The following is a 142,367-nucleotide window of genomic DNA, read 5'->3' as shown; positions in this document are numbered from 1 at the left end:
CTCTGACTTATGCTGTGGATAGTATAGGGGGCGCCTCTGACTTATGCTGTGGATAGTATAGGGGGCTCCTCTGACTTATTCTGTGGATAGTATAGGGGGCTCCTCTGACTTATGCTGTGGATAGTATAGGGGGCTCCTCTGACTTATGCTGTGGATAGTATAGGGGGCGCCTCTGACTTATGCTGTGGATACTATAGGGGGCTCCTCTGACTTATTCTGTGGATAGTATAGGGGGCTCCTCTGACTTATGCTGTGGATAGTATAGGGGGCTCCTCTGACTTATGCTGTGGATAGTATAGGGGGCTCCTCTGACTTATGCTGTGGATAGTATAGGGGGCTCCTCTGACTTATTCTGTGGATAGTATAGGGGGCTCCTCTGACTTATGCTGTGGATAGTATAGGGGGCTCCTCTGACTTATGCTGTGGATAGTATAGGGGGCTCCTCTGACTTATGCTGTGGATAGTATAGGGGGCTCCTCTGACTTATGCTGTGGATAGTATAGGGGGCTCCTCTGACTTATGCTGTGGATAGTATAGGGGGCTCCTCTGACTTATTCTGTGGATAGTATAGGGGGCTCCTCTGACTTATGCTGTGGATAGTATAGGGGGCTCCTCTGACTTATTCTGTGGATAGTATAGGGGGCTCCTCTGACTTATGCTGTGGATAGTATAGGGGGCTCCTCTGACTTATGCTGTGGATAGTATAGGGGGCTCCTCTGACTTATGCTGTGGATAGTATAGGGGGCTCCTCTGACTTATGCTGTGGATAGTATAGGGGGTTCCTCTGACTTATGCTGTGGATAGTATAGGGGGCTCCTCTGACTTATTCTGTGGATAGTATAGGGGGCTCCTCTGACTTATGCTGAGGATAGTATAGGGGGCACCTCTGACTTATGCTGTGGATAGTATAGGGGGCTCCTCTGACTTATGCTGTGGATAGTATAGGGGGCGCCTCTGACTTATGCTGTGGATAGTATAGGGGTCTCCTCTGACTTATTCTGTGGATAGTATAGGGGGCTCCTCTGACTTATGCTGTGGATAGTATAGGGGTCTCCTCTGACTTATTCTGTGGATAGTATAGGGGGCGCCTCTGACTTATGCTGTGGATAGTATAGGGGGCTCCTCTGACTTATGCTGTGGATAGTATAGGGGGCTCCTCTGACTTATGCTGTGGATAGTATAGGGGGCGCCTCTGACCTATTCTGGATAGTATAGGGGGCTCCTCTGACTTATTCTGTGGATACTATAGGGGGCTCCTCTGACTTATTCTGTGGATAGTATAGGGGGCTCTTATGACTTATGCTGTGGATAGTATAGGGGGCTCCTCTGACTTATGCTGTGGATAGTATAGGGGGCTCCTCTGACTTATGCTGTGGATAGTTTAGGGGGCTCCTCTGACTTATTCTGTGGATAGTATAGGGGGCTCCTCTGACTTATGCTGTGGATAGTATAGGGGGCTCCTCTGACTTATGCTGTGGATAGTATAGGGGGCTCCTCTGACTTATGCTGTGGATAGTATAGGGGGCTCCTCTGACTTATTCTGTGGATAGTATAGGGGGCTCCTCTGACTTATGCTGTGGATAGTATAGGGGGCTCCTCTGACTTATGCTGTGGATAGTATAGGGGGCTCCTCTGACTTATGCTGTGGATAGTATAGGGGGCTCCTCTGACTTATGCTGTGGATAGTATAGGGGGCTCCTCTGACTTATGCTGTGGATAGTATAGGGGGCTCCTCTGACTTATGCTGTGGATAGTATAGGGGGCTCCTCTGACTTATGCTGTGGATAGTATAGGGGGCTCCTCTGACTTATGCTGTGGATAGTATAGGGGGCTCCTCTGACTTATGCTGTGGATAGTATAGGGGGCTCCTCTGACTTATGCTGTGGATAGTATAGGGGGCGCCTCTGACTTATGCTGTGGATAGTATAGGGGGCGCCTCTGACTTATGCTGTGGATACTATAGGGGGCTCCTCTGACTTATTCTGTGGATAGTATAGGGGGCTCCTCTGACCTATACTGTGGATAGTATAGGGGGCTCCTCTGACTTATGCTGTGGATAGTATAGGGGGCTCCTCTGACTTATGCTGTGGATAGTATAGGGGGCGCCTCTGACTTATGCTGTGGATAGTATAGGGGGCGCCTCTGACTTATGCTGTGGAAAGTATAGGGGGCTCCTCTGACTTATGCTGTGGATAGTATAGGGGGCTCCTCTGACTTATTCTGTGGATAGTATAGGGGGCTCCTCTGACTTATGCTGTGGATAGTATAGGGGGCTCCTCTGACTTATTCTGTGGATAGTATAGGGGGCGCCTCTGACTTATGCTGTGGATAGTATAGGGGGCTCCTCTGACTTATGCTGTGGATAGTATAGGGGGCTCCTCTGACTTATGCTGTGGATAGTATAGGGGGCGCCTCTGACTTATGCTGTGGATAGTATAGGGGGCGCCTCTGACTTATGCTGTGGATACTATAGGGGGCTCCTCTGACTTATTCTGTGGATAGTATAGGGGGCTCCTCTGACTTATGCTGTGGATAGTATAGGGGGCTCCTCTGACTTATGCTGTGGATAGTATAGGGGGCGCCTCTGACTTATGCTGTGGATACTATAGGGGGCTCCTCTGACTTATTCTGTGGATAGTATAGGGGGCTCCTCTGACTTATGCTGTGGATAGTATAGGGGGCTCCTCTGACTTATGCTGTGGATAGTATAGGGGGCTCCTCTGACTTATGCTGTGGATAGTATAGGGGGCTCCTCTGACTTATTCTGTGGATAGTATAGGGGGCTCCTCTGACTTATGCTGTGGATAGTATAGGGGGCTCCTCTGACTTATGCTGTGGATAGTATAGGGGGCTCCTCTGACTTATGCTGTGGATAGTATAGGGGGCTCCTCTGACTTATGCTGTGGATAGTATAGGGGGCTCCTCTGACTTATGCTGTGGATAGTATAGGGGGCTCCTCTGACTTATTCTGTGGATAGTATAGGGGGCTCCTCTGACTTATGCTGTGGATAGTATAGGGGGCTCCTCTGACTTATTCTGTGGATAGTATAGGGGGCTCCTCTGACTTATGCTGTGGATAGTATAGGGGGCTCCTCTGACTTATGCTGTGGATAGTATAGGGGGCTCCTCTGACTTATGCTGTGGATAGTATAGGGGGCTCCTCTGACTTATGCTGTGGATAGTATAGGGGGCTCCTCTGACTTATGCTGTGGATAGTATAGGGGGCTCCTCTGACTTATGCTGTGGATAGTATAGGGGGCTCCTCTGACTTATGCTGTGGATAGTATAGGGGGTTCCTCTGACTTATGCTGAGGATAGTATAGGGGGCGCCTCTGACTTATGCTGTGGATACTATAGGGGGCTCCTCTGACTTATTCTGTGGATAGTATAGGGGGCTCCTCTGACTTATGCTGTGGATAGTATAGGGGGCTCCTCTGACTTATGCTGTGGATAGTATAGGGGGCTCCTCTGACTTATACTGTGGATAGTATAGGGGGCGCCTCTGACTTATGCTGTGGATAGTATAGGGGGCTCCTCTGACTTATGCTGTGGATAGTATAGGGGGTTCCTCTGACTTATGCTGTGGATAGTATAGGGGGCTCCTCTGACTTATGCTGTGGATAGTATAGGGGGCTCCTCTGACTTATGCTGTGGATAGTATAGGGGGCGCCTCTGACTTATGCTGTGGATAGTATAGGGGGCGCCTCTGACTTATGCTGTGGATACTATAGGGGGCTCCTCTGACTTATTCTGTGGATAGTATAGGGGGCTCCTCTGACTTATGCTGTGGATAGTATAGGGGGCTCCTCTGACTTATGCTGTGGATAGTATAGGGGGCGCCTCTGACTTATGCTGTGGATACTATAGGGGGCTCCTCTGACTTATTCTGTGGATAGTATAGGGGGCTCCTCTGACTTATGCTGTGGATAGTATAGGGGGCTCCTCTGACTTATACTGTGGATAGTATAGGGGGCTCCTCTGACTTATGCTGTGGATAGTATAGGGGGCTCCTCTGGCCTCTTCTGTGGATAGTATAGGGGGCTCCTCTGACTTATTCTGTGGATAGTATAGGGGGCTCCTCTGACTTATGCTGTGGATAGTATAGGGGGCTCCTCTGACTTATTCTGTGGATAGTATAGGGGGCTCCTCTGACTTATGCTGTGGATAGTATAGGGGGCTCCTCTGACTTATGCTGTGGATAGTATAGGGGGCTCCTCTGACTTATGCTGTGGATAGTATAGGGGGCTCCTCTGGCCTCTTCTGTGGATAGTATAGGGGGCTCCTCTGACTTATGCTGTGGATAGTATAGGGGGCTCCTCTGACTTATTCTGTGGATAGTATAGGGGGCGCCTCTGACTTATGCTGTGGATAGTATAGGGGGCTCCTCTGACTTATGCTGTGGATAGTATAGGGGGCTCCTCTGACTTATTCTGTGGATAGTATAGGGGGCTCCTCTGACTTATGCTGTGGATAGTATAGGGGTCTCCTCTGACTTATGCTGTGGATAGTATAGGGGGCTCCTCTGACTTATGCTGTGGATAGTATAGGGGGCTCCTCTGACTTATGCTGTGGATAGTATAGGGGGCTCCTCTGACTTATGCTGTGGATACTATAGGGGGCTCCTCTGACTTATGCTGTGGATAGTATAGGGGGCTCCTCTGACTTATTCTGTGGATAGTATAGGGGGCTCCTCTGACTTATTCTGTGGATAGTATAGGGGGGCGCCTCTGACTTATGCTGTGGATAGTATAGGGGGCGCCTCTGACTTATGCTGTGGATACTATAGGGGGCTCCTCTGACTTATTCTGTGGATAGTATAGGGGGCTCCTCTGACTTATGCTGTGGATAGTATAGGGGGCTCCTCTGACTTATTCTGTGGATAGTATAGGGGGCTCCTCTGACTTATGCTGTGGATAGTATAGGGGGCTCCTTTGACTTATTCTGTGGATAGTATAGGGGGCTCCTCTGACTTATGCTGTGGATAGTATAGGGGGCTCCTCTGACTTATGCTGTGGATAGTATAGGGGGCTCCTCTGACTTATGCTGTGGATAGTATAGGGGGCTCCTCTGACTTATGCTGTGGATAGTATAGGGGGTTCCTCTGACTTATGCTGAGGATAGTATAGGGGGCTCCTCTGACTTATGCTGTGGATACTATAGGGGGCTCCTCTGACTTATTCTGTGGATAGTATAGGGGGCTCCTCTGACTTATGCTGTGGATAGTATAGGGGGCTCCTCTGACTTATGCTGTGGATACTATAGGGGGCTCCTCTGACTTATGCTGTGGATAGTATAGGGGGCTCCTCTGACTTATGCTGTGGATAGTATAGGGGGCTCCTCTGACTTATTCTGTGGATAGTATAGGGGGCTCCTCTGACTTATGCTGTGGATAGTATAGGGGGCTCCTCTGACTTATTCTGTGGATAGTATAGGGGGCTCCTCTGACTTATGCTGTGGATAGTATAGGGGGCTCCTCTGACTTATGCTGTGGATAGTATAGGGGGCTCCTCTGACTTATGCTGTGGATAGTATAGGGGGCTCCTCTGACTTATGCTGTGGATAGTATAGGGGGCTCCTCTGACTTATGCTGTGGATAGTATAGGGGGCTCCTCTGACTTATGCTGTGGATAGTATAGGGGGCTCCTCTGACTTATGCTGTGGATAGTATAGGGGGTTCCTCTGACTTATGCTGAGGATAGTATAGGGGGCGCCTCTGACTTATGCTGTGGATACTATAGGGGGCTCCTCTGACTTATTCTGTGGATAGTATAGGGGGCTCCTCTGACTTATGCTGTGGATAGTATAGGGGGCTCCTCTGACTTATGCTGTGGATAGTATAGGGGGCTCCTCTGACTTATGCTGTGGATAGTATAGGGGGCTCCTCTGACTTATTCTGTGGATAGTATAGGGGTCTCCTCTGACTTATGCTGTGGATAGTATAGGGGGCTCCTCTGACTTATTCTGTGGATAGTATAGGGGGCTCCTCTGACTTATGCTGTGGATAGTATAGGGGGCTCCTCTGACTTATGCTGTGGATAGTATAGGGGGCTCCTCTGACTTATTCTGTGGATAGTATAGGGGGCTCCTCTGACTTATGCTGTGGATAGTATAGGGGGCTCCTCTGACTTATTCTGTGGATAGTATAGGGGGCTCCTCTGACTTATGCTGTGGATAGTATAGGGGGCTCCTCTGACTTATGCTGTGGATAGTATAGGGGGCGTCTCTGACTTATGCTGTGGATAGTATAGGGGGCTCCTCTGACTTATGCTGTGGATAGTATAGGGGGCTCCTCTGACTTATGCTGTGGATAGTATAGGGGGCTCCTCTGACTTATTCTGTGGATAGTATAGGGGGCTCCTCTGACTTATTCTGTGGATAGTATAGGGGGCTCCTCTGACTTATGCTGTGGATAGTATAGGGGGCTCCTCTGACTTATGCTGTGGATAGTATAGGGGGCTCCTCTGGCCTCTTCTGTGGATAGTATAGGGGGCTCCTCTGACTTATTCTGTGGATAGTATAGGGGGCTCCTCTGACTTATGCTGTGGATAGTATAGGGGGCTCCTCTGACTTATGCTGTGGATAGTATAGGGGGCTCCTCTGACTTATTCTGTGGATAGTATAGGGGGCTCCTCTGACTTATGCTGTGGATAGTATAGGGGGCTCCTCTGACTTATGCTGTGGATAGTATAGGGGGCTCCTCTGACTTATGCTGTGGATAGTATAGGGGGCTCCTCTGACTTATGCTGTGGATAGTATAGGGGGCTCCTCTGACTTATTCTGTGGATAGTATAGGGGGCTCCTCTGACTTATGCTGTGGATAGTATAGGGGGCTCCTCTGACTTATGCTGTGGATAGTATAGGGGGCTCCTCTGACTTATGCTGTGGATAGTATAGGGGGCTCCTCTGGCCTCTTCTGTGGATAGTATAGGGGGCTCCTCTGACTTATGCTGTGGATAGTATAGGGGGCTCCTCTGACTTATTCTGTGGATAGTATAGGGGGCTCCTCTGACTTATGCTGTGGATAGTATAGGGGGCTCCTCTGACTTATTCTGTGGATAGTATAGGGGGCTCCTCTGGCCTCTTCTGTGGATAGTATAGGGGGCGCCTCTGACTTATGCTGTGGATAGTATAGGGGGCTCCTCTGACTTATGCTGTGGATAGTATAGGGGGCTCCTCTGACTTATGCTGTGGATAGTATAGGGGGCTCCTCTGACTTATTCTGTGGATAGTATAGGGGGCTCCTCTGACTTATGCTGTGGATAGTATAGGGGGCTCCTCTGACTTATGCTGTGGATAGTATAGGGGGCGCCTCTGACTTATGCTGTGGATAGTATAGGGGGCTCCTCTGACTTATTCTGTGAATAGTATAGGGGGCTCCTCTGGCCTCTTCTGTGGATAGTATAGGGGGCTCCTCTGGCCTCTTCTGTGGATAGTATAGGGGGCTCCTCTGGCCTCTTCTGTGGATAGTATAGGGGGCGTCATTGCATTGGTCTGTACATTTTGGGGTCTTTTCGCCCCCTCTGTACCTGCTTCACAGACGTCTCTTAAGGGCAAAGTGTTATTCCACAGGAAGAGGTGAAAGTTTGGCGCGGGGCCAGACCCTGCAGGGTGGGGTGCGGACCACGGGGGGGGTCTGGCGGTGATGATGGGGGGGTGTCATGCGCAGCGAGCCACAAATGACTTAAACGAAAAAAAATTAAGAGCTAATTCCATGTCCAGAGGTTGTAAACCAGCTGCAACTGGATTTAACCCCCCCTTGCCCACGCTATGAATCCTGGGTAAAAGTATGCATCTTCCCCCCCCCCCCCCCCCCTTCTTATTTTTTTCTCTTTTGTTTAATCGCACTGTAAGGTTATGATTGGCTGAGTGGCGGATCAGTGCCCACACTCAGGGCAGGAATCCCGCAGGGCTGGGGGGGCGGACTGGTGTCATGCTGCCTGAGCCGCCCACCCAACACAATCCTTACATCCCAGGGAAAAAAATCTCCCCTCTCCCTCCTGCGATCCCCCTTCCTTCCCTCGTCTGCCGCTCTCTCCCTTCTTCCTATAGAATATTTCCTGGCGCCCCCCCCTCCCCCCCCCCCGGTCGGCTGCTGGCGATCTGTGAGTATGCTCTGGAATGTGCGTGTGTCCTGGGGGGCATCGCGGGGTCTCCGGAGTACGGGGGGCGCACGCCGCAAGACGGGCTCATTTAGGGCAAATCAATTCTTTTGTTGGCGCGGCTGCCGGACGGGGGGGCTTTGAGGTGATGGCTCCTCCAGTGTGAATGAGGACAGTCAGCTGACGGCGGGCGGCGGGAGATGGCGGCGTGCCAGTCTCCGGTGCACGAGGGTGTGTAGGTAGCGCCAGGCCTGGAATATTGTGAATGTACGTAGGCCCTGAGGAGGGGGGAGGGGGACGTCCTCCATGTCTTCCTCCCCTCCTCATTGTGAGGCAGAGAGGGGGGGGATCGTCTGGCCGTGGAGCGGCGGAGTCATGATCTGGCAGGTAAATGCAGCTCTCTGCAGCCTCGGGGGAGGGGGGCTGCACCGACCCTCATCATGGTGCCCGGCGGCAGGGTTGGTAGCCGTGTGGTGAGGTAGGTGCATTGTGGCCATTGTGTGCATGATGTCAGACCCGTGCCAGTCTGGTGGCGTAAAGCTGAGTAATGCCTCGTTACCTGTGTGCCCGGGCGGCCACATACACCGGCTCCTACCCTCCGGTGCCCTTCACCCACAGTCTGAGCCAGCTCTGCAGGATGGGCGAACGCGGGGGGGGGGATTGGTGTGGATGAGCAGCTCCTGGTGGCACCGCTGATCTCAGGAACACAACTACCATTATGTAAAAATAAGTCGTTGCAGACCCCCTCCCCTCCCCCGCAGCATGTGTCACATCCAGAAACAGGTGCAGGGCACCCCGGCCTCTGCCCACCCGGGGATGCAGGCGCCGTGTTAACCCCTCGCTGCTCATTGATCGATTAATTGGGATCTGTAGTGTTCTGCTTCATATGGAGACGTGATCAACCCTGACACATGTGTAATCCCCAGCGCCGTCTGATCCGTCCATCCCTGTACATTATATACAATATCCAGTCAGTAGATCCCTGTACATTATATATAATATCCAGTCAGTAGATCCCTGTACATTATATATAATATCCAGTCAGTAGATCCCTGTACATTATATACAATATCCAGTCAGTAGATCCCTGTACATTATATATAATATCCAGTCAGTAGATCCCAGTACATTATATATAATATCCAGTCAGTAGATCCCAGTACATTATATATAATATCCAGTCAGTAGATCCCAGTACATTATATATAATATCCAGTCAGTAGATCCCTGTACATTATATATAATATCCAGTCAGTAGATCCCTGTACATTATATATAATATCCAGTCAGTAGATCCCTGTACATTATATATAATATCCAGTCAGTAGATCCCTGTACATTATATATAATATCCAGTCAGTAGATCTCTGTACATTATATATAATATCCAACCAGTAGATCCCTGTACATTATATATAATATCCAGTCAGTAGATCTCTGTACATTATATATAATATCCAACCAGTAGATCCCAGTACATTATATATAATATCCAGTCAGTAGATCCCTGTACATTATATACAATATCCAGTCAGTAGATCCCAGTACATTATATATAATATCCAGTCAGTAGATCCCAGTACATTATATACAATATCCAGTCAGTAGATCCCTGTACATTATATATAATATCCAGTCAGTAGATCCCAGTACATTATTTATAATATCCAGTCAGTAGATCTCTGTACATTATATATAATATCCAGTCAGTAGATCCCAGTACATTATATATAATATCCAGTCAGTAGATCCCAGTACATTATATACAATATCCAGTCAGTAGATCCCTGTACATTATATATAATATCCAGTCAGTAGATCCCAGTACATTATATACAATATCCAGTCAGTAGATCCCAGTACATTATATATAATATCCAGTCAGTAGATCCCAGTACATTACATACAATATCCAGTCAGTAGATCCCTGTACATTATATATAATATCCAGTCAGTAGATCTCTGTACATTATATATAATATCCAGTCAGTAGATCCCAGTACATTATATATAATATCCAGTCAGTAGATCCCTGTACATTATATACAATATCCAGTCAGTAGATCCCAGTACATTATATATAATATCCAGTCAGTAGATCCCTGTACATTATATATAATATCCAGTCAGTAGATCCCTGTACATTATATATAATATCCAGTCAGTAGATCCCTGTACATTATATATAATATCCAGTCAGTAGATCCCTGTACATTATATATAATATCCAGTCAGTAGATCTCTGTACATTATATATAATATCCAGTCAGTAGATCCCTGTACATTATATATAATATCCCAGCGCCGTCTGATCCGTCCTGATAATATCCAGTCAGTAGATCTCTGTACATTATATATAATATCCAACCAGTAGATCCCTGTACATTATATATAATATACAGTCAGTAGATCCCTGTACACTATATATAATAACCTAGCGCTGTCTGATCCGTCCTGATAATATCCAGTCAGTAGATCTCTGTATATTATATATAATATCTAGTCAGTAGATCCCTGTACATTATATATAATATCCAGTCACTAGATCCCAGTACATTATATACAATATCCAGTCAGTAGATCCCTGTACATTATATATAATATCCCAGCGCCTTTTGATCCGTCCTGATAATATCCAGTCAGTAGATCTCTGTATATTATATATAATATCCAGTCAGTAGATCTATAATGTACAGGAATCTACTGTCTGGATATTATCAGGACGGATCAGACGGCGCTGGGTTATTATATATTATGTACAGATCCCGTTACATGATACTTTCACCCAATAGATCCTTTTACTTCATATATTTGGCCAGTAGATCCCTTTACATTCTGTTTTCGCCCAGTAGATCTCTGTCCACATATTTAGTAATGCCGTTTTCCCTTCCAGGATGGACAGAGTCACAGAAGACGCCTTGCGCCTCAATCTGTTGAAGAGAGGCTTGGATCAGACAGACGACCGTGAAGATGTCTTGGCCAAGCAACTCAAGATGGAGGGACACGAGGCCATGGAGAGGCTGAAGATGTTGGCTTTGTTAAAGAGAAAGGACCTTCCGGGGCTGGAGCTGCCCCATGACCATGCCGCCAAACCGGACGGACTGAAGCTGTACGAGGAGAAGATGAATGGAAACCTCAGGCCCCACGTGGACACCCGGCCGCCGGGGAGACATGGCAAGGAGAACATCCACGAGGAGCCGGTGGACATGAGCTCCAGACGCAGGTGAGATCCTTGTACACACAACTCCAGAGGCACTGACCAGGGTGAGGTACCGGAGAAGACTCGGACCTCCTGCAGAGGGAGGCTGCATGTGACCAGCAAAGCCCTGCACACCAGGTAGAGGATGCATGTCACCAGCAAAGCCCTGCACACCAGGTAGAGGATGCATGTCACCAGCAAAGCCCTGCACACCAGGTAGAGGATGCATGTCACCAGCAAAGCCCTGCACACCAGGTAGAGGATGCATGTCACCAGCAAAGCCCTGCACACCAGGTAGAGGATGCATGTCACCAGCAAAGCCCTGCACACCAGATAGAGGATGCATGTCACCAGCAAAGCCCTGCACACCAGGTAGAGGATGCATGTCACCAGCAAAGCCCTGCACACCAGGTAGAGGATGCATGTCACCAGCAATGCCCTGCACACCAGGTAGAGGATGCATGTCACCAGCAAAGCCCTGCACACCAGGTAGAGGATGCATGTCACCAGCAAAGCCCTGCACACCAGGTAGAGGATGCATGTCACCAGCAAAGCCCTGCACACCAGGTAGAGGGTGCATGTCACCAGCAAAGCCCTGCACACCAGGTAGAGGATGCATGTCACCAGCAAAGCCCTGCACACCAGGTAGAGGATGCATGTCACCAGCAAAGCCCTGCACACCAGGTAGAGGATGCATGTCACCAGCAAAGCCCTGCACACCAGGTAGAGGATGCATGTCACCAGCAAAGCCCTGCACACCAGGTAGAGGGTGCATGTCACCAGCAAAGCCCTGCACACCAGGTAGAGGATGCATGTCACCAGCAAAGCCCTGCACACCAGGTAGAGGATGCATGTCACCAGCAAAGCCCTGCACACCAGATAGAGGATGCATGTCACCAGCAAAGCCCTGCACACCAGGTAGAGGATGCATGTCACCAGCAAAGCCCTGCACACCAGGTAGAGGATGCATGTCACCAGCAAAGCCCTGCACACCAGGTAGAGGGTGCATGTCACCAGCAAAGCCCTGCACACCAGATAGAGGATGCATGTCACCAGCAAAGCCCTGCACACCAGGTAGAGGATGCATGTCACCAGCAAAGCCCTGCACACCAGGTAGAGGATGCATGTCACCAGCAATGCCCTGCACACCAGGTAGAGGGTGCATGTCACCAGCAAAGCCCTGCACACCAGGTAGAGGATGCATGTCACCAGCAAAGCCCTGCACACCAGGTAGAGGATGCATGTCACCAGCAAAGCCCTGCACACCAGGTAGAGGATGCATGTCACCAGCAAAGCCCTGCACACCAGGTAGAGGATGCATGTCACCAGCAAAGCCCTGCACACCAGGTAGAGGATGCATGTCACCAGCAAAGCCCTGCACACCAGATAGAGGATGCATGTCACCAGCAAAGCCCTGCACACCAGGTAGAGGATGCATGTCAGCAGCAAAGCCCTGCACACCAGGTAGAGGATGCATGTGACCGGCAAAGCCCTGCACACCAGGTAGAGGATGCATGTCACCGGCAAAGCCCTGCACACCAGGTAGAGGATGCATGTCACCAGCAAAGCCCTGCACACCAGGTAGAGGATGCATGTCAGCAGCAATGCCCTGCACACCAGGTAGAGGATGCATGTCAGCAGCAATGCCCTGCACACCAGGTAGAGGATGCATGTCAGCAGCAATCCTCTGTACATCAGGTTATTAAGATTTATACAAGATTCAAAATGCTACATACACCCTAAAGACCAAGCTCTTCCTGCAGCTTAACCGCCCCCTCCTGGCAGAGGTTAGAACTGTCGGAGGTACAGGGTAGTCGCTGCCAGCCTCTGCACCCTCAGCCGTTACCCAGCATGGGCTGAAGTTTTTGGGGCGAACCCTTTGTGTACACGGGACATGTCCGAGGTCCACTCCAGACAATCTTCTGCTAGCCCTTAGGGCTCCTGTCTTATTAGGGGTCGCCTACTGCGTCAGGCTTGGACCCACTGGAGGACCCTCTGGTGGGCGTCCCACCCTGATACAGATGTCCTTCCTGGATCGGTGCCTGTTGTGTTGCCTCCTCCTTACATATGCCATCTTCTGCCCAAGGAAGGCATCGGCTCCCGGTCACCGGTGATATTACTGACCCTGCAGACCACCCCTTACCAAACTTTGGCATGCCCGCTGACGGTAGTCTTTTGTGTTATCAGTGACCAGGACCGGGCCGGACTGACACCTTCTCCAGACGTCATTGTGCTGTCTGACAACGAAGCCTCCAGCCCCCGCTCCCCCTGCCGATTAGAAGACCGAATTAAGAGCGCCAACCTGGAGATGTTCAAGGTATTGTCCTGAGGTCAATGCTTGTCCGGGGAGCGCCCTCAGTGAGTGGGCTGTCTCGGGGCTTCTGATTGGCTGAGCCGTCACCCTTGTCTCTGCAGGGGAAGACTCTGGAGGAGCGGCAGCAACTCATCAAACAGCTGAAGGACGAGCTGCGGTTGGAGGAGGCGCGACTGGTCCTGCTGAAGAAGCTGCGGCAGAGCCAGCTCCAGAAAGAGAACGTCCTGCAAAAGGTCAGATGCTGCTAAGCGTCACGGGATAGCTCGTCCCCTTACTTGCCAGTCACGGGCGCCCCCAACGTTACGTTTATCTCACCCTCTTTCTAGACTCCTGTCGTACAGAATGCTGCTACCATCGTACAGCCGTCCCCGGCCCACGCGGGGCAGCCCAGTATCGCAAAAGTCCCATCACGGCCGGGCGCCCCTGGACTAGAGGTGCAGAACCTGAGGAGCGTCCAGGTAAGTGGAAGTTATCTTGAGCTTCAGTGCCATGACCTCTTGCTGTGGCGGCCGTAAGCATGGTATGAACGCGGTCCAGCTGGCGCATGTAACCTCTGACCTTTGTCTCTTTAGACCCACAGCGTCATTAGGTCGTCTTCGAATGCCCCCCTGCCCCACATGATGATGTCCCAGAGAGTCATTGCTCCCAACCCGACCCAGCTCCAGGGGCAGTGTGTGCCACCCAAAGCCACGCTGATCCGCAACAGCACAACGGGCATGACGCAGACCCTGAACTACCCACAGGTAATGAATGGGCCCCAGCTCCGCCATGTCTGCCCCTCCCCGGTGTATTTGATGTCTTGGTAATACTGCGTTCCTCTTCACTCCAGACCAGCTCGTCAGTCCCCTGTCAGCGTAACTCGTCCTCGTCAGCCATGTACATGAACTTGGGCTCTCACATGCAGGCGGGTCCTGTGAACCGAGTGTCTTCCCCGCTGCCCAGCCCCAGTGCCATGGCGGATCCCGTCAGCTCCCAGGCAGCTGCTAAACTGGCTCTACGGAAACAGCTGGAGAAGACGCTGCTGGAAATCCCCCCACCCAAGCCGCCTGCCCCGCTGCTTCATTTCCTGCCCAGTGCTGCCAACAGTGAGTTCATCTACATGGTGGGACTGGAAGAGGTGGTGCAGAGCGTCATAGACAGCCAAGGTAAGTGCGGTGCCCGGGGTGGAAGCACAGTGTTTGGTCTAAGCATGGTCCTTCGTATGATGACTGTTCCCTCATCCTGCAGGGAAGGGCCACTCCTCATTCCTGCACATGGACCCCTTCACGTGTGCCCAGTGTCGCACTGACTTCACGCCTCACTGGAAGCAGGAGAAGAGCGGGAAGATCCTGTGCGAGCAGTGTATGACCTCCAACCAGAAGAAGGCTCTGAAAGCAGAACACACAAACCGGCTAAAAAATGCCTTTGTGAAAGCCTTGCAGCAAGAGCAGGTGAGTAACATGCAGAGCCTCGTCCTCTCCTCAGCCTGACCGCCGCCCGGTCCTCTCCTCAGCCTGACCGCCGCCCGGCCCTCTCCTCAGCCTGACCACCACCCGGTCCTCTCGTCAGCCTGACCGCCGCCCGGTCCTCTCGTCAGCCTGACCGCCGCCCGGTCCTCTCGTCAGCCTGACCGCCCCCCGGTCCCCTCGTCAGCCTGACCGCCTCCCGGTCCTCTCGTCAGCCTGACCGCCTCCCGGTCCTCTCGTCAGCCTGGCCGCCGCCCGGTCCTCTCGTCAGCCTGGCCGCCGCCCGGTCCTCTCGTCAGCCTGGCCGCCGCCCGGTCCTCTCGTCAGCCTGGCCGCCGCCCGGTCCTCTCGTCAGCCTGGCCGCCGCCCGGTCCTCTCGTCAGCCTGTCCGCCTCGCGGTCCTCTCGTCAGCCTGTCCGCCTCGCGGTCCTCTCGTCAGCCTGACCGCCTCGCGGTCCTCTCGTCAGCCTGACCGCCTCGCGGTCCTCTCGTCAGCCTGACCGCCTCGCGGTCCTCTCGTCAGCCTGACCGCCTCGCGGTCCTCTCGTCAGCCTGACCGCCGCCCGGTCCACCTCCTAATCCTCTCCTCTGCCCGGTCCACCTCCTAATCCTCTCCTCTGCCCGGGCCACCTCCTAATCCTCTCCTCTGCCCGGGCCACGTCCCAGACCTTTCCTCTCTTGGGGCCACGTCCCAGACCTTTCCTCTCTTCGGGCCACATCCCAGACCTTTTCCTCTCTTGGGGCCACATCCCAGACCTTTTCCTCTCTTCGGGCCACATCCCAGACCTTTTCCTCTCTTCGGGCCACATCCCAGACCTTTTCCTCTCTTCGGGCCACATCCCAGACCTTTTCCTCTCTTCGGGCCACATCCCAGACCTTTTCCTCTCTTTGGGCCACATCCCAGACCTTTTCCTCTCTTCGGGCCACATCCCAGACCTTTTCCTCTCTTCGGGCCACATCCCAGACCTTTTCCTCTCTTCGGGCCACATCCCAGACCTTTTCCTCTCTTCGGGCCACATCCCAGACCTTTTCCTCTCTTCGGGCCACATCCCAGACCTTTTCCTCTCTTCGGGCCACATCCCAGACCTTTTCCTCTCTTCGGGCCACATCCCAGACCTTTTCCTCTCTTCGGGCCACATCCCAGAACTTTTCCTCTCTTCGGGCCACATCCCAGAACTTTTCCTCTCCCCGGGCCACATCCCAGACCTTTTCCTCTCCCCGGGCCACATCCCAGACCTTTTCCTCTCCCCGGGCCACATCCCAGACCTTTTCCTCTCCCCGGGCCACATCCCAGACCTTTTCCTCTCCCCGGGCCACATCCCAGACCTTTTCCTCTCCCCGGGCCACATCCCAGACCTTTTCCTCTCCCCGGGCCACATCCCAGACCTTTTCCTCTCCCCGGGCCACATCCCAGACCTTTTCCTCTCCCCGGGCCACATCCCAGACCTTTCCTCTGCCCGGGCCACCTCCGGGTCCTCGCCTCCTCCTGCTGCTTCTCACCTCAGTCTCCCACCTCTCCTCCCTTTGGCTTCACCTTACTTAGGTTGACATCTTATATTTAACTCTTTCCTTGTTTTGCAGGAGATCGAGCAGCGGTTGCAGCACCAGGTCTCCTTGTCCCCGGGCACTCCCCCCACAGTTACCAAGCAGGAGAGCATCATCAGACATCACTCCATGCGGCAGGTATGATGCCCGGGGCGCGGTCGCAGCCTCGCCCTTCCCTGGGAGGTGACCCCACTGACCTCCTCTTCTCCTCCTATAGGCACCACAGCCACAGAACACTCTCCAGAGAGGGATTCCCACCGCCCGATCCATGCTGTCTAACTTTGCCCAGGCACCTCAGTTGCCCGTGGCGGGCAGTTTGCTTGGCATGCCAGGTAAGTAGCTCTAGTCCTGTGTCCACGTTTCGGTGAACATTCCTGGAGGCTCCCGATTCACTTCTTCTTCTTCTTGCCAGGTGTGAACATCGCGTACCTGAACGCTGGCATGGGCAGTCATAAAGCAGCCAGCCTGGCGGACCGACAACGGGAATACCTCCTGGACATGATCCCCCCGCGCTCCATATCCCAGTCCATCAGTGGGCAGAAATAGCCCTTGGCGGCAGACAAGCTGGCGGACGTTCCCGGTGATGGGCCTGGTACCCGCCGCCCCTCCCCCGCCCCAGAGCAGCTTCTAAAGGTTCCGTGTTTGTGCTTTTTCCCCCTTTTCTCAGACTGGCTTTCCATTTTTATTATTTTTATACATTTCTTGTCCGCTGGTGCCACATCCGAACATTTGGTGAACTTGTGATGGATGAGGCGCTGACCGGGACCTGCGGGATGTGCCCCCCTCCCCCTCCACCATTGACTTTCCTTGTAGATGTGGTCACAGCAGGGGACTGGGGGGAAAGGGGACGCTCAGAGGAACGACCCACAGTGATGCTCCCTCACCAGCTATCCGACGCTCTGCAGTGCAGAGTATTACTTTCCGTTAAACGGAAGAGGATTCTCCATCATCCAGCTGTCATGGACAGGCCACCTCTACCACCCCCGCGGCACCAGCTGCCCACGCTTCATGCTGTTGGGCGGACCCTCGGCCACCGCCACAAGCTGTATTTGCACTAACCGCGTGTCCATGGCGCTGGAGGCTCGCTGAGGTCCTGGGTGTTGGCGGCCATGGATGGGAGCCACAACCCACGGAAGCGTTGATAAAAAGCAGTATTGCGGCTGACCCTGAGGGGGCGAGCGGCCGGTGTCGCCCCCTCGTGCACCAGCGTGCCCCCCTTCTCTCCTCTTTACTGTGCTTTGGGGACGCGCACAGTATAAATATCGCCCCCGTTGTGTTACAAGGCGGACAGAAGTCGTCCAAAAGCACTTAACCCTCTGAGGACCTCTCACCGCTGGACATGCTCTGCAAAATATGGCGCACCATGGGATTATCAGTGTTACCATAGTTTTACAGAGCCGGATGTGTGGCAGGCGGTACCGCCACGTCTGATTTGTGGTCTGCTGCATTCCTGGCGGTTTCTGCCCCCTGAAGAGGAGGAGACGGGAATAATCCAGAGGGGCCCTTGTGGGTGGCTCCTCTGCTTTTTAATTATGGCGGCTGCGCAGCGGCCAGCGCTCGGTCTTGCCATCTTCACTTCATTTTCTCCTGCATCTATTAAAATGTCTGTTTGGAGACTACAACCTCCATCATCCTGGGCAGCTAACTCCGGTGGGCGCTGTAGTTTTGCCTCTAGCAGGTGTTCTTGGAATCCATTTTCTACCCCAAGGTGCTGCGGAGGCGTCCGGCGATGACCGACCACCCCCCCCCCCTTCACTTTTATGCAATGACCCCCTTTTCCTGCCCCGTTCAGACTTTTTGGTTTTTTTGCTTGGGGTTTGAAGACATTTTTTTCTGTTCTCAGTGTAAACAAAGAAAAAAAATTGAAAAAAAAAAAATCTGGAAATGAAAAAAAAAAGACAAAAAACAAAACTGTAAATGATGTAAAAAAAAAAGGGACAAAACACGAACCGGAGCTTCATCGTGTGCGTCACCGTGTACCGTAGTCTGTGTGCCCGCAGCACCGCGCTGGGGGCGCTGCCTTCACCCCTCCCCTGTCGGGGGAGGGGTTTCCGCCGCCGCCCTCTGTGCAGTGTGACGACCCCCCCCTCGCCTCTTTCTTTTGGGTTTCCACGTTGTGTTATGAGTTGGGATTTCGGGGGTCTGCTCCCCTTGTGACCCTCCTGCGCCCCGACAGTGACCGACTTCTGCATAGAAAACGAAAAAACATGGCAAAAAAATTTACTGTTCATTTTTGGAGAAAGGATTTAAAAAAAACTAAAAAAATCAAAAAAAAAAAAAAAACAAACCCGACCCTTTGTAATATTTATCACTTGCGAGCTGCGTTTAATAAAGAAGGAGCAGTTTATAACTCCCGCCGTCCGTTATTTCACAGGGGGTGTGGCCCCACTGAGGCCCCTCCCAGCATGTCAGGGGGAGTTCCTGATGGTTACAATGTATCAGTCTGCGCTGTCAACACTAGATACAACCCCCAGCTACCATAACCTGAATGGCTGCTAGAAATATGAAGCTGGCCTTGTTTGAAAGCTGGCATTCTAACCTTTCAAACGATACCAGCAGACAGCAGTATGTCCACTGTATCGGGAGATATCGAGTCAGGAGTGAAAGCCGTAGAATACAGACACGTGTCTGCAGTCTTCTGTGCGATCAATGGGGATCTGACTGCTGGGGGCCCCCACGATCACCAGAATTGGGGTCCCACGTCTCCTGAGCATGCACGCTGCCGCTCCATTGTCTGTGGCGCTGGCGGCGTGTACTGTATGTTTTCAGTCCATAGGAGACCCCCATGATCACCAGATTTGGGGTCCCATGAAGTTCCATGGTCTGACCACTTGGGTGCAGTATTGAACAAGGCTCTGTCCGGACCCCCCACACCAGGTACTTAGGTTCTGTGTGATTGTCGCGTTCTGATCATGGAATGCCCTAATATAATCCATACTACAGACTCTGCTTGTTGTCAGTGAACAGGGAATCTTGCCCTAATACGTCTCACAGTGTATCCATTCTAGAACATCCTCAGCGGCAGATACACTGAAACGAAATATCAGCGCAGGATGGGCTGCTGCTGTCTAGACCGGTACATTGTAACAGCTGTTTATAAGAATGGTTTTCCCATAATACAGGCAGCAGCTTGCCCAGGACTGAGAGGGTTAATGGAGCTGTCAGCAGACGCCTCAGGGGGGGAAATGGGCAGATTGGAGAGATGTGGTCCGGAGGGTTCCCATGCTCCCCCCGCTCTTGTGGGTCAAGATGTCAGCTTTCTCGTGTTCCCTGACGGGTCGGTAACCTTGGATTTGGAGGAGTGCGCTTACTTCCAGCGGTCAGTTCTGGGGTCATCTGTGACTTTGCAGGATGGGGGGGGTTCCAAGTCCTCCGCCATCTTGTCTCTGTGTAGTGCGGCCACTTGGGGCAATGAAGCTAATGGAAGTAAGCTCGATACTGGGTGCTCTCATAGTAACAGCTCGGAGCGGGCCGTCAGCTCGGGGCGGGCAGCAGCCTGCCGGCCGTCAGCTCTAAGCCCTTTACTTGGTGCAGACAGCATTCAGCGATCAGTCAGGTCGTTTCAGGCATGGATAATTCTCCAGGTGACAGGTAGCAGTGTTCTAGAGCTGTTATTAGCCAAAAAATGAAGCTGGTTGCACAGTATTTGGACGCACTTGGATGCTTTCTTCCAAGAACAGCGCCCCCCTCAGTCCATGGTTGTGTGTGGTATTGCAGCTGTATAGAAGTAGGTGGGACTGAGCCAGACCTGCAGGCTGCAATGATGGGAAAAGATTCCGTAAAACTTCTAGTTTCCGCTGTGGGGGCGTTGTCAGTAATGACAGCAGTGTGTGTGCGGGGAGATCACTGCAGAAACAAGTTTTACCAATTTTTTTTTTTCCTGCTCTAGAACCCGCCGTTTACATTTCACGCCGACCATTCTGCACATTGCTTTTTTCCCAAAAACAGCAGCGCCATTGTTTGTAGCTGATCAGTCCTAACCTCCTGATCAAGGGAACGTGTCCCTAAGTAATCCCTACAATCAGTCCTCCGCCTCTCCTCCCTGCAATCAGTCCTCCGCCTCTCCTCCCTGCAATCAGTCCTCCACCTCTCCTCCCTACAATCAGTCCTCCACCTCTCCTCCCTACAATCAGTCCTCCGCCTCTCCTCCCTGCAATCAGTCCTCCGCCTCTCCTCCCTGCAATCAGTCCTCCACCTCTCCTCCCTACAATCAGTCCTCCGCCTCTCCTCCCTGCAATCAGTCCTCCACCTCTCCTCCCTGCAATCAGTCCTCCACCTCTCCTCCCTGCAATCAGTCCTCCGCCTCTCCTCCCTGCAATCAGTCCTCCGCCTCTCCTCCCTGCAATCAGTCCTCCGCCTCTCCTCCCTGCAATCAGTCCTCCGCCTCTCCTCCCTGCAATCAGTCCTCCACCTCTCCTCCCTGCAATCAGTCCTCCGCCTCTCCTCCCTACAATCAGTCCTCCACCTCTCCTCCCTGCAATCAGTCCTCCGCCTCTCCTCCCTGCAATCAGTCCTCCACCTCTCCTCCCTGCAATCAGTCCTCCTCCTCTCCTCCCTGCAATCAGTCCTCCACCTCTCCTCCCTGCAATCAGTCCTCCACCTCTCCTCCCTGCAATCAGTCCTCCACCTCTCCTCCCTCTGATCTGTCCTCCACCTCTCCTCCCTGCAATCAGTCCTCCGCCTCTCCTCCCTGCAATCAGTCCTCCGCCTCTCCTCCCTACAATCAGTCCTCCGCCTCTCCTCCCTGCAATCAGTCCTCCGCCTCTCCTCCCTGCAATCAGTCCTCCACCTCTCCTCCCTGCAATCAGTCCTCCGCCTCTCCTCCCTGCAATCAGTCCTCCGCCTCTCCTGCCTGCAATCAGTCCTCCGCCTCTCCTCCCTGCAATCAGTCCTCCGCCTCTCCTCCCTACAATCAGTCCTCCACCTCTCCTCCCTGCAATCAGTCCTCCGCCTCTCCTCCCTGCAATCAGTCCTCCTCCTCTCCTCCCTGCAATCAGTCCTCCACCTCTCCTCCCTGCAATCAGTCCTCCACCTCTCCTCCCTGCAATCAGTCCTCCGCCTCTCCTCCCTGCAATCAGTCCTCCTCCTCTCCTCCCTGCAATCAGTCCTCCACCTCTCCTCCCTGCAATCAGTCCTCCACCTCTCCTCCCTGCAATCAGTCCTCCGCCTCTCCCTGCAATCAGTCCTCCACCTCTCCTCCCTGCAATCAGTCCTCCACCTCTCCTCCCTGCAATCAGTCCTCCACCTCTCCTCCCTGCAATCAGACCTCCACCTCTCCTCCCTGCAATCAGACCTCCACCTCTCCTCCCTGCAATCAGTCCTCCACCTCTCCTCCCTCTGATCTGTCCTCCACCTCTCCTCCCTGCAATCAGTCCTCCACCTCTCCTCCCTGCAATCAGACTTCCACCTCTCCTCCCTGCAATCAGTCCTCCACCTCTCCTCCCTGCAATCAGTCCTCCGCCTCTCCTCCCTGCGCTCTGTCCTCCACCTCTCCTCCCTGCAATCAGTCCTCCGCCTCTCCCTGCAATCAGTCCTCCTCCTCTCCTCCCTGCAATCAGTCCTCCACCTCTCCTCCCTGCAATCAGTCCTCCGCCTCTCCCTGCAATCAGTCCTCCACCTCTCCTCCCTGCAATCAGTCCTCCACCTCTCCTCCCTGCAATCAGTCCTCCTCCTCTCCTCCCTGCAATCAGTCCTCCACCTCTCCTCCCTGCAATCAGTCCTCCGCCTCTCCTCCCTGCAATCAGTCCTCCTCCTCTCCTCCCTGCAATCAGACCTCCACCTCTCCTCCCTGCAATCAGACCTCCACCTCTCCTCCCTGCAATCAGTCCTCCACCTCTCCTCCCTCTGATCTGTCCTCCACCTCTCCTCCCTGCAATCAGTCCTCCACCTCTCCTCCCTGCAATCAGTCCTCCACCTCTCCTCCCTGCAATCAGTCCTCCGCCTCTCCTCCCTGCGCTCTGTCCTCCACCTCTCCTCCCTCTGATCTGTCCTCCCCCTCTCCTCCCCGGGCTCTGTCCTCCACCTCTCCTCCCTCTGATCTGTCCTCCGCCTCTCCTCCCCAGGCTCTGTCCTCCGCCTCTCCTCCCCGCGCTCAGTCCTCCGCCTCTCCTCCCCGCGCTCAGTCCTCCGCCTCTCCTCCCCGCGCTCTGTCCTCCGCCTCTCCTCCCCGCGCTCTGTCCTCCGCCTCTCCTCCCCGCACTCAGTCCTCCGCCTCTCCTCCCTGCGCTCTGTCCTCCGCCTCTCCTCCCCGGGCTCTGTCCTCCGCCTCTCCTCCCCGGGCTCTGTCCTCCGCCTCTCCTCCCTCTAATCTGTCCTCCGCCTCTCCTCCCCGTGCTCTGTCCTCCGCCTCCCCTCCCCGTGCTCTGTCCTCCGCCTCTCCTCCCCGTGCTCTGTCCTCCGCCTCTCCTCCCCGTGCTCTGTCCTCCGCCTCTCCTCCCTCTGATCTATCCTCCGCCTCTCCTCCCTCTGATCTGTCATCCCCCTCTCCTCCCTAGGCTCTGTCCTCCGCCTCTCCTCCCCAGGCTCTGTCCTCCGCCTCTCGTCCCCGCGCTCAGTCCTCCGCCTCTCCTCCCCGCGCTCAGTCCTCCGCCTCTCCTCCCCGCGCTTTGTCCTCCGCCTCTCCTCCCCGCGCTCTGTCCTCCGCCTCTCCTCCCCGCACTCAGTCCTCCGCCTCTCCTCCCCGGGCTCTGTCCTCCGCCTCTCCTCCCTCTGCTCAGTCCTCCGCCTCTCCTCCCTCTAATCTGTCCTCCGCCTCTCCTCCCCGTGCTCTGTCCTCCGCCTCCCCTCCCCGTGCTCTGTCCTCCGCCTCTCCTCCCCGTGCTCTGTCCTCCGCCTCTCCTCCCCGTGCTCTGTCCTCCGCCTCTCCTCCCTCTGATCTATCCTCCGCCTCTCCTCCCTCTGATCTGTCATCCCCCTCTCCTCCCTAGGCTCTGTCCTCCGCCTCTCCTCCCCGCGCTCAGTCCTCCGCCTCTCCTCCCCGCGCTCTGTCCTCCGCCTCTCCTCCCCGCGCTCAGTCCTCCGCCTCTCCTCCCCGCGCTCTGTCCTCCGCCTCTCCTCCCCGCGCTCAGTCCTCCGCCTCTCCTCCCCGCGCTCTGTCCTCCGCCTCTCCTCCCTCTGATCTGTCCTCCGCCTCTCCTCCCCGTGCTCTGTCCTCCGCCTCTCCTCCCTCTTATCTGTCCTCCGCCTCTCCTCCCTCTTATCTGTCCTCCCCCTCTCCTCCCTCTAATCTGTCCTCCGCCTCTCCTCCCCGTGCTCTGTCCTCCGCCTCTCCTCCCTCTGATCTGTCCTCCGCCTCTCCTCCCCGTGCTCTGTCCTCCGCCTCTCCTCCCTCTGATCTGTCATCCCCCTCTCCTCCCCGGGCTCTGTCCTCCGCCTCTCCTCCCCGCGCTCAGTCCTCCGCCTCTCCTCCCTCTGCTCAGTCCTCCGCCTCTCCTCCCTCTGAACAGTCCTCCGCCTCTCCTCCCTCTGAACTGTCATCCCCCTCTCCTCCCCGGGCTCTGTCCTCCGCCTCTCCTCCCCGCGCTCAGTCCTCCGCCTCTCCTCCCCGCGCTCAGTCCTCCGCCTCTCCTTCCTCTGCTCAGTCCTCCGCCTCTCCTTCCTCTGCTCAGTCCTCCGCCTCTCCTCCCTCTGATCTGTCCTCCCCCTCTCCTCCCCAGGCTCTGTCCTCCGCCTCTCCTCCCTCTGATCTGTCCTCCGCCTCTCCTCCCCGCGCTCAGTCCTCCGCCTCTCCTCCCCGCGCTGTCCTCCGCCTCTCCTCCCCGCGCTCTGTCCTCCGCCTCTCCTCCCCGCGCTCAGTCCTCCGCCTCTCCTCCCCGCGCTCTGTCCTCCGCCTCTCCTCCCCGCGCTCTGTCCTCCGCCTCTCCTCCCCGCGCTCTGTCCTCCGCCTCCCCTCCCCGCGCTCTGTCCTCCGCCTCTCCTCCCCGCGCTCAGTCCTCCGCCTCTACTCCCCGGGCTCTGTGTTCCGCCTCTCCTCCCCGTGCTCTGTCCTCCGCCTCTCCTCCCCGCGCTCAGTCCTCCGCCTCTCCTCCCCGCGCTGTCCTCCGCCTCTCCTCCCCGCGCTCTGTCCTCCGCCTCTCCTCCCCGCGCTCTGTCCTCCGCCTCTCCTCCCCGCGCTCTGTCCCCCCCTCTCCTCCCTGCGCTCAGTCCTCCGCCTCTCCTCCCTCTGATCTGTCCTCCCCCTCTCCTCCCTCTAATCTGTCCTCCGCCTCTCCTCCCCGGGCTCTGTCCTCCGCCTCTCCTCCCCGGGCTCTGTCCTCCGCCTCTCCTCCCCGGGCTCTGTCCTCCGCCTCTCCTCCCCGGGCTCTGTCCTCCGCCTCTCCTCCCCGGGCTCTGTCCTCCGCCTCTCCTCCCCGGGCTCTGTCCTCCGCCTCTCCTCCCCGGGCTCTGTCCTCCGCCTCTCCTCCCCGGGCTCTGTCCTCCGCCTCTCCTCCCCGCGCTCAGTCCTCCGCCTCTCCTCCCCGCGCTCAGTCCTCCGCCTCTCCTCCCTCTGCTCAGTCCTCCGCCTCTCCTCCCTCTGAACTGTCATCCCCCTCTCCTCCCCGGGCTCTGTCCTCCGCCTCTCCTCCCCGCGCTCAGTCCTCCGCCTCTCCTCCCCGCGCTCTGTCCTCCGCCTCTCCTCCCCGCGCTCTGTCCTCCGCCTCTCCTCCCCGCGCTCTGTCCTCCGCCTCTCCTCCCCGGGCTCTGTCCTCCGCCTCTCCTCCCCGGGCTCTGTCCTCCGCCTCTCCTCCCCGGGCTCTGTCCTCCGCCTCTCCTCCCCGGGCTCTGTCCTCCGCCTCTCCTCCCCGGGCTCTGTCCTCCGCCTCTCCTCCCCGGGCTCTGTCCTCCGCCTCTCCTCCCCGCGCTCAGTCCTCCGCCTCTCCTCCCTCTGCTCAGTCCTCCGCCTCTCCTCCCTCTGAACTGTCATCCCCCTCTCCTCCCCGGGCTCTGTCCTCCGCCTCTCCTCCCCGCGCTCAGTCCTCCGCCTCTCCTCCCCGCGCTCAGTCCTCCGCCTCTCCTCCCCGCGCTCTGTCCTCCGCCTCTCCTCCCCGCGCTCAGTCCTCCGCCTCTCCTCCCCGCGCTCTGTCCTCCGCCTCTCCTCCCCGTGCTCTGTCCTCCGCCTCTCCTCCCTCTGATCTGTCCTCCGCCTCTCCTCCCTCTGATCTGTCATCCCCCTCTCCTCCCCGCGCTCTGTTTTCCGCCTCTCCTCCCCGCGATCAGTCCTCCGCCTCTCCTCCCTCTGATCTGTCCTCCGCCTCTCATCCCCAGGCTCTGTCCTCCGCCTCTCATCCCCAGGCTCTGTCCTCCGCCTCTCCTCCCCGCGATCAGTCCTCCGCCTCTCCTCCCTCTGATCTGTCCTCCGCCTCTCATCCCCAGGCTCAGTCCTCCGCCTCTCCTCCCCGCGCTCTGTCCTCCGCCTCTCCTCCCCGCGCTCAGTCCTCCGCCTCTCCTCCCCGCGCTCTGTCCTCCCCCTCTCCTCCCCGGGCTCTGTCCTCCGCCTCTCCTCCCCGCGCTCAGTCCTCCGCCTCTCCTCCCCGCGCTCTGTCCTCCCCCTCTCCTCCCCGCGCTGTCCTCCGCCTCTCCTCCCCGCGCTCTGTCCTCCGCCTCTCCTCCCCGCGCTCAGTCCTCCGCCTCTCCTCCCCGCGCTCTGTCCTCCCCCTCTCCTCCCCGGGCTCTGTCCTCCGCCTCTCCTCCCCGCGCTCAGTCCTCCGCCTCTCCTCCCTCTGCTCAGTCCTCCGCCTCTCCTCCCTCTGAACTGTCATCCCCCTCTCCTCCCCGGGCTCTGTCCTCCCCCTCTCCTCCCCGCGCTGTCCTCCGCCTCTCCTCCCCGCGCTCTGTCCTCCGCCTCTCCTCCCCGCGCTCAGTCCTCCGCCTCTCCTCCCCGCGCTCTGTCCTCCCCCTCTCCTCCCCGGGCTCTGTCCTCCGCCTCTCCTCCCCGCGCTCTGTCCTCCGCCTCTCCTCCCCGCGCTCTGTCCTCCGCCTCTCCTCCCCGCGCTCTGTCCTCCGCCTCTCCTCCCCGGGCTCTGTCCTCCGCCTCTCCTCCCCGGGCTCTGTCCTCCGCCTCTCCTCCCCGGGCTCTGTCCTCCGCCTCTCCTCCCCGGGCTCTGTCCTCCGCCTCTCCTCCCCGGGCTCTGTCCTCCGCCTCTCCTCCCCGGGCTCTGTCCTCCGCCTCTCCTCCCCGCGCTCAGTCCTCCGCCTCTCCTCCCTCTGCTCAGTCCTCCGCCTCTCCTCCCTCTGAACTGTCATCCCCCTCTCCTCCCCGGGCTCTGTCCTCCGCCTCTCCTCCCCGCGCTCAGTCCTCCGCCTCTCCTCCCCGCGCTCTGTCCTCCGCCTCTCCTCCCCGCGCTCAGTCCTCCGCCTCTCCTCCCCGCGCTCTGTCCTCCGCCTCTCCTCCCCGTGCTCTGTCCTCCCCCTCTCCTCCCCGGGCTCAGTCCTCCGCCTCTCCTCCCCGCGCTCTGTCCTCCGCCTCTCCTCCCCGCGCTCAGTCCTCCGCCTCTCCTCCCCGCGCTCTGTCCTCCCCCTCTCCTCCCCGGGCTCTGTCCTCCGCCTCTCCTCCCCGCGCTCAGTCCTCCGCCTCTCCTCCCCGCGCTCTGTCCTCCCCCTCTCCTCCCCGCGCTGTCCTCCGCCTCTCCTCCCCGCGCTCTGTCCTCCGCCTCTCCTCCCCGCGCTCAGTCCTCCGCCTCTCCTCCCCGCGCTCTGTCCTCCCCCTCTCCTCCCCGGGCTCTGTCCTCCGCCTCTCCTCCCCGCGCTCAGTCCTCCGCCTCTCCTCCCCGCGCTCTGTCCTCCGCCTCTCCTCCCCGCGCTCTGTCCTCCGCCTCTCCTCCCCGCGCTCTGTCCTCCGCCTCTCCTCCCCGGGCTCTGTCCTCCGCCTCTCCTCCCCGGGCTCTGTCCTCCGCCTCTCCTCCCCGGGCTCTGTCCTCCGCCTCTCCTCCCCGGGCTCTGTCCTCCGCCTCTCCTCCCCGGGCTCTGTCCTCCGCCTCTCCTCCCCGGGCTCTGTCCTCCGCCTCTCCTCCCCGCGCTCAGTCCTCCGCCTCTCCTCCCTCTGCTCAGTCCTCCGCCTCTCCTCCCTCTGAACTGTCATCCCCCTCTCCTCCCCGGGCTCTGTCCTCCGCCTCTCCTCCCCGCGCTCAGTCCTCCGCCTCTCCTCCCTGCGCTCTGTCCTCCGCCTCTCCTCCCCGCGCTCAGTCCTCCGCCTCTCCTCCCCGCGCTCTGTCCTCCGCCTCTCCTCCCCGTGCTCTGTCCTCCCCCTCTCCTCCCCGGGCTCAGTCCTCCGCCTCTCCTCCCCGCGCTCTGTCCTCCGCCTCTCCTCCCCGCGCTCAGTCCTCCGCCTCTCCTCCCCGCGCTCTGTCCTCCCCCTCTCCTCCCCGGGCTCTGTCCTCCGCCTCTCCTCCCCGCGCTCAGTCCTCCGCCTCTCCTCCCCGCGCTCTGTCCTCCCCCTCTCCTCCCCGCGCTGTCCTCCGCCTCTCCTCCCCGCGCTCTGTCCTCCGCCTCTCCTCCCCGCGCTCAGTCCTCCGCCTCTCCTCCCCGCGCTCTGTCCTCCCCCTCTCCTCCCCGGGCTCTGTCCTCCGCCTCTCCTCCCCGCGCTCAGTCCTCCGCCTCTCCTCCCCGCGCTCTGTCCTCCGCCTCTCCTCCCCGCGCTCTGTCCTCCGCCTCTCCTCCCCGCGCTCTGTCCTCCGCCTCTCCTCCCCGGGCTCTGTCCTCCGCCTCTCCTCCCCGGGCTCTGTCCTCCGCCTCTCCTCCCCGGGCTCTGTCCTCCGCCTCTCCTCCCCGGGCTCTGTCCTCCGCCTCTCCTCCCCGGGCTCTGTCCTCCGCCTCTCCTCCCCGGGCTCTGTCCTCCGCCTCTCCTCCCCGCGCTCAGTCCTCCGCCTCTCCTCCCTCTGCTCAGTCCTCCGCCTCTCCTCCCTCTGAACTGTCATCCCCCTCTCCTCCCCGGGCTCTGTCCTCCGCCTCTCCTCCCCGCGCTCAGTCCTCCGCCTCTCCTCCCCGCGCTCTGTCCTCCGCCTCTCCTCCCCGCGCTCAGTCCTCCGCCTCTCCTCCCCGCGCTCTGTCCTCCGCCTCTCCTCCCCGTGCTCTGTCCTCCGCCTCTCCTTCCTCTGATCTGTCCTCCGCCTCTCCTCCCTCTGATCTGTCATCCCCCTCTCCTCCCCGCGCTCTGTTTTCCGCCTCTCCTCCCCGCGATCAGTCCTCCGCCTCTCCTCCCTCTGATCTGTCCTCCGCCTCTCATCCCCAGGCTCTGTCCTCCGCCTCTCATCCCCAGGCTCTGTCCTCCGCCTCTCCTCCCCGCGATCAGTCCTCCGCCTCTCCTCCCTCTGATCTGTCCTCCGCCTCTCATCCCCAGGCTCAGTCCTCCGCCTCTCCTCCCCGCGCTCTGTCCTCCGCCTCTCCTCCCCGTGCTCTGTCCTCCCCCTCTCCTCCCCGGGCTCAGTCCTCCGCCTCTCCTCCCCGCGCTCTGTCCTCCGCCTCTCCTCCCCGCGCTCAGTCCTCCGCCTCTCCTCCCCGCGCTCTGTCCTCCCCCTCTCCTCCCCGGGCTCTGTCCTCCGCCTCTCCTCCCCGCGCTCAGTCCTCCGCCTCTCCTCCCCGCGCTCTGTCCTCCCCCTCTCCTCCCCGCGCTGTCCTCCGCCTCTCCTCCCCGCGCTCTGTCCTCCGCCTCTCCTCCCCGCGCTCAGTCCTCCGCCTCTCCTCCCCGCGCTCTGTCCTCCCCCTCTCCTCCCCGGGCTCTGTCCTCCGCCTCTCCTCCCCGCGCTCAGTCCTCCGCCTCTCCTCCCCGCGCTCTGTCCTCCGCCTCTCCTCCCCGCGCTCTGTCCTCCGCCTCTCCTCCCCGCGCTCTGTCCTCCGCCTCTCCTCCCCGGGCTCTGTCCTCCGCCTCTCCTCCCCGGGCTCTGTCCTCCGCCTCTCCTCCCCGGGCTCTGTCCTCCGCCTCTCCTCCCCGGGCTCTGTCCTCCGCCTCTCCTCCCCGGGCTCTGTCCTCCGCCTCTCCTCCCCGGGCTCTGTCCTCCGCCTCTCCTCCCCGGGCTCTGTCCTCCGCCTCTCCTCCCCGCGCTCAGTCCTCCGCCTCTCCTCCCTCTGCTCAGTCCTCCGCCTCTCCTCCCTCTGAACTGTCATCCCCCTCTCCTCCCCGGGCTCTGTCCTCCGCCTCTCCTCCCCGCGCTCAGTCCTCCGCCTCTCCTCCCCGCGCTCTGTCCTCCGCCTCTCCTCCCCGCGCTCAGTCCTCCGCCTCTCCTCCCCGCGCTCTGTCCTCCGCCTCTCCTCCCCGTGCTCTGTCCTCCGCCTCTCCTCCCTCTGATCTGTCCTCCGCCTCTCCTCCCTCTGATCTGTCATCCCCCTCTCCTCCCCGCGCTCTGTTTTCCGCCTCTCCTCCCCGCGATCAGTCCTCCGCCTCTCCTCCCTCTGATCTGTCCTCCGCCTCTCATCCCCAGGCTCTGTCCTCCGCCTCTCATCCCCAGGCTCTGTCCTCCGCCTCTCCTCCCCGCGATCAGTCCTCCGCCTCTCCTCCCTCTGATCTGTCCTCCGCCTCTCATCCCCAGGCTCAGTCCTCCGCCTCTCCTCCCCGCGCTCTGTCCTCCGCCTCTCCTCCCCGCGCTCAGTCCTCCGCCTCTCCTCCCCGCGCTCTGTCCTCCGCCTCTCCTCCCCGCGCTCAGTCCTCCGCCTCTCCTCCCCGCGCTCTGTCCTCCGCCTCTCCTCCCTCTGATCTGTCCTCCGCCTCTCCTCCCCGTGCTCTGTCCTCCGCCTCTCCTCCCTCTTATCTGTCCTCCGCCTCTCCTCCCTCTTATCTGTCCTCCCCCTCTCCTCCCTCTAATCTGTCCTCCGCCTCTCCTCCCCGTGCTCTGTCCTCCGCCTCTCCTCCCTCTGATCTGTCCTCCGCCTCTCCTCCCCGTGCTCTGTCCTCCGCCTCTCCTCCCTCTGATCTGTCATCCCCCTCTCCTCCCCGGGCTCTGTCCTCCGCCTCTCCTCCCCGCGCTCAGTCCTCCGCCTCTCCTCCCTCTGCTCAGTCCTCCGCCTCTCCTCCCTCTGCTCAGTCCTCCGCCTCTCCTCCCTCTGAACTGTCATCCCCCTCTCCTCCCCGGGCTCTGTCCTCCGCCTCTCCTCCCCGCGCTCAGTCCTCCGCCTCTCCTCCCCGCGCTCAGTCCTCCGCCTCTCCTTCCTCTGCTCAGTCCTCCGCCTCTCCTTCCTCTGCTCAGTCCTCCGCCTCTCCTCCCTCTGATCTGTCCTCCCCCTCTCCTCCCCAGGCTCTGTCCTCCGCCTCTCCTCCCTCTGATCTGTCCTCCGCCTCTCCTCCCCGCGCTCAGTCCTCCGCCTCTCCTCCCCGCGCTGTCCTCCGCCTCTCCTCCCCGCGCTCTGTCCTCCGCCTCTCCTCCCCGCGCTCAGTCCTCCGCCTCTCCTCCCCGCGCTCTGTCCTCCGCCTCTCCTCCCCGCGCTCTGTCCTCCGCCTCTCCTCCCCGCGCTCTGTCCTCCGCCTCCCCTCCCCGCGCTCTGTCCTCCGCCTCTCCTCCCCGCGCTCAGTCCTCCGCCTCTACTCCCCGGGCTCTGTGTTCCGCCTCTCCTCCCCGTGCTCTGTCCTCCGCCTCTCCTCCCCGCGCTCAGTCCTCCGCCTCTCCTCCCCGCGCTGTCCTCCGCCTCTCCTCCCTGCGCTCTGTCCTCCGCCTCTCCTCCCCGCGCTCTGTCCTCCGCCTCTCCTCCCCGCGCTCTGTCCCCCCCTCTCCTCCCTGCGCTCAGTCCTCCGCCTCTCCTCCCTCTGATCTGTCCTCCCCCTCTCCTCCCTCTAATCTGTCCTCCGCCTCTCCTCCCCGGGCTCTGTCCTCCGCCTCTCCTCCCCGGGCTCTGTCCTCCGCCTCTCCTCCCCGGGCTCTGTCCTCCGCCTCTCCTCCCCGGGCTCTGTCCTCCGCCTCTCCTCCCCGGGCTCTGTCCTCCGCCTCTCCTCCCCGGGCTCTGTCCTCCGCCTCTCCTCCCCGCGCTCAGTCCTCCGCCTCTCCTCCCTCTGCTCAGTCCTCCGCCTCTCCTCCCTCTGAACTGTCATCCCCCTCTCCTCCCCGGGCTCTGTCCTCCGCCTCTCCTCCCCGCGCTCAGTCCTCCGCCTCTCCTCCCCGCGCTCTGTCCTCCGCCTCTCCTCCCCGCGCTCAGTCCTCCGCCTCTCCTCCCCGCGCTCTGTCCTCCGCCTCTCCTCCCCGTGCTCTGTCCTCCGCCTCTCCTTCCTCTGATCTGTCCTCCGCCTCTCCTCCCTCTGATCTGTCATCCCCCTCTCCTCCCCGCGCTCTGTCATCCCCCTCTCCTCCCCGCGCTCAGTCCTCCGCCTCTCCTCCCCGCGCTCTGTCCTCCGCCTCTCCTCCCCGTGCTCTGTCCTCCGCCTCTCCTCCCTCTGATCTGTCCTCCGCCTCTCATCCCCAGGCTCTGTCCTCCGCCTCTCATCCCCAGGCTCTGTCCTCCGCCTCTCCTCCCCGCGATCAGTCCTCTGCCTCTCCTCCCTCTGATCTGTCCTCCGCCTCTCATCCCCAGGCTCTGTCCTCCGCCTCCCCTCCCCGCGCTCAGTCCTCCGCCTCTCCTCCCTCTGATCTGTCCTCCTCCTCTCCTCCATGCGCTCTGTCCTCCACCTCTCCTCCCTGCGCTCGGTCCTCCTTCCTCCGGCCGGTGAACAGGTCGATGGCTTCCTGATGGTCAGTGAGGGGTCTGAGGTGAGGAGAAGCTCATGCTCCTGGTGCTGATCTGCCTTCTCCTGAGACAAACCCCGCCTCTGTGGCAGCCATTTTGAATAATTATTCTTTCAACCAATAGAAACTGATCTCATTTGCATAATTACCCATAATGCATTGCAAAAAGTCTCCCTAAGTTAAATGAACATTGAAAAGAATATATTAAATCCAAAATTGGAGTTAGAAAACAGAATTTTAGGACAAAGTGGGCGGAGCTTAGTGGGGCTCCAGGAAGGTGCTGTCCAGGGCCTACGGGTGAGCTGCCGGCGGTGCCATAATATGGGGCTCCAGGAAGGTGCTGTCCGGAGCTGCCAGCGGTGCCATAATAGAATTGTTCCCAGTTTTCTGAGAAAAAAAAAATGTTCAAATATTTTTATAAAAAATAATTTTGTATTTTACTTTCCTAGCTTCGTAGAAATGACTAATGGAGGGGCTGGTTCAGGCATTCACCAGTCCGCATCTTCACCATCACCAGACAGGGAGGGCTGATTGTCAGGTCAGCACCTGCCCCACACAGACAGGGGGCGCTGTCCACACCGGTCAGCCTGCTCCACCGCAAACTGCAGTACCTCAGGCCTCCACCAGGTGGCAGACATCCCAGTCCACATGGGTATCATGAGGGCATAAGCCTCTCTACCTGTCAGCCCCTGTGCACACAGTGCCACCTTCCCTGCCAGGTTCATGTAACTTAGGGAGAGGAGAAGGCGATGCATTATGGGGAATATGCAAATCTGAAGGTTGGAGTTATTACTATTTTAACCCTATAAGGAGTCACAAGGTCAAGGGGAGGAGCATCTCTGACCCCTCCCAGCACAATGAAGGCGGAGCTAATCACATGCCCTCTCATTATTACTCCTCCCCCACTGAGCAGTCCAGCACCAGAGGGACGGCACAGTCAGCCCATCACAGACAGAGGGCGCTGTTCACACCAGTCAGCCAAGGAGCCGACCTTCCCAGTCACATACACTAGGTGTTGTCTCAGGGGCCACACAGGGGGCGCTGTTCATCAGGTCAGCACCTTCCCCATCACAGAAAGGAGGGCGCTGTTCACACTGCAGTACCTCAGGCCTCCACCAGGGGGGGGGGGCAGAGATCTCAGCCCACATGGACATCACATGACTCTACCTGTCAGCCCCTGTGCACACAGCGCCACCTTCACTGCCAGGTTCATGTAACTTAGGGAGAGACGGCGATGCATTATGGGGAATATGTAAATTAGGTCACCTTCTTACAGAGCAGGACTCCTCCCAGGTCTCACCTGCACCATGAAGGTGAGGCCAGAGCCACCTCTAGGAGATCTACACCTTCCTCTATGGGGATGATGACATCATCAGGTCCTGGAAGTGGTTCTCCTCATCACCAACCAGAAGAACCAGGGATCTGCAAAGAGGACAACCCAGGAGCCTCCATCACTGAGATATCTATTTACCAGACACAACACTCCAGTCGCTAGAAAAGTCTTTATTGGAAAATTTATTGTAGTAAAAATGTTACAAAAAGTAGAAGAAACAAGAAAAATACAAAATTTTGCAGTTACCATGGAAACACAAGCCCGAGACAGCACTAGACGGCTGAGTGCTGCAGTTGCGTTACTCAACCACTAGATGCTGCTCTTCCCAGCTATTTTTGTTTTGTTTACCTTGTTATTCATAGCAACCAATCACAGCGCAGCTTTCATTTTCCAGGCACACTGTAAGAAATGAGGCTGCACTGTGATTGGCTGCTGTGGGCCTCCACTCAGAAGCTGTACTGTAACAGTCACCCTCCACTCAAAGGTGGAACATTCCTGACTAACTAGCCACGGCGCCATCTGGTGGCCACGTTAGGCAATGGAAAACGGGCAGGGAGGGCACTAATATTCCCAGCATACATTTCCCCCCCCGTCTCTGGCTCCGCCCACTGAGAGCAGCGCAAGATTTAAAGGAACTACATTGTGTCCTGGGGAGGTCGGGGGACGGCAGAAGCTGCATTCTGGGGATCCAGGGATAGCAGCTGTAGTGTAAACAAGGTAGAGGCTCCTTCCGGCAGCGCCCCCTCAGGTCAGTCTCTAGTACTACTTCCAATAGGGCCCCGACACGTGATCAGGACCTTGGATGGGTCTGAGACGTCTTGGAGGGACTACATGAGGTCAGAGTCTAAGGTCAGAGGCCATGATGCGGGAGTAGAGGTCTTCCGTCAGGGGCCGGTAGGTGCGCGCGGCCTCATCCAGGAAGTACAGCGGCTCCTGAATGTGTGACGGGGAGAAGCCATCTTGTACCAGCTGCTGCTTCTGCTGCTTGAAGGTCCCGGTGGACTCCATCTGGTCCTGCAGGTCAGAGAAACGGGTCAGAACAGGCAACGGGTTAGTACCAGCCAGTACAGTCAATTAGCAAGAGGTAAGTGCTCAAGATGGAGATAGATGACAGTGTGGAGGTAAGTACCGATTCACAGTTTCAGCCTGGACAGCAGGGTGTCTGTACGTATGGAGACAGCACCACATAATACCCACCATTACCCGCAAAAACCGCGGACGAGCATAGGACGGGAGGAACTCCACCACGTGACAGAAAACCGCATCCGGGTCCAGCGGGTGCCCAGGGCGCAAGGTGACGGCCGCCATCCCGGTGCGCCCTTCATGACCTGCAGGAGGAGACCAGTTATACCTTCTGCATACAGGGGGCAGTGGCAGAACACGGGACCCCTTACCTGGCACCAACACCCCGTAGACGTTCACCTCCTGAAAGCACTCGAGACCGCTCAATATCTCCGACACCTCCGTGGTGGCCACGTTCTCCCCCTTCCACCTACAGACACAGAGTCAGAGCACCGTGATGGGAGCAGGAGAGCAGAGGAGAGGAAGAAGAAGGATGAGTGAGGAGAGAAGAAGATGATGAGGGAGAGAGCAGAGGATGAGAAGAAGAAGGATGAGGGAGGAGGAGAAGAAGAAGAAGGATGAGGGAGGAGAGCAGAGGAGGAGAAGAAGAAGGATAAAGGAGGAGAAGAAGAAGGATGAGGGAGGAGAGCAGAGAAGGAGATGGATGAGGGAGAAGAGCAGAGAAGGAGATGGATGAGGGAGAAGAGCAGAGAAGGAGATGGATGAGGGAGAAGAGCAGAGAAGGAGATGGATGAGGGAGAAGAGCAGAGAAGGAGATGGATGAGGGAGAAGAGCAGAGAAGGAGATGGATGAGGGAGAAGAGCAGAGAAGGAGATGGATGAGGGAGAAGAGCAGAGAAGGAGATGGATGAGGGAGAAGAGCAGAGAAGGAGATGGATGAGGGAGAAGAGCAGAGAAGGAGATGGATGAGGGAGAAGAGCAGAGAAGGAGATGGATGAGGGAGAAGAGCAGAGAAGGAGATGGATGAGGGAGAAGAGCAGAGAAGGAGATGGGAGCAGAGCAGAGAAGGAGATGGGAGGAGAGCAGAGCAGAGAAGGAGATGGGAGGAGAGCAGAGCAGAGAAGGAGATGGGAGGAGAGCAGAGCAGAGAAGGAGATGGGAGGAGAGCAGAGCAGAGAAGGAGAGGGGAGGAGAGCAGAGAAGGAGAGGGGAGGAGAGCAGAGAAGGAGATGGGAGGAGAGCAGAGCAGAGAAGGAGATGGGAGGAGAGCAGAGAAGGAGATGGGAGGAGAGCAGAGAAGGAGATGGGAGGAGAGCAGAGAAGGAGATGGGAGGAGAGCAGAGAAGGAGAGGGGAGGAGAGCAGAGCAGAGAAGGAGATGGGAGGAGAGCAGAGAAGGAGATGGGAGGAGAGCAGAGAAGGAGAGGGGAGGAGAGCAGAGCAGAGAAGGAGAGGGGAGGAGAGCAGAGCAGAGAAGGAGAGGGGAGGAGAGCAGAGCAGAGAAGGAGAGGGGAGGAGAGCAGAGAAGAGAAGGAGAGGGGAGGAGAGCAGAGAAGGAGATGGGAGGAGAGCAGAGAAGGAGATGGGAGGAGAGCAGAGCAGAGAAGGAGAGGGGAGGAGAGCAGAGCAGAGAAGGAGATGGGAGGAGAGCAGAGAAGGAGAGGGGAGGAGAGCAGAGAAGGAGATGGGAGGAGAGAAGGAGATGGGAGGAGAGCAGAGCAGAGAAGGAGAGGGGAGGAGAGCAGAGAAGGAGAGGGGAGGAGAGCAGAGCAGAGGAGGAGAGCAGAGAAGGAGATGGGAGGAGAGCAGGGGAGGAGAGCAGAGCAGAGAAGGAGAGGGGAGGAGAGCAGAGCAGAGAAGGAGAGGGGAGGAGAGCAGAGAAGGAGATGGGAGGAGAGAAGGAGATGGGAGGAGAGCAGAGCAGAGAAGGAGAGGGGAGGAGAGCAGAGCAGAGAAGGAGAGGGGAGGAGAGCAGAGAAGGAGATGGGAGGAGAGCAGAGAAGGAGATGGGAGGAGAGCAGAGCAGAGAAGGAGATGGGAGGAGAGAAGAGCAGAGAAGGAGAGGGGAGGAGAGCAGAGCAGAGAAGGAGATGGGAGGAGAGCAGAGAAGGAGATGGGAGGAGAGCAGAGCAGAGAAGGAGATGGGAGGAGAGAAGAGCAGAGAAGGAGAGGGGAGGAGAGCAGAGCAGAGAAGGAGATGGGAGGAGAGCAGAGAAGGAGATGGGAGGAGAGCAGAGCAGAGAAGGAGATGGGAGGAGAGCAGAGCAGAGAAGGAGATGGGAGGAGAGCAGAGCAGAGAAGGAGATGGGAGGAGAGAAGAGCAGAGAAGGAGAGGGGAGGAGAGCAGAGCAGAGAAGGAGATGGGAGGAGAGCAGAGAAGGAGATGGGAGGAGAGCAGAGCAGAGAAGGAGATGGGAGGAGAGCAGAGAAGGAGATGGGAGGAGAGCAGAGCAGAGAAGGAGATGGGAGGAGAGAAGGAGATGGGAGGAGAGCAGAGCAGAGAAGGAGATGGGAGGAGAGAAGGAGATGGGAGGAGAGAAGGAGATGGGAGGAGAGCAGAGAAGGAGAGGGGAGGAGAGCAGAGCAGAGAAGGAGATGGGAGGAGAGAAGAGCAGAGAAGGAGATGGGAGGAGAGCAGAGAAGGAGATGGGAGGAGAGCAGAGCAGAGAAGGAGAGGGGAGGAGAGCAGAGCAGAGAAGGAGATGGGAGGAGAGCAGAGCAGAGAAGGAGATGGGAGGAGAGCAGAGCAGAGAAGGAGATGGGAGGAGAGCAGAGAAGGAGATGGGAGCAGAGAAGATGAGGGGAGCGCAGAGGAGGGGCTGAGGGTCAGCACCTGAAGGTGTCGCCCGTCCGGTCCCGGAAGTAGACGTGGCCGAGGTTGTCCTGCATCATCAGGTCCCCGGTGTTAAAGTAACAGTCCCCGGGCCGGAAGACGTCTCTCAGCAGCTTCTTCTCCGACAGCTCCCGGCTGCCCACGTACCCCAAGAATGGAGAAGTGGGGGTCACAGGGGAGATGAGGAGCCCCGTCTCTCCTGCACACAGAGACACAGCCCCCGTAAACACCCTACTGACAGCAAGCAGAGGTAGAAGATTCACCAAGAGGACAAACCTGTGCTGGTCAGCTGACACCAACCCTGGCCGTCCCTCACCGGCTCCCCCTGCTGGATGTCATAGCGGATGAGCTCAAAGGAGCAGAAACGCTGCAGAACACAAAGGGGGGAGAGGGGGGCACAAACTTATCCACTGCAGAACATCGCACCCTCCACTGCTGACAGATGCCTAGATATATCCTGCAGATTATTACACCTCTGACCTCTCTACAGATCTGCAGAACATCGCTCTGTCCCCTCTGCCTCCTGACAGATACACAATGATATCTCCTGCAGACTATTACACCTCTCTAGATCGGCAGAACATCGCTCTGTCCTCTCTACCCCCTGACAGATACATAGTGATATATCCTGCAGATTATTACACCTCTCTAGAGATCTGCAGAACATCGCACCCTCCACTGCTGACAGATGCCTAGAGATATCCTGCAGATTATTACACCTCTGACCTCTCTACAGATCTGCAGAATATCGCTCTGTCCTCTCTACCCCCTGACAAATACATAGTGATATATCCTGCAGATTATTACACCTCTGACCTCTCTACAGATCTGCAGAACATCGCTCTGTCCTCTCTACCTCCTGACAGATACATAGTGATATATCCTGCAGATTATTACACCTCTGACCTCTCTACAGATCTGCAGAACATCGCTCTGTCCTCTCTACCTCCTGACAGATACATAGTGATATATCCTGCAGATTATTACACCTCTGACCTCTCTACAGATCTGCAGAATATCGCTCTGTCCTCTCTACCCCCTGACAAATACATAGTGATATATCCTGCAGATTATTACACCTCTGACCTCTCTACAGATCTGCAGAACATCGCTCTGTCCTCTCTACCTCCTGACAGATACATAGTGATATATCCTGCAGATTATTACACCTCTGACCCCTCTACAGATCTGCAGAATGGTGGTACCCACCTTGTACAGGAATGTACCACGACCGACAGCTCCGGGGGTGGCGGTGTAGTTCAGGAAGCTGATGTTGAATTCCGTCATCCCGTACGTCTCGAAGATCTTAACGTTCCCGAAGCGTCGGGTGAAATCCTTCCAGACGTCGGGGCGCAGTCCGCTTCCGGCCGCCAATCGCACTTTATGCCTCGTCTCATCCTCGCTCTGCATGAAAAGTAAAGAGTCACATGATGCGGGCAGCGGCCTCCGGCGCGGGGCGGGCGCGGTGGTACCTGCGGCTGGTTGGTGAGGTAGCGGCACAGCTCCCCGATGTACTGGAAGACGGTCACCCCGTGTTTTCGGCAGTCGCTCCAGAAGTGAGAGGCGGAGAATCGCTCCTTCAGGACTAGGGTGGCCCCTGGAAGAGAAGCCCCCATGTCAGTAGCCTGGCCGTGGCTCCCCCCCGCTGGCGCCCTGTCAGCACTCACCGATCCCCAGGCAGCCGCCCACCCCCAGCAGGGCTCCGGACTTGTGGTAGAGGGGCAGCGACATGTAGATGACGTCCCCGGCGCCGGCCCCGCACAGATGGTAGAAGGCGCAGCACAGCAGGGTCTTCAGGTTACTGATCCGCGCCGCCTTGGGCAGCCCTGGCGGGAGACAGGGAACGTCAGGTGACCACCAGCCACGCCCCCGGGTCATGTGATCGCCCGCCATCATTACCTGTGGTCCCTGATGTGAAGATGCAGATGGCCGTATCCAGGGGGTTCTCGGGGGTCCCAGTCAGGCCCGGCGGAGGGCTCTCTGACGCCTCCTCCATCAGATCCTGCATGTTAATGACCCCGGGGGGAAACTGTCCCGGCCCCATCACCCAGACGGTGACCCCCATGTCCTGCAGCTCCGGGAGAATCTCCAGGACCGCGGCAAAGAGCTCTGAGCGACAAGAACAGGACATCAGTACACACTGCAGGGGTCAGCACATAACGGGGTCAGTATTCGGCAGGGGTCAGCATACGGCAGGGGTCAGGAGTCAGCATACGGCAGGGGTCAGCATACGGCAGGGGTCAGGAGTCAGCATACGGCAGGGGTCAGCATACGGCAGGGGTCAGCATACGGCAGGGGTCAGGAGTCAGCATACGGCAGGGGTCAGCATACGGCAGGGGTCAGGAGTCAGCATACGGCAGGGGTCAGCATACGGCAGGGGTCAGGAGTCAGCATACGGCAGGGGTCAGGATACAGCAAGGGTCAGGGGTCAGCATACAGCAAGTGGTCAGGACACAGCAGGGGTCAGGAGTCGGCATACGGCAGGGGTCAGGAGTCGGCATAAGGCAGGGGTCAGGAGTCGGCATAAGGCAGGGGTCAGGAGTCGGCATACGGCAGGGGTCAGGGGTCGGCATACGGCAGGGGTCAGGGGTCGGCATACGGCAGGGGTCGGCATACGGCAGGGGTCGGCATACGGCAGGGGTCGGCATACGGCAGGGGTCGGCATACGGCAGGGGTCAGGAGTCGGCATAAGGCAGGGGTCAGGAGTCGGCATAAGGCAGGGGTCAGGAGTCGGCATACGGCAGGGGTCAGGAGTCGGCATACGGCAGGGGTCAGGGGTCGGCATACGGCAGGGGTCAGGGGTCGGCATACGGCAGGGGTCAGGGGTCGGCATACGGCAGAAGTCGGCATACGGCAGGGGTCAGGGGTCGGCATACGGCAGGGGTCGGCATACGGCAGAAGTCGGCATACGGCAGGGGTCAGGGGTCGGCATACGGCAGGGGTCGGCATACGGCAGGGGTCGGCATACGGCAGGGGTCGGCATACGGCAGGGGTCAGGGGTCGGCATACGGCAGGGGTCAGGGGTCGGCATACGGCAGGGGTCAGGGGTCGGCATACGGCAGGGGTCAGGGGTCGGCATACGGCAGGGGTCAGGAGTCGGCATACGGCAGGGGTCAGGAGTCGGCATACGGCAGGGGTCAGGAGTCGGCATACGGCAGGGGTCAGGAGTCGGCATACGGCAGGGGTCAGGAGTCGGCATACGGCAGGGGTAAGGGGTCGGCATACGGCAGGGGTCAGGGGTCAGCATACGGCAGGGGTCAGGGGTCAGCATACGGCAGGGGTCAGGGGTCAGCATACGGCAGGGGTCAGGGGTCAGCATACGGCAGGGCTCGGCATACGGCAGGGCTCGGCATACGGCAGGGCTCGGCATACGGCAGGGCTCGGCATACGGCAGGGCTCGGCATACGGCAGGGGTCAGGGGTCGGCATACGGCAGGGGTCAGGGGTCGGCATACGGCAGGGGTCAGGAGTCGGCATACGGCAGGGGTCAGGAGTCGGCATACGGCAGGGGTCAGGAGTCGGCATACGGCAGGGGTCAGGAGTCGGCATACGGCAGGGGTCAGGAGTCGGCATACGGCAGGGGTCAGGAGTCGGCATACGGCAGGGGTCAGGAGTCGGCATACGGCAGGGGTCAGGAGTCGGCATACGGCAGGGGTCAGGAGTCGGCATACGGCAGGGGTCAGGAGTCGGCATACGGCAGGGGTCAGGAGTCGGCATACGGCAGGGGTCAGGAGTCGGCATACGGCAGGGGTCAGGAGTCGGCATACGGCAGGGGTCAGGAGTCGGCATACGGCAGGGGTCAGGAGTCAGCAGGGGTCGGCATACGGCAGGGGTCAGGAGTCGGCAGGGGTCAGCATACGGCAGGGGTCAGGAGTCAGCATACGGCAGGGGTCGGCATAAGGCAGGGGTCAGGAGACGGCAGGGGTCGGCATACGGCAGGGGTCAGGAGACGGCAGGGGTCGGCATACGGCAGGGGTCAGGAGTCGGCATACGGCAGGGGTCAGGAGTCGGCATACGGCAGGGGTCAGGAGTCGGCATACGGCAGGGGTCAGGAGTCGGCATACGGCAGGGGTCAGGAGTCAGCAGGGGTCGGCATACGGCAGGGGTCGGCATACGGCAGGGGTCAGGAGTCAGCAGGGGTCGGCATACGGCAGGGGTCGGCATACGGCAGGGGTCAGGAGACGGCAGGGGTCGGCATACGGCAGGGGTCAGGAGACGGCAGGGGTCGGCATACGGCAGGGGTCAGGAGTCGGCATACGGCAGGGGGCAGCATACTGCAGGGGTCAGGGGTCGGCATACGGCAGGGGTCAGGAGTCGGCATACGGCAGGGGTCAGGAGTCGGCATACGGCAGGGGTCAGGAGTCGGCATACGGCAGGGGTCAGGAGTCGGCATACGGCAGGGGTCAGGAGTCGGCATACGGCAGGGGTCAGGAGTCGGCATACGGCAGGGGTCAGGAGTCGGCATACGGCAGGGGTCAGGAGTCGGCATACGGCAGGGGTCAGGAGTCGGCATACGGCAGGGGTCAGGAGTCAGCAGGGGTCGGCATACGGCAGGGGTCAGCATACGGCAGGGGTCAGGAGTCAGCATACGGCAGGGGTCGGCATACGGCAGGGGTCAGGAGACGGCAGGGGTCGGCATACGGCAGGGGTCAGGAGACGGCAGGGGTCGGCATACGGCAGGGGTCAGGAGTCGGCATACGGCAGGGGGCAGCATACTGCAGGGGTCAGGGGTCGGCATACGGCAGGGGTCAGCATACGGCAGGGGTCAGGAGACGGCAGGGGTCGGCATACTGCAGGGGTCAGGAGACGGCAGGGGTCAGGAGACGGCAGGGGTCGGCATACTGCAGGGGTCAGGGGTCAGCATACAGCAGGGGTTAAGGGTCAGCAGGGGTTAAAGGTCAGGGGTCGTTAGTCTCGTTACCCGGGCTGGTGATGAGGCCCCGGGCCCCGCAGGCCGCCAGGCAGTGTCTCAGGGCCCCTCGGCGGACGTTGGTGTTCAGGAAGGCCGCCACCATGCGCAGCTTGTGCAGGGAGAACCAGGCGGCCAGGAAGCGCGGCTCGTTCCCGAGGAGCAGGGCCACAGTGGCCCCGGGGGGGAGCGGGGCGGCGGCGGCGGAGGAGAGGGCCCGGGCGGCGCGGTTGCTGCGGGCCTCCAGCTGCCGGTAGGTGACGCTCTGGTCCCGGTACAGAAGGAAGACGGAGTCCGGCCGAGCCCGGAGCTGCAGCTGGAAGAGCCCCGGGAGGGAGAGCGCCCCCTGCTGGAGCCAGCGCCGCACACAGCGCCTCAGCCGCGCCGCCCGCACACTGAAGCGGAGGTCCTCCAGCAGCAGCCGGAGCCGCAGGGGCCCCCGGGGCCACAACCACAGCCCCAGGAGCGGGAGCAGCAGGAGAGCCAGCCAGAGCGCCATCACCAGAGAGCCGGGGCACGCCCACACGACGGGGACACGCCCCTCACACAGTACGCCCCATTCCCCCCTCTACCATCTACTACTACTCCTCTCATGTAAGACTACTACCCCCTCCAGCTAATATCTACTACCCCCCCCCCCCCCCCCCCCCCTCAGAGTCCCCTTACAGCAGTGCTACCCCCTCAGAGTCCCCTTACAGTAGTGCTTCCCCCTCAGCGCTCACTTACAGCAGTGCTGCCCCCTCAGCGCTCACTTACAGCAGTGCTGCCCCCTCAGGGCTCACTTACAGCAGTGCTACCCCCTCAGAGTCCCCTTACAGCTGAGCTGCCCCCTTACAACAGTGCTGTTCCTTTAGTGCCCCCTTACAGCAGTGCTACCCCCTCAGCGCTCACTTACAGCAGTGCTACCCCCCTCAGAGTCCCCTTACAGCTGAGCTGCCCCCTTACAGCTGAGCTGCCCCCTTACAGCAGTGCTACCCCCTCAGTGCCCCCTTATAGCAGTGCTGCCCCCTCAGTGCCCCCTTGCAGCAGTGCTGTTCCTTTAGTGCCCCCTTACAGCAGTGCTACCCCCTCAGAGCTCACTTACAGCAGTGCTGCCCCCTCAGTGCCCTCTTACAGCAGAGCTGCCCCCTTACAGCAGTGCTACCCCCTCAGTGCCCCCTTACAGCAGTGCTGCCCCCTCAGTGCCACCTTACACCAGTGCTACCCACTCAGAGTCCCCTTACAGTAGTGCTGTCCCCTCAGTGCCCCCTTACAGCAGTACTGCCCTTCAGTGCCCCCTTACAGCAGTGCTATCCCCTCAGTGCCCACTTACAGCAGTGCTGCCCCCTCAGTGCCCCCTTACAGCAGTGCTGTTCCTTTAGTGCCCTCTTACAGCAGTGTTACCCCCTCAGAGTCCCCTTACAGAAGTGCTACCCCCTCAGTGCCCACTTACAGCAGTGCTACCCCCTCAGTGCCCCCTTACAGCATTGTTGTTCCTTTAGTGCCCCCTTACAGCAGTGCTACCCCCTCAGAGTCCCCTTACAGCAGTGCTACCCCCTCAGCGCTCACTTACAGCAGTGCTTCCCCCTCAGTCCCCTTACAGCAGTGCTGCCCCTTCAGCACTCACTTACAGCAGTGCTGTCCCCTCAGTGCCCACTTACAGCAGTGCTGCCCCCTCAGTGCCCCCTTACAGCAGTGCTGTTCCTTTAGTGCCCCCTTACAGCAGTGCTGTTCCTTTAGTGCCCCCTTACAGCAGTGCTACCCCCTCAGAGTCCTCTTACAGCAGTGCTACCCCCTCAGCGCTCACTTACGGCAGTGCTACCCCCCTCAGAGTCCCCTTACAGCAGTGCTACCCCCTCAGCGCTCACTTACAGCAGTGCTACCCCCCTCAGAGTCCCCTTACAGCAGTGCTACCCCCTCAGCGTCCCCTTACAGCAGTTACCCCCTCAGCGCTCACTTACAGCAGTGCTGCCCCCTCAGTGCCCTCTTACAGCAGAGCTGCCCCCTTACAGCAGTGCTACCCCCTCAGTGCCCCCTTACAGCAGTGCTGCCCCCTCAGTGCCCCCTTACAGCAGTGCTGTTCCTTTAGTGCCCCCTTACAGCAGTGCTACCCCCTCAGAGTCCCCTTACAGCAGTGCTACCCCTCAGCACTCACTTTCAGCAGTGCTGCCTCCTCAGTGCCCTCTTACAGCAGAGCTGCCCCCTTACAGCAGTGCTACCCCCTCAGTGCCCCCTTACAGCAGTGCTGCCCCCTCAGTTCCCCCTTACAGCAGTGCTGTTCCTTTAGTGCCCCCTTACAGCAGTGCTACCCCCTCAGCGCTCACTTACGGCAGTGCTAACCACCTAGCGTGTCTGGTCTCATTATAAAGCTGTATGGCATGCACATACTTATACTTCTAATTGATTTGGCACCACACAAAGAAGAAGGAGAGTCGCATGAATTGCGATGACACTACCCCCCACAGAGTCCCTTTACAGCAGTTACCCCCTCAGCGCTCACTTACAGCAGTGCTGCCCCCTCAGTGCCCTCTTACAGCAGAGCTGCCCCCTTACAGCAGTGCTACCCCCTCAGTGCCCCCTTACAGCAGTGCTGTTCCTTTAGTGCCCCCTTACAGCAGTGCTACCCCCTCAGAGTCCCCTTACAGCAGTGCTGTTCCCTCAGTGCCCACTTACAGCAGTGCAGCCCCCTAACAGGACTGCTACCCCCTCAGTGCCCCCTTACAGCAGTGCTGCCCCCTCAGTGCCCCCTTACAGCAGTGCTACCCCCTCAGAGTCCACTTACAGCAGTGCTGCCCCCTCAGCGCTCACTTACAGCAGTGCTACCCCCTCAGAGTCCCCTTACAGTAGTGCTGCCCCCTCAGCGCTCACTTACAGCAGTGTTACCCCCTCAGAGTCCCCTTACAGCAGTGCTGTCCCCTCAGAGCCCACTTACAGCAGTGCTGCCCCCTCAGTTCCCCCTTACAGCAGTGCTGTTCCTTTAGTGCCCCCTTACAGCAGTGCTACCCCCTCAGCACTCACTTTCAGCAGTGCTGCCTCCTCAGTGCCCTCTTACAGCAGAGCTGCCCCCTTACAGCAGTGCTACCCCCTCAGTGCCCCCTTACAGCAGTGCTGCCCCCTCAGTTCCCCCTTACAGCAGTGCTGTTCCTTTAGTGCCCCCTTACAGCAGTGCTACCCCCTCAGCGCTCACTTACGGCAGTGCTACCCCCCTCAGAGTCCCTTTACAGCAGTTACCCCCTCAGCGCTCACTTACAGCAGTGCTGCCCCCTCAGTGTCCTCTTACAGCAGAGCTGCCCCCTTACAGCAGTGCTACCCCCTCAGTGCCCCCTTACAGCAGTGCTGTTTCTTTAGTGCCCCCTTACAGCAGTGCTACCCCCTCAGAGTCCCCTTACAGCAGTGCTGTTCCCTCAGTGCCCACTTACAGCAGTGCAGCCCCCTAACAGGAGTGCTACCCCCTCAGTGCCCCCTTACAGCAGTGCTGCCCCCTCAGTGCCCCCTTACAGCAGTGCTACCCCCTCAGAGTCCACTTACAGCAGTGCTGCTCCCTCAGCGCTCACTTACAGCAGTGCTACCCCTTCAGAGTCCCCTTACAGCAGTGCTGTTCCCTCAGTGCCCACTTACAGCAGTGCAGCCCCCTAACAGGAGTGCTACCCCCTCAGTGCCCCCTTACAGCAGTGCTACCCCCTCAGAGTCCACTTACAGCAGTGCTGCCCCCTCAGCGCTCACTTACAGCAGTGTTACCCCCTCAGAGTCCCCATACAGCAGTGCTGTCCCCTCAGAGCCCACTTACAGCAGTGCTACCCCCTCAGAGTCCCCTTACAGCAGTGCTGTCCCCTCAGAGCCCACTTACAGCAGTGCTACCCCCTCAGAGTCCCCTTACAGCAGTGCTGCCCCCTTACAGCAGTGCTGCCCCCTCAGTGCCCCCTTACAGCAGTGCTACCCCCTCAGAGTCCACTTACAGCAGTGCTGCCCCCTCAGCGCTCACTTACAGCAGTGCTGCCCCCTCAGCGCTCACTTACAGCAGTGCTACCCCCTCAGAGTCCTCTTACAGCAGTGCTGTCCCCTCAGTGCCCACTTACAGCAGTGCAGCCCCCTTACAGCAGTGCTACCCCCTCAGAGTCCCCTTACAACAGTGCTGTCCCCTCAGTGCCCACTTACTGCAGTGCTACCCCCTCAGTGCCCCCTTACAGCAGTGCTGCCCCCTCAGTGCCCCCTTACAGCAGTGCTGTTCCTTTAGTGCCCCCTTACAGCAGTGCTACCCCCTCAGAGTCCCCTTACAGTAGTGCTGCCCTCTCAGCGCTCACTTACAGCAGTGCTGTCCCCTCAGTGCCCACTTACAGCAGTGCAGCCCCCTTACAGCAGTGCTACCCCCTCAGAGTCCCCTTACAGCAGTGCTACCCCCTCAGCGCTCACTTACAGCAGTGCTGTCCCCTCAGTGCCCACTTACAGCAGTATGAAGATGAAAGACGGCACTTGCCAATAAAAGTCCAATTCTTACTTTATTGTTCCACATAGACACAGAACGTACAGGCAGACGAGAGGCTACCCCTGGAGGGATCTCCATAAATCAATGTTAAGAGCTTCACGATTCCCTCAGGATAACTTGTTGCTTGGTAAAAAAAAATCCTAAAAGGGATAAAGGAAATCGGACCCCTCACAGGTTTAGGTTTTCATATAAACATAGCCCGACGGCGGATGCCACCCGTAGGACTATATAACATAATGGCCTGACGCAGAGAAAACCTATAGCTGCGTTTAGGCATAGCCATCCCTTGAAAGACAGGTTGGTCCGGAGCAGATATTCGGACACATGGCTGAAGGAATACGTCCCTAGGGGCAAACGCAAACGTGGGAAGTGTTCATTCTGTAGATACAACCCTCAGCCCAGGATTATCACCTGGCGTCCTGATAATGCGTCCCGGTGGTCGCTTCTATATCGGTAAAACTATCCGACCGTTATTTGAAAGAATAAGAGAGCAGTTTAATTTGGTGACATCTTTTGTCCACGGCTGGATAAACATGTCGGAGACACATGGAGGTGACCCCAGGGTGCTAACAGTCTCAGGCCTGGAAGCAGTCCGCTTTATACCAGCAGGGGGCGATAGACACACTCCATTATTACGCGGATCATTAAAGCCAATGCCATGGGCTCGTTAGGTCGGAATGACCTTTATAGGCATTGTTGTATTGTTGCACCTTATTGTTAGGTTCATGTATTTTATGTATTATCGGTAGCGCTGCTTGTGCGCATGTCTGTCTTGGCGGCGCTGATGCATAAAAGTGACACTACGTAAGGAGGCCCGAGGAAGCGTGATCTAAGCAGGACAGCCGTGGCCTCACGTACCCCTATCGTCCGCCTGTACGTTTCTGTGTCTATGTGGAACAATAAAGTAAGAATTGGACTTTTATTGGCGAGACTGAGCACCACTAAAGTCTGCTGTGAGCCCCGGTGTCACCATCGCAGAGAATGTTCCCTTTACGTAAAAACAGTGGAGGAGAGTTGGAGTAGTGCCGTCCTATCTGCCGATTTATCTGTGTGCCCCTTAAAGCAGTGCTGTCCCCTCAGTGACCCCTTACAGTAGTGCTGTTCCTTTAGTGCCCCCTTACAGCAGTGCTACCCCTTCAGTGTCCCCTTACAGCAGAGCTGCCCCCTCAGTGCCTCGTTACAGCAGAGCTGCCCCCCTTACAGCAGAGCTTCCCCCTCAGTGCCTCCTTACAGCAGTGGTGCCCCCTTACAGCAGTACTACCCCTTCAGTGTCCCCTTACAGCAGTGCTACCCCTTCAGTGTCCCCCTACAGCAGTGCTGTCCCCTCAGTGCCTCCTTACAGCAGTGCTGTCCCCTCAGTGCCTCCTTACAGCAGTGCTGTCCCCTCAGTGCCCCCTTATAGTAGTGCTGCCCCTGCGGGTAGCCATAATGTTCCAACACTTAACTGACCAATCAGGATGAGCCACGTTATAGTCAGTGACTAAAACATAGATGAACTCGATGGTCATGTCCCCTCTATGGACCCCACCACGCCCCCTCCAGCAGCTGTGGGACCACCTCAATGGTTGTGTCCCCTCTATGGACCCCACCACGCCCCCTCCAGCAGCTGTGGGACCACCTCCATGGTCGTGTCTCCTCTATGGACCCCACCACGCCCCCTCCAGCAGCTGTGGAACACCTCCATGGTCGTGTCCCCTCTATGGACCCCACCATGACCCCTCCAGCAGCTGTGGGACCACCTCGATGGCCGTGTCCCCTCTATGGACCCCACCATGCCCCCTCCAGCAGCTGTGGGACCTCCTCGATGGTTGTGTCCCCTCTATGGACCCCACAACGCCCCCTCCAGCAGCTGTGGGACCACCTCGATGGTTGTGTACCCTCTATGGACCCCACCATGCCCCCTCCAGAAGCTGTGGGACCACCTCGATAGTAGTGTCCCCTCTATGGACCCCACCACGCCCCCTCCAGCAGCTGTGGGACCACCTCGATGGTTGTGTCCCCTCTATGGACCCCACCACGCCCCCTCCAGCAGCTGTGGGACCTCCTCGATGGTTGTGTCCCCTCTATGGACCCCACCATGCCCCCTCCAGCAGCTGTGGGAGCACCTCGATGGTCGTGTCCCCTCTATGGAACCCACCACGCCCCCTCCAGCAGCTGTGGGACCTCCTCGATAGTAGTGTCCCCTCTATGGACCCCACCACGCCCCCTCCAGCAGCTGTGGGACCACCTCGATGGTTGTGTCCCCTCTATGGACCCCACCACGCCCCCTCCAGCAGCTGTGGGACCACCTCGATGGTTGTGTCCCCTCTATGGACCCCACCATGCCCACTCCAGAAGCTGTAGGACCACCTCGATGGTCGTGTCCCCTCTATGGAACCCACCACGCCCCCTCCAGCAGCTGTGGGACCTCCTCGATGGTTGTGTCCCCTCTATGGACCCCACCATGCCCCCTCCAGCAGCTGTGGGACCTCCTCGATGGTTGTGTCCCCTCTATGGACCCCACCATGCCCCCTCCAGCAGCTGTGGGACCACCTCGATGGTCGTGTCCGCTCTATGGAACCCACCACGCCCCCTCCAGCAGCTGTGGGACCTCCTCGATGGTTGTGTCCCCTCTATGGACCCCACAACGCCCCCTCCAGCAGCTGTGGGACCTCCTCGATGGTTGTGTCCCCTCTATGGACCCCACCATGCCCCCTCCAGCAGCTGTGAGACCACCTCGATAGTAGTGTCCCCTCTATGGACCCCACCACACCCCCTCCAGCAGCTGTAGGACCTCCTCGATGGTAGTGTGCCCCTCTATGGACCCCTCCAGCAGCTGTGGGACCACCTCGATGGTCGTGTCCCCTCTATGGACCCCACCACGCCCACTCCAGCAGCTGTGGGACCTCCTCGATGGTTGTGTCCCCTCTATGGACCACACAACGCCCCCTCCAGCAGCTGTGGGACCACCTCGATGGTCGTGTCCCCTCTATGGACCCCACCACACCCCCTCCAGCAGCTGTGGGACCACCTCGATAGTAGTGTCCCCTCTATGGACCCCACCACACCCCCTCCAGCAGCTGTAGGACCTCCTCGATGGTCGTGTGCCCCTCTATGGACCCCTCCAGCAGCTGTGGGACCACCTCGATGGTCGTGTCCCCTCTATGGACCCCACCACACCCCCTCCAGCAGCTGTGGGATGCATTGCAGTCAGCATGGCTCCAGATACCTGTGACAAGCTCCCAGGACCTTATGGAGTCACTCGGGGCCCGTCCAGCTGCACACGGGGGTGAGATTGGCGGCTGGTGACCCGACCTTACATATTAACGTATAGTGACAGTTATAGTATTGCCTGTATTCTATTGAGTGGTGCTCTTTTCTTACCGCCGGGGGCGTCGCTGTGACAACCTCTCAGCAGTAACTGTATATGGTTTTCATTCCACAGCATTCCTCTGTGCTGCTGTGGGTTGTCAGTGAGCAGACCTGGTTGTCAGGAATTCTTTTATTTGTGATGTAAAATATCTTGCGGTATAAATCGCCCGGTTGGCGCGCTATTCGCCGCCAGGAGACATTTATTTACAGTCCAGTAAGAAAATATTAAATTTGCTTCAGTATAAACATCCTGCCGCGGGCATCCCGTGTGGGGGAGGGGAGCTGGCTGTGCCCCCTGCGAGCTTGGTCTCTGTGAAGATGGCATCTGCCCGATCCAGACCAGAGAATAATCATGTGACCCTCATCCGGCTCCGCCCCTCAGTCACTGTCTGACCCGACCGCCGCCGAGCCCTTCCGCTTCCTTTTTGTGGGTTTCGGCTTTGCATCTTCCTCCTCCTACATGTGAGACGCAGAGGACAGCAAAGGGTTAAAGGGACCCCAACAGCAATCACCCCCATCATCCTGCTGCCGCAGGCCACCCCACAGAGGCTGCACTCTCCCCGGTGCTCACCGAGGCACTGCTGGACGCAGACTCCTCCTCCGTATTAGCGGGCTGTGCCGCGTTCTTCCTGCTGCGCGGACTCGTCATGGGACCTTTCCGCCGGCTCTTGGGCGGTTTTGTTGAGTCTTCATACTCCTCGGCCAATGAGAAAAGGTCGCTGAACCTGAGGAGCAGTAAGCTCTGTGGTCAGCGTCACCCTACTGTGGGTGCAGTACCCAGGGTAACCAGCAGGTGGCAGCATGTGACCTCTAACTGCATCCAGCAGGCTGCAGCACGTGTGTCACCTCTCACTACATCCAGCAGGCGGCAGCACGTGTGTCACCTCTCACTACATCCAGCAGCACGTGTGTCACCTCTCACTACATTCAGCAGCACGTGTGTCACCTCTCACTACATCCAGCAGGCGGCAGCACGTGTGTCACCTCTCACTGCATCCAGCAGGCTGCAGCACGTGTGTCACCTCTCACTGCATCCAGCAGCACGTGTGTCACCTCTCACTACATCCAGCAGGCGGCAGCACGTGTGTCACCTCTCACTACATCCAGCAGGCGGCAGCACGTGTGTCACCTCTCACTGCATCCAGCAGGCGGCAGCACGTGTGTCACCTCTCACTACATCCAGCAGGCGGCAGCACGTGTGTCACCTCTCACTACATCCAGCAGGCGGCAGCACGTGTGTCACCTCTCACTGCATCCAGCAGGCGGCAGCACGTGTGTCACCTCTCACTACATCCAGCAGGCGGCAGCACGTGTCACCTCTCACTACATCCAGCAGGCGGCAGCACGTGTGTCACCTCTCACTACATCCAGCAGGCGGCAGCACGTGTGTCACCTCTCACTACATCCAGCAGGCGGCAGCACGTGTCACCTCTCACTACATCCAGCAGGCGGCAGCACGTGTGTCACCTCTCACTACATCCAGCAGCACGTGTGTCACCTCTCACTGTATCCAGCAGGTGGCAGCACGTGTGTCACCTCTCACTGCATCCAGCAGCACGTGTGTCACCTCTCACTACATCCAGCAGCACGTGTGTCACCTCTCACTGCATCCAGCAGGTGGCAGCACGTGTGTCACCTCTCACTACATTCAGCAGGCGGCAGCACGTATGTCACCTCCCACTGCATCCAGCAGGCGGCAGCACGTGTGTCACCTCTCACTACATTCAGCAGGCGGCAGCACGTATGTCACCTCCCACTGCATCCAGCAGGCGGCAGCACGTGTGTCACCTCTCACTACATCCAGCAGCACGTGTGTCACCTCTCACTACATCCAGCAGGCGGCAGCACGTGTGTCACCTCTCACTACATCCAGCAGCACGTGTGTCACCTCTCACTGTATCCAGCAGGTGGCAGCACGTGTGTCACCTCTCACTGCATCCAGCAGGTGGCAGCACGTGTGTCACCTCTCACTACATTCAGCAGGCGGCAGCACGTATGTCACCTCCCACTGCATCCAGCAGGCGGCAGCACGTGTGTCACCTCTCACTACATCCAGCAGGCGGCAGCACGTGTGTCACCTCTCACTGCATCCAGCAGGCGGCAGCACGTGTGTCACCTCTCACTACATCCAGCAGGCGGCAGCACGTGTGTCACCTCTCACTGCATCCAGCAGGTGGCAGCACGTGTCACCTCTCACTGCATCCAGCAGGTGGCAGCACGTGTGTCACCTCTCACTGCATCCAGCAGGCGGCAGCACGTGTCACCTCTCACTGCATCCAGCAGGTGGCAGCACGTGTGTCACCTCTCACTGCATCCAGCAGGTGGCAGCACGTGTGTCACCTCTCACTGCATCCAGCAGGAGGCAGCACGTGTGTCACCTCTCACTGCATCCAGCAGGCGGCAGCACGTGTGTCACCTCTCACTGCATCCAGCAGGTGGCAGCACGTGTGTCACCTCTCACTGCATCCAGCAGCACGTGTGTCACCTCTCACTACATCCAGCAGGCGGCAGCACGTGTGTCACCTCTCACTGCATCCAGCAGCACGTGTGTCACCTCTCACTACATCCAGCAGCCCGTGTGTCACCTCTCACTACATCCAGCAGCACGTGGGTCACCTCTCACTACATCCAGCAGGCGGCAGCACGTGTGTCACCTCTCACTACATCCAGCAGGCGGCAGCACGTGTGTCACCTCTCACTACATCCAGCAGGCGGCAGCACGTGTGTCACCTCTCACTGCATCCAGCAGGCGGCAGCATGTGTGTCACCTCTCACTGCATCCAGCAGGTGGCAGCACGTGTGTCACCTCTCACTACATCCAGCAGCACGTGTGTCACCTCTCACTGCATCCAGCAGGAGGCAGCACGTGTGTCACCTCTCACTGCATCCAGCAGGCGGCAGCACGTGTGTCACCTCTCACTACATCCAGCAGGCGGCAGCACGTGTGTCACCTCTCACTACATCCAGCAGCACGTGTGTCACCTCTCACTACATCCAGCAGCACGTATGTCACCTCTCACTACATCCAGCAGCACGTGTGTCACCTCTCACTGCATCCAGCAGGAGGCAGCACGTGTGTCACCTCTCACTGCATCCAGCAGGCGGCAGCACGTGTGTCACCTCTCACTACATCCAGCAGGCGGCAGCACGTGTGTCACCTCTCACTACATCCAGCAGCACGTGTGTCACCTCTCACTACATCCAGCAGCACGTGGGTCACCTCTCACTACATCCAGCAGCACGTATGTCACCTCTCACTACATCCAGCAGGCGGCAGCACGTGTGTCACCTCTCACTACATCCAGCAGGCGGCAGCACGTGTGTCACCTCTCACTACATCCAGCAGGCGGCAGCACGTGTGTCACCTCTCACTACATCCAGCAGGCGGCAGCACGTGTGTCACCTCTCACTACATCCAGCAGCACGTGTGTCACCTCTCACTACATCCAGCAGGCGGCAGCACGTGTGTCACCTCTCACTACATCCAGCAGGCGGCAGCACGTGTGTCACCTCTCACTACATCCAGCAGGCGGCAGCACGTGTGTCACCTCTCACTACATCCAGCAGGCGGCAGCACGTGTGTCACCTCTCACTACATCCAGCAGGCGGCAGCACGTGTGTCACCTCTCACTACATCCAGCAGGCGGCAGCACGTGTGTCACCTCTCACTACATCCAGCAGCACGTGTGTCACCTCTCACTACATCCAGCAGCACGTGTGTCACCTCTCACTACATCCAGCAGCACGTGTGTCACCTCTCACTACATCCAGCAGGCGGCAGCACGTGTGTCACCTCTCACTGCATCCAGCAGGAGGCAGCACGTGTGTCACCTCTCACTACATCTAGCAGGCGGCAGCACGTGTGTCACCTCTCACTACATCCAGCAGCACGTGTGTCACCTCTCACTGCATCCAGCAGGCGGCAGCACGTGTGTCACCTCTCACTACATCCAGCAGCACGTGTGTCACCTCTCACTACATCCAGCAGGCGGCAGCACGTGTGTCACCTCTCACTACATCCAGCAGGCGGCAGCACGTGTGTCACCTCTCACTACATCCAGCAGGCGGCAGCACATGTGTCACCTCTCACTACATCCAGCAGGCGGCAGCACGTGTGTCACCTCTCACTACATCCAGCAGGCGGCAGCACGTGTGTCACCTCTCGCTACATCCAGCAGGCGGCAGCACGTGTGTCACCTCTCACTACATCCAGCAGGCGGCAGCACGTGTGTCACCTCTCACTGCATCCAGCAGCACGTGTGTCACCTCTCAATACATCCAGCAGGCGGCAGCACGTGTGTCACCTCTCACTACATCCAGCAGGTGGCAGCACGTGTGTCACCTCTCACTACATCCAGCAGGCGGCAGCACGTGTGTCACCTCTCACTACATCCAGCAGGCGGCAGCACGTGTGTCACCTCTCACTACATCCAGCAGGCGGCAGCACGTGTGGCACCTCTCACTACATCCAGCAGCACGTGTGTCACCTCTCACTACATCCAGCAGCACGTGTGTCACCTCTCACTACATCCGGCAGGCGGCAGCACGTGTGGCACCTCTCACTACATCCGGCATTTGGTGGCACTTACTTCATCTTGTGCGCCTCGTCACAGCTGGCCTGGACGTGCTGCAGGGCCTGTAAGATGGGCGTCTGGCTGAAAACTAACAGGAAGAACCAGTTATAAGGCAGCCTGCCCCCCTCCCCCTCGACAACAGCGTCTACATTAGCCCCATGTCCTCTCACAACAAGGTCTACACGACCTCTCCACTGCTGCACATTTACAAGTAGCATGCAGTACTCCTGTCTGACCAGCAGATGGCGGCAGAGCCCTACAGTGGACGATGTGGTAGCGGAGGTCATGTGATAGTGGGCGGGGCCGGCAGGTGCCATACTCACAGTTCTGCTTGGTGTTGGACAGGTTCAGTCGCAGGTTATCCAGATGCTCCAGAATCTGCTCCAGCGTCAGCTGCGCCAGCTTACTGCTCGAGCTCCGCAGGCTGCAAAAAGCAAGATGGCGGAGTCATGAGCGGGCACCCAGCTCTCCCTGACTCCTGATGGGAGGACCCATGACAGCTCTGCCTGACTCCTGATGGGAGGACCCATGACAGCTCTCCCTGACTCCTGATGGGAGGAAACCATGACAGCTCTCCCTGACTCCTGATGGGAGGACACCATGACAGCTCTGCCTGACTCCTGATGGGAGGACACCATGACAGCTCCCTGACTCCTGATGGGAGGACACCATGACAGCTCTGCCTGACTCCTGATGGGAGGACACCATGACAGCTCTGCCTGACTCCTGATGGGAGGACCCATGACAGCTCTCCCTGACTCCTGATGGGAGGACACCATGACAGCTCTCCCTGACTCCTGATGGGAGGACACCATGACAGCTCTGCCTGACTCCTGATGGGAGGACCCCATGACAGCTCCCTGACTCCTGATGGGAGGACCCCATGACAGCTCCCTGACTCCTGATGGGAGGACACCATGACAGCTCTGCCTGACTCCTGATGGGAGGACCCCATGACAGCTCTGCCTGACTCCTGATGGGAGGACACCATGACAGCTCTGCCTGACTCCTGATGGGAGGACACCATGACAGCTCTGCCTGACTCCTGATGGGAGGACACCATGACAGCTCTGCCTGACTCCTGATGGGAGGACCCCATGACAGCTCTGCCTGACTCCTGATGGGAGGACCCCATGACAGCTCTGCCTGACTCCTGATGGGAGGACACCATGACAGCTCTGCCTGACTCCTGATGGGAGGACCCCATGACAGCTCTGCCTGACTCCTGATGGGAGGACACCATGACAGCTCTGCCTGACTCCTGATGGGAGGACACCATGACAGCTCTGCCTGACTCCTGATGGGAGGACACCATGACAGCTCTGCCTGACTCCTGATGGGAGGACCCCATGACAGCTCTGCCTGACTCCTGATGGGAGGACCCCATGACAGCTCTGCCTGACTCCTGATGGGAGGACACCATGACAGCTCTGCCTGACTCCTGATGGGAGGACACCATGACAGCTCTGCCTGACTCCTGATGGGAGGACACCATGACAGCTCTCCCTGACTCCTGATGGGAGGACACCATGACAGCTCTGCCTGACTCCTGACGGGAGGACCCCATGACAGCTCTCCCTGACTCCTGATGGGAGGACACCATGACAGCTCTGCCTGACTCCTGATGGGAGGACCCATGACAGCTCTGCCTGACTCCTGATGGGAGGACCCCATGACAGCTCTGCCTGACTCCTGACGGGAGGACACCATGACAGCTCTGCCTGACTCCTGATGGGAGGACACCATGACAGCTCTGCCTGACTCCTGATGGGAGGACACCATGACAGCTCTGCCTGACTCCTGATGGGAGGACACCATGACAGCTCTCCCTGACTCCTGATGGGAGGACACCATGACAGCTCCCTGACTCCTGATGGGAGGACCCCATGACAGCTCTGCCTGACTCCTGATGGGAGGACACCATGACAGCTCTGCCTGACTCCTGATGGGAGGACCCCATGACAGCTCTGCCTGACTCCTGATGGGAGGACCCCATGACAGCTCTGCCTGACTCCTGATGGGAGGACCCCATGACAGCTCCCTGACTCCTGATGGGAGGACACCATGACAGCTCTGCCTGACTCCTGATGGGAGGACACCATGACAGCTCTGCCTGACTCCTGATGGGAGGACACCATGACAGCTCTCCCTGACTCCTGATGGGAGGACACCATGACAGCTCTCCCTGACTCCTGATGGGAGGACACCATGACAGCTCTGCCTGACTCCTGACGGGAGGACCCCATGACAGCTCTCCCTGACTCCTGATGGGAGGACACCATGACAGCTCTGCCTGACTCCTGATGGGAGGACCCATGACAGCTCTGCCTGACTCCTGATGGGAGGACCCCATGACAGCTCTGCCTGACTCCTGACGGGAGGACACCATGACAGCTCTGCCTGACTCCTGATGGGAGGACACCATGACAGCTCTGCCTGACTCCTGATGGGAGGACACCATGACAGCTCTGCCTGACTCCTGATGGGAGGACACCATGACAGCTCTCCCTGACTCCTGATGGGAGGACACCATGACAGCTCTCCCTGACTCCTGATGGGAGGACCCCATGACAGCTCCCTGACTCCTGATGGGAGGACACCATGACAGCTCTGCCTGACTCCTGATGGGAGGACCCCATGACAGCTCTCCCTGACTCCTGACGGGAGGACACCATGACAGCTCTGCCTGACTCCTGATGGGAGGACACCATGACAGCTCTGCCTGACTCCTGATGGGAGGACCCCATGACAGCTCTGCCTGACTCCTGATGGGAGGACCCCATGACAGCTCTGCCTGACTCCTGATGGGAGGACACCATGACAGCTCTCCCCGACTCCTGATGGGAGGACCACATGACAGCTCTGCCTGACTCCTGATGGGAGGACCCCATGACAGCTCTCCCTGACTCCTGATGGGAGGACCCCATGATAGCTCTCCCCGACTCCTGATGGGAGGACCACATGACAGCTCTCCCTGACTCCTGATGGGAGGACCCCATGATAGCTCTGCTTGACTTGTGCAGTACAGAGGGCAATGGTCAGTATAAGGCCCCCTGAAGGCTCTGGGAAGGCTGCTGGGAGTTGTAGTCCTCACCTCTGGCGCTTGCGGGGGAGGCTGTTGTTCTTGATGAGCAGGGACTTGATGTGCTCGGCCAGGGGGTCGTCGTGCTTCAGGCACCAGTGCCGCAGGATGCTGGTGGTGAACTGGTCGTCGGGGTGGTACGGGCGGCTCAGCACCATCTTCACCATTTCCTCTGTTGGCCTGAACATGGGGGAAGCAGCAATAGGGAGGGATGAAACAAGCGGCAAATAACGGAACACCCCCCAGCCGGCCGCCCGCAGCCCACAAGCAATAAGGGAGAGGGGGCTGTAAGAGACCCCCCCAGGAGCTGCACCTGAGCCACAGCGCCAAGTCTCCCACCCACCACACTACCTCCCTCATACCCCTCTGCTCCCGACATGCCCTCCCCTTGCTGCCCCTTCATGCCCCTCTGCTCTGGTTATGCCCTCCCCTTGCTGCCCCTCTGCTCTTATGCCCTCTCCTTGCTGCCTCCTTTGTGCCCCTCTGCTCTAGTTATGCCCTCCCCTTGCTGCCCCTCTGCTCTTATGCCCTCCCCTTGCTGCCCCTTCATGCCCCTCTGCTCTGGTTATGCCCTCCCTTTGCTGCCCCTTCATGCTTCTCTGCTCTTGTTATGCCCTCTCCTTGCTGCCCCTTTGCTCTTGTTATGCCCTCCCCTTGCTGCCCCCTTCATGCCCCTCTGCTCTTGTTATGCCCTCTCCTTGCTGCCCCCTTCATGCCCCTCTGCTCTAGTTATACCCTCTCCTTGCTGCTCCCTCCATGCCCCTCTGCTCTTATAGAAACCTAGAATGTGTCGGCAGATGAGAACCATTTGGCCCATCTAGTCTGCCCAATATACTGAGTACTATGGATAGCCCCCGGCCCTATCTTATATGAAGGATAGCCTTATGCCTATCCCATGCATGCTTAAACCCCTTCACTGTATTTGCAGCTACCACTTCTGCAGGAAGGCTATTCCATGCATCCACTACTCTCTCAGTAAAGTAATACTTCCTGATATTACTGTTAACCCTTTGCCCCTCTAATCTAACACTATGTCCTCTTGTGGTAGTTTTTCTTCTTGTAAATCTTCTCTCCTCTTTTCCCTTGTTGATTCCCTTTATGTATTTAGCAGTTTCTCTCATCTCCCCTCGGTCTCGTCTTTCTTCCAAGCTCTACATGTTAAGGTCCTTTAATCTTTCCTGGTAAGTTTTATCCTGCAATCCATGTACCAGTTTAGTAGCTCTTCTCTGAACTCTCTCCAAAGTATCAGTATCCTTCTGGAGATATGGTCTCCAGTACTGAGCACAATACTCCAGATGAGGTCTCACCAGTGCTCTGTAGAGCGGCATGAGTGCCCCCCTCTGTCTACTGGTAATGCCTCTCCCTATACACCCCAGCATTCTGCTAGCATCTCCTGCTGCTCTATGACATGGTCTGCCTACCTTTAAGTCTTCTGAAATAATGACCCCTAAATCCCTTTCCTCATATACTGAGGTCAGGACTGTATCACTGATTGTATATTCTGCTCTTGGGTTTTTACGCCCCAGGTGCATTATCTTGCACTTATCAACATTACATTTTAGTTGCCAGAGTTCTGACCATTCCTCTAGTTTTCCTAAATCCTTTTCCATTTGGTGTGTCCCTCCAGGAACATCAACCCTGTTACAGATCTTTGTGTCATCAGCAAAAAGACAAACCTTACCATCGAGGCCTTCTGCAATGTATATTACCCAATATGGGTCCCAGAACAGACCCCTGAGGTCCCCACTGGTAACAAGACCATGGTCTGAATATACTCCATGGACTACAACCCTCTGTTGTCTGTCACTCAGCCACTGCCTAATCCATTCCACAATATGGGAGTCCAAGCCCAAAGACTGCACTTTATTGATAAGTCTTCTATGTGGGACAGTATCAAAAGCCTTACTGAAGTCTAGATAAGCGATGTCTACTGCACCTCCGCCGTCTATTGTTTTAGTCACCCAGTCAAAAAAATCAATAAGATTAGTCTGACATGATCTCCCTGAAGTAAACCCAGGCTGGTCTTCATCTTCCAATCCATGGGATTTTAGATGTTCCACAATCCTCTCCTTAAGTATGGTTTCCATTCATTTCCCCACTATTGATGTCAGGCTTACTGGTCTATAGTTGCCTGATTCCTCCCTACTACCTTTCTTGTGAATGGGCACAACATTTGCTAATTTCCAATCTTCTGGGACGACTCCTGTTGCCAGTGATTGGTTAAATAAATCTGTTAATGGTTTTGCTAGTTCAGCGCTGAGCTCTTGTTATGCCCTCTCTTTGATGCCTCCTTTGTGTTCCTCTACTCCCATAATGCCCTTCCCTTACTGCCTCTTTCATGCCCCTCTGCTCTAGTTATGCCCTCCCCTTGCTGCCTCCTTCGTGCCCCTTTGCTCCTGTCATACCCTCCCCTTGCTGCCCCCTTCATGCCCCTCTGCTCTCATTCCTATGAGCTGCAGACACCAGGTGGCGGCACATTATCACTGCAGGGCTCCTAACTCTCTGCTGCCGTCATCTTTCCCCTCACAATAGCAGCATTCATTGGAGAGCACAGGGATCAGACCGCAAGATACAATTCCGAGCTGATTACTGCACCCCCTGCCCTGTATAAATAAGACGCCCCCCGCTGCACCGCTATACACTGCACATCACTGGCTGTTCCCTACAATACTCCTGTCACGTTAATACTGCCTTCCCTTCCCGCCCCCGAGGCCAGGCGCCCTCCACCACCGCCCCCGAGGCCAGGCGCCCTCCACCCCCAAGTTCAGGCGCCCCCACGGCCAGGGACTTCCCCTCCCGCCCCAAGGCCAAGCGACCTCCACCCCCGCCCCCGAGGCCAGGCGCCCTCCGCCCCCGCCCCCGAGGCCAGGCGCCCTCCGCCCCCGCCCCCGAGGCCAGGCGCCCTCCGCCCCCGAGGCCAGGCGCCCTCCGCCACCGCCCCCGAGGCCAGGCGCCCTCCGCCACCGCCCCCGAGGCCAGGCGCCCTCCGCCACCGCCCCCGAGGCCAGGCGCCCTCCGCCACCGAGGCCAGGCGCCCTCCGCCACCGCTACCGAGGCCAGGCGCCCTCCGCCACCGCCACCGAGGCCAGGCGCCCTCCGCCACCGAGGCCAGGCGCCCTCCGCCACCGAGGCCAGGCGCCCTCCGCCACCGAGGCCAGGCGCCCTCCGCCACCGAGGCCAGGCGCCCTCCGCCACCGCAACCGAGGCCAGGCGCCCTCCACCACCGCCACCGAGGCCAGGCGCCCTCCACCACCGACCCCGAGGCCAGGCGCCCTCCTGCCCCCTCACGGACAGGCAGGTACTCACTTCTCTCGCCTCAGCTGTAGCAGCAGACAGGACAGCGCCTCCGGGTGCTCTGCAATGAAGAACAGGGTGAAGGGTTCACAAAATTTTCTACTAAGAAAATAATCAAAAGACAGAAGAGGAGCAGATGAGGTGTCACCAGATCAGAGGAGGATGGGGCAGACTGAGCAGAGCCAAACCGCACCTCACCTGCCGGGTACCTACCTTTATACTTCAGATGCTGGAGGATGGGGATGATAGTCTCCAGGGGAACGTTGTGTGCTAGGAAGAGCTGCCAGGTGCAGTACTGCTCGAAGGTCTCCCACTCCAGGCTCTGAACTGCAAGACAACACAGGGGGCACTGACTCCTGCACACCCGCCCCTCGCCCTCTGCACACCCGCCCCTCGCCCCAGGGACCAGATCTACTCACTCAGGATGTTCAGCACCGAGTCCTTGCGGAACATCACCAGGTTCCCCATCATCACGTGGCATACCAGCTCCTGCAGCTGCGGCAGAGAAGAAGAGATGTCAAAGGAAAGCAAGCAGAGATCCAAAAAAGGTGGGGGGGGGGGGGAGATGTCACCCCAAAATCTAGAACATACCTGGGCCGAGTCAATGACCGCCACAATCATGTTCAACAGCTCCCCGCTCCGCAGCGTCTCATCTGGGAACTGGAGAGGAGAGCAGAGGATATCAGCGCGTCGCCATCATGTGACCACCGCCCGCCATATAGCGCCCGCCACTCACCTCGCTGTAGATGGAGGGCGTCAGGTAGCACAACAGCCGCACGTCGTCCTCCTGGCACGCCTTCATGTCCATCATCAGGCAGGTGTGCAGATCCCCCAGCTGTGTGGCCTGAGCGAACGACTCGTACAGGTTCATCTTCCCCGAGGCCGCCTTACTGGAGGCAGGGAGAGGAAGGGTTAATGCGGGGTGAAAGAAAGCGGCAGCGCACACAGCACAGCGTGACCCCCTCCCCCAATACTGCCCCCTGTGGTCTCCACCAGTAACTGTGACCTCTCCAATACTGCCCCCTGTGGTCTCCACCAGTAACTGTGACCTCTCCAATACTGCCCCCTGTGGTCTCCACCAGTAACTGTGACCTCTCCAATACTGCCCCCTGTGGTCTCCACCAGTAACTGTGACCTCTCCAATACTGCCCCCTGTGGTCTCCACCAGTAACTGTGACCTCTCCAATACTGCCCCCTGTGGTCTCCACCAGTAACTGTGACCTCTCCAATACTGCCCCCTGTGGTCTCCACCAGTAACTGTGACCTCTCCAATACTGCACCCTGTGGTCTCCACCAGTAACTGTGACCTCTCCAATACTGCCCCCTGTGGTCTCCACCAGTAACTGTGACCTCTCCAATACTGCCCCCTGTGGTCTCCACCAGTAACTGTGACCTCATCCAATACTGCCCCCCTGTGGTCTCCACCAGTAACTGTGACCTCTCCAATACTGCCCCCTGTGGTCTCCACCAGTAACTGTGACCTCTCCTATACTGCCCCCTGTGGTCTCCACCAGTAACTGTGACCTCTCCAATACTGCCCCCTGTGGTCTCCACCAGTAACTGTGACCTCATCCTATACTGCCCCCTGTGGTCTCCACCAGTAACTGTGACCTCTCCAATACTGCCCCCTGTGGTCTCCACCAGTAACTGTGACCTCTCCAATACTGCCCCCTGTGGTCTCCACCAGTAACTGTGACCTCATCCTATACTGCCCCCTGTGGTCTCCACCAGTAACTGTGACCTCTCCAATACTGCCCCTTGTGGTCTCCACCAGTAACTGTGACCTCTCCTATACTGCCCCCTGTGGTCTCCACCAGTAACTGTGACCTCTCCAATACTGCCCCCTGTGGTCTCCACCAGTAACTGTGACCTAATCCAATACTGCCCCCTGTGGTCTCCACCAGTAACTGTGACCTCATCCAATACTGCCCCCTGTGGTCTCCACCAGTAACTGTGACCCCCTCCCCCAATACTGCCCCCTGTGGTCTCCACCAGTAACTGTGACCTCTCCAATACTGCCCCCTGTGGTCTCCACCAGTAACTGTGACCCCTCCAATACTGCCCCCTGTGGTCTCCACCAGTAACTGTGACCCCCTCCACTACTGCCCCCTGTGGTCTCTACCAGTAACTGTGACCTCTTCCAATACTGCCCCCTGTGGTCTCCACCAGTAACTGTGACCCCTCCAATACTGCCCCCTGTGGTCTCCACCAGTAACTGTGACCCCCTCCACTACTGCCCCCTGTGGTCTCCACCAGTAACTGTGACCCCCTCCACTACTGCCCCCTGTGGTCTCTACCAGTAACTGTGACCTCTTCCAATACTGCCCCCTGTGGTCTCCACCAGTAACTGTGACCTCTCCAATACTGCCCCCTGTGGTCTCCACCAGTAACTGTGACCTCTCCAATACTGCCCCCTGTGGTCTCCACCAGTAACTGTGACCTAATCCAATACTGCCCCCTGTGGTCTCCACCAGTAACTGTGACCTCATCCAATACTGCCCCCTGTGGTCTCCACCAGTAACTGTGACCTCTTCCAATACTGCCCCCTGTGGTCTCCACCAGTAACTGTGACCTCATCCAATACTGCCCCCTGTGGTCTCCACCAGTAACTGTGACCTCATCCAATACTGCCCCCTGTGGTCTCCACCAGTAACTGTGACCTCTTCCAATACTGCCCCCTGTGGTCTCCACCAGTAACTGTGACCTAATCCAATACTGCCCCCTGTGGTCTCCACCAGTAACTGTGACCTCATCCAATACTGCCCCCTGTGGTCTCCACCAGTAACTGTGACCCCTCCAATACTGCCCCCTGTGGTCTCCACCAGTAACTGTGACCCCCTCCCCCAATACTGCCCCCTGTGGTCTCCACCAGTAACTGTGACCCCTCCAATACTGCCCCCTGTGGTCTCCACCAGTAACTGACCCCCTCCACCACTGCCGTCTCCACCAGTAACTGACCCCCTCCACCACTGCCGTCTCCACCAGTAACTGACCCCCTCCACCACTGCCCCCTGTGGTCTCCACCAGTAACTGACCCCCTCCACCACTGCCGTCTCCACCAGTAACTGACCCCCTCCACCACTGCCCCCTGTGGTCTCCACCAGTAACTGACCCCCTCCACCACTGCCCCCTGTGGTCTCCACCAGTAACTGACCCCCTCCACCACTGCCCCCTGTGGTCTCCACCAGTAACTGACCCCCTCCACCACTGCCCCCTGTGGTCTCCACCAGTAACTGACCCCCTCCACCACTGCCGTCTCCACCAGTAACTGACCCCCTCCACCACTGCTGTCTCCACCAGTAACTGACCCCCTCCACCACTGCCGTCTCCACCAGTAACTGACCCCCTCCACCACTGCTGTCTCCACCAGTAACTGACCCCCTCCACCACTGCCGTCTCCACCAGTAACTGACCCCCTCCACCACTGCCGTCTCCACCAGTAACTGACCCCCTCCACCACTGCCGTCTCCACCAGTAACTGACCCCCTCCACCACTGCCGTCTCCACCAGTAACTGACCCCCTCCACCACTGCCGTCTCCACCAGTAACTGACCCCCTCCACCACTGCCGTCTCCACCAGTAACTGACCCCCTCCACCACTGCCGTCTCCACCAGTAACTGACCCCCTCCACCACTGCCGTCTCCACCAGTAACTGACCCCCTCCACCACTGCCGTCTCCACCAGTAACTGACCCCCTCCACCACTGCCGTCTCCACCAGTAACTGTGACCCCCTCCACCACTGCCGTCTCCACCAGTAACTGACCCCCTCCACCACTGCCGTCTCCACCAGTAACTGACCCCCTCCACCACTGCCGTCTCCACCAGTAACTGTGACCCCCTCCACCACTGCCCCCTGTGGTGCCCTCAGTTCTGTCTCAGGAAGCTGTGGGGGGGTCGGGGACAGGACGCAGGAAGGAGACGAGCTCTGGCTTCTAGTTAATTAGCGCTGATGAGACCGGACAGAGGACTGGATGCCACTAAGCAGGATGAGCGCGTTAATGAGAAGAATTAACATCCCCGGCAGGGAAGGCTTCATATGGCTCGGCGGCGCCCTCACCTGGCCTTCAGGTAGTACAGCAGGTGGTAGCCAATCTTGGGCTGCTTCTGGTAAAGCTCGGAGAGAAGGTCGAGGAGCAGGGAGAAGCCACTGCTGTCCTCCTGCATCTGGATCAGGTTTCTGGAAGGAGATTTATCAGAGGTGAGGTGTCGTGCCACTGGTGCAGAGCAGGGTAGGTGGTCATACAGGGGACTCACCTGAATATTAGATACAGTGGTTTCCCCACCGATTCCTCCAGGGACCTGGTGGTAAACACAGTAAAGTCAATGGCTGACCCCACCCTGGGTGAGCGGGAGGGCGGCTGGTGACTTACTCCTCCGTGATCTCCTCCGGAAGGACCTCGCCCCGGAAATGTGCCTTGAATAACTCCTGGAGACAGGACGCCAGCACCGACAGCTGCTCCGAGTCAAAGTCGTCCTGCGCGGGAGACAAAAGTGCCGGCGTCAGCCGCGATGCCACCACCGCATTCCCCGTGTCCACCGGACGTCACTCACCTCCAGGATCTGCTCCACGATGTCCTGCATCAGCTCACACTGCGACTCCATGTCACTGCAAGACACACGTGGGCGTCAGTGCGGGAAAACGGAACGTCACCCCCCACTTGTGGCACCACTTACCTCTCCTTCTGCAGGGCGACAACCTTCTCTCTGAGCGGCTCCTCCAGCTGCTCCAGGTACGGGGTGATGTCCACCGGCTCCTCGATGATCGGCTCCTTGATGGGGTGGAAGCGGAACTCCCTCTTCTTCCCTGCGGAGTAGAGCGGGGGCGCTCACTAATGGTGGAGGTACTCACTACTGGAGGGGGCGCTCACTAATGGTGGAGGTACTCACTACTGGAGGGGGCGCTCACTAATGGTGGAGGTACTCACTACTGGAGGGGGCGCTCACTAATGGTGGAGGTACTCACTACTGGAGGGGGCGCTCACTAATGATGGAGGTCCTCACTACATGAGGGGGCGCTCACTAATGGTGGAGGTACTCACTACTGGAGGGGGGCTCTCACTAATGACGGAGGTCCTCACTACTGGAGGGGGCGCTCACTAATGGTGGAGGTACTCACTACTGGAGGGGGCGCTCACTAATGACGGAGGTCCTCACTACTGGAGGGGGCGCTCACTAATGGTGGAGGTTCTCACTACTGGAGGGGGCGCTCACTAATGATGGAGGTACTCACTACTGGAGGGGGGCGCTCACTAATGACGGAGGTCCTCACTACTGGAGGGGGCGCTCACTAATGATGGAGGTCCTCACTACATGAGGGGGCGCTCACTAATGGTGGAGGTACTCACTACATGAGGGGGCGCTCACTAATGGTGGAGGTACTCACTACTGGAGGGGGCGCTCACTAATGATGGAGGTCCTCACTACATGAGGGGGCGCTCACTAATGGTGGAGGTACTCACTACTGGAGGGGGGCTCTCACTAATGACGGAGGTCCTCACTACTGGAGGGGGCGCTCACTAATGGTGGAGGTACTCACTACTGGAGGGGGCGCTCACTAATGACGGAGGTCCTCACTACTGGAGGGGGCGCTCACTAATGGTGGAGGTTCTCACTACTGGAGGGGGCGCTCACTAATGATGGAGGTACTCACTACTGGAGGGGGGCGCTCACTAATGACGGAGGTCCTCACTACTGGAGGGGGCGCTCACTAATGATGGAGGTCCTCACTACATGAGGGGGCGCTCACTAATGGTGGAGGTACTCACTACATGAGGGGGCGCTCACTAATGGTGGAGGTACTCACTACTGGAGGGGGGCTCTCACTAATGACGGAGGTCCTCACTACTGGAGGGGGCGCTCACTAATGGTGGAGGTACTCACTACTGGAGGGGGCGCTCACTAATGACGGAGGTCCTCACTACTGGAGGGGGCGCTCACTAATGATGGAGGTCCTCACTACATGAGGGGGCGCTCACTAATGATGGAGGTACTCACTACTGGAGGGGGGCTCTCACTAATGACGGAGGTACTCACTACTGGAGGGGGGCGCTCACTAATGACTGAGGTACTCACTACTGGAGGGGGCGCTCACTAATGATGGAGGTACTCACTACTGGAGGGGGCGCTCACTAATGACGGAGGTCCTCACTACTGGAGGGGGCGCTCACTAATGATGGAGGTACTCACTACTGGAGGGGGCGCTCACTAATGACGGAGGTCCTCACTACTGGAGGGGGCGCTCACTAATGGTGGAGGTACTCACTACTGGACGGGGCGCTCACTAATGACTGAGGTACTCACTACTGGAGGGGGCGCTCACTAATGATGGAGGTACTCACTACTGGAGGGGGGCGCTCACTAATGATGGAGGTACTCACTACTGGAGGGGGGCGCTCACTAATGATGGAGGTCCTCACTACATGAGGGGGCGCTCACTAATGGTGGAGGTACTCACTACTGGAGGGGGGCTCTCACTAATGATGGAGGTACTCACTACATGAGGGGGCGCTCACTAATGGTGGAGGTACTCACTACTGGAGGGGGGCTCTCACTAATGATGGAGGTACTCACTACTGGAGGGGGGCGCTCACTAATGATGGAGGTACTCACTACTGGAGGGGGGCGCTCACTAATGATGGAGGTCCTCACTACTGGAGGGGGCGCTCACTAATGATGGAGGTCCTCACTACTGGAGGGGGCGCTCACTAATGGTGGAGGTACTCACTACTGGAGGGGGGCGCTCACTAATGATGGAGGTACTCACTACATGAGGGGGCGCTCACTAATGACGGAGGTCCTCACTACTGGAGGGGGGCGCTCACTAATGACGGAGGTACTCACTACTGGAGGGGGGCTCTCACTAATGACGGAGGTCCTCACTACTGGAGGGGGCGCTCACTAATGGTGGAGGTACTCACTACTGGAGGGGGGCTCTCACTAATGACGGAGGTCCTCACTACTGGAGGGGGGCGCTCACTAATGATGGAGGTACTCACTACTGGAGGGGGGCGCTCACTAATGGTGGAGGTACTCACTACTGGAGGGGGGCGCTCACTAATGATGGAGGTACTCACTACTGGAGGGGGGCGCTCACTAATGATGGAGGTCCTCACTACATGAGGGGGCGCTCACTAATGGTGGAGGTACTCACTACTGGAGGGGGGCGCTCACTAATGGTGGAGGTACTCACTACTGGAGGGGGGCGCTCACTAATGATGGAGGTACTCACTACTGGAGGGGGCGCTCACTAATGATGGAGGTCCTCACTACTGGAGGGGGCGCTCACTAATGATGGAGGTCCTCACTACATGAGGGGGCGCTCACTAATGATGGAGGTACTCACTACATGAGGGGGCGCTCACTAATGACGGAGGTCCTCACTACTGGAGGGGGGCGCTCACTAATGACGGAGGTACTCACTACTGGAGGGGGGCTCTCACTAATGACGGAGGTCCTCACTACTGGAGGGGGCGCTCACTAATGGTGGAGGTACTCACTACTGGAGGGGGGCTCTCACTAATGACGGAGGTCCTCACTACTGGAGGGGGCGCTCACTAATGGTGGAGGTACTCACTACTGGAGGGGGGCTCTCACTAATGACGGAGGTCCTCACTACTGGAGGGGGGCGCTCACTAATGATGGAGGTCCTCACTACTGGAGGGGGGCGCTCACTAATGATGGAGGTACTCACTACATGAGGGGGCGCTCACTAATGGTGGAGGTACTCACTACTGGAGGGGGGCTCTCACTAATGATGGAGGTACTCACTACTGGAGGGGGGCGCTCACTAATGATGGAGGTACTCACTACTGGAGGGGGGCGCTCACTAATGATGGAGGTCCTCACTACTGGAGGGGGCGCTCACTAATGATGGAGGTCCTCACTACATGAGGGGGCGCTCACTAATGGTGGAGGTACTCACTACTGGAGGGGGGCTCTCACTAATGACCGAGGTACTCACCACTGGAGGTGGGGGGGCTCACTAATGGTGGAGGTACTCACTACTGGAGGGGGGCTCTCACTAATGATGGAGGTACTCACTACTGGAGGGGGGCGCTCACTAATGATGGAGGTACTCACTACTGGAGGGGGCGCTCACTAATGATGGAGGTCCTCACTACATGAGGGGGCGCTCACTAATGATGGAGGTACTCACTACTGGAGAGGGGCTCTCACTAATGATGGAGGTACTCACTACTGGAGGGGGGCTCTCACTAATGACGGAGGTCCTCACTACTGGAGGGGGCGCTCACTAATGGTGGAGGTACTCACTACTGGAGGGGGGCTCTCACTAATGACGGAGGTCCTCACTACTGGAGGGGGCGCTCACTAATGACGGAGGTCCTCACTACTGGAGGGGGCGCTCACTAATGATGGAGGTCCTCACTACATGAGGGGGCGCTCACTAATGATGGAGGTACTCACTACTGGAGAGGGGCTCTCACTAATGATGGAGGTACTCACTACTGGAGGGGGGCTCTCACTAATGACCGAGGTCCTCACTACTGGAGGGGGGGCTCACTAATGACCGAGGTCCTCACCACTGGAGGGGGGCGCTCACTAATGACCGAGGTCCTCACTACTGGAGGGGGCGCTCACTAATGACCGAGGTCCTCACCACTGGAGGGGGGGCTCACTAATGACCGAGGTCCTCACTACTGGAGGGGGGGGCTCACTAATGACCGAGGTACTCACTACTGGAGGGGGGGGCTCACTAATGACGGAGGTACTCGGGAGGGGGGGCTCACTAATGACCGAGGTCCTCACTACTGGAGGGGGGGGCTCACTAATGACCGAGGTCCTCACCACTGGAGGGGGGCGCTCACTAATGACGGAGGTCCTCACTACTGGAGGGGGCGCTCACTAATGACGGAGGTCCTCACTACATGAGGGGGCGCTCACTAATGACCGAGGTACTCACTACTGGAGGGGGGCGCTCACTAATGACCGAGGTCCTCACTACTGGAGGGGGGGCTCACTAATGACGGAGATACTCACTACTGGAGGGGGGGCTCACTAATGATGGAGGTACTCACTACTGGAGGGGGCGCTCACTAATTATGGAGGTACTCACCACTGGAGGGGGGGGGCTCACTAATGATGGAGGTACTCACCACTGGAGGGGGCGCTCACTAATGACCGAGGTACTCACTACTGGAGGGGGGCGCTCACTAATGACGGAGGTACTCACCACTGGAGGGGGGGGCTCACTAATGATGGAGGTACTCACCACTGGAGGGGGGGGCTCACTAATGATGGAGGTACTCACCACTGGAGGGGGGGGCTCACTAATGATGGAGGTACTCACCACTGGAGGGGGGGGCTCACTAATGACGGAGATACTCACTACTGGAGGGGGTGCTCACTAATGGTGGAGGTACTCAGTACAGGAGGGGGCGCTCACTAATGATGGAGGTACTCACTACTGGAGGGGGGCGCTCACTAATGACCGAGGTCCTCACCACTGGAGGGGGGGCTCACTAATGATGGAGGTACTCACCACTGGAGGGGGGCGCTCACTAATGACCGAGGTCCTCACCACTGGAGGGGGGGGCTCACTAATGATGGAGGTACTCACCACTGGAGGGGGGCGCTCACTAATGACCGAGGTCCTCACCACTGGAGGGGGGGGCTCACTAATGATGGAGGTACTCACCACTGGAGGGGGGCGCTCACTAATGACCGAGGTCCTCACCACTGGAGGGGGGGCTCACTAATGACGGAGGTACTCACCACTGGAGGGGGGGGCTCACTAATGACCGAGGTACTCACCACTGGAGGGGGGGCTCACTAATGACCGAGGTACTCACCACTGGAGGGGGGGCTCACTAATGACGGAGGTACTCACCACTGGAGGGGGGGGGCTCACTAATGATGGAGGTACTCACCACTGGAGGGGGGCGCTCACTAATGACCGAGGTACTCACCACTGGAGGGGGCGCTCACTAATGACGGAGGTACTCACCACTGGAGGGGGGCGCTCACTAATGACCGAGGTCCTCACCACTGGAGGGGGGGGCTCACTAATGATGGAGGTACTCACCACTGGAGGGGGGGGCTCACTAATGACCGAGGTACTCACCACTGGAGGGGGGGCTCACTAATGACCGAGGTCCTCACCACTGGAGGGGGGGGCTCACTAATGACCGAGGTACTCACCACTGGAGGGGGGGCTCACTAATGACCGAGGTACTCACCACTGGAGGGGGGGGCTCACTAATGACCGAGGTACTCACCACTGGAGGGGGGGGGCTCACTAATGACGGAGGTCCTCACTACTGGAGGGGGGGGCTCACTAATGATGGAGGTACTCACCACTGGAGGGGGGGCTCACTAATGACGGAGGTACTCACCACTGGAGGGGGGGGCTCACTAATGACCGAGGTACTCACCACTGGAGGGGGGGCTCACTAATGACCGAGGTACTCACCACTGGAGGGGGGGCTCACTAATGACGGAGGTACTCACTACTGGAGGGGGGGGCTCACTAATGATGGAGGTACTCACCACTGGAGGGGGGCGCTCACTAATGACCAAGGTCCTCACCACTGGAGGGGGGGGCTCACTAATGACCAAGGTCCTCACCACTGGAGGGGGGCGCTCACTAATGACCAAGGTCCTCACCACTGGAGGGGGGGGCTCACTAATGACCGAGGTACTCACTACTGGAGGGGGGGGCTCACTAATGACGGAGGTCCTCACTACTGGAGGGGGGGGCTCACTAATGATGGAGGTACTCACCACTGGAGGGGGGGCTCACTAATGACGGAGGTACTCACCACTGGAGGGGGGGGCTCACTAATGACCGAGGTACTCACCACTGGAGGGGGGGCTCACTAATGACGGAGGTACTCACCACTGGAGGGGGGGGCTCACTAATGATGGAGGTACTCACCACTGGAGGGGGGGCTCACTAATGACCGAGGTACTCACCACTGGAGGGGGGGGCTCACTAATGATGGAGGTACTCACCACTGGAGGGGGGGCTCACTAATGACCGAGGTACTCACCACTGGAGGGGGGGCTCACTAATGACGGAGGTACTCACCACTGGAGGGGGGGGCTCACTAATGATGGAGGTACTCACCACTGGAGGGGGGGCTCACTAATGACCGAGGTACTCACCACTGGAGGGGGGGCTCACTAATGACGGAGGTACTCACCACTGGAGGGGGGGGCTCACTAATGATGGAGGTACTCACCACTGGAGGGGGGGCTCACTAATGACCGAGGTACTCACCACTGGAGGGGGGGGCTCACTAATGACCGAGGTACTCACCACTGGAGGGGGGGGCTCACTAATGACGGAGGTACTCACCACTGGAGGGGGGGGCTCACTAATGATGGAGGTACTCACCACTGGAGGGGGGGCTCACTAATGACCGAGGTACTCACCACTGGAGGGGGGGCTCACTAATGACCGAGGTACTCACCACTGGAGGGGGGGGCTCACTAATGATGGAGGCATGCGCAGCCGCCCTCCATTCATTTCTATGGGGCCTATGGGATGCGCGTGCGCAGAGCGCTCCCATTCACTTCTATGGGAGCAGCGATTGGTGGTTCTCGTTGTGGGTCCCACCAGCTATCAGACAATGGGGCCATATCCTAGCGATATGCCCCCATTGTTTGAGATGGGAGTACCCCTTTAAGGTGTAAGTGGCAGTCATCACACAACTCCAAGCACCAAGCGGCAGCACTTCCATCGTGACCACGTCCACAGCAGGAGGGGCGGCAAGCGACTAACCACAGGAGAGGGGTCGTTACCGTTGTCTGCACTTTTGCTGTTCATCTCCTCGTCATCGTCACTGAAGGCGGCCTCCGCGTTGTCGTAGCAGCTCTCGTCTTTGTCTGCAAGACTGCTGTCCATCTCCATGGAAACAGGCTCCTCGGCCTTAACTGAGAGGGGCAAAAATAGTGTTATAGTAAGTGTGTCACTGCAGGAGCAGGAGGCGGGGCTGTGACAACCTCTCAGACATATGTCATTATATCAGTGATGTCATCAGCAGGGGGCGGGGCTGTGACTACCTCTCAGACATATGTCATTATATCAGTGATGTCATCAGCAGGGGGCGGGGCTGTGACTACCTCTCAGACATGTCATTATATCAGTGATGTCATCAGCAGGGGGCGGGGCTGTGACTACCTCTCAGACATATGTCATTATATCAGTGATGTCATCAGCAGGGGGCGGGGCTGTGACTACCTCTCAGACATATGTCATTATATCAGTGATGTCATCAGCAGGGGGCGGGGCTGTGACTACCTCTCAGACATATGTCATTATATCAGTGATGTCATCAGCAGGGGGCGGGGCTGTGACTACCTCTCAGACATATGTCATATCAGTGATGTCATCAGCAGGGGGCGGGGCTGTGACTACCTCTCAGACATATGTCATATCAGTGATGTCATCAGCAGGGGGAGGGGCTGTGACTACCTCTCAGACATATGTCATTATATCAGTGATGTCATCAGCAGGGGGCGGGGCTGTGACTACCTCTCAGACATATGTCATATCAGTGATGTCATCAGCAGGGGGCGGGGCTGTGACTACCTCTCAGACAGGATATACAGGCAGGTTGTCAGCAGTAATAGATGTTCCTGTAGTATAAGGTGTGGGGGTCACATGTCAGTATATCAGTGATGTCATCAGCAGGGGGCGGGGCTGTGACTACCTCTCAGACAGGATATACAGGCAGGTTGTCAGCAGTAATAGATGTTCCTGTAGTATAAGGTGTGGGGATCACATGTCATTATATCAGTGATGTCATCAGCAGGGGGCGGGGCTGTGACTACCTCTCAGACATATGTCATTATATCAGTGATGTCATCAGCAGGGGGTAAGGCTGTGACTACCTCTCAGACATATGTCATTATATCAGTGATGTCATCAGCAGGGGGCAGGGCTGTGACTACCTCTCAGACATATGTCATTATATCAGTGATGTCATCAGCAGGGGGCGGGGCTGTGACTACCTCTCAGACATATGTCATTATATCAGTGATGTCATCAGCAGGGGGTAAGGCTGTGACTACCTCTCAGACATATGTCATATCAGTGATGTCATCAGCAGGGGGCGGGGCTGTGACTACCTCTCAGACATATGTCATTATATCAGTGATGTCATCAGCAGGGGGCGAGGCTGTGACTACCTCTCAGACATATGTCATATCAGTGATGTCATCAGCAGGGGGCGGGGCTGTGACTACCTCTCAGACATATGTCATTATATCAGCGATGTCATCAGCAGGAGGCGGGGCTGTGACTACCTCTCAGACATATGTCATCATATCAGTGATGTCATCAGCAGGGGGCGGGGCTGTGACTACCTCTCAGACATATGTCATATCAGTGATGTCATCAGCAGGGGGCGGGGCTGTGACTACCTCTCAGACATATGTCATTATATCAGCGATGTCATCAGCAGGAGGCGGGGCTGTGACTACCTCTCAGACATATGTCATATCAGTGATGTCATCAGCAGGGGGCGGGGCTGTGACTACCTCTCAGACATATGTCATATCAGTGATGTCATCAGCAGGGGGCGGGGCTGTGACTACCTCTCAGACATATGTCATTATATCAGTGATGTCATCAGCAGGGGGCGGGGCTGTGACTACCTCTCAGACATATGTCATTATATCAGTGATGTCATCAGCAGGGGGCGGGGCTGTGACTACCTCTCAGACATATGTCATAATATTAGTGATGTCATCAGCAGGGGGCGGGGCTGTGACTACCTCTCAGACAGGATATACAGGCAGGTTGTCAGCAGTAATAGATGTTCCTGTAGTATAAGGTGTGGGTCACATGTCATTATATCAGTGATGTCATCAGCAGGGGGCGGGGCTGTGACTACCTCTCAGACATGATGTACAGGCAGGTTGTCAGCAGTGGTAAGAGAGCAGCAGACGAGAGTGCAGGGACATTAGAGAGCAGAGAATCCTACAGTCCAGAACCAGGTCCGGACAGTGAGACGTCACATACTCACGTGCGGCCCTTACTTTCTGAGGCTGGAGACGGGAGGTTACAGAACTCGGGGAACTTCTCTCTGAGCATCGACCGCAGCTCCTTGTCCAACTTGGGGTTATGGAAGAGTGGAGCCAAATGTCTGCCGGGAGACAGCGGGCGGTATTATAGTAGTTATATTACTGTACATAGGAGCAGTATTATAGTAGTTATATTCTTGTACATAGGAGGCAGTATTATAGTAGTTATATTCTTGTACATAGGAGGCAGTATTATAGTAGTTATATTACTGTACATAGGAGGCAGTATTATAGTAGTTATATTCTTGTACATAGGAGCAGTATTATAGTAGTTATATTCTTGTACATAGGAGCAGTATTATAGTAGTTATATTCTTGTACATAGGAGGCAGTATTATAGTAGTTATATTCTTGTACATAGGAGCAGTATTATAGTAGTTATATTCTTGTACATAGGAGCAGTATTATAGTAGTTATATTCTTGTACATAGGAGCAGTATTATAGTAGTTATATTCTTGTACATAGGAGCAGTATTATAGCAGTTATATTCTTGTACATAGGAGCAGTATTATAGTAGTTATATTCTTGTACATAGGAGCAGTATTATAGTAGTTATATTCTTGTATATAGGAGCAGTATTATAGTAGTTATATTCCTGTACATAGGAGGCAGTATTATAGTAGTTATATTCTTGTACATAGGAGCAGTATTATAGTAGTTATATTCTTGTACACAGGAGACAGTATTATAGTAGTTATATTCTTGTACATAGGAGCAGTATTATAGTAGTTATATTCTTGTACATAGGAGCAGTATTATAGTAGTTATATTCTTGTACATAGGAGGCAGTATTATAGTAGTTATATTCTTGTACATAGGAGCAGTATTATAGTAGTTATATTCTTGTACATAGGAGCAGTATTATAGTAGTTATATTCTTGTACATAGGAGCAGTATTATAGTAGTTATATTCTTGTACATAGGAGGCAGTATTATAGTAGTTATATTCCTGTACATAGGAGGCAGTATTATAGTAGTTATATTCTTGTACATAGGAGGCAGTATTATAGTAGATATATTCTTGTACATAGGAGCAGTATTATAGTAGTTATATTCTTGTACATAGGAAGCAGTATTATAGTAGTTATATTCTTGTACATAGGAGCAGTATTATAGTAGTTATATTCCTGTACATAGGAGCAGTATTATAGTAGTTATATTCCTGTACATAGGAGCAGTATTATAGTAGTTATATTCCTGTACATAGGAGCAGTATTATAGTAGTTATATTCTTGTACATAGGAGGCAGTATTATAGTAGTTATATTCTTGTACATAGGAGGCAGTATTATAGTAGTTATATTCTTGTACATAGGAGCAGTATTATAGTAGTTATATACTTGTACATAGGAGGCAGTATTATAGCAGTTATATTCTTGTACATGGGAGCAGTATTATAGTAGTTATATTCTTGTACATAGGAGGCAGTATTATAGTAGTTATATTCCTGTACATAGGAGCAGTATTATAGTAGTTATATTCCTGTACATAGGAGCAGTATTATAGTAGTTATATTCCTGTACATAGGAGCAGTATTATAGTAGTTATATTCTTGTACATAGGAGGCAGTATTATAGTAGTTATATTCTTGTATATAGGAGCAGTATTATAGTAGTTATATTCTTGTACATAGGAGGCAGTATTATAGTAGTTATATTCTTGTACATAGGAGACAGTATTATAGTAGTTATATTACTGTATATAGGAGGCAGTATTATAGTAGTTATATTCTTGTACATAGGAGCAGTATTATAGTAGTTATATTCCTGTACATAGGAGCAGTATTATAGTAGTTATATTCCTGTACATAGGAGCAGTATTATAGTAGTTATATTCTTGTATATAGGAGCAGTATTATAGTAGTTATATTCTTGTACATAGGAGCGGTATTATAGTAGTTATATTCTTGTACATAGGAGGCAGTATTATAGTAGTTATATTCTTGTACATAGGAGCAGTATTATAGTAGTTATATTCTTGTACATAGGAGGCAGTATTATAGTAGTTATATTACTGTATATAGGAGCAGTATTATAGTAGTTATATTCTTGTACATAGGAGCAGTATTATAGTAGTTATATTCTTGTATATAGGAGCAGTATTATAGCAGTTATATTCCTGTACATAGGAGGCAGTATTATAGTAGTTATATTCCTGTACATAGGAGGCAGTATTATAGTAGTTATATTCTTGTACATAGGAGGCAGTATTATAGTAGATATATTCTTGTACATAGGAGCAGTATTATAGTAGTTATATTCCTGTACATAGGAGCAGTATTATAGTAGTTATATTCTTGTACATAGGAGCAGTATTATAATAGTTATATTCTTGTACATAGGAGGCAGTATTATAGTAGTTATATTCTTGTACATAGGAGCAGTATTATAGTAGTTATATTCTTGTACATAGGAGCAGTATTATAGTAGTTATATCCTTGTACACAGGAGCAGTATTATAGTAGTTATATTCCTGTACATAGGAGCAGTATTATAGTAGTTATATTCCTGTACATAGGAGCAGTATTATAGTAGTTATATTCTTGTACATAGGAGGCAGTATTATAGTAGTTATATTCTTGTACATAGGAGGCAGTATTATAGTAGTTATATTCTTGTACATAGGAGCAGTATTATAGTAGTTATATTCTTGTACATAGGAGGCAGTATTATAGTAGTTATGTTCTTGTACATAGGAGGCAGTATTATAGTAGTTATATTCTTGTACATAGGAGTAGTATTATAGTAGTTATATTCTTGTACATAGGAGGCAGTATTATAGTAGTTATATTCTTGTACATAGGAGGCAGTATTATAGTAGTTATATTCTTGTACATAGGAGCAGTATTATAGTAGTTATATTCTTGTACATAGGAGCAGTATTATAGTAGTTATATTCTTGTACATAGGAGGCAGTATTATAGTAGTTATATTCTTGTACATAGGAGTAGTATTATAGTAGTTATATTCTTGTACATAGGAGGCAGTATTATAGTAGTTATATTACTGTATATAGGAGCAGTATTATAGTAGTTATATTACTGTATATAGGAGCAGTATTATTGTAGCTATATTATTGTATTATAGGGGGTAGTATTACAGTACTTACGCCAGGACCCTCTTCTCCATGATGTGGGTCAGAGAGCTGAATACACCTTGTCTCACGTGTCCCTCCAGCGATGGGTAAAAATTGGGTATTATCTGTATGGGATGACAGTAGGTCATTAGGTATGTACACATTAACGCCTCTATATTCATCCTGGGTTGTGAAGATCAGATTGGATGGACTGTCCTACAGATGGAGGAGGTTTTGGCCAGCGCAGGTATAACCCTCATACACCCCTAACACTGAACCCGCCGAGCTCTCGGCCGTCCCCGCAGATACGCCCGCACGCTCTCTTGGCTCGGGGTCGGCCTGTCACACATGATTTGTGGCTTTCTTAGTGGAGGGATTCAGAGACTGCAGCAAATGAAAAAAACCTGGACTGGGTATAGAACAATTACCCAATGTGTCCCACAGGACGCACTTCCTACAACCTAACTCCAAAATTGGGAACATTTTTTGCATTTTCTCAGCGTCTCGCAGGCCCGGCAGAGGGGCCGCCATGGCTGTGAGAAGAGTTCTGGGACACAGGTGATGCAGTGCGCCCCTCGCACTATAAATAAAGCTGATTGAGGACGGTGTGGAGGAGTCCTATAGGCTTTCTTTATAGTGTTCTGGGGGGGACATGAGTAATTCATCTTCTAACCATCCCCCAACTTCAGGTCTCGCACCTTACCCGGCACATGAAGTCCAGCAGCGTGGCGGTGATGGCGGGGTGCGGCTTCATGGAATGATGCATCACCAGGATCGCCGGCTCTGTGAGGAGAGGAGGGTATCGGTTACATGGAGACTGCAGCGCCCCCTGTACATGAACAGGATGTAGATGAGAACTGCAGCAAGCTCCAGCTGTACTGAAACTACAACTCCCAGCATGCACACTTGCTTGGTTTTACTCTATACAGAACGTACAACCCTATTTTGCGCTCTCTCTCGTATGTCCAGGACACGCTAAATATTTCTCTATAGAAGTCAATGGAGCATGCTGGGAGTGCCAGTGACGTGACCTAGTGAAGGACGGTGCGCGAGAGAGGAAAGCGGGGAGAGCACCGGCAAGAGGATGACTGAAATCAGAGACATGGCTGCCACTTCCGCAGAGACGCCAATATAACCAACAGCTCCTGACCGCGGCAGAGGATGGAGGCTGTCAGCACGGAGGTTGCCTCTACTTCATGGCTTCAGGCCACAATATGGCGACTGCGACCGGCGCGATGGGCTTAACTCGTATGTCTGACCCCTTGTATCCTGCATATAACGAGCGGTCACATGCCGCAGAGCATCGCACCCAGTCTTACCAATGTTCATGATGCTGTCTTTTTCCGGGCTGAAGAAGAGCCAATCGTAGAAGAGCGCCAGCTTGGCGTTGGACGCGGCGACATTGGACTGGAAGACAGAAAAGCAGCGGTCACACTGTGTACGCACCCGGCAGCCATGACAGCCCACGGTGCCGAGCACACTCACCGTGCAGGTGGTCAGGAGCCACCCGATAATGGCCCAGCGCGGCAGGATATCAGAGCTCAGGACCTCATTGGACGGGTGGACGACGCCGCAGATGTAGCGGATCAGGTCGCAGCGCAGGGACTGGCTGTCCGGCGTGGACAAGTACTGGCGCTGGAACCAGTCCTGATACCTCTTCTGCTGCCCGAAGCGGACCTGCATCGGAGAGAGGGGCATCAGCAGTCTACAGCTGCATAGTGACTTCACTCTGAACTTTGAAGCAGTGCAAAGCATGGGGGATACACAAGGGACATTAAATGCAGCAGTGAGACGCTAAGATTTGCATTTACAGCCATACAGGCTGGAGGTATGGCGCAGTGGTTGATGGGGGGTCCGTCTCCCGCGGTGTGTGGGTGGAGGGGCTGCGGTCAGTTCCACCTTAGTGATCCGCAGAGATCATTATCCTGGTGCAGACGGCCCGTCACCTGCTCGCTCAGCTGGGACAGCAGGATAACGAGTGGAGGGCGGCACAGAGGCCGCACTACAACATACTTCGCAGCTCTGGCAGTGACTGGAGAGCACCCCCTATCTTATAATACAGACCCCTCGTACCCGGGAGGTCATGAACAGCAGCTTGGTCTCCATGTCGGGGGTCAGACGACACGCCAGGAACTTGCGGGACGTGCGAGACAGTAAGAGCTGCAGGATTCCTGGAGGAACAGAGAAAAGGAGAAATCAGCAGCAGACCCTGGGAAAGCTGGGTGACCAGTACCAGCGACCATACTGGAGGTCACACGGCTCTCCACTGCCCCTCCGGTCGGCTGGAAGGATGGGCACTATGGGGCTGAAAGTCCTTGCAGGCGTGAAGTGGTTAACACGTTGGCAGCGAGCACAATAATCTCATTATCCCACAGCCGCTGCATATGGCAGACCCCCGGCTCACAGAGGGGGGGGTTCACTGCACCGGCTGGATCGGTGAGAGCAGCTATAAATAGATGTTCCATAGAGACAAGCATAAGAGCGGGAAGCCAATTAGGCCCGGCCTGAAGGAGGGGGCGCCAGTATCTGCACCGAGAGGCAGAAGGGAGCCATTAACCATGGGCACCCTCACCAGCAGCATCACTACTAGGAGGAGGTAAACCCTCTTCTTTAAATCCCATGGAAGCTGTAGAGGGTATTCAGCGCCAGCTCTGCCTCCTACTGATCAGCTGCACCATGGGGCACTGTCAGGAGGTAAGTACCTGTGAACTGGGGGTTCAGGGCCGGCGGGTTGTGCAGCATGTCCTTCCATAACGAATCAAACTCCGGAATGCGTGCAACGTTCTGCAGGAGCCGCACCAGGTCGCGACCAATCATGAAGCAATCCATGAACTGCACAGGAAACAGGAAGAACGCGGTGAGAGGAGAAGCGACCGACAACTGCACACAGCCTGGAGTCACTGACCGCGGCGGGAGGAGCGAGTGGGGCGGCGGCGGGAGGAGCGAGTGGGGCGGCGGCGGGAGGAGCGAGAGGGGCCGCGGCGGGAGGAGCGAGAGGGGCCGCGGCGGGAGGAGCGAGAGGGGCCGCGGCGGGAGGAGCGAGAGGGGCGGCGGCGGGAGGAGCGAGGGGGGGCGGCGGCGGGAGGAGCGAGGGGGGCGGCGGCGGGAGGAGCGAGGGGGGGCGGCGGCGGGAGGAGCGAGGGGGGCGGCGGCGGGAGGAGCGAGGGGGGCGGCGGCGGGAGGAGCGAGGGGGGCGGCGGCGGGAGGAGCGAGGGGGGCGGCGGCGGGAGGAGCGAGAGGGGCCGCGGCGGGAGGAGCGAGAGGGGCCGCGGCGGGAGGAGCGAGAGGGGCCGCGGCGGGAGGAGCGAGGGGGGCGGCGGCGGGAGGAGCGAGGGGGGCGGCGGCGGGAGGAGCGAGGGGGGCGGCGGCGGGAGGAGCGAGGGGGGCGGCGGCGGGAGGAGCGAGGGGGGCGGCGGCGGGAGGAGCGAGAGGGGCCGCGGCGGGAGGAGCGAGAGGGGCCGCGGCGGGAGGAGCGAGAGGGGCGGCGGCGGGAGGAGCGAGGGGGGCGGCGGCGGGAGAAGGGAGAGAATGATGGGGCGCAGAAGGGAGAAAGAGGGGATAAATGATGGGTGCAGAAGGGAGAAAGAGGGGATAAATGATGGGTGCAGAAGGGAAAGAGGGGATGATAATGGGGTGCAGAAGGGAGAAAAAGGGGATGAATGATGGGTGCAGAAGGGAGAAAAAGGGGATGAATGATGGGTGCAGAAGGGAGAAAGAGGGGCTGAATGGTCAGGGAGCACAGGGACGGGTTCGGTGGGCTGTGTCCCTTGGTCAGCGACATGTAGGGGAGAAGACGAAGGGCTGGTGTACGGGTGTCTTCCCTCATAATGTACCCCACATGTAGTAGAGGCAGACATCGCCGCCCTGCTGGTCCTAAAGAACATTACACACTACCAAGAAAAAAAATTCACAGAAAACTGCCCTCCATTTCTGTTTCTGGGAAAGCTGGGAGAGAATAAAAATGGCTGCAGATTCACCACTCGCTACCAGCATTCCCAGCGACAGAGAGGAAATGCATCAGCGAGTCATGTGATCACTGGCCAATCAGGTGTGAGGGACTGGGGGCGTTCCATTACCCGCTCTCTCAGCAGCATGATACAGAAGTCCACCTCCTTCTGCCTCAGCACCATGAGTTGGGGAGTACCATGGTGGTCAACGATCAGCCGCAGGTAGGTGTACACGGACATGGCGATGAGGATGCTGCTCTTCATCACCCACTCCCTAGAAGACAAGGTGAAGAGAGAGGTGGTCAGGACACGCTGCCTATGGAAGCAATGGAAGGTATGAAACGCGTCAGTTCGGGGACACCAGGACTACAGTCCTGCACTGAGGGGCCCCAAGCAGCAGGAAACAGAGGCTTTCCAGGGGGACCTGCCGGGACATGCAGACCTAAGAATATACTGGCTGGAAAGCTCCCGCTCTAGTGGAAACAATCAGAAAGCAGTGGCAGCGAGAGCGCCAAACATGTGTGGAATGTCTGACTTTCCAAATGAGAGCAATTAACGTAGGCAACGCGACTGACGGATCGCGTCCTATTTATAAGCCAGATGCATTAACCATTTATTGTCCTGGAGAGCGAGGGGACGTTGCCCTGCAGTGGAGTGGTAAGTACATCTGTCTCCCAGGTTCTGTGACAACCTGTTTGAGCAGCGTAAAAGCATTAGGGGTTGTCAGCCTAGTCAGCATATTATAGGGGGGGACTCGCTGCGATGTGCTGGGTGCGGAGTCGGTAATAGAACGCGCATTCCTCCCTGGTGGAGGCCTCGTCCCTTTCTTAGGCTTTCTAAACAATGGCACCGCACGAGCCGCTCAGTGTCTGAGATCCCAGAACACAAGCACCCCTACAGGAAGACTCCCACAAACTCCAAAGGCAACGCGGCAAGGCGCGGCAAAGCAGCAAGGCACGGCCACCCCCTTAACGGTAAGGCGTGGATCCTCCTGTAACGGCAAGGCGCCACGGTAAAGCGTGGGCTCCCTCTATAAAGGCAAGGCTCCGCTTAACGGTAAAGCGTGGGCTCCCTCTATAAAGGCAAGGCTCCGGCTAACAGTAAAGCGTGGGCTCCCTCTATAAAGGCAAGGCTCCGCTTAACGGTAAAGCGTGGGCTCCCTCTATAACGGCAAGGCTCCGGCTAACAGTAAAGCGTGGGCTCCCTCTATAAAGGGAAGGCTCCGGCTAACGGTAAAGCGTGGGCTCCCTCTATAACGGCAAGGCACCATCTAACGGTAAAGCGTGGGCTCCCTCTATAAAGGGAAGGCTCCGGCTAACGGTAAAGCGTGGGCTCCCTCTATAAAGGCAAGGCTCCGGCTAACAGTAAAGCGTGGGCTCCGTCTATAAAGACAAGGCTCCGGCTAACGGTAAAGCGTGGGCTCCCTCTATAAAGACAAGGCTCCGGCTAACGGTAAAGCGTGGGCTCCCTCTATAAAGACAAGGCTCCGGCTAACGGTAAAGCGTGGGCTTCCTCTATAACGGCAAGGCTCCGGCTAACTGTAAAGCGTGGGCTCCCTCTATAAAGACAAGGCTCCGGCTAACGGTAAAGCGTTGGCTCCCTCTATAAAGACAAGGCTCCGGCTAACGGTAAAGCGTGGGCTCCCTCTATAAAGTGAAGGCTCCGGCTAACGGTAAAGCGTGGGCTCCCTCTATAAAGGGAAGGCTCCGGCTAACAGTAAAGCGTGGGCTCCCTCTATAAAGGGAAGGCTCCGGCTAACAGTAAAGCGTGGGCTCCCTCTATAAAGGCAAGGCTCCGGCTAACGGTAAAGCGTGGGCTCCCTCTATAAAGACAAGGCACCGGCTAACGGTAAAGCGTGGGCTCCCTCTATAAAGACACGGCTCCGGCTAACGGTAAAGCGTGGGCTCCCTCTATAAAGGCAAGGCTCCGGCTAACGGTAAAGCGTGGGCTCCCTCTATAAAGGCAAGGCTCCGGCTAACAGTAAAGCGTGGGCTCCCTCTATAAAGGCAAGGCTCCGGCTAACGGTAAAGCGTGGGCTCCCTCTATAAAGACAAGGCTCCGGCTAACAGTAAAGCGTGGGCTCCGTCTATAAAGACAAGGCTCCGGCTAACGGTAAAGCGTGGGCTCCCTCTATAAAGACAAGGCACCGGCTAACAGTAAAGCGTGGGCTCCCTCTATAAAGGCAAGGCTCCGGCTAACAGTAAAGCGTGGGCTCCGTCTATAAAGACAAGGCTCCGGCTAACGGTAAAGCGTGGGCTCCCTCTATAAAGACAAGGCTCCGGCTAACAGTAAAGCGTGGGCTCCCTCTATAAAGGCAAGGCTCCGGCTAACAGTAAAGCGTGGGCTCCCTCTATAAAGGCAAGGCTCCGGCTAACGGTAAAGCGTGGGCTCCCTCTATAAAGACAAGGCTCCGGCTAACAGTAAAGCGTGGGCTCCCTCTATAAAGGCAAGGCTCCGGCTAACAGTAAAGCGTGGGCTCCCTCTATAAAGACAAGGCTCCGGCTAACAGTAAAGCGTGGGCTCCGTCTATAAAGACAAGGCTCCGGCTAACGGTAAAGTGTGGGCTTCCTCTATAAAGACAAGGCTCCGGCTAACGGTAAAGCGTGGGCTCCCTCTATAAAGACAAGGCTCCGGCTAACGGTAAAGCGTGGGCTCCCTCTATAAAGACAAGGCTCCGGCTAACGGTAAAGCGTGGGCTCCCTCTATAAAGACAAGGCTCCAGCTAACGGTAAAGCGTGGGCTCCCTCTATAAAGGCAAGGCTCCGGCTAACGGTAAAGCGTGGGCTCCGTCTATAAAGGCAAGGCTCCGGCTAACGGTAAAGCGTGGGCTCCCTCTATAAAGACAAGGCTCCGGCTAACGGTAAAGCGTGGGCTCCCTCTATAACGGCAAGGCTCCGGCTAACGGTAAAGCGTGGGCTCCCTCTATAAAGACAAGGCTCCGGCTAACAGTAAAGCGTTGGCTCCCTCTATAAAGGCAAGGCTCCGGCTAACGGTAAAGCGTGGGCTCCCTCTATAAAGGCAAGGCTCCGGCTAACGGTAAAGCGTGGGCTCCCTCTATAACGGCAAGGCTTCGGCTAACAGTAAAGCGTGGGCTCCCTCTATAAAGGCAAGGCTCCGGCTAACGGTAAAGCGTGGGCTCCATCTATAAAGGCAAGGCTCCGGCTAACGGTAAAGCGTGGGCTTCCTCTATAAAGACAAGGCTCCGGCTAACGGTAAAGCGTGGGCTTCCTCTATAAAGACAAGGCTCCGGCTAACGGTAAAGCGTGGGCTCCCTCTATAAAGACAAGGCTCCGGCTAACGGTAAAGCGTGGGCTCCCTCTATAAAGGCAAGGCTCCGGCTAACAGTAAAGCGTAGGCTCCCTCTATAAAGGCAAGGCACCGGCTAACAGTAAAGCGTGGGCTCCCTCTATAACGGCAAGGCTCCGGCTAACGGTAAAGCGTGGGCTCCCTCTGTAACGGCAAGGCTCCGGCTAACAGTAAAGCGTGGGCTCCCTCTATAAAGGCAAGGCACCGGCTAACGGTAAAGCGTGGGCTCCCTCTATAAAGACAAGGCTCCGGCTAATAGTAAAGCGTGGGCTCCCTCTATAACGGCAAGGCTCCGGCTAACGGTAAAGCGTGGGCTCCCTCTATAAAGGCAAGGCTCCGGCTAACGGTAAAGCGTGGGCTCCCTCTATAAAGGCAAGGCACCGGCTAACAGTAAAGCGTGGGCTCCCTCTATAACGGCAAGGCTCCGGCTAACGGTAAAGCGTGGGCTCCCTCTATAAAGGCAAGGCTCCGGCTAACGGTAAAGCGTGGGCTCCCTCTATAAAGGCAAGGCTCCGGCTAACGGTAAAGCGTGGGCTCCGTCTATAAAGACAAGGCTCCGGCTAACAGTAAAGCGTGGGCTCCCTCTATAACGGCAAGGCTCCGGCTAACGGTAAAGCGTGGGCTCCCTCTATAAAGGCAAGGCTCCGGCTAACAGTAAAGCGTGGGCTCCCTCTATAACGGCAAGGCTCCGGCTAACGGTAAAGCGTGGGCTCCCTCTATAACGGCAAGGCTCCGGCTAACAGTAAAGCGTGGGCTCCCAGTATAACGGCAAGGCTCCGGCTAACGGTAAAGCGTGGGCTCCCTCTATAAAGGCAAGGCTCCGGCTAACGGTAAAGCGTGGGCTCCCTCTATAAAGGCAAGGCACCGGCTAACGGTAAAGCGTGGGCTCCCTCTATAAAGACAAGGCTCCGGCTAACGGTAAAGCGTGGGCTCCCTCTATAAAGACAAGGCTCCGGCTAACAGTAAAGCGTGGGCTCCCTCTATAACGGCAAGGCTCCGGCTAACGGTAAAGCGTGGGCTCCCTCTATAAAGGCAAGGCTCCGGCTAACGGTAAAGCGTGGGCTCCCTCTATAAAGGCAAGGCTCCGGCTAACGGTAAAGCGTGGGCTCCCTCTATAAAGGCAAGGCTCCGGCTAACGGTAAAGCGTGGGCTCCCTCTATAAAGGCAAGGCTCCGGCTAACGGTAAAGCGTGGGCTCCCTCTATAAAGGCAAGGCTCCGGCTAACAGTAAAGCGTGGGCTTCCTCTATAAAGACAAGGCTCCGGCTAACGGTAAAGCGTGGGCTCCGTCTATAAAGACAAGGCTCCGGCTAACAGTAAAGCGTGGGCTCCCTCTATAACGGCAAGGCTCCGGCTAACGGTAAAGCGTGGGCTCCCTCTATAAAGGCAAGGCTCCGGCTAACAGTAAAGCGTGGGCTTCCTCTATAAAGACAAGGCTCCGGCTAACGGTAAAGCGTGGGCTCCGTCTATAAAGACAAGGCACCGGCTAACAGTAAAGCGTGGGCTCCCTCTATAAAGACAAGGCTCCGGCTAACGGTAAAGCGTGGGCTCCCTCTATAAAGGCAAGGCTCCGGCTAACAGTAAAGCGTAGGCTCCCTCTATAAAGGCAAGGCACCGGCTAACAGTAAAGCGTGGGCTCCCTCTATAACGGCAAGGCTCCGGCTAACGGTAAAGCGTGGGCTCCCTCTGTAACGGCAAGGCTCCGGCTAACAGTAAAGCGTGGGCTCCCTCTATAAAGGCAAGGCACCGGCTAACGGTAAAGCGTGGGCTCCCTCTATAAAGACAAGGCTCCGGCTAACAGTAAAGCGTGGGCTCCCTCTATAACGGCAAGGCTCCGGCTAACGGTAAAGCGTGGGCTCCCTCTATAAAGGCAAGGCTCCGGCTAACGGTAAAGCGTGGGCTCCCTCTATAAAGGCAAGGCTCCGGCTAACGGTAAAGCGTGGGCTCCGTCTATAAAGACAAGGCTCCGGCTAACAGTAAAGCGTGGGCTCCCTCTATAACGGCAAGGCTCCGGCTAACGGTAAAGCGTGGGCTCCCTCTATAAAGGCAAGGCTCCGGCTAACAGTAAAGCGTGGGCTCCCTCTATAACGGCAAGGCTCCGGCTAACGGTAAAGCGTGGGCTCCCTCTATAACGGCAAGGCTCCGGCTAACAGTAAAGCGTGGGCTCTCAGTATAACGGCAAGGCTCCGGCTAACGGTAAAGCGTGGGCTCCCTCTATAAAGGCAAGGCTCCGGCTAACGGTAAAGCGTGGGCTCCCTCTATAAAGGCAAGGCACCGGCTAATGGTAAAGCGTGGGCTCCCTCTATAAAGACAAGGCTCCGGCTAACAGTAAAGCGTGGGCTCCCTCTATAACGGCAAGGCTCCGGCTAACGGTAAAGCGTGGGCTCCCTCTATAAAGGCAAGGCTCCGGCTAACGGTAAAGCGTGGGCTCCCTCTATAAAGGCAAGGCTCCGGCTAACGGTAAAGCGTGGGCTCCGTCTATAAAGACAAGGCTCCGGCTAACAGTAAAGCGTGGGCTCCCTCTATAACGGCAAGGCTCCGGCTAACGGTAAAGCGTGGGCTCCCTCTATAAAGGCAAGGCTCCGGCTAACAGTAAAGCGTGGGCTCCCTCTATAACGGCAAGGCTCCGGCTAACGGTAAAGCGTGGGCTCCCTCTATAACGGCAAGGCTCCGGCTAACAGTAAAGCGTGGGCTCCCAGTATAACGGCAAGGCTCCGGCTAACGGTAAAGCGTGGGCTCCCTCTATAAAGGCAAGGCTCCGGCTAACAGTAAAGCGTGGGCTCCCTCTATAAAGGCAAGGCACCGGCTAATGGTAAAGCGTGGGCTCCCTCTATAAAGACAAGGCACCGGCTAACGGTAAAGCGTGGGCTCCCTCTAAAAGGGAAGGCTCCGGCTAACAGTAAAGCGTGGGCTCCCTCTATAACGGCAAGGCTCCGGCTAACGGTAAAGCGTGGGCTCCCTCTATAAAGACAAGGCTCCGGCTAACGGTAAAGCGTGGGCTCCCTCTATAAAGACAAGGCTCCGGCTAACGGTAAAGCGTGGGCTCCCTCTATAAAGACAAGGCTCCGGCTAACGGTAAAGCGTGGGCTCCCTCTATAAAGACAAGGCTCCGGCTAACGGTAAAGCGTGGGCTCCCTCTATAACGGCAAGGCTCCGGCTAACAGTAAAGCGTGGGCTCCCTCTATAAAGACAAGGCTCCGGCTAACGGTAAAGCGTGGGCTCCCTCTATAAAGACAAGGCTCCGGCTAACGGTAAAGCGTGGGCTCCCTCTATAAAGACAAGGCTCCGGCTAATGGTAAAGCGTGGGCTCCCTCTATAAAGACAAGGCTCCGGCTAACGGTAAAGCGTGGGCTCCCTCTATAAAGACAAGGCTCCGGCTAACAGTAAAGCGTGGGCTCCCTCTATAACGGCAAGGCTCCGGCTAACAGTAAAGCGTGGGCTCCCTCTATAAAGACAAGGCTCCGGCTAACGGTAAAGCGTGGGCTCCCTCTATAAAGACAAGGCTCCGGCTAACAGTAAAGCGTGGGCTCCCTCTATAAAGACACGGCTCCGGCTAACGGTAAAGCGTGGGCTCCCTCTATAAAGGCAAGGCACCGGCTAACAGTAAAGCGTGGGCTCCCTCTATAACGGCAAGGCTCCGGCTAACGGTAAAGCGTGGGCTCAGTCTATAAAGACACGGCTCCGGCTAACGGTAAAGCGTGGGCTCCCTCTATAAAGACAGGGCACCGGCTAACAGTAAAGCGTGGGCTCCCTCTATAAAGGCAAGGCTCCGGCTAACGGTAAAGCGTGGGCTCCCTCTATAAATACAAGGCACCGGCTAACGGTAAAGCGTGGGCTCCCTCTATAAAGACAAGGCTCCGGCTAACGGTAAAGCGTGGGCTCCCTCTATAAAGACAAGGCTCCGGCTAACGGTAAAGCGTGGGCTCCCTCTATAAAGACACGGCTCCGGCTAACGGTAAAGCGTGGGCTCCCTCTATAAAGACAAGGCTCCGGCTAACGGTAAAGCGTGGGCTCCCTCTATAAAGGCAAGGCACCGGCTAACAGTAAAGCGTGGGCTCCCTCTATAACGGCAAGGCTCCGGCTAACGGTAAAGCGCGGGCTCCGTCTATAAAGACACGGCTCCGGCTAACGGTAAAGCGTGGGCTCCCTCTATAAAGACAGGGCACCGGCTAACAGTAAAGCGTGGGCTCCCTCTATAAAGGCAAGGCTCCGGCTAACGGTAAAGCGTGGGCTCCCTCTATAAAGACAAGGCACCGGCTAACGGTAAAGCGTGGGCTCCCTCTATAAAGGCAAGGCTCCGGCTAACAGTAAAGCGTGGGCTCCCTCTATAAAGACAAGGCTCCGGCTAACGGTAAAGCGTGGGCTCCCTCTATAAAGGCAAGGCACCGGCTAACGGTAAAGCGTGGGCTCCGTCTATAAAGACACGGCTCCGGCTAACGGTAAAGCGTGGGCTCCCTCTATAACGGCAAGGCTCCGGCTAACGGTAAAGCGTGGGCTCCCTCTATAAAGGCAAGGCTCCGGCTAACGGTAAAGCGTGGGCTCCGTCTATAAAGACAAGGCTCCGGCTAACGGTAAAGCGTGGGCTCCCTCTATAAAGGCAAGGCTCCGGCTAACAGTAAAGCGTGGGCTCCCTCTATAACGGCAAGCGTCCGGCTAACGGTAAAGCGTGGGCTCCCTCTATAAAGACAAGGCTCTGGCTAACGGTAAAGCGTGGGCTCCCTCTATAAAGACAAGGCTCCGGCTAACGGTAAAGCGTGGGCTCCCTCTATAAAGACAAGGCTCCGGCTAACGGTAAAGCGTGGGCTCCCTCTATAAAGACAAGGCTCCGGCTAATGGTAAAGCGTGGGCTCCCTCTATAAAGGCAAGGCTCCGGCTAACGGTAAAGCGTGGGCTCCCTCTATAAAGGCAAGGCTCCGGCTAACGGTAAAGCGTGGGCTCCGTCTATAAAGACAAGGCTCCGGCTAACGGTAAAGCGTGGGCTCCCTCTATAAAGGCAAGGCTCCGGCTAACAGTAAAGCGTGGGCTCCCTCTATAACGGCAAGGCTCCGGCTAACGGTAAAGCGTGGGCTCCCTCTATAACGGCAAGGCTCCGGCTAACGGTAAAGCGTGGGCTCCCTCTATAAAGACAAGGCTCCGGCTAACGGTAAAGCGTGGGCTCCCTCTATAAAGACAAGGCTCCGGCTAACAGTAAAGCGTGGGCTCCCTCTATAACGGCAAGGCTCCGGCTAACGGTAAAGCGTGGGCTCCCTCTATAACGGCAAGGCTCCGGCTAACGGTAAAGCGTGGGCTCCCTCTATAAAGACAAGGCTCCGGCTAACGGTAAAGCGTGGGCTCCCTCTATAAAGACAAGGCTCCGGCTAACGGTAAAGCGTGGGCTCCCTCTATAAAGACAAGGCTCCGGCTAACGGTAAAGCGTGGGCTCCCTCTATAAAGACAAGGCTCCGGCTAACAGTAAAGCGTGGGCTCCCTCTATAAAGACAAGGCTCCGGCTAACAGTAAAGCGTGGGCTCCCTCTATAACGGCAAGGCTCCGGCTAACGGTAAAGCGTGGGCTCCCTCTATAAAGACAAGGCTCCGGCTAACGGTAAAGCGTGGGCTCCCTCTATAACGGCAAGGCTCCGGCTAACGGTAAAGCGTGGGCCAGCCCTTGCAGTAGGATTATTTTCGGTGCTTCACTAGAACAGCTGGAGAGAGCGACGTCTTGCTGACATTGGAGACATCTGCTCGTCCTCACACAACCCCCGATGTAGTGAAGGGGAGATGATGCGGTGCATCCCAGAGATCTTTCCTGTTGCGATTGTCTGGGGGCTTATTCACCGTTCCGTGGTCCGGCGGCCCAGCGCACTACTATAACAGAAGGCTCCGGAGCCCATGAAGGATGTCACTGCGGCTGAGAGTATAACAAGTGTGTGGGGGTGCGCTCTGGGGACCACTTACCTCTGATCCATCAGAATATCCAGTACGCTCTCAGCCAGCCAGATATTCTTAGCAGATATGTCGCCCCCTGGGGTGTAAAATAAAGAAACGTCAATACGTTGTGGACCAGCCGTTACATGGAGCAGTGGATGGTCTGCAGTATGAGCGCAGCTCTGAGGGCTACGCCTCTTAATCATGCATCCCCTCCCTCACCTGGCTGATAACTCACCTGCAATCTGCTTCATGAAGGTCATGCACACGCCGTCCGCCCCCAGGACGCTGCTCTTCACCAGCTCTTTCACCAGCCACACCAGCTGAAACATCGGGAACAAGGCTCGGATGATGCCCGGTACAATAACATTATCACCACCTGCGTTCATCTCAGTATATATATACCAGGGGTGGGCAACCTGCGGCACTCCAACTGTTGTGAAACTACAACTCCCAGCATGCATACTTGCTCTGTTCCTCTCAGAACGGTCATAGAAATAAATGGAGCAAGCTGGGATTTGTAGTATCACAACAGCTGGAGTGTCGCAGGTTGCCCACCCATCATATATTGTATGCCAATGTGGGCACCCTGCTGGGCAGTGTCACATGACCCATTTCTCGGTGTTCTGCCTACAACTCCCAAACCCCTTGCCCGCTCCCTATACATCTTTCACTCCCCCTGCTCCACATCACCACCAGTTAGTCTCCTTCCTCCTGAGAACAGTAAATATAGCTCCCAGTAAATTCCCCAGTCAGCCTTCTTTAGACCCTGGTAAAAGAAAACCCAGTAAGTTCCCAAGCAGTCTGCTCCCCCCCTCTGTCTCCAATAAAACTCCTAGTCAGTCTCCTTCCCCAGTGGCATAGTAACCAGTACGTTCCCCAGTCAGCCTCCTCCTCACTCTGGTAACTGCAAATATAGTCTAAAGCAAACTTCCAATTGGTCTCCTTCTGCCTCTGGCAGCTGTTAATATAGTTGCAGTAGGTTACCTAGTCAGTCTCCTTCCCCTTCTGGTAGCCCTAAGTATAGTCCCCAGTAAGTTCCCTAGTCTGCCTCCTTCCCCTTCTGACAGCTGTAAATATAGACCACAATAAGTTCCCCAGTCAGTCTCCTTCCCCTTCTGACAGCTGTAAATATAGACCACAATAAGTTCCCCAGTCAGTCTCCTTCCCTCTCTGACAGCTGTAAATATAGACCACAATAAGTTCCTTAGTCAGTCTCCTTCCCTCTCTGACAGCTGTAAATATAGACCACAATAAGTTCCCCAGTCAGTCTCCTTCCCTCTCTGACAGCTGTAAATATAGACCACAATAAGTTCCCCAGTCAGTCTCCTTCCCTCTCTGACAGCTGTAAATATAGACCACAATAAGTTCCTTAGTCAGTCTCCTTCCCTCTCTGACAGCTGTAAATATAGACCACAATAAGTTCCCCAGTCAGTCTCCTTCCCCCTCTGACAGCTGTAAATATAGACCACAATAAGTTCCCCAGTCAGTCTCCTTCCCTCTCTGACAGCTGTAAATATAGACCACAATAAGTTCCTTAGTCAGTCTCCTTCCCTCTCTGACAGCTGTAAATATAGACCACAATAAGATCCCCAGTCAGTCTCCTTCCCCCTCTGACAGCTGTAAATATAGACCACAATAAGATCCGGAGTCAGTCTCCTTCCCCCTCTGACAGCTGTAAATATAGACCACAATAAGTTCCCCAGTCAGTCTCCTTCCCCCTCTGACAGCTGTAAATATAGACCACGATAAGTTCCCCAGTCAGTCTCCTTCCCCCTCTGACAGCTGTAAATATAGACCACAATAAGTTCCCCAGTCAGTCTCCTTCCCTCTCTGACAGCTGTAAATATAGACCACAATAAGTTCCCCAGTCAGTCTCCTTCCCTCTCTGACAGCTGTAAATATAGACCACAATAAGTTCCCCAGTCAGTCTCCTTCCCCCTCTGACAGCTGTAAATATAGACCACGATAAGTTCCCCAGTCAGTCTCCTTCCCCCTCTGACAGCTGTAAATATAGACCACAATAAGTTCCCCAGTCAGTCTCCTTCCCTCTCTGACAGCTGTAAATATAGACCACAATAAGTTCCCCAGTCAGTCTCCTTCCCTCTCTGACAGCTGTAAATATAGACCACAATAAGTTCCCCAGTCAGTCTCCTTCCCCCTCTGGCAGCTGTAAATATAGAGCACAATAAGTTCCCCAGTCAGTCTCCTTCCCTCTCTGACAGCTGTAAATATAGACCACAATAAGTTCCCCAGTCAGTCTCCTTCCCTCTCTGGCAGCTGTAAATATAGACCACAATAAGTTCCCCAGTCAGTCTCCTTCCCTCTCTGACAGCTGTAAATATAGACCACAATAAGTTCCCCAGTCAGTCTCCTTCCCTCTCTGGCAGCTGTAAATATAGACCACAATAAGTTCCCCAGTCAGGCTCCTTCCCTCTCTGGCAGCTGTAAATATAGACCACAATAAGTTCCCCAGTCAGTCTCCTTCCCCCTCTGGCAGCTGTAAATATAGACCACAATAAGTTCCCCAGTCAGTCTCCTTCCCTCTCTGGCAGCTGTAAATATAGACCACAATAAGTTCCCCAGTCAGTCTCCTTCCCCCTCTGACAGCTGTAAATATAGACCACAATAAGTTCCCCAGTCAGTCTCCTTCCCTCTCTGGCAGCTGTAAATATAGACCACAATAAGTTCCCCAGTCAGTCTCCTTCCCTCTCTGACAGCTGTAAATATAGACCACAATAAGTTCCCCAGTCAGTCTCCTTCCCCCTCTGACAGCTGTAAATATAGACCACAATAAGATCCGGAGTCAGGCACCTTCCCCCTCTGGCAGCCTCTCATGAGCAGAGAGCCACCTTTCACTCGCCTCCTACCTGCGTCCGACACGTGTCCTGCAGCTTCAAGTATTTTTCCATTAAGAGCTGGTTGATTTTGTTGAGGACGATGTTCATCCCATCGCGGCTGACGAGGCCGAGGTCGCGGTAACACTGCGGACAGAAGAGCCAAGTCATCCACATGTACGCCGCCATCGTGAGGGGGCAGCCCAATACAGGGGGCACTAACTTATCACACATGACCCACGCCGAGGACACCAACTCCAAATATGAACACGGCGCGGGGCGCCACAGCACCCGTCAGAGGCAGCCTCCAGTCCAAAACCCAGAAGTGACCCATGTGAGGCTGTGGCCCCTATAACACGTTACATCTCTGTGGCCGTAAGCTGACCCTCCCCCGCAGCAAGGACGCAGGTGTCGGGCGCCATGAGGAAAATAAAATTCGTCAGTAGAGATTGTCACAACTGTCACAATTAACATCACCCCGCGGGGACCAGAGATACAAGTATTCACCCCCCGCGCCAACCATCAGAGCGCCCCGCGCCATGTCTTATCACTGGGGGAAGCTGCCGGAAACAGAGGAGGGGCGCAATTCTGGGCCGGGGCTGAAGGGGTTAATGAAGGGGGAGAAAGATGCAGGTGCTGAGTGGGTCGAACTCGGTGGCATCCGGCATCAAAGTGTCAGATCTAATTATCCGGAGCCGAGATCCCTGCAGCAGAACCCGAGCCACGGATCAAAAGCCACGTCAGGAAGGAGAACTAATGAGAGAGATCCAGACGAGAGGAGAGAGAGGGAGCGGGTGACAGAGAGAGAGAAGGAGAGGGGGAGGAAAAGAGAGGAAGAAATAACGAGAGAGGAAGAGAAAGAAGGAGAGAGGGAGGAAAAGAGAGAGGAAGAGAGAGAAAGAAGGAGAGAGGGAGGAAAAGAGAGAGGAAGAGAGAGACAGAGAAAGAAGGAGAGAGGGAGGAAAAGAGAGAAAGAAATAACGAGAGAGGAAGAGAAAGAAGGGGAGGAAAAGAGAGGAAGAGAGAGAGAAGGAGAGAGGAAGAGAAAGGGAGGAAAAGAGCGGAAGAGAGAGAAGGAGAGAGGAAGAGAGAGGGAGGAAAAGAAAGAGGAAGAGAGCGTGACAGAGAAAGAAGGAGAGAGGGAGGAAAAGAGAGAGGAAGAGAGAGAGACAGAGAAAGAAGGAGAGAGGGAGGAAAAGAGAGGAAGAAATAACGAGAGAGGAAGAGAGAGAGACAGAAAGAGAGAGGGAGGAAAAGAGAGGAAGAGAGAGAAGGAGAGAGGAAGAGAGGGGGAGGAAAAGAGAGAGGAAGAGAGAGGAGAGAGAGAAGGAGAGAGAGAGAGAAGGAGAGGGGGAGGAAAAGAGAGAGGAAGAGAGAGGAGAGAGAGAAGGAGAGAGAGAAGGAGAGAGAGAAGGAGAGAGAGAAGGAGAGGGGGAGGAAAAGAGAGAGGAAGAGAGGAGAGAGAGAAGGAGAGGGGGAGGAAAAGAGAGAGGAAGAGAGGAGAGAGAGAGAGAGAGAGAGAGAAGGAGAGAGAGAAGGAGAGGGGGAGGAAAAGAGAGAAAGAAATAACGAGAGAGGAAGAGAGACAGAGAAAGAAGGAGAGAGGGAGGAAAAGAGAGGAAGAGAGAGGGAGCGGGTGACAGAGAGAGAGAAGGAGAGGGGGAGGAAAAGAGAGGAAGAAATAACGAGAGAGGAAGAGAGAGACAGAGAAAGAAGGAGAGAGGGAGGAAAAGAGACAGGAAGAGAGACAGAGAAAGAAGGAGAGAGGGAGGAAAAGAGAGGAAGAGAGAGAGGAAGAGAGAGACACAGAGAAAGAAGGAGAGAGGGAGGAAAAGAGGAAGAGAGGAGAGAGAGAAGGAGAGAGGGAGGAAAAGAGGAAGAGAGGAGAGAGAGAAGGAGAGAGAGAGGGAGGAAAAGAGAGAGGAAGAGAGAGAAAGAAGGAGAGAAGGAGAGAGGGAGGAAAAGAGAGGAAGAGAGAGACAGAGAAAGAAGGAGAGAGGGAGGAAAAGAGAGGAAGAGAGAGAGACAGAGAAAGAAGGAGAGAGGGAGGAAAAGAGAGGAAGAGAGAGGGAGGAAAAGAGGAAGAGAGAGGAAGAGAGAGAGAGAGAAAGAAGGAGAGAGGGAGGAAAAGAGAGGAAGAGAGAGAGACAGAGAAAGAAGGCGAGAGGGAGGAAAAGAGAGGAAGAGAGAGAGACAGAGAAAGAAGGCGAGAGGGAGGGAAAGAGAGGAAGAGAGAGAAAGAAGGAGAGAAGGAGGAAAAGAGAGGAAGAGAGAGAAAGAAGGAGAGAAGGAGAGAGGGAGGAAAAGAGGGAGGAAAAGAGAGAGGAAGAGAGAGAGGAAGAGAGAGAGGAAGAGAGAGAGGAAGAGAGAGACAGAGAAAGAAGGAGAGGGAGGAAAAGAGAGAGGAAGAGAGAGAGACACGGAGAAAGAAGGAGAGAGGGAGGAAAAGAGAGGAAGAGAGAGAGAGACAGAGAAAGAAGGAGAGAGGGAGGAAAAGAGGGAGGAAAAGAGAGGAAGAGAGAGAGAAGGAGAGAGAAGGAGAGAGGGAGGAAAAGAGAGAGGAAGAGAGAAAGGAGAGAAGGAGGAAGAGAGGAAGAGAGAGAAAGAAGGAGAGAAGGAGGAAAAGGGAGAGGAAGAGAGAGACAGAGAAAGAAGGAGAGAGGGAGGAAAAGAGGAAGAGAGAGACAGAGAAAGAAGGAGAGAGGGAGGAAAAGAGGGAGGAAAAGAGAGAAAGAGAAAGGAGAGAGGGAGGAAAAGAGGGGAGGAAAAGAGAGAGAAAGAAGGAGAGAGGAAGAGAGGAAGAGAGAGAAAGAAGGAGAGAGGAAGAGAGAGAAAGAAGGAGAGAGGAAGAGAGAGAAAGAAGGAGAGAGGAAGAGAGAGAAAGAAGGAGAGAGGAAGAGAGAGAAAGAAGGAGAGAGGAAGAGAGAGACAGGAAAAGAGAGACAGGAAAAGAGACAGAGAAAGAAGGAGAGAGGAAGGAAAAGAGAGAGGAAGAGAGGGAGGAAAAGAGAGAGGAAGAGAGAGGAAGAGAGAGAAAGAAGGAGAGAGGAAGAGAGAGAAAGAAGGAGAGAGGAAGAGAGAGAAAGAAGGAGAGAGGAAGAGAGAGAAAGAAGGAGAGAGGAAGAGAGAGAAAGAAGGAGAGAGGAAGAGAGAGAAAGAAGGAGAGAGGAAGAGAGAGAAAGAAGGAGAGAGGAAGAGAGAGAAAGAAGGAGAGAGGAAGAGAGAGAAAGAAGGAGAGAGGAAGAGAGAGAAAGAAGGAGAGAGGAAGAGAGAGAAAGAAGGAGAGAGGAAGAGAGAGAAAGAAGGAGAGAGGAAGAGAGAGAAAGAAGGAGAGAGGAAGAGAGAGAAAGAAGGAGAGAGGGAGGAAAAGAGAGAGGAAGAGAGAGACAGAGAAAGAAGGAGAGAGGGAGGAATAGAGAGAGAGGAAGAGAGAGAGAGACAGAGAAAGAAGGAGAGAGGGAGAAAAAGAGAGAGGAAGAGAGAGGAGAGAGGGAGGAAAAGAGAGACAGAGAAAGAGGGAGAGAGGGAGGAAAAGAGAGAGGAAGAGAAAGAAGGAGAGAAGGAGAGAGGGAGGAAAAGAGAGAGGAAGAGAGAGACAGAGAAAGAAGGAGAGAGGGAGGAAAAGAGAGAGGAAGAGAGAGACAGAAAGAAGGAGAGAGGGAGGAAAAGAGAGAGAGAAAGAAGGAAAGAGGGAGGAAAAGAGAGACAGAGAAAGAAGGAGAGAGGGAGGAAAAGAGAGAGGAAAAGAGTGACAGAAAGAAGGAGAGAGGAAGGAAAAGCGAGAGACATAACAAGAGAGAAAGAGAGAGACATAAATGAGCAAGAGAGCGTGAGTGACAGTAAGGAGAGGGGGAGAAAGAGAAATAACAAGAGGAGGAGAGGGTGAGAGAGTGAGTGACAAAGAAAGGAGAGAAAGAAAGGAGAGAAAGAAAGGAGAGAAAGACATACAAGAAAAGAGAGCTTAAGAGAAAGAGGGAGAGAAATAAAGAGTGAAAAAGAAAGAAAAAGCATGAAAGAAAGAGTGAAAGAAACAAAGAGTCACAAAGAGAGCGCCCCAAAAAAGAGCGAGCCAAAGAGACCGCGCCAAAGAGACCGCGCCAAAGAGAGCGTGCCAAAGAGAGCGCGCCAAAGAGAGCGTGCCAAAGAAAGTGAGGATTCTGTGTGTGCCCTCCACAGTCCTAACCACCTGGGGGCGCCGCTCCCTAAATCATGGGCTGGGGGTTCATCAGCAGCGGAGGAATGTGGCCCCTCAAGCAGGTAATTATCTATGTGCAGGGCCCGGGGCCCGTAATGAAGCCGCGGACATTTCGGAACATTGCAGGAGCTTAACCCTCGCCTGCCCAGAAAATATACACTCCCACTTCCTGACTAATGAAGGTCATTTATTACAGGAGGTCACGCCCCCACCATCTCCACAGCTTCCTGTCTCCACACAGGGCAACCCCCAGTCATACTGAAAATAAGGAGGTCCACATGTCTGGGAAAATCCCCTCTGTGCTGCTGTGGGCCCTGCACCTTCCACTATGTAACTCTCATCCTGTGACCTCCACAAGATCAGCACATTCCTCTCCTGAAATCCTCTGTGCTGCTGGGACCCTACTCCCTCCACTATGTAACTCTCATTCTGTGACCTCCACAAGATCAGCTCACTCCTCTCCTTAAATCATCTGTGCTGCTGGGACCCTGCTCCTTCCACTATGTAACCCACATCCTGTGACCTCTACAAGATCAGCGCACTCCTCTCCTGAAATCCTCTGTGCTGCTGGGAGGACCCTGCTTCTTCCACTATGTAACTCTCATCCTGTGACCTCCACAAGAACAGCACACTCCTCTCCTGAAATCCTCTGTGCTGCTGGGTACCCTGCGCCCTCTGTAAATCATGGTGCTGCTAAGCTGGCAGTCTCCACCTCCGCGCGGCGCTGTCATTTGCTGCGCAGTCCATGGATCCTTGTAATTACCCGAGAAATATGCCAACAGCAGAGAAGGAAAACACGGTCACGGCTAGAGGTCGCGCCCTCTCCCAGGGAGAACGTGTTTGCTTAAAGTTTCCAGAAATATCGGAGGGCGCCTCCCCTGCCCACCGAGCAAGGAATGCAACAAGAAGGACTGGGCAGAGGGAGCAGAGCCCTGCAGGATGAAAAGGGTTAAACCACCCCAATCATCTGCCCCAGATATGAAACTGGCCTAGGAACCTCCATGATCTGCATCAACTAGGGACCTAGAACTGGCCCAGTAACCCCATAATGTGCACCAGCTATGAACCTGCCTGAGGAACACTCATCATCTGCTACAACTATGGACCAATAACCGTCTCAGGAACCCCCATCATCTCCTCCACTATAGACCAAGAAGTAGCCCAGGAACCCCCACCACGTGCACCAGCTATGGAACAATAACCGGCCTAGGAACTTGCATCCTCTGCAAAAGCTATGAACTTGGAACAGTTCCTAGAACCCTCATTATCTGCTTCAACTATGGATCAAGAACCAGCCTAGGAACACCCATCATCTACATCAACTATGGATGGAGAACTGGCACACGAACCACCCATCATCTACTCCAGCTATGGACCTAGAAAAGGCCCAGGAACCCCAATCCTGTGCTCCAACTATAGACCAAGAACCAGCCCAGAAATCCGCAACATCTGCACCAGCTATGGACCTAGAAAAGGCCCAGGAACCCCAATCCTGTGCTCCAACTATAGACAAAGAACCAGACCAGAAATCCGCATCATCTGCACCAGCTATGGACCTAGAAGAGGCCGAGGAACCCCAATCCTGTGCTCCAACTATAGACCAAGAACCAGCCCAGAAATCTGCATCATCTACTCCAGCTATGGACCTAAAAAAGGCCCAGGAACCCCAATCTGCTCTAACTATGGACCAAGAACCAGCCTAGGAACACCCATCATCTACATCAACTATGGATGGAGAACTGGCACACGAACCACCCATCATCTACTCCAGCTATGGACCTAGAAAAGGCCCAGGAACCCCAATCCTGTGCTCCAACTATAGACCAAGAACCAGCTCAGAAATCCGCATCATCTGCACCAGCTATGGACCTAGAAGAGGCCGAGGAACCCCAATCCTGTGCTCCAACTATAGACCAAAAACCAGCCCAGAAATCTGCATCATCTACTCCAGCTATGGACCTAAAAAAGGCCCAGGAACCCCAATCTGCTCTAACTATGGACCAAGAACCAGCCTAGGAACACCCATCATCTACATCAACTATGGATGGAGAACTGGCACACGAACCACCCATCATCTACTCCAGCTATGGACCTAGAAAAGGCCCAGGAACCCCAATCCTGTGCTCCAACTATAGACCAAGAACCAGCCCAGAAATCCGCAACATCTGCACCAGCTACGGACCTAGAAGAGGCCGAGGAACCCCAATCCTGTGCTCCAACTATAGACCAAGAACCAGCCCAGAAATCCGCATCATCTGCACCAGCTATGGACCTAAAAAAGGCCCAGGAACCCCAATGTGCTCTAACTATGGACCAAGAACCAGCCTAGGAATATCCATTATCTAAATCATCTACACCATCTATGGACTACGAACCAACCCTGGAATTATGATCATCGACTCCAGCTATAGATCAAGAATTGGCCGATGAAGCCCCATTATCTGCTTCAGATATAGATAAAGAACCAGCTTAAGAACCCCCTTCTACCTTAGAAATGAACAAAGAAAAAGCCAGGGAACCCCCAATATCTGCTCCAATTAAGAACCAAGAACCAGCTCAGGAACCCCATCAACTGCCTCAGGTATTAACACAGAATGGTCCAGGAACCCCCATCATCTTCCCCAGGTATGATCTGCGGTCAATCAAGGAACATACAGAGCCCCTTTAATATGTCCATGTTGGCACCTACCTTCTGTGCCTGCGCGGGCTCAGACAGCACCAGGGTGAAGAGCCCCAGGCAAACCTCTTCATGCTGACTGGCTCCTTTGCAGACCTGGAACAAGCAGATAAACACAAAGTATAATACACAGAAGAAAGGAAGCAAACAAGCAGAGATCATCTGCAGAGAGGGAGAGCTCCACCGATCTGCAGGGACTAGAGGGAGAGCTCCACCGATCTGCAGGGACTAGAGGGAGCGCTCCACCGATCTGCAGGGACTAGAGGGAGAGCTCCACCGATCTGCAGGGACTAGAGGGAGAGCTCCACCGATCTGCAGGGACTAGAGGGAGAGCTCCACCGATCTGCAGGGACTAGAGGGAGCGCTCCACCGATCTGCAGGGACTAGAGGGAGAGCTCCACCGATCTGCAGGGACTAGAGGGAGAGCTCCACCGATCTGCAGGGACCAGAGGGAGAGCTCCACCGATCTGCAGGGACTAGAGGGAGAGCTCCACCGATCTGCAGAGAGGGAGCGCTCCACCGATCTGCAGGGACTAGAGGGAGCGCTCCACCGATCTGCAGGGACTAGAGGGAGAGCTCCACCGATCTGCAGGGACTAGAGGGAGAGCTCCACCGATCTGCAGGTACTAGAGGGAGAGCTCCACCGATCTGCAGGGACTAGAGGGAGAGCTCCACCGATCTGCAGGGACTAGAGGGAGAGCTCCACCGATCTGCAGGGACTAGAGGGAGAGCTCCACCGATCTGCAGGGACTAGAGGGAGAGCTCCACCGATCTGCAGGGACCAGAGGGAGAGCTCCACCGATCTGCAGGGACCAGAGGGAGAGCTCCACCGATCTGCAGGGACTAGAGGGAGAGCTCCACCGATCTGCAGGGACTAGAGGGAGAGCTCCACCGATCTGCAGGGACCAGAGGGAGAGCTCCACCGATCTGCAGGGACCAGAGGGAGAACTCCACCGATCTGCAGGGACCAGAGGGAGAGCTCCACCGATCTGCAGGGACCAGAGGGAGAGCTCCACCGATCTGCAGGGACTAGAGGGAGAGCTCCACCGATCTGCAGGGACTAGAGGGAGAGCTCCACCGATCTGCAGGGACTAGAGGGAGAGCTCCACCGATCTGCAGGGACTAGAGGGAGAGCTCCACCGATCTGCAGGGACTAGAGGGAGAGCTCCACCGATCTGCAGGGACTAGAGGGAGAGCTCCACCGATCTGCAGGGACTAGAGGGAGAGCTCCACCGATCTGCAGGGACTAGAGGGAGCGCTCCACCGATCTGCAGGGACTAAAGGGAGAGCTCCACCGATCTGCAGGGACTAGAGGGAGAGCTCCACCGATCTGCAGGGACTAGAGGGAGAGCTCCACCGATCTGCAGGGACTAGAGGGAGAGCTCCACCGATCTGCAGAGAGGGAGAGCTCCACCGATCTGCAGGGACTAGAGGGAGAGCTCCACCGATCTGCAGGGACTAGAGGGAGAGCTCCACCGATCTGCAGGGACTAGAGGGAGCGCTCCACCGATCTGCAGGGACTAGAGGGAGCGCTCCCCGAGTACCACTACCGAATGCTAGGTGCAGAACCTAATTTATTTTGTATTTCAATCCTTCACCATTTTCAAGATCCCTGCTTGCTGTCAGTGAATGGGAACATAGACTGGCTCACAGCTGAGGGTTTGTTAAAAGTGTATTCAGTCTACACAGCCAGGGTCAAGACTGATACGCTGTAATAAACCAGCAGCAAAAGAGAAAACCCGTGCCTCTTACCTCACAGAGGATTCTGTAGATGGGAAATCTGTCATTAACCCTCAGCAGCGGGAAGCGGCGTTCAGTTACTAGTGTGCCCTTCACTGACAGCAAGCGTAGGTTATAGAAATGGTGAGGACTGTTGAATAATATGGTTTATCCTGGGCTTGGAGGAGATGGCAAGATAAAAAGCCGGAGCCAGGAATAGATTTTTGAGAAACAGCGGCCCCCGGATATAGATGTAATCTGCTGTGAGGGCCACACCTCAGTGGAGACTTTCACAGGAGCTCAAGGAAAGGGGGCCCCACAGGCAGAAAGTAAGTGGAGACTGCAGAACCGGACACAGACTGTGTTCTCCTGTCCTACAGTCGTCCTCCCCCCTGAAATGGCTGATAACAGGGGGCAATAGACTGTATTCTCCTGTCCTACAGTCGTCCTCTCCCCTGAAATGGCTGATAACAGGGAGCAATAGATTGTAGTCTCCTGTCCTACAGTCATCCTCTCCCCTGATATGGCTGATAACAGGAGGCAATAGACTGTATTCTCCTGTCCTACAGTCATCCTCTCCCCTGAAATGGCTGATAACAGGGAGCAATAGACTGTATTCTCCTGTCCTACAGTCATCCTCTCCCCTGATATGGCTGATAACAGGAGGCAATAGACTGTATTCTCCTGTCCTACAGTCATCCTCTCCCCTGAAATGGCTGATAACAGGGGGCAATAGATTGTATTCTCCTGTCCTACAGTCATCCTCTCCCCTGAAATGGCTGATAACAGGGGGCAATAGACTGTATTCTCCTGTCATACAGTCATCCTCTCCCCTGAAATGGCTGATAACGGGGAGCAATAGTCTGTATTCTCCTGTCCTACAGTCATCCTTTCCCCTGAAATGGCTGATAACAGGGGGCAATAGATTGTATTCTCCTGTCCTACAGTCATCCTCTCCCCTGAAATGGCTGATAACAGGGAGCAATAGACTGTATTCTCCTGTCCTACAGTCATCCTCTCCCCTGAAATGGCTGATAACAGGGGGCAATAGACTGTATTCTCCTGTCCTACAGTCATCCTCTCCCCTGAAATGGCTGATAACAGGAGGCAATAGACTGTATTCTCCTGTCCTACAGTCATCCTCTCCCCTGAAATGGCTGATAACAGGGAGCAATAGATTGTATTCTCCTGTCCTACAGTCATCCTCTCCCCTGAAATGGCTGATAACAGGGAGCAATAGACTGTATTCTCCTGTCCTACATTCACCCTCTCCTCTGAAATGGCTGATAACAGGGGGCAATAGACTGTATTCTCCTGTCCTACAGGCATCCTCTCCCTTGAAATGGCTGATAACAGGGGGCAATAGATTGTATTCTCCTGTCCTACAGTCATCCTCTCCCCTGAAATGGCTGATAACAGGGGGCAATAGACTGTATTCTCCTGTCCTACAGTCATCCTCTCCCCTGAAATGGCTGATAACAGGGGGCAATAGACTGTATTCTCCTGTCCTACAGTCATCGTCTCCCCTGAAATGGCTGATAACAGGGGGCAATAGACTGTATTCTCCTGTCCTACAGTCGTCCTCTCCCCTGAAATAGCTGATAACAGGGGGCAATAGATTGTATTCTCCTGTCCTACAGTCGTCCTCTCCCCTGAAATGGCTGATAACAGGGGGCAATAGACTGTATTCTCCTGTCCTACAGTCATCCTCTCCCCTGAAATGGCTGATAACAGGGGGCAATAGACTGTATTCTCCTGTCCTACAGTCATCCTCTCCCCTGAAATGGCTGATAACAGGGGGCAATAGACTGTATTCTCCTGTCCTACAGTCATCCTCTCCTCTGAAATGGCTGATAACAGGAGGCAATAGACTGTATTCTCCTGTCCTACAGTCATCCTCTCCCCTGAAATGGCTGATAACAGGGGGCAATAGATTGTATTCTCCTGTCCTACAGTCATCCTCTCCCCTGAAATGTCTGATAACAGGGAGCAATAGACTGTATTCTCCTGTCCTACAGTCATCCTCTCCCCTGAAATGGCTGATAACAGGGGGCAATAGACTGTATTCTCCTGCCCTACAGTCGTCCTCTCCCCTGAAATGGCTGATAACAGGGAGCAATAGACTGTATTCTCCTGTCCTACAGTCATCCTCTCCCCTGAAATGGCTGATAACAGGGAGCAATAGACTGTATTCTCCTGTCCTACAGTCATCCTCTCCCCTGAAATGGCTGATAACAGAGAGCAATAGACTGTATTCTCCTGTCCTACAGTCATCCTCTCCCCTGAAATGGCTGATAACAGGAGGCAATAGACTGTATTCTCCTGTCCTACAGTCATCCTCTCCCCTGAAATGGCTGATAACAGGGGGCAATAGACTGTATTCTCCTGTCCTACAGTCATCCTCTCCCCTGAAATGGCTGATAACAGGGAGCAATAGACTGTATTCTCCTGTCCTACAGTCGTCCTCTCCCCTGAAATGGCTGATAACAGGGAGCAATAGATTGTATTCTCCTGTCCTACAGTCATCCTCTCCCCTGAAATGGCTGATAACAGGGGGCAATAGACTGTATTCTCATGTCCTACAGTCATCCTCTCCCCTGAAATGGCTGATAACAGGGAGCAATAGACTGTATTCTCCTGTCCTACAGTCATCCTCTCCCCTGAAATGGCTGATAACAGGAGGCAATAGACTGTATTCTCCTGTCCTACAGTCATCCTCTCCCCTGAAATGGCTGATAACATGGGGCAATAGACTGTATTCTCCTGTCCTACAGTCATCCTCTCCCCTGAAATGGCTGATAACAGGGGGCAATAGACTGTATTCTCCTGCCCTACAGTCGTCCTCTCCCCTGAAATGGCTGATAACAGGGAGCAATAGACTGTATTCTCCTGTCCTACAGTCGTCCTCTCCCCTGAAATGGCTGATAACAGGGGGCAATAGACTGTATTCTCCTGTCCTACAGTCATCCTCTCCCCTGAAATGGCTGATAACAGGGGGCAATAGACTGTATTCTCCTGTCCTACAGTCATCCTCTCCCCTGAAATGGCTGATAACAGGGGGCAATAGACTGTATTCTCCTGTCCTACAGTCATCCTCTCCCCTGAAATGGCTGATAACAGGGGACAATAGACTGTATTCTCCTGTCCTACAGTCATCCTCTCCCCTGAAATGGCTGATAACAGGGGGCAATAGACTGTATTCTCCTGTCCTACAGTCATCCTCTCCACTGAAATGGCTGATAACAGGGGGCAATAGACTGTATTCTCCTGTCCTACAGTCATCCTCTCCCCTGAAATGGCTGATAACAGGAGGCAATAGACTGTATTCTCCTGTCCTACAGTCATCCTCTCCTCTGTAATGGCTGATAACAGGGGGCAATAGACTGTATTCTCCTGTCCTACAGTCATCCTCTCCCCTGAAATGGCTGATAACAGGGGGCAATAGACTGTATTCTCCTGTCCTACAGTCATCCTCTCCCCTGAAATGGCTGATAACAGGGAGCAATAGACTGTATTCTCCTGTCCTACAGTCATCCTCTCCCCTGAAATGGCTGATAACAGGGGGCAATAGACTGTATTCTCCTGTCCTACAGTCATCCTCTCCCCTGAAATGGCTGATAACAGGAGGCAATAGACTGTATTCTCCTGTCCTACAGTCATCCTCTCCCCTGAAATGGCTGATAACAGGGGGCAATAGACTGTATTCTCCTGTCCTACAGTCATCCTCTCCCCTGAAATGACTGATAACGGGGGGCAATAGACTGTATTCTCCTGTCCTACAGTCATCCTCTCCCCTGAAATGGCTGATAACGGGGGGCAATAGATTGTATTCTCCTGTCCTACAGTCATCCTCTCCAGCCTGAAATGGCTGATAACAGGGGGCAATAGACTGTATTCTCCTGTCCTACAGTCATCCTTTCCCCTGAAATGGCTGATAACAGGGAGCAATAGACTGTATTCTCCTGTCCTACAGTCATCCTCTCCAGCCTTAAATGGCTGATAACAGGGAGCAATAGACTGTATTCTCCTGTCCTACAGTCATCCTCTCCTCTGAAATGGCTGATAACAGGGAGCAATAGACTGTATTCTCCTGTCCTACAGTCATCCTCTCTCTGAAATGGCTGATAACAGGGGGCAATAGACTGTATTCTCCTGTACTACAGTCATCCTCTCCTCTGAAATGGCTGATAACAGGGGGCAATAGACTGTATTCTCCTGTCCTACAGTCATCCTCTCCCCTGAAATGGCTGATAACAGGGAGCAATAGACTGTATTCTCCTGTCCTACAGTCATCCTCTCCCCTGAAATGGCTGATAACAGGGAGCAATAGACTGTATTCTCCTGTCCTACAGTCATCCTCTCCCCTGAAATGGCTGATAACAGGGGGCAATAGATTGTATTCTCCTGTCCTACAGTCATCCTCCCCCCTGAAATGGCTGATAACAGGGGACAATAGACTGTATTCTCCTGTCCTACAGTCATCCTCTCCCCTGAAATGACTGATAACAGGGGGCAATAGACTGTATTCTCCTGTCCTACAGTCATCCTCTCCCCTGAAATGGCTGATAACAGGGAGCAATAGACTGTATTCTCCTGTCCTACAGTCATCCTCTCCCCTGAAATGGCTGATAACAGGGGCAATAGACTGTATTCTCCTGTCCTACAGTCATCCTCTCCCCTGAAATGGCTGATAGCAGAGAGCAATAGACTGTATTCTCCTGTCCTACAGTCATCCTCTCCCCTGAAATGGCTGATAACAGGGGGCAATAGACTGTATTCTCCTGTCCTACAGTCATCCTCTCCCCTGAAATGGCTGATAACAGGGGGCAATAGACTGTATTCTCCTGTCCTACAGTCATCCTCTCCCCTGAAATGGCTGATAACAGGGAGCAATAGACTGTATTCTCCTGTCCTACAGTCATCCTCTCCCCTGAAATGGCTGATAACAGGGAGCAATAGATTGTATTCTCCTGTCCTACAGTCATCCTCTCCTCTGAAATGGCTGATAACTGGAAGAAATAGACTGTGTTCTCCTGTCCTACAGTCATCCTCCCCCCTGAAATGGCTGATAACAGGGGGCAATAGATTGTATTCTCCTGTCCTACAGTCGTCCTCTCCTCTGAAATGGCTGATAACAGGGGGCAATAGACTGTATTCTCCTGTCCTACAGTCGTCCTCTCCTCTGAAATGGCTGATAACTGGAAGAAATAGACTGTGTTCTCCTGTCCTACAGTCATCCTCCCCCCTGAAATGGCTGATAACAGGGAGCAATAGACTGTATTCTCCTGTCCTACAGTCATCCTCTCCCCTGAAATGGCTGATAACAGGAGGCAATAGACTGTATTCTCCTGTCCTACAGTCATCCTCTCCCCTGAAATGGCTGATAACAGGGAGCAATAGACTGTATTCTCCTGTCCTACAGTCATCCTCTCCCTGAAATGGCTGATAACAGGGGACAATAGACTGTATTCTCCTGTCCTACAGTCATCCTCTCCCTGAAATGGCTGATAACAGGGGACAATAGACTGTATTCTCCTGTCCTACAGTCATCCTCTCCCCCTGAAATGGCTGATAACAGGGAGCAATAGACTGTATTCTCCTGTCCTACAGTCATCCTCCCCCCTGAAATGGCTGATAACAGGGGGCAATAGACTGTATTCTCCTGTCCTACAGTCATCCTCTCCCCTGAAATGGCTGATAACAGGGGGCAATAGACTGTATTCTCCTGTCCTACAGTCATCCTCTCCCCTGAAATGGCTGATAACAGGGGGCAATAGACTGTATTCTCCTGTCCTACAGTCATCCTCTCCCCTGAAATGGCTGATAACAGGGGGCAATAGACTGTATTCTCCTGTCCTACAGTCATCCTCTCCTCTGAAATGGCTGATAACAGGGGGCAATAGACTGTATTCTCCTGTCCTACAGTCATCCTCTCCCCTGAAATGGCTGATAACAGGGGGCAATAGATTGTATTCTCCTGTCCTACAGTCATCCTCTCCCCTGAAATGGCTGATAACATGGGGCAATAGACTGTATTCTCCTGTCCTACAGTCATCCTCTCCCCTGAAATGGCTGATAACAGGGGGCAATAGACTGTATTCTCCTGTCCTACAGTCATCCTCTCCCCTGAAATGGCTGATAACAGGAGGCAATAGACTGTATTCTCCTGTCCTACAGTCATCCTCTCCCCTGAAATGGCTGATAACAGGGAGCAATAGACTGTATTCTCCTGTCCTACAGTCATCCTCTCCCTGAAATGGCTGATAACAGGGGACAATAGACTGTATTCTCCTGTCCTACAGTCATCCTCTCCCTGAAATGGCTGATAACAGGGGACAATAGACTGTATACTCCTGTCCTACAGTCATCCTCTCCCCCTGAAATGGCTGATAACAGGGAGCAATAGACTGTATTCTCCTGTCCTACAGTCATCCTCCCCCCTGAAATGGCTGATAACAGGGGGCAATAGACTGTATTCTCCTGTCCTACAGTCATCCTCTCCCCTGAAATGGCTGATAACAGGGGGCAATAGACTGTATTCTCCTGTCCTACAGTCATCCTCTCCCCTGAAATGGCTGATAACAGGGGGCAATAGACTGTATTCTCCTGTCCTACAGTCATCCTCTCCCCTGAAATGGCTGATAACAGGGGGCAATAGACTGTATTCTCCTGTCCTACAGTCATCCTCTCCTCTGAAATGGCTGATAACAGGGGGCAATAGACTGTATTCTCCTGTCCTACAGTCATCCTCTCCCCTGAAATGGCTGATAACAGGGGGCAATAGATTGTATTCTCCTGTCCTACAGTCATCCTCTCCCCTGAAATGGCTGATAACATGGGGCAATAGACTGTATTCTCCTGTCCTACAGTCATCCTCTCCCCTGAAATGTCTGATAACAGGGGGCAATAGACTGTATTCTCCTGTCCTACAGTCATCCTCTCCCCTGAAATGGCTGATAACAGGGGGCAATAGACTGTATTCTCCTGTCCTACAGTCATCCTCTCCCCTGAAATGGCTGATAACAGGGAGCAATAGACTGTATTCTCCTGTCCTACAGTCATCCTCTCCCCTGAAATGGCTGATAACAGGGAGCAATAGACTGTATTCTCCTGTCCTACAGTCATCCTCTCCTCTGAAATGGCTGATAACAGGGGCAATAGACTGTATTCTCCTGTCCTACAGTCATCCTCTCCCCTGAAATGGCTGATAACAGGGGGCAATAGACTGTATTCTCCTGTCCTACAGTCATCCTCTCCCCTGAAATGGCTGATAACAGGGGGCAATAGACTGTATTCTCCTGTCCTACAGTCATCCTCTCCCCTGAAATGGCTGATAACAGGGAGCAATAGACTGTATTCTCCTGTCCTACAGTCATCCTCTCCCCTGAAATGGCTGATAACAGGGAGCAATAGACTGTATTCTCCTGTCCTACAGTCGTCCTCTCCCCTGAAATGGATGATAACAGGGGGCAATAGACTGTATTCTCCTGTCCTACAGTCATTCTCTCCCCTGAAATGGCTGATAACAGGGGGCAATAGACTGTATTCTCCTGTCCTACAGTCGTCCTCCCCCCTGAAATGGCTGATAACAGAGGGCAATAGACTGTATTCTCCTGTCCTACAGTCATCCTCTCCGCTGAAATGGCTGATAACAGGGGACAATACACTGTATTCTCCTGTCCTACAGTCATCCTCTCCCCTGAAATGGCTGATAACAGGGGGCAATAGACTGTATTCTCCTGTCCTACAGTCATCCTCTCCCCTGAAATGGCTGATAACAGGGGGTAATAGATTGTATTCTCCTGTCCTACAGTCATCCTCTCCCCTGAAATGACTGATAACAGGGGGCAACAGACTGTATTCTCCTGTCCTACAGTCATCCTCTCCCCTGAAATGGCTGATAACAGGGGGCAATAGACTGTATTCTCCTGTCCTACAGTCATCCTCTCCCCTGAAATGGCTGATAACAGGGAGCAATAGACTGTATTCTCCTGTCCTACAGTCATCCTCTCCCCTGAAATGGCTGATAACAGGGGCAATAGACTGTATTCTCCTGTCCTACAGTCATCCTCTCCCCTGAAATGGCTGATAACAGGGAGCAATAGATTGTAGTCTCCTGTCCTACAGTCATCCTCTCCCCTGATATGGCTGATAACAGGAGGCAATAGACTGTATTCTCCTGTCCTACAGTCATCCTCTCCCCTGAAATGGCTGATAACAGGGAGCAATAGACTGTATTCTCCTGTCCTACAGTCATCCTCTCCCCTGATATGGCTGATAACAGGAGGCAATAGACTGTATTCTCCTGTCCTACAGTCATCCTCTCCCCTGAAATGGCTGATAACAGGGGGCAATAGATTGTATTCTCCTGTCCTACAGTCATCCTCTCCCCTGAAATGGCTGATAACAGGGGGCAATAGACTGTATTCTCCTGTCATACAGTCATCCTCTCCCCTGAAATGGCTGATAACGGGGAGCAATAGTCTGTATTCTCCTGTCCTACAGTCATCCTTTCCCCTGAAATGGCTGATAACAGGGGGCAATAGATTGTATTCTCCTGTCCTACAGTCATCCTCTCCCCTGAAATGGCTGATAACAGGGGGCAATAGACTGTATTCTCCTGTCCTACAGTCATCCTCTCCCCTGAAATGGCTGATAACAGGGGGCAATAGACTGTATTCTCCTGTCCTACAGTCATCCTCTCCCCTGAAATGGCTGATAACAGGAGGCAATAGACTGTATTCTCCTGTCCTACAGTCATCCTCTCCCCTGAAATGGCTGATAACAGGGAGCAATAGATTGTATTCTCCTGTCCTACAGTCATCCTCTCCCCTGAAATGGCTGATAACAGGGGGCAATAGACTGTATTCTCCTGTCCTACAGTCACCCTCTCCTCTGAAATGGCTGATAACAGGGGGCAATAGACTGTATTCTCCTGTCCTACAGTCATCCTCTCCCCTGAAATGGCTGATAACAGGGGGCAATAGATTGTATTCTCCTGTCCTACAGTCATCCTCTCCCCTGAAATGGCTGATAACAGGGGGCAATAGACTGTATTCTCCTGTCCTACAGTCGTCCTCTCCCCTGAAATGGCTGATAACAGGGGGCAATAGACTGTATTCTCCTGTCCTACAGTCATCGTCTCCCCTGAAATGGCTGATAACAGGGGGCAATAGACTGTATTCTCCTGTCCTACAGTCGTCCTCTCCCCTGAAATAGCTGATAACAGGGGGCAATAGATTGTATTCTCCTGTCCTACAGTCGTCCTCTCCCCTGAAATGGCTGATAACAGGGGGCAATAGACTGTATTCTCCTGTCCTACAGTCATCCTCTCCCCTGAAATGGCTGATAACAGGGGGCAATAGACTGTATTCTCCTGTCCTACAGTCATCCTCTCCCCTGAAATGGCTGATAACAGGGGGCAATAGACTGTATTCTCCTGTCCTACAGTCATCCTCTCCTCTGAAATGGCTGATAACAGGAGGCAATAGACTGTATTCTCCTGTCCTACAGTCATCCTCTCCCCTGAAATGGCTGATAACAGGGGGCAATAGATTGTATTCTCCTGTCCTACAGTCATCCTCTCCCCTGAAATGTCTGATAACAGGGAGCAATAGACTGTATTCTCCTGTCCTACAGTCATCCTCTCCCCTGAAATGGCTGATAACAGGGGGCAATAGACTGTATTCTCCTGCCCTACAGTCGTCCTCTCCCCTGAAATGGCTGATAACAGGGAGCAATAGACTGTATTCTCCTGTCCTACAGTCATCCTCTCCCCTGAAATGGCTGATAACAGGGAGCAATAGACTGTATTCTCCTGTCCTACAGTCATCCTCTCCCCTGAAATGGCTGATAACAGAGAGCAATAGACTGTATTCTCCTGTCCTACAGTCATCCTCTCCCCTGAAATGGCTGATAACAGGAGGCAATAGACTGTATTCTCCTGTCCTACAGTCATCCTCTCCCCTGAAATGGCTGATAACAGGGGGCAATAGACTGTATTCTCCTGTCCTACAGTCATCCTCTCCCCTGAAATGGCTGATAACAGGGAGCAATAGACTGTATTCTCCTGTCCTACAGTCGTCCTCTCCCCTGAAATGGCTGATAACAGGGAGCAATAGATTGTATTCTCCTGTCCTACAGTCATCCTCTCCCCTGAAATGGCTGATAACAGGGGGCAATAGACTGTATTCTCATGTCCTACAGTCATCCTCTCCCCTGAAATGGCTGATAACAGGGAGCAATAGACTGTATTCTCCTGTCCTACAGTCATCCTCTCCCCTGAAATGGCTGATAACAGGAGGCAATAGACTGTATTCTCCTGTCCTACAGTCATCCTCTCCCCTGAAATGGCTGATAACATGGGGCAATAGACTGTATTCTCCTGTCCTACAGTCATCCTCTCCCCTGAAATGGCTGATAACAGGGGGCAATAGACTGTATTCTCCTGCCCTACAGTCGTCCTCTCCCCTGAAATGGCTGATAACAGGGAGCAATAGACTGTATTCTCCTGTCCTACAGTCGTCCTCTCCCCTGAAATGGCTGATAACAGGGGGCAATAGACTGTATTCTCCTGTCCTACAGTCATCCTCTCCCCTGAAATGGCTGATAACAGGGGGCAATAGACTGTATTCTCCTGTCCTACAGTCATCCTCTCCCCTGAAATGGCTGATAACAGGGGGCAATAGACTGTATTCTCCTGTCCTACAGTCATCCTCTCCCCTGAAATGGCTGATAACAGGGGACAATAGACTGTATTCTCCTGTCCTACAGTCATCCTCTCCCCTGAAATGGCTGATAACAGGGGGCAATAGACTGTATTCTCCTGTCCTACAGTCATCCTCTCCACTGAAATGGCTGATAACAGGGGGCAATAGACTGTATTCTCCTGTCCTACAGTCATCCTCTCCCCTGAAATGGCTGATAACAGGAGGCAATAGACTGTATTCTCCTGTCCTACAGTCATCCTCTCCTCTGTAATGGCTGATAACAGGGGGCAATAGACTGTATTCTCCTGTCCTACAGTCATCCTCTCCCCTGAAATGGCTGATAACAGGGGGCAATAGACTGTATTCTCCTGTCCTACAGTCATCCTCTCCCCTGAAATGACTGATAACGGGGGGCAATAGACTGTATTCTCCTGTCCTACAGTCATCCTCTCCCCTGAAATGGCTGATAACGGGGGGCAATAGATTGTATTCTCCTGTCCTACAGTCATCCTCTCCAGCCTGAAATGGCTGATAACAGGGGGCAATAGACTGTATTCTCCTGTCCTACAGTCATCCTTTCCCCTGAAATGGCTGATAACAGGGAGCAATAGACTGTATTCTCCTGTCCTACAGTCATCCTCTCCAGCCTTAAATGGCTGATAACAGGGAGCAATAGACTGTATTCTCCTGTCCTACAGTCATCCTCTCCTCTGAAATGGCTGATAACAGGGAGCAATAGACTGTATTCTCCTGTCCTACAGTCATCCTCTCTCTGAAATGGCTGATAACAGGGGGCAATAGACTGTATTCTCCTGTACTACAGTCATCCTCTCCTCTGAAATGGCTGATAACAGGGGGCAATAGACTGTATTCTCCTGTCCTACAGTCATCCTCTCCCCTGAAATGGCTGATAACAGGGAGCAATAGACTGTATTCTCCTGTCCTACAGTCATCCTCTCCCCTGAAATGGCTGATAACAGGGAGCAATAGACTGTATTCTCCTGTCCTACAGTCATCCTCTCCCCTGAAATGGCTGATAACAGGGGGCAATAGATTGTATTCTCCTGTCCTACAGTCATCCTCCCCCCTGAAATGGCTGATAACAGGGGACAATAGACTGTATTCTCCTGTCCTACAGTCATCCTCTCCCCTGAAATGACTGATAACAGGGGGCAATAGACTGTATTCTCCTGTCCTACAGTCATCCTCTCCCCTGAAATGGCTGATAACAGGGAGCAATAGACTGTATTCTCCTGTCCTACAGTCATCCTCTCCCCTGAAATGGCTGATAACAGGGGCAATAGACTGTATTCTCCTGTCCTACAGTCATCCTCTCCCCTGAAATGGCTGATAGCAGAGAGCAATAGACTGTATTCTCCTGTCCTACAGTCATCCTCTCCCCTGAAATGGCTGATAACAGGGGGCAATAGACTGTATTCTCCTGTCCTACAGTCATCCTCTCCCCTGAAATGGCTGATAACAGGGGGCAATAGACTGTATTCTCCTGTCCTACAGTCATCCTCTCCCCTGAAATGGCTGATAACAGGGAGCAATAGACTGTATTCTCCTGTCCTACAGTCATCCTCTCCCCTGAAATGGCTGATAACAGGGAGCAATAGATTGTATTCTCCTGTCCTACAGTCATCCTCTCCTCTGAAATGGCTGATAACTGGAAGAAATAGACTGTGTTCTCCTGTCCTACAGTCATCCTCCCCCCTGAAATGGCTGATAACAGGGGGCAATAGATTGTATTCTCCTGTCCTACAGTCGTCCTCTCCTCTGAAATGGCTGATAACAGGGGGCAATAGACTGTATTCTCCTGTCCTACAGTCGTCCTCTCCTCTGAAATGGCTGATAACTGGAAGAAATAGACTGTGTTCTCCTGTCCTACAGTCATCCTCCCCCCTGAAATGGCTGATAACAGGGAGCAATAGACTGTATTCTCCTGTCCTACAGTCATCCTCTCCCCTGAAATGGCTGATAACAGGAGGCAATAGACTGTATTCTCCTGTCCTACAGTCATCCTCTCCCCTGAAATGGCTGATAACAGGGAGCAATAGACTGTATTCTCCTGTCCTACAGTCATCCTCTCCCTGAAATGGCTGATAACAGGGGACAATAGACTGTATTCTCCTGTCCTACAGTCATCCTCTCCCTGAAATGGCTGATAACAGGGGACAATAGACTGTATTCTCCTGTCCTACAGTCATCCTCTCCCCCTGAAATGGCTGATAACAGGGAGCAATAGACTGTATTCTCCTGTCCTACAGTCATCCTCCCCCCTGAAATGGCTGATAACAGGGGGCAATAGACTGTATTCTCCTGTCCTACAGTCATCCTCTCCCCTGAAATGGCTGATAACAGGGGGCAATAGACTGTATTCTCCTGTCCTACAGTCATCCTCTCCCCTGAAATGGCTGATAACAGGGGGCAATAGACTGTATTCTCCTGTCCTACAGTCATCCTCTCCCCTGAAATGGCTGATAACAGGGGGCAATAGACTGTATTCTCCTGTCCTACAGTCATCCTCTCCTCTGAAATGGCTGATAACAGGGGGCAATAGACTGTATTCTCCTGTCCTACAGTCATCCTCTCCCCTGAAATGGCTGATAACAGGGGGCAATAGATTGTATTCTCCTGTCCTACAGTCATCCTCTCCCCTGAAATGGCTGATAACATGGGGCAATAGACTGTATTCTCCTGTCCTACAGTCATCCTCTCCCCTGAAATGGCTGATAACAGGGGGCAATAGACTGTATTCTCCTGTCCTACAGTCATCCTCTCCCCTGAAATGGCTGATAACAGGAGGCAATAGACTGTATTCTCCTGTCCTACAGTCATCCTCTCCCCTGAAATGGCTGATAACAGGGAGCAATAGACTGTATTCTCCTGTCCTACAGTCATCCTCTCCCTGAAATGGCTGATAACAGGGGACAATAGACTGTATTCTCCTGTCCTACAGTCATCCTCTCCCTGAAATGGCTGATAACAGGGGACAATAGACTGTATACTCCTGTCCTACAGTCATCCTCTCCCCCTGAAATGGCTGATAACAGGGAGCAATAGACTGTATTCTCCTGTCCTACAGTCATCCTCCCCCCTGAAATGGCTGATAACAGGGGGCAATAGACTGTATTCTCCTGTCCTACAGTCATCCTCTCCCCTGAAATGGCTGATAACAGGGGGCAATAGACTGTATTCTCCTGTCCTACAGTCATCCTCTCCCCTGAAATGGCTGATAACAGGGGGCAATAGACTGTATTCTCCTGTCCTACAGTCATCCTCTCCCCTGAAATGGCTGATAACAGGGGGCAATAGACTGTATTCTCCTGTCCTACAGTCATCCTCTCCTCTGAAATGGCTGATAACAGGGGGCAATAGACTGTATTCTCCTGTCCTACAGTCATCCTCTCCCCTGAAATGGCTGATAACAGGGGGCAATAGATTGTATTCTCCTGTCCTACAGTCATCCTCTCCCCTGAAATGGCTGATAACATGGGGCAATAGACTGTATTCTCCTGTCCTACAGTCATCCTCTCCCCTGAAATGTCTGATAACAGGGGGCAATAGACTGTATTCTCCTGTCCTACAGTCATCCTCTCCCCTGAAATGGCTGATAACAGGGGGCAATAGACTGTATTCTCCTGTCCTACAGTCATCCTCTCCCCTGAAATGGCTGATAACAGGGAGCAATAGACTGTATTCTCCTGTCCTACAGTCATCCTCTCCCCTGAAATGGCTGATAACAGGGAGCAATAGACTGTATTCTCCTGTCCTACAGTCATCCTCTCCTCTGAAATGGCTGATAACAGGGGCAATAGACTGTATTCTCCTGTCCTACAGTCATCCTCTCCCCTGAAATGGCTGATAACAGGGGGCAATAGACTGTATTCTCCTGTCCTACAGTCATCCTCTCCCCTGAAATGGCTGATAACAGGGGGCAATAGACTGTATTCTCCTGTCCTACAGTCATCCTCTCCCCTGAAATGGCTGATAACAGGGAGCAATAGACTGTATTCTCCTGTCCTACAGTCATCCTCTCCCCTGAAATGGCTGATAACAGGGAGCAATAGACTGTATTCTCCTGTCCTACAGTCGTCCTCTCCCCTGAAATGGATGATAACAGGGGGCAATAGACTGTATTCTCCTGTCCTACAGTCATTCTCTCCCCTGAAATGGCTGATAACAGGGGGCAATAGACTGTATTCTCCTGTCCTACAGTCGTCCTCCCCCCTGAAATGGCTGATAACAGAGGGCAATAGACTGTATTCTCCTGTCCTACAGTCATCCTCTCCGCTGAAATGGCTGATAACAGGGGACAATACACTGTATTCTCCTGTCCTACAGTCATCCTCTCCCCTGAAATGGCTGATAACAGGGGGCAATAGACTGTATTCTCCTGTCCTACAGTCATCCTCTCCCCTGAAATGGCTGATAACAGGGGGTAATAGATTGTATTCTCCTGTCCTACAGTCATCCTCTCCCCTGAAATGACTGATAACAGGGGGCAACAGACTGTATTCTCCTGTCCTACAGTCATCCTCTCCCCTGAAATGGCTGATAACAGGGGGCAATAGACTGTATTCTCCTGTCCTACAGTCATCCTCTCCCCTGAAATGGCTGATAACAGGGAGCAATAGACTGTATTCTCCTGTCCTACAGTCATCCTCTCCCCTGAAATGGCTGATAACAGGGGCAATAGACTGTATTCTCCTGTCCTACAGTCATCCTCTCCCCTGAAATGGCTGATAGCAGGGAGCAATAGACTGTATTCTCCTGTCCTACAGTCATCCTCTCCCCTGAAATGGCTGATAACAGGGGGCAATAGACTGTATTCTCCTGTCCTACAGTCATCCTCTCCCCTGAAATGGCTGATAACAGGGGGCAATAGACTGTATTCTCCTGTCCTACAGTCATCCTCTCCCCTGAAATGGCTGATAACAGGGAGCAATAGACTGTATTCTCCTGTCCTACAGTCATCCTCTCCCCTGAAATGGCTGATAACAGGGAGCAATAGACTGTATTCTCCTGTCCTACAGTCATCCTCTCCTCTGAAATGGCTGATAACTGGAAGAAATAGACTGTGTTCTCCTGTCCTACAGTCATCCTCCCCCCTGAAATGGCTGATAACAGGGAGCAATAGACTGTATTCTCCTGTCCTACAGTCATCCTCTCCCCTGAAATGGCTGATAACAGGGAGCAATAGACTGTATTCTCCTGTCCTACAGTCATCCTCTCCTCTGAAATGGCTGATAACTGGAAGAAATAGACTGTGTTCTCCTGTCCTACAGTCATCCTCCCCCCTGAAATGGCTGATAACAGGGAGCAATAGACTGTATTCTCCTGTCCTACAGTCATCCTCTCCCCTGAAATGGCTGATAACAGGAGGCAATAGACTGTATTCTCCTGTCCTACAGTCATCCTCTCCCCTGAAATGGCTGATAACAGGGAGCAATAGACTGTATTCTCCTGTCCTACAGTCATCCTCTCCCTGAAATGGCTGATAACAGGGGACAATAGACTGTATTCTCCTGTCCTACAGTCATCCTCTCCCCCTGAAATGGCTGATAACAGGGAGCAATAGACTGTATTCTCCTGTCCTACAGTCATCCTCCCCCCTGAAATGGCTGATAACAGGGGGCAATAGACTGTATTCTCCTGTCCTACAGTCATCCTCTCCCCTGAAATGGCTGATAACAGGGGGGAATAGACTGTATTCTCCTGTCCTACAGTCATCCTCTCCCCTGAAATGGCTGATAACAGGAGGCAATAGACTGTATTCTCCTGTCCTACAGTCATCCTCTCCCCTGAAATGGCTGATAACAGGGGGCAATAGACTGTATTCTCCTGTCCTACAGTCATCATCTCCCATGAAATGGCTGATAACAGGGGGCAATAGACTGTATTCTCCTGTCCTACAGTCATCCTCTCCTCTGAAATGGCTGATAACAGGGAGCAATAGATTGTATTCTCCTGTCCTACAGTCATCCTCTCCTCTGAAATGGCTGATAACAGGGGGCAATAGACTGTATTCTCCTGTCCTACAGTCATCCTCTCCCCTGAAATGGCTGATAACAGGGGGCAATAGACTGTATTCTCCTGTCCTACAGTCATCCTCTCCCCTGAAATGGCTGATAACATGGAGCAATAGACTGTATTCTCCTGTCCTACAGTCATCCTCTCCCCTGAAATGGCTGATAACAGGGGTCAATAGACTGTATTCTCCTGTCCTACAGTCATCCTCTCCTCTGAAATGGCTGATAACAGGGGGCAATAGACTGTATTCTCCTGTCCTACAGTCATCCTCTCCCCTGAAATGGCTGATAACAGGAGGCAATAGACTGTATTCTCCTGTCCTACAGTCATCCTCTCCTCTGAAATGGCTGATAACAGGGGGCAATAGACTGTATTCTCCTGTCCTACAGTCATCCTCTCCCCTGAAATGTCTGATAACAGGGGGCAATAGACTGTATTCTCCTGTCCTACAGTCATCCTCTCCCCTGAAATGGCTGATAACAGGGGCAATAGATTGTATTCTCCTGTCCTACAGTCATCCTCTCCCCTGAAATGGCTGATAACAGGGGTCAATAGACTGTATTCTCCTGTCCTACAGTCATCCTCTCCCCTGAAATGGCTGATAACAGGGAGCAATAGACTGTATTCTCCTGTCCTACAGTCATCCTCTCCCCTGAAATGGCTGATAACAGGAGGCAATAGACTGTATTCTCCTGTCCTACAGTCATCCTCTCCCCTGAAATGGCTGATAACAGGGGGCAATAGACTGTATTCTCCTGTCCTACAGTCATCCTCTCCCCTGAAATGGCTGATAAAAGGGGGCAATAGACTGTATTCTCCTGTCCTACAGTCATCCTCTCCCCTGAAATGGCTGATAACAGGGGGCAATAGATTGTATTCTCCTGTCCTACAGTCATCCTCTCCCCTGAAATGGCTGATAACAGGGAGCAATAGACTGTATTCTCCTGTCCTACAGTCATCCTCTCCCCTGAAATGGCTGATAACAGGGGGCAATAGACTGTATTCTTCTGTCCTACAGTCATCCTCTCCCCTGTAATGGCTGATAACAGGGGGCAATAGACTGTATTCTCCTGTCCTACAGTCATCCTCTCCCCTGAAATGGCTGATAACAGGGGGCAATAGACTGTATTCTCCTGTCCTACAGTCATCCCCTCCCCTGAAATGGCTGATAACAGGGGGCAATAGACTGTATTCTCCTGTCCTACAGTCATCCCCTCCCCTGAAATGGCTGATAACAGGGGGCAATAGACTGTATTCTCCTGTCCTACAGTCATCCTCTCCCCTGAAATGGCTGATAACAGGGGGCAATAGACTGTATTCTCCTGTCCTACAGTCATCCTCTCCCCTGAAATGGCTGATAACAGGGGGCAATAGACTGTATTCTCCTGTCCTACAGTCATCCTCTCCCCTGAAATGGCTGATAACAGGGAGCAATAGACTGTATTCTCCTGTCCTACAGTCATCCTCTCCCCTGAAATGGCTGATAACAGGGAGCAATAGACTGTATTCTCCTGTCCTACAGTCATCCTCCCCCCTGTAATGGCTGATAACAGGGAGCAATAGACTGTATTCTCCTGTCCTACAGACCCCCACAAAAGATGATGGGGGTGAGGGAGGGGTCACAAGGTCACTTACATAAGCATTCAGCGCGTCGTTGGCCTCTCTTTCCGAGACGCCACTCGTCATGGATGTCACCAGTGTCACGCAGCGCTCCAGCCTCTGAAATACAGACGATAAACAGGACATGAGCGGAGAGCAAACAGACAGGGGACACTCAGCTGATAAATCAGGGTGCAGGTATTCTGGGGTATACATGTAGAGGGGTCAGACTCCACATACATTGGGGTGCAGGTATTCTGGGGTACACATGTAGAGGGGTCAGACTCCGCATACATTGGGGTGCAGGTATTCTGGGGTACACATGTAGAGGGGTCAGACTCCGCATACATTGGGGTGCAGGTATTCTGGGGTACACATGTAGAGGGGTCAGACTCCGCATACATTGGGGTGCAGGTATTCTGGGGTACACATGTAGAGGGGTCAGACTCCACATACATTGGGGTGCAGGTATTCTGGGGTACACATGTAGAGGGGTCAGACTCCGCATACATTGGGGTGCAGGTATTCTGGGGTACACATGTAGAGGGGTCAGACTCCACATACATTGGGGTGCAGGTATTCTGGGGTACACATGTAGAGGGGTCAGACTCCGCATACATTGGGGTGCAGGTATTCTGGGGTATACATGTAGAGAGGTCAGACTCCGCATACATTGGGGTGCAGGTATTCTGGGGTACACATGTAGAGGGGTCAGACTCCGCATACATTGGGGTGCAGGTATTCTGGGGTATACATGTAGAGGGGTCAGACTCCGCATACATTGGGGTGCAGGTATTCTGGGGTACACATGTAGAGGGGTCAGACTCCGCATACATTGGGGTGCAGGTATTCTGGGGTACACATGTAGAGGGGGTCAGACTCCGCATACATTGGGGTGCAGGTATTCTGGGGTACACATGTAGAGAGGTCAGACTCCGCATACATTGGGGTGCAGGTATTCTGGGGTACACATGTAGAGGGGTCAGACTCCACATACATTGGGGTGCAGGTATTCTGGGGTATACATGTAGAGGGGTCAGACTCCGCATACATTGGGGTGCAGGTATACGGGGGTACACATGTAGAGGGGTCAGACTCCGCATACATTGGGGTGCAGGTATTCTGGGGTACACATGTAGAGGGGTCAGACTCCGCATACATTGGGGTGCAGGTATTCTGGGGTACACATGTAGAGAGGTCAGACTCTGCATACATTGGGGTGCAGGTATACTGGGGTACACATGTAGAGGGGTCAGACTTCGCATACATTGGGGTGCAGGTATTCTGGGGTACACATGTAGAGAGGTCAGACTCCACATACATTGGGGTGCAGGTATTCTGGGGTACATATGTAGAGGGGTCAGACTCCGCATACATTGGGGTGCAGGTATACTGGGGTACACATGTAGAGGGGTCAGACTCCGCATACATTGGGGTGCAGGTATTCTGGGGTACACATGTAGAGGGGTCAGACTCCGCATACATTGGGGTGCAGGTATTCTGGGGTACACATGTAGAGGGGTCAGACTCCACATACATTGGGGTGCAGGTATTCTGGGGTACACATGTAGAGGGGTCAGACTCCGCATACATTGGGGTGCAGGTATTCTGGGGTACACATGTAGAGGGGTCAGACTCCACATACATTGGGGTGCAGGTATTCTGGGGTACACATGTAGAGGGGTCAGACTCCGCATACATTGGGGTTCAGGTATTCTGGGGTACACATGTAGAGGGGTCAGACTCCACATACATTGGGGTGCAGGTATTCTGGGGTACACATGTAGAGGGGTCAGACTCCGCATACATTGGGGTGCAGGTATTCTGGGGTACACATGTAGAGAGGTCAGACTCCGCATACATTGGGGTGCAGGTATACTGGGGTACACATGTAGAGAGGTCAGACTCCGCATACATTGGGGTGCAGGTATTCTGGGGTACACATGTAGAGGGGTCAGACTCCGCATACATTGGGGTGCAGGTATACTGGGGTACACATGTAGAGAGGTCAGACTCCGCATACATTGGGGTGCAGGTATTCTGGGGTACACATGTAGAGGGGTCAGACTCCGCATACATTGGGGTGCAGGTATTCTGGGGTACACATGTAGAGGGGTCAGACTCCGCATACATTGGGGTGCAGGTATTCTGGGGTACACATGTAGAGGGGTCAGACTCCGCATACATTGGGGTGCAGGTATTCTGGGGTACACATGTAGAGGGGGTCAGACTCCGCATACATTGGGGTGCAGGTATTCTGGGGTACACATGTAGAGAGGTCAGACTCCGCATACATTGGGGTGCAGGTATTCTGGGGTACACATGTAGAGGGGTCAGACTCCACATACATTGGGGTGCAGGTATTCTGGGGTATACATGTAGAGGGGTCAGACTCCGCATACATTGGGGTGCAGGTATACGGGGGTACACATGTAGAGGGGTCAGACTCCGCATACATTGGGGTGCAGGTATTCTGGGGTACACATGTAGAGAGGTCAGACTCCACATACATTGGGGTGCAGGTATTCTGGGGTACACATGTAGAGAGGTCAGACTCTGCATACATTGGGGTGCAGGTATTCTGGGGTATACATGTAGAGGGGTCAGACTCCGCATACATTGGGGTGCAGGTATACTGGGGTACACATGTAGAGGGGTCAGACTTCGCATACATTGGGGTGCAGGTATTCTGGGGTACACATGTAGAGAGGTCAGACTCCACATACATTGGGGTGCAGGTATTCTGGGGTACATATGTAGAGGGGTCAGACTCCGCATACATTGGGGTGCAGGTATACTGGGGTACACATGTAGAGGGGTCAGACTCCGCATACATTGGGGTGCAGGTATTCTGGGGTACACATGTAGAGGGGTCAGACTCCGCATACATTGGGGTGCAGGTATTCTGGGGTACACATGTAGAGGGGTCAGACTCCACATACATTGGGGTGCAGGTATTCTGGGGTACACATGTAGAGGGGTCAGACTCCGCATACATTGGGGTGCAGGTATTCTGGGGTACACATGTAGAGGGGTCAGACTCCACATACATTGGGGTGCAGGTATTCTGGGGTACACATGTAGAGGGGGGTCAGACTCCGCATACATTGGGGTGCAGGTATTCTGGGGTACACATGTAGAGGGGTCAGACTCCGCATACATTGGGGTGCAGGTATTCTGGGGTACACATGTAGAGGGGTCAGACTCCGCATACATTGGGGTGCAGGTATTCTGGGGTACACATGTAGAGGGGTCAGACTCCACATACATTGGGGTGCAGGTATTCTGGGGTACACATGTAGAGGGGTCAGACTCCACATACATTGGGGTGCAGGTATTCTGGGGTACACATGTAGAGGGGTCAGACTCCACATACATTGGGGTGCAGGTATTCTGGGGTACACATGTAGAGAGGTCAGACTCCGCACACATTGGGGTGCCGGTATTCTGGGGTACACATGTAGAGGGGTCAGACTCCACATACATTGGGGTGCAGGTATTCTGGGGTACACATGTACAGAGGGGTCAGACTCCGCATACATTGGGGTGCAGGTATTCTGGGGTACACATGTAGAGGGGTCAGACTCCACATACATTGGGGGCAGGTATTCTGGGGTACACATGTAGAGGGGTCAGACTCCGCATACATTGGGGTGCAGGTATTCTGGGGTACACATGTAGAGGGGGGTCAGACTCCGCATACATTGGGGTGCAGGTATTCTGGGGTACACATGTAGAGGGGTCAGACTCCGCATACATTGGGGTGCAGGTATTCTGGGGTACACATGTAGAGGGGTCAGACTCCGCATACATTGGGGTGCAGGTATTCTGGGGTACACATGTAGAGGGGTCAGACTCCGCATACATTGGGGTGCAGGTATTCTGGGGTACACATGTAGAGGGGTCAGACTCCGCATACATTGGGGTGCAGGTATTCTGGGGTACACATGTAGAGAGGTCAGACTCCGCATACATTGGGGTGCAGGTATTCTGGGGTACACATGTAGAGGGGTCAGACTCCGCATACATTGGGGTGCAGGTATTCTGGGGTACACATGTAGAGGGGTCAGACTCCGCATACATTGGGGTGCAGGTATTCTGGGGTACACATGTAGAGGGGTCAGACTCCACATACATTGGGGTGCAGGTATTCTGGGGTACACATGTAGAGGGGTCAGACTCCGCATACATTGGGGTGCAGGTATTCTGGGGTACACATGTAGAGGGGTCAGACTCCACATACATTGGGGTGCAGGTATTCTGGGGTACACATGTACAGAGGGGTCAGACTCCGCATACATTGGGGTGCAGGTATTCTGGGGTACACATGTAGAAGGGTCAGACTCCGCATACATTGGGGTGCAGGTATTCTGGGGTACACATGTACAGAGGGGTCAGACTCCGCATACATTGGGGGCAGGTATTCTGGGGTACACATGTAGAGGGGTCAGACTCCACATACATTGGGGTGCAGGTATTCTGGGGTACACATGTAGAGGGGTCAGACTCCGCATACATTGGGGTGCAGGTATTCTGGGGTACACATGTAGAGGGGTCAGACTCCGCATACATTGGGGTGCAGGTATTCTGGGGTACACATGTAGAGGGGTCAGACTCCGCATACATTGGGGTGCAGGTATACTGGGGTACACATGTAGAGAGGTCAGACTCCACATACATTGGGGTGCAGGTATTCTGGGGTACACATGTAGAGGGGTCAGACTCCGCATACATTGGGGTGCAGGTATTCTGGGGTACACATGTAGAGAGGTCAGACTCCGCATACATTGGGGTGCAGGTATTCTGGGGTACACATGTAGAGAGGTCAGACTCCACATACATTGGGGTGCAGGTATTCTGGGGTACACATGTAGAGGGGTCAGACTCCACATACATTGGGGTGCAGGTATTCTGGGGTACACATGTAGAGAGGTCAGACTCCACATACATTGGGGTGCAGGTATTCTGGGGTACACATGTAGAGGGGTCAGACTCCGCATACATTGGGGTGCAGGTATTCTGGGGTACACATGTAGAGGGGTCAGACTCCGCATACATTGGGGTGCAGGTATTCTGGGGTACACATGTAGAGAGGTCAGACTCAGCATACATTGGGGTGCAGGTATTCTGGGGTACACATGTAGAGGGGTCAGACTCCACATACATTGGGGTGCAGGTATTCTGGGGTACACATGTAGAGGGGTCAGACTCCGCATACATTGGGGTGCAGGTATTCTGGGGTACACATGTAGAGGGGTCAGACTCCACATACATTGGGGTGCAGGTATTCTGGGGTACACATGTAGAGGGGTCAGACTCCGCATACATTGGGGTGCAGGTATTCTGGGGTACACATGTAGAGGGGTCAGACTCCACATACATTGGGGTGCAGGTATTCTGGGGTACACATGTAGAGGGGTCAGACTCCGCATACATTGGGGTGCAGGTATTCTGGGGTACACATGTAGAGGGGTCAGACTCCGCATACATTAGGGTGCAGGTATTCTGGGGTACACATGTACAGAGGGGTCAGACTCCGCATACATTGGGGTGCAGGTATTCTGGGGTACACATGTAGAGAGGTCAGACTCCGCATACATTGGGGTGCAGGTATTCTGGGGTACACATGTAGAGGGGTCAGACTCCGCATACATTGGGGTGCAGGTATTCTGGGGTACACATGTAGAGAGGTCAGACTCCGCATACATTGGGGTGCAGGTATTCTGGGGTACACATGTAGAGGGGTCAGACTCCACATACATTGGGGTGCAGGTATTCTGGGGTACACATGTAGAGGGGTCAGACTCCACATACATTGGGGTGCAGGTATACTGGGGTACACATGTAGAGGGGTCAGACTCCGCATACATTGGGGTGCAGGTATTCTGGGGTACACATGTAGAGGGGTCAGACTCCACATACATTGGGGTGCAGGTATTCTGGGGTACACATGTAGAGGGGTCAGACTCCGCATACATTGGGGTGCAGGTATTCTGGGGTACACATGTAGAGGGGTCAGACTCCACATACATTGGGGTGCAGGTATTCTGGGGTACACATGTACAGAGGGGTCAGACTCCGCATACATTGGGGTGCAGGTATTCTGGGGTACACATGTAGAGGGGTCAGACTCCGCATACATTGGGGTGCAGGTATTCTGGGGTACACATGTACAGAGGTCAGACTCCGCATACATTGGGGTGCAGGTATTCTGGGGTATACATGTAGAGGGGTCAGACTCCGCATACATTGGGGTGCAGGTAGTCTGGGGTACACATGTAGAGGGGTCAGACTCCGCATACATTGGGGTGCAGGTATTCTGGGGTACACATGTACAGAGGGGTCAGACTCCGCATACATTGGGGTGCAGGTATTCTGGGGTACACATGTAGAGGGGTCAGACTCCGCATACATTGGGGTGCAGGTATTCTGGGGTACACATGTAGAGGGGTCAGACTCCGCATACATTGGGGTGCAGGTATTCTGGGGTACACATGTAGAGGGGTCAGACTCCGCATACATTGGGGTGCAGGTATTCTGGGGTACACATGTAGAGAGGTCAGACTCCACATACATTGGGGTGCAGGTATTCTGGGGTACACATGTAGAGAGGTCAGACTCCACATACATTGGGGTGCAGGTATTCTGGGGTACACATGTAGAGAGGTCAGACTCCGCATACATTGGGGTGCAGGTATTCTGGGGTATACATGTAGAGGGGTCAGACTCTGCATACATTGGGGTGCAGGTATTCTGGGGTACACATGTAGAGGGGTCAGACTCCGCATACATTGGGGTGCAGGTATTCTGGGGTACACATGTAGAGGGGTCAGACTCCGCATACATTGGGGTGCAGGTATTCTGGGGTACACATGTAGAGAGGTCAGACTCCGCATACATTGGGGTGCAGGTATTCTGGGGTACACATGTAGAGAGGTCAGACTCCACATACATTGGGGTGCAGGTATTCAGGGGTACACATGTAGAGGGGTCAGACTCCGCATACATTGGGGTGCAGGTATTCTGGGGTACACATGTAGAGAGGTCAGACTCCACATACATTGGGGTGCAGGTATTCTGGGGTACACATGTAGAGGGGTCAGACTCCGCATACATTGGGGTGCAGGTATTCTGGGGTACACATGTAGAGAGGTCAGACTCCACATACATTGGGGTGCAGGTATTCTGGGGTACACATGTAGAGGGGTCAGACTCCGCATACATTGGGGTGCAGGTATTCTGGGGTACACATGTAGAGAGGTCAGACTCCGCATACATTGGGGTGCAGGTATTCTGGGGTACACATGTAGAGGGGTCAGACTCCGCATACATTGGGGTGCAGGTATTCTGGGGTACACATGTAGAGGGGTCAGACTCCGCATACATTGGGGTGCAGGTATACTGGGGTACACATGTAGAGGGGTCAGACTCCACATACATTGGGGTGCAGGTATTCTGGGGTACACATGTAGAGGGGTCAGACTCCACATACATTGGGGTGCAGGTATTCAGGGGTATACATGTAGAGAGGTCAGACTCCACATACATTGGGGTGCAGGTATTCTGGGGTACACATGTAGAGGGGTCAGACTCCACATACATTGGGGTGCAGGTATTCTGGGGTACACATGTAGAGGGGTCAGACTCCACATACATTGGGGTGCAGGTATTCTGGGGTACACATGTAGAGGGGTCAGACTCCGCATACATTGGGGTGCAGGTATTCTGGGGTATACATGTAGAGGGGTCAGACTCCGCATACATTGGGGTGCAGGTATACTGGGGTACACATGTAGAGGGGTCAGACTCCACATACATTGGGGTGCAGGTATTCTGGGGTACACATGTAGAGGGGTCAGACTCCGCATACATTGGGGTGCAGGTATTCTGGGGTACACATGTAGAGGGGTCAGACTCCGCATACATTGGGGTGCAGGTATTCTGGGGTACACATGTAGAGGGGTCAGACTCCGCATACATTGGGGTGCAGGTATACTGGGGTACACATGTAGAGGGGTCAGACTCCGCATACATTGGGGTGCAGGTATTCTGGGGTACACATGTAGAGGGGTCAGACTCCGCATACATTGGGGTGCAGGTATTCTGGGGTATACATGTAGAGGGGTCAGACTCCACATACATTGGGGTGCAGGTATTCTGGGGTACACATGTAGAGGGGTCAGACTCCACATACATTGGGGTGCAGGTATTCTGGGGTACACATGTAGAGAGGTCAGACTCCGCATACATTGGGGTGCAGGTATTCTGGGGTACACATGTAGAGAGGTCAGACTCCGCATACATTGGGGTGCAGGTATTCTGGGGTACACATGTAGAGAGGTCAGACTCCGCATACATTGGGGTGCAGGTATTCTGGGGTACACATGTAGAGAGGTCAGACTCCACATACATTGGGGTGCAGGTATTCTGGGGTACACATGTAGAGAGGTCAGACTCCGCATACATTGGGGTGCAGGTATTCTGGGGTATACATGTAGAGGGGTCAGACTCTGCATACATTGGGGTGCAGGTATTCTGGGGTACACATGTAGAGGGGTCAGACTCCGCATACATTGGGGTGCAGGTATTCAGGGGTACACATGTAGAGGGGTCAGACTCCGCATACATTGGGGTGCAGGTATTCTGGGGTACACATGTAGAGAGGTCAGACTCCGCATACATTGGGGTGCAGGTATTCTGGGGTATACATGTAGAGGGGTCAGACTCTGCATACATTGGGGTGCAGGTATTCTGGGGTACACATGTAGAGAGGTCAGACTCCACATACATTGGGGTGCAGGTATTCAGGGGTACACATGTAGAGGGGTCAGACTCCGCATACATTGGGGTGCAGGTATTCTGGGGTACACATGTAGAGAGGTCAGACTCCACATACATTGGGGTGCAGGTATTCTGGGGTACACATGTAGAGGGGTCAGACTCCGCATACATTGGGGTGCAGGTATTCTGGGGTACACATGTAGAGAGGTCAGACTCCACATACATTGGGGTGCAGGTATTCTGGGGTACACATGTAGAGGGGTCAGACTCCGCATACATTGGGGTGCAGGTATTCTGGGGTACACATGTAGAGAGGTCAGACTCCGCATACATTGGGGTGCAGGTATTCTGGGGTACACATGTAGAGGGGTCAGACTCCGCATACATTGGGGTGCAGGTATTCTGGGGTACACATGTAGAGGGGTCAGACTCCGCATACATTGGGGTGCAGGTATACTGGGGTACACATGTAGAGGGGTCAGACTCCACATACATTGGGGTGCAGGTATTCTGGGGTACACATGTAGAGGGGTCAGACTCCACATACATTGGGGTGCAGGTATTCAGGGGTATACATGTAGAGAGGTCAGACTCCACATACATTGGGGTGCAGGTATTCTGGGGTACACATGTAGAGGGGTCAGACTCCACATACATTGGGGTGCAGGTATTCTGGGGTACACATGTAGAGGGGTCAGACTCCACATACATTGGGGTGCAGGTATTCTGGGGTACACATGTAGAGGGGTCAGACTCCGCATACATTGGGGTGCAGGTATTCTGGGGTATACATGTAGAGGGGTCAGACTCCGCATACATTGGGGTGCAGGTATACTGGGGTACACATGTAGAGGGGTCAGACTCCACATACATTGGGGTGCAGGTATTCTGGGGTACACATGTAGAGGGGTCAGACTCCGCATACATTGGGGTGCAGGTATTCTGGGGTACACATGTAGAGGGGTCAGACTCCGCATACATTGGGGTGCAGGTATTCTGGGGTACACATGTAGAGGGGTCAGACTCCGCATACATTGGGGTGCAGGTATACTGGGGTACACATGTAGAGGGGTCAGACTCCGCATACATTGGGGTGCAGGTATTCTGGGGTACACATGTAGAGGGGTCAGACTCCGCATACATTGGGGTGCAGGTATTCTGGGGTATACATGTAGAGGGGTCAGACTCCACATACATTGGGGTGCAGGTATTCTGGGGTACACATGTAGAGGGGTCAGACTCCACATACATTGGGGTGCAGGTATTCTGGGGTACACATGTAGAGAGGTCAGACTCCGCATACATTGGGGTGCAGGTATTCTGGGGTACACATGTAGAGAGGTCAGACTCCGCATACATTGGGGTGCAGGTATTCTGGGGTACACATGTAGAGAGGTCAGACTCCGCATACATTGGGGTGCAGGTATTCTGGGGTACACATGTAGAGAGGTCAGACTCCACATACATTGGGGTGCAGGTATTCTGGGGTACACATGTAGAGAGGTCAGACTCCGCATACATTGGGGTGCAGGTATTCTGGGGTACACATGTAGAGAGGTCAGACTCCACATACATTGGGGTGCAGGTATACTGGGGTACACATGTAGAGGGGTCAGACTCCGCATACATTGGGGTGCAGGTATTCTGGGGTACACATGTAGAGGGGTCAGACTCCGCATACATTGGGGTGCAGGTATTCTGGGGTACACATGTAGAGAGGTCAGACTCCGCATACATTGGGGTGCAGGTATTCTGGGGTACACATGTAGAGAGGTCAGACTCCGCATACATTGGGGTGCAGGTATTCTGGGGTACACATGTAGAGAGGTCAGACTCCGCATACATTGGGGTGCAGGTATTCTGGGGTACACATGTAGAGAGGTCAGACTCCGCATACATTGGGGTGCAGGTATTCTGGGGTACACATGTAGAGAGGTCAGACTCCGCATACATTGGGGTGCAGGTATTCTGGGGTACACATGTAGAGGGGTCAGACTCCGCATACATTGGGGTGCAGGTATTCTGGGGTACACATGTAGAGGGGTCAGACTCCGCATACATTGGGGTGCAGGTATTCTGGGGTACACATGTAGAGGGGTCAGACTCCGCATACATTGGGGTGCAGGTATTCTGGGGTACACATGTAGAGGGGTCAGACTCCGCATACATTGGGGTGCAGGTATACTGGGGTACACATGTAGAGGGGTCAGACTCCACATACATTGGGGTGCAGGTATTCTGGGGTACACATGTAGAGGGGTCAGACTCCGCATACATTGGGGTGCAGGTATTCTGGGGTACACATGTAGAGGGGTCAGACTCCACATACATTGGGGTGCAGGTATTCTGGGGTACACATGTAGAGAGGTCAGACTCCACATACATTGGGGTGCAGGTATTCAGGGGTATACATGTAGAGAGGTCAGACTCCACATACATTGGGGTGCAGGTATTCTGGGGTACACATGTAGAGGGGTCAGACTCCACATACATTGGGGTGCAGGTATTCTGGGGTACACATGTAGAGGGGTCAGACTCCACATACATTGGGGTGCAGGTATTCTGGGGTACACATGTAGAGGGGTCAGACTCCGCATACATTGGGGTGCAGGTATTCTGGGGTATACATGTAGAGGGGTCAGACTCTGCATACATTGGGGTGCAGGTATTCTGGGGTACACATGTAGAGGGGTCAGACTCCGCATACATTGGGGTGCAGGTATTCTGGGGTACACATGTAGAGAGGTGCCCAGGTTGGGGCCCCTGCACTGACTCCTGATAATGGAGAGTGGCACCGCTTATCTACGAGGCAGCTGCTGGGGATGAAGGGGTTACTGGAATCTGGGTTACGGCATCAAAGCGGCTCATTATCTGCGCGGAGACGGCGTCTTCACCGGTGACGGCCGCGCCGAGGAAAGCGAGAATTACACATTCCCTTTGAGCCGCATCCGAGCGCAGGAACAGCTCCTGCGGGCCCCGAGCGGAGAACAAAGAGACTCCCTGATGCCGCACGAGGGCCCGCCAATTACATGGAAGCCGCTAACCCCTTCCCTACCGCAGGTGCCATACAGCGTGCCGAACCGTAATACCGTATAATACTACAGCCGGGAGCGAGCTATAATACTGTATAATACTACAGCCGGGAGTGATCTATAATACCGTATAATACTACAGCCAGGAGTGATCTATAATACTGTATAATACTACAGCCGGGAGCGATCTATAATACTGTATAATACTACAGCCGGGAGTGATCTATAATACCGTATAATACTACAGCCAGGAGTGATCTATAATACTGTATAATACTACAGCCGGGAGCGAGCTATAATACCGTATAATACTACAGCCGGGAGCGAGCTATAATACCGTATAATACTACAGCCAGGAGCGAGCTATAATACTGTATAATACTACAGCCAGGAGCGATCTATAATACCGTATAATACTACAGCCGGGAGCGAGCTATAATACCGTATAATACTACAGCCAGGAGCGATCTATAATACCGTATAATACTACAGCCAGGAGCGATCTATAATACCGTATAATACTACAGCCGGGAGTGATCTATAATACTGTATAATACTACAGCCGGGAGCGATCTATAATACCGTATAATACTACAGCCGGGAGCGATCTATAATACCGTATAATACTACAGCCGGGAGCGATCTATAATACCGTATAATACTACAGCCGGGAGCGATCTATAATACCGTATAATACTACAGCCGGGAGCGATCTATAATACCGTATAATACTACAGTCAGGAGTGATCTATAATACCGTATAATACTACGGCCGGGACTGATCTATAATACTGTATAATACTACAGCCGGGAGCGATCTATAATACTGTATAATACTACAGCCGGGAGCGAGCTATAATACTGTATAATACTACGGCCGGGAGTGATCTATAATACCGTATAATACTACAGCCGGGAGCGATCTATAATACCGTATAATACTACAGCCGGGAGCGATCTATAATACCGTATAATACTACAGCCGGGAGTGATCTGTAATACCGTATAATACTACAGCCGGGAGCGATCTATAATACGGTATAATACTACAGCCGGGAGCGATCTATAATACTGTATAATACTACAGCCGGGAGCGATCTATAATACCGTATAATACTACAGCCGGGAGCGATCTATAATACTGTATAATACTACAGCCGGGAGTGATCTATAATACCGTATAATACTACAGCCGGGAGTGATCTGTAATACCGTATAATACTACAGCCGGAAGCGATCTATAATACCGTATAATACTACAGCCAGGAGTGATCTATAATACCGTATAATACTACAGCCGGGAGTGATCTATAATACTGTATAATACTACAGCCGGGAGTGATCTATAATACTGTATAATACTACAGCCGGGAGTGATCTGTAATACCGTATAATACTACAGCCGGAAGCGATCTATAATACCGTATAATACTACAGCCAGGAGTGATCTATAATACCGTATAATACTACAGCCAGGAGTGATCTATAATACTGTATAATACTACAGCCGGGAGCGAGCTATAATACTGTATAATACTACGGCCGGGAGTGATCTATAATACCGTATAATACTACAGCCGGGAGCGATCTATAATACCGTATAATACTACAGCCGGGAGCGATCTATAATACTGTATAATACTACAGCCGGGAGTGATCTGTAATACCGTATAATACTACAGCCGGGAGTGATCTATAATACCGTATAATACTACAGCCGGGAGCGATCTATAATACCGTATAATACTACAGCCGGGAGCGATCTATAATACTGTATAATACTACAGCCGGGAGCGATCTATAATACCGTATAATACTACAGCCGGGAGCGATCTATAATACTGTATAATACTACAGCCGGGAGTGATCTATAATACTGTATAATACTACAGCCGGGAGTGATCTGTAATACCGTATAATACTACAGCCGGAAGCGATCTATAATACCGTATAATACTACAGCCAGGAGTGATCTATAATACCGTATAATACTACGGCCGGGACTGATCTATAATACTGTATAATACTACAGCCGGGAGCGATCTATAATACTGTATAATACTACAGCCGGGAGCGAGCTATAATACCGTATAATACTACGGCCGGGAGCGATCTATAATACCGTATAATACTACAGCCGGGACTGATTTATAATACCGTATAATACTACGGCCGGGACTGATCTATAATACTGTATAATACTACAGCCGGGAGTGATCTATAATATTGTATAATACTACAGCCGGGAGTGATGTATAATACCGTATAATACTACAGCCGGGAGCGATCTATAATACCGTATAATACTACAGCCGGGAGTGATCTATAATACTGTATAATACTACAGCCGGGAGTGATCTATAATATTGTATAATACTACAGCCGGGAGTGATGTATAATACCGTATAATACTACAGTCAGGAGTGATCTATAATACCGTATAATACTACGGCCGGGACTGATCTATAATACTGTATAATACTACAGCCGGGAGCGATCTATAATACTGTATAATACTACAGCCGGGAGCGAGCTATAATACCGTATAATACTACGGCCGGGAGCGATCTATAATACCGTATAATACTACAGCCGGGACTGATTTATAATACCGTATAATACTACGGCCGGGAGCGATCTATAATACTGTATAATACTACGGCCGGGACTGATCTATAATACTGTATAATACTACAGCCGGGAGTGATCTATAATATTGTATAATACTACAGCCGGGAGTGATGTATAATACCGTATAATACTACAGTCAGGAGTGATCTATAATACCGTATAATACTACAGCCGGGAGTGATCTATAATATTGTATAATACTACAGCCGGGAGTGATGTATAATACCGTATAATACTACAGTCAGGAGTGATCTATAATACCGTATAATACTACGGCCGGGACTGATCTATAATACAGTATAATACTACAGCAAGGAGCGATCTATAATACCGTATAATACTACAGCCGGGAGCGATCTATAATACCGTATAATACTACAGACCAGGCTTAGTACCACTGCTTATCACTGGGGCGCTGACTGGCTTTTGGGGTGCACTCAGGCCGTCAGCCGCCGCATGTCACCGCGGATTTAATGGCGAAGCTGACAGCGCAGACGCTTCTTATTCCGGATGGAGAGTACTGGGAACAAAGGGTTAAGTGTGGGGTACTAATGAGGCGCTGGTGCCCCGTGAGCGGTCGCTGCCTCCAGAATTCAGTTAATGAGGTGACCCCAGCCTTCTCATGACCTCACGGGCCCTCGCCTGCATCGGGCACTGAAGAGCGGGGTCAGTCCGGTCAGAAAACAGCAAAAGGCCTGAAACGCGTCACAGCAACTTCACAACATAATAGGAATTAAGAGCGGCCACAATGCACCGACGAGCAGTCACTGAACCGCCGAATTACAGGAAACGGGGCCCCGAAGGGGGCGCTGCACCGCAGACCAGACACCACAGGCCCCGCCCTCTGTACCACCCCTTTACTACACGGCAAAGGCCCCGCCCTCTGTACCACCCCTTTACTACACGGCACAGGCCCCGCCCTCTGTACCACCCCTTTACTACACGGCACAGGCCCCGCCCTCTGTACCACCCCTTTACTACACGGCACAGGCCCCGCCCTTTGTACCACCCCTTTACTACACGGCACAGGCCCCGCCCTCTGTACCACCCCTTTACTATACGGCTCAGGCCCTGCCCTGTGTACCTTCGCTTTACTATACGGCTCAGGCCCCGCCCTGTGTACCTTCCCTTTACTATACGGCTCAGGCCCCGCCCTGTGTACCTTCCCTTTACTATACGGCTCAGGCCCCGCCCTGTGTACCTTCCCTTTACTATACGGCTCAGGCCCCGCCCTGTGTACCTTCCCTTTACTATACGGCTCAGGCCCCGCCCTGTGTACCTTCCCTTTACTATACGGCTCAGGCCCCGCCCTGTGTACCTTCCCTTTACTATACGGCTCAGGCCCCGCCCTGTGTACCTTCCCTTTACTATACGGCTCAGGCCCCGCCCTGTGTACCTTCCCTTTACTATACGGCTCAGGCCCCGCCCTGTGTACCTTCCCTTTACTATACGGCTCAGGCCCCGCCTTCCATACCTTCCCTTTACTATACGGCTCAGGCCCCGCCCTGTGTACCACCCCTTTACTATACGGCTCAGGCCCCGCCCTGTGTACCTTCCCTTTACTATACGGCTCAGGCCCCGCCCTGTGTACCTTCCCTTTACTATACGGCTCAGGCCCCGCCCTGTGTACCTTCCCTTTACTATACGGCTCAGGCCCCGCCTTCCATACCTTCCCTTTACTATACGGCTCAGGCCCTGCCTTCCGTACCTTCCCTTTACTATACGGCTCAGGCCCCGCCCTGTGTACCTTCCCTTTACTATACGGCTCAGGCCCCGCCCTCCGTACCTTCCCTTTACTATACGGCTCAGGCCCCGCCCTGTGTACCTTCCCTTTACTATACGGCTCAGGCCCCGCCCTCCGTACCTTCCCTTTACTATACGGCTCAGGCCCCGCCCTGTGTACCTTCCCTTTACTACACGGCTCAGGCCCCGCCCTGTGTACCTTCCCTTTACTATACGGCTCAGGCCCCGCCCTGTGTACCTTCCCTTTACTATACGGCTCAGGCCCCGCCCTGTGTACCTTCCCTTTACTATACGGCTCAGGCCCCGCCCTGTGTACCTTCCCTTTACTATACGGCTCAGGCCCCGCCCTGTGTACCTTCCCTTTACTACACGGCTCAGGCCCCGCCCTGTGTACCTTCCCTTTACTATACGGCTCAGGCCCCGCCCTGTGTACCACCCCTTTACTATACGGCTCAGGCCCCGCCCTCCGTACCTTCCCTTTACTATACGGCTCAGGCCCCGCCCTGTGTACCTTCCCTTTACTACACGGCTCAGGCCCCGCCCTGTGTACCTTCCCTTTACTATACGGCTCAGGCCCCGCCCTGTGTACCTTCCCTTTACTATACGGCTCAGGCCCCGCCTTTGGTATGTCTCATCCTGCTACATTAACCTCAGGGGGGTATACAGCAGTATTTGTCCTATGGGTCACCCTGAAGGCGGCTGAGCCTGTGCAGACACATGAGAACCTCAGGGGCGGGGCCATCCTCAGATCCATCTGCTTGCTCATTGGTCCTGCTTAATGTCAGCAGATAACCTGTGGTGTCCCTTATTTACCTCACTGGGGTCCTGGCCGGGTGCCCTGAGGTGTCAGCGGGACTGTGGCCCCTGGGAGATGCGGGGGTCCCATCTCATCTGTACACTTCAGTCAACCATTTTACTTTCTGGCGGTTCCTCTTTACGTTGCGGTTGCATTGGCGGCGTTACAGGTCTCGAGCCTGGCCAATCGTAATCGGTCACTATGGCAACAGGGAACAGCGTCCGTAGTGCTAGGGGTTGGGGTCACATTACAGGCGGACCCAATGTAAAGCGCCCCGTCCCGACAACACTCCGGTACAGCAGAGGCGCCCAGAGCGGTGGTCAGCTCCCCTCCCCCGCGGCACGTTACCTCCTCCAGCTCGTCTTTGGCGTCCAGACTGGTGGAGATCAGCAGCTTGCCCTTGGATTTCTGCTCCATTTTCGGGGTGTTGGCGGTCCGGCGGTCAGTGGGGGGCGCTCCGATTTGGGGAGCAGCGACTTCTAGTCGACAACTCACCAGACATTTAAAGGGGGGGGCGCGGGGAGTATAAAGGGGGCCTCCGCTCTACAGGACTCGTAAGGGGGTGCCTCCACAAAGCATAAGGGGCCCCTGCAGGGTTTGGGGGGCTGCTCTATGGGGGGGTACCCCAGGTCCTAGGTACAGGCCATATGAGGAGGATGGGGTACCCCCGGCTGAGCTGAAGGGGTTAAGGGCCGTATTGGGCCCCCCAGAATAACACTGTGGGGGCTCTAGAAGGAATGTGCTGCTGTGAGGGACGGGAGCGATAAGTCGCAGGTCTGTGTCGGCTTCACTGTGCGCCTCACGTTTCAGGCCGGTACCGGGAGCTCTCACCCCGCTCCGAGCGCACACAGGAAGTCATCCCGAAGCCCACAAGCAGCCGACGGAAGCTCCCGCCCTCTGCGGAGACGCTGCCCAATCACAACACGCACATCCACATGATTGACGGAAGTTTACCCCGCCCTCTCTCGTGACGTCCCCCGTCTACGGCAGTACAGGGTTGGATCAGAAAGGAAGCCGATGGCACCACGTGACCAGAGCAGGCATCATGACGAGTCGGACATGTTTGATGAGGGCAAATTGCCAATTCCTGAGTTCTAAGGGGATTGACCTGGCTGCGCCCTGTCTGCCAGTGAGGAGAGGGTGTCATGTGTCCGGCCAATGCTCTCTGGTGGCCAAACTTCATGAACATTGCCGTCGCCAATGGCAACCAGAGTCAGCCATTGTAAAATGGAGGGTGTCCTCATATAACAGTCCAGGATGAGCGGGCGGACATCTCCTGTCGTCATAGCAACCGCTCCAGGTCATGTGATTGACAGGCTGACAACCGTGGAAAATGAAGCGGAATATCTGTCACCCCAAGTGTCAGTGTCATTATCCTGTACCCCCAGTGTCATTATCCTGTACCCCGAGTGTCATTATCCTGTACCCCCAGTGTCATTATCCTGTACCCCGAGTGTCATTATCCTGTACCCCGAGTATCAGTGTCATTATCCTGTACCCCCAGTATCAGTGTCATTATCCTGTACCCCCAGTGTCAGTGTCATTATCCTGTACCCCCAGTGTCATTATCCTGTACCCCCAGTGTCAGTGTCATTATCCTGTACCCCAGTGTCATTATCCTGTACCCCCAGTGTCATTATCCTGTACCCCCAGTGTCATTATCCTGTACCCCCAGTATCAGTGTCTTTATCCTGTACCCCAAGTGTCAGTGTCATTATCCTGTACCCCCAGTGTCATTATCCTGTACCCCGAGTGTCATTATCCTGTACCCCGAGTGTCATTATCCTGTACCCCGAGTGTCAGTGTCATTATCCTGTACCCCCAGTATCAGTGTCATTATCCTGTACCCACAGTATCATTATCCTGTACCCCCAGTATCATTATCCTGTACCCCGAGTGTCATTATCCTGTACCCCCAGTATCAGTGTCATTATCCTGTACCCCCAGTGTCAGTGTCATTATCCTGTACCCACAGTGTCATTATCCTGTACCCCCAGTATCAGTGTCATTATCCTGTACCCCCAGTGTCAGTGTCATTATCCTGTACCCCGAGTGTCAGTGTCATTATCCTGTACCCCGAGTGTCATTATCCTGTACCCCAAGTGTCATTATCCTGTACCCCGAGTGTCAGTGTCATTATCCTGTACCCCGAGTGTCATTATCCTGTACCCCCAGTGTCATTATCCTGTACCCCGAGTGTCATTATCCTGTACCCCGAGTGTCATTATCCTGTACCCCCAGTGTCATTATCCTGTACCCCCAGTGTCAGTGTCATTATCCTGTACCCCCAGTATCAGTGTCATTATCCTGTACCCACAGTATCATTATCCTGTACCCCCAGTATCATTATCCTGTACCCCGAGTGTCATTATCCTGTACCCACAGTGTCATTATCCTGTACCCCGAGTGTCATTATCCTGTACCCCCAGTATCAGTGTCATTATCCTGTACCCCCAGTGTCAGTGTCATTATCCTGTACCCCGAGTGTCAGTGTCATTATCCTGTACCCCGAGTGTCAGTGTCATTATCCTGTACCCCGAGTGTCATTATCCTGTACCCCAAGTGTCATTATCCTGTACCCCGAGTGTCAGTGTCATTATCCTGTACCCCGAGTGTCATTATCCTGTACCCCCAGTGTCATTATCCTGTACCCCGAGTGTCATTATCCTGTACCCCGAGTGTCATTATCCTGTACCCCCAGTGTCATTATCCTGTACCCCCAGTGTCAGTGTCATTATCCTGTACCCCCAGTATCAGTGTCATTATCCTGTACCCACAGTATCATTATCCTGTACCCCCAGTATCATTATCCTGTACCCCGAGTGTCATTATCCTGTACCCACAGTGTCATTATCCTGTACCCCGAGTGTCATTATCCTGTACCCCCAGTATCAGTGTCATTATCCTGTACCCCCAGTGTCAGTGTCATTATCCTGTACCCACAGTGTCATTATCCTGTACCCCGAGTGTCATTATCCTGTACCCCCAGTATCAGTGTCATTATCCTGTACCCCCAGTGTCAGTGTCATTATCCTGTACCCCGAGTGTCAGTGTCATTATCCTGTACCCCGAGTGTCAGTGTCATTATCCTGTACCCCGAGTGTCATTATCCTGTACCCCCAGTGTCAGTGTCATTATCCTGTACCCCGAGTGTCATTATCCTGTACCCCCAGTGTCATTATCCTGTACCCCGAGTGTCATTATCCTGTACCCCGAGTGTCATTATCCTGTACCCCCAGTGTCATTATCCTGTACCCCCAGTATCATTATCCTGTACCCCCAGTGTCATTATCCTGTACCCCCAGTGTCAGTGTCATTATCCTGTACCCCCAGTATCAGTGTCATTATCCTGTACCCCGAGTGTCAGTGTCATTATCCTGTACCCCCAGTATCAGTGTCATTATCCTGTACCCCCAGTATCAGTGTCATTATCCTGTACCCCCAGTATCAGTGTCATTATCCTGTACCCCAGTGTCATTATCCTGTACCCCCAGTATCAGTGTCATTATCCTGTACCCCCAGTGTCAGTGTCATTATCCTGTACCCCCAGTGTCAGTGTCATTATCCTGTACCCCCAGTATCAGTGTCATTATCCTGTACCCCCAGTGTCAGTGTCATTATCATGTACCCCCAGTGTCATTATCCTGTACCCCCAGTATCAGTGTCATTATCCTGTACCCCCAGTGTCATTATCCTGTACCCCCAGTGTCAGTGTCATTATCCTGTACCCCCAGTGTCAGTGTCATTATCCTGTACCCCCAGTGTCAGTGTCATTATCCTGTACCCCCAGTATCAGTGTCATTATCCTGTACCCCTAGTGTCAGTGTCATTATCATGTACCCCCAGTGTCATTATCCTGTACCCCCAGTGTCATTATCCTGTACCCCCAGTGTCATTATCCTGTACCCCAAGTGTCATTATCCTGTACCCCCAGTGTCATTATCCTGTACCCCCAGTATCAGTGTCATTATCCTGTACCCCCAGTGTCAGTGTCATTATCCTGTACCCCAAGTGTCAGTGTCATTATCCTGTACCCTAAGTGTCAGTGTCATTATCCTGTACCCCAAGTGTCATTATCCTGTACCCCCAGTGTCATCCTGTACCCCCAGTATCAGTGTCATTATCCTGTACCCCCAGTGTCAGTGTCATTATCCTGTACCCCCAGTGTCAGTGTCATTATCCTGTACCCCCAGTATCAGTGTCATTATCCTGTACCCCCAGTGTCAGTGTCATTATCATGTACCCCCAGTGT

The 142,367-nt window shown here is 54.5% G+C and overlaps 3 protein-coding genes and 2 long non-coding RNA genes across 5 annotated transcripts; 1 reads left to right on the top strand and 4 right to left on the bottom strand.

Annotated features, from left to right (window-relative positions):
- The first annotated feature begins 8,393 nt into the window (after positions 1-8,393).
- On the top strand, positions 8,394-17,227 carry GATAD2B (GATA zinc finger domain containing 2B). The gene is made up of 11 exons (XM_040412628.1): positions 8,394-8,486; positions 10,993-11,322; positions 13,486-13,615; positions 13,714-13,845; positions 13,939-14,070; positions 14,185-14,355; positions 14,442-14,757; positions 14,840-15,042; positions 16,639-16,740; positions 16,820-16,934; positions 17,015-17,227. Exons 2-11 carry the CDS (start codon positions 10,994-10,996, stop codon positions 17,146-17,148), a joined length of 1,764 nt encoding a protein of 587 aa, XP_040268562.1. The 5' UTR covers positions 8,394-8,486; position 10,993; the 3' UTR covers positions 17,149-17,227.
- A 16,489-nt stretch (positions 17,228-33,716) lies between these two features.
- On the bottom strand, positions 33,717-42,827 carry SLC27A3 (solute carrier family 27 member 3). Its single transcript, XM_040412627.1, has 10 exons — positions 42,327-42,827; positions 39,306-39,515; positions 39,074-39,232; positions 38,879-39,003; positions 38,616-38,810; positions 37,683-37,773; positions 37,407-37,605; positions 34,947-35,044; positions 34,750-34,880; positions 33,717-34,566 (listed from the first exon to the last, which is right to left on the bottom strand). The coding sequence occupies exons 1-10, from the start codon at positions 42,811-42,813 to the stop codon at positions 34,390-34,392; spliced, it is 1,872 nt and encodes a 623-aa protein (XP_040268561.1). The 5' UTR covers positions 42,814-42,827; the 3' UTR covers positions 33,717-34,389.
- A 7,399-nt stretch (positions 42,828-50,226) lies between these two features.
- Positions 50,227-138,999, bottom strand: INTS3 (integrator complex subunit 3). The gene is made up of 30 exons (XM_040412619.1): positions 138,464-138,999; positions 121,169-121,252; positions 101,082-101,165; positions 94,231-94,344; positions 91,599-91,683; positions 91,391-91,457; positions 82,280-82,424; positions 80,906-81,035; positions 80,277-80,374; positions 79,689-79,880; positions 79,523-79,610; positions 78,907-78,986; positions 78,237-78,328; positions 75,084-75,190; positions 72,843-72,974; positions 65,754-65,883; positions 65,631-65,685; positions 65,450-65,553; positions 65,334-65,378; positions 65,137-65,256; positions 61,814-61,967; positions 61,669-61,737; positions 61,497-61,572; positions 61,291-61,404; positions 61,090-61,138; positions 57,796-57,963; positions 55,025-55,125; positions 54,717-54,789; positions 50,699-50,852; positions 50,227-50,583 (listed from the first exon to the last, which is right to left on the bottom strand). Exons 1-30 carry the CDS (start codon positions 138,530-138,532, stop codon positions 50,506-50,508), a joined length of 3,057 nt encoding a protein of 1,018 aa, XP_040268553.1. The 5' UTR covers positions 138,533-138,999; the 3' UTR covers positions 50,227-50,505.
- LOC120982472 lies at positions 51,569-52,019 on the bottom strand. The gene is made up of 3 exons (XR_005774905.1): positions 51,985-52,019; positions 51,664-51,725; positions 51,569-51,625 (listed from the first exon to the last, which is right to left on the bottom strand). It is a non-coding gene; the product is annotated as an uncharacterized LOC120982472 (long non-coding RNA).
- LOC120982471 lies at positions 53,577-54,709 on the bottom strand. The gene is made up of 3 exons (XR_005774904.1): positions 54,584-54,709; positions 54,066-54,096; positions 53,577-53,920 (listed from the first exon to the last, which is right to left on the bottom strand). It is a non-coding gene; the product is annotated as an uncharacterized LOC120982471 (long non-coding RNA).
- Positions 139,000-142,367: the final 3,368 nt, after the last annotated feature.

Source organism: Bufo bufo, chromosome 11 (genome assembly GCF_905171765.1).
Source record: "Bufo bufo chromosome 11, aBufBuf1.1, whole genome shotgun sequence".
Classification (NCBI taxonomy): domain Eukaryota; kingdom Metazoa; phylum Chordata; class Amphibia; order Anura; family Bufonidae; genus Bufo; species Bufo bufo.
The sequence above is the reverse complement of the archived record's forward strand: the minus strand, read 5'-3'. Positions and strand labels throughout refer to the sequence as shown.

Excerpts from the sequence above, each read along its gene's own strand:
- INTS3 (XM_040412619.1), bottom strand. The coding sequence starts at position 138,532 with ATGGAGCAGAAATCCAAGGGCAAGCTGCTGATCTCCACCAGTCTGGAC. Across the intron at positions 79,611-79,688 it reads GGCTCCTGACCACCTGCACG|TCCAATGTCGCCGCGTCCAA; the intron begins GTGAGTGTGCTC and ends TCTGTCTTCCAG. Across the intron at positions 61,139-61,290 it reads CCAGCATCTGAAGTATAAAG|AGCACCCGGAGGCGCTGTCC; the intron begins GTAGGTACCCGG and ends TCTTCATTGCAG.
- GATAD2B (XM_040412628.1), top strand. The coding sequence starts at position 10,994 with ATGGACAGAGTCACAGAAGACGCCTTGCGCCTCAATCTGTTGAAGAGA. Across the intron at positions 13,616-13,713 it reads CCAACCTGGAGATGTTCAAG|GGGAAGACTCTGGAGGAGCG; the intron begins GTATTGTCCTGA and ends TTGTCTCTGCAG. Across the intron at positions 15,043-16,638 it reads AAGCCTTGCAGCAAGAGCAG|GAGATCGAGCAGCGGTTGCA; the intron begins GTGAGTAACATG and ends CTTGTTTTGCAG.
- SLC27A3 (XM_040412627.1), bottom strand. The coding sequence starts at position 42,813 with ATGGCGCTCTGGCTGGCTCTCCTGCTGCTCCCGCTCCTGGGGCTGTGG. Across the intron at positions 37,774-38,615 it reads GTGGTACATTCCTGTACAAG|CGTTTCTGCTCCTTTGAGCT; the intron begins GTGGGTACCACC and ends TGTGTTCTGCAG. Across the intron at positions 34,567-34,749 it reads CGCGGTTTTTGCGGGTAATG|GACCAGATGGAGTCCACCGG; the intron begins GTGGGTATTATG and ends TCTGACCTGCAG.